The sequence below is a fragment of the Bos grunniens genome, chromosome 10 (assembly GCF_055505025.1).
Source record: "Bos grunniens cultivar Pamir isolate PY7600 chromosome 10, Bosgru_T2T1.0, whole genome shotgun sequence".
NCBI classification, from domain to species: Eukaryota; Metazoa; Chordata; class Mammalia; order Artiodactyla; family Bovidae; genus Bos; species Bos grunniens.
Genome location: NC_141174.1, coordinates 38,559,720 through 38,703,898, shown reverse-complemented (window position 1 = coordinate 38,703,898; position 144,179 = coordinate 38,559,720). Strand labels below are relative to the sequence as shown.

General features: G+C 42.6%; 1 protein-coding gene across 7 annotated transcripts; it reads right to left on the bottom strand.

Moving 5' to 3' along the window:
* Positions 1-82,033: 82,033 nt before the first annotated feature.
* Positions 82,034-143,527, bottom strand: SQOR (sulfide quinone oxidoreductase). Of its 7 annotated transcripts, none has more exons than XM_086320715.1 (11): positions 119,422-135,930; positions 114,367-114,434; positions 113,656-113,906; positions 109,468-109,638; positions 102,923-102,976; positions 98,953-99,147; positions 96,728-96,937; positions 86,003-86,186; positions 84,290-84,357; positions 83,603-83,781; positions 82,034-82,362 (listed from the first exon to the last, which is right to left on the bottom strand). In XM_086320715.1, the coding sequence occupies exons 3-11, from the start codon at positions 113,887-113,889 to the stop codon at positions 82,305-82,307; spliced, it is 1,353 nt and encodes a 450-aa protein (XP_086176841.1). In that variant the 5' UTR covers positions 113,890-113,906; positions 114,367-114,434; positions 119,422-135,930; the 3' UTR covers positions 82,034-82,304. The 7 variants fall into 7 exon arrangements, with proteins under 7 accessions (XP_086176841.1, XP_086176842.1, XP_086176839.1 ...); XM_086320716.1 differs by having other exon boundaries at positions 114,367-114,431; XM_086320713.1 differs by having other exon boundaries at positions 135,854-135,930.
* Between the last annotated feature and the right edge of the window lie 652 nt (positions 143,528-144,179).

Below are 144,179 nucleotides of genomic sequence, written 5' to 3'. Positions count from 1 at the left end.
CTTTTTAATATGCTGTCTAGGTTGGTAATAACTTTTCTTCCAAGGATTAAGCGTCCTTTAATTTCATGGCTGCAGTCACCATCTGCAGTTATTCTGGAGCCCCAAAAAATATGATTCCCCTGCATGTGGTGTCACCCAAACCTTCCCTCACAACCGTCATTACTTGCTTTATGTCCAGCCTCCCAATTAGAATATCAGCACCACAAGGGCAGGAATCTATCTTATTCACCTTGATATTCCTAGTGCCTACCTCAGTGTTTGGCACATAATAGGTACTTAAAAAATACCAGGCCACCTGACCTGCCTCTTGAGAAATCTGTATGCAGGTCAAGAAGCAATAGCTAGAGCTGGACATGGAACAACAGACTGGTTCCAAATAGGGAAAGGAGTACATCAAGGCTGTATATTGCCACCCTGCTTATTTATATATAAATAAGCCACCTGCTTATTTATACGCAGAGGACATCATTTGAAATGCCGGGCTGGATGAAGCACAAGCTGGAATCAAGATTGCCAGGAGAAATATCAATAACCTCAGATATACAGATGACACTACCATTATGGCAGAAAGCAAAAAAGAACAAGGAGCCTTGATGAAAGTAAAAGAGGAGAGTGAAAAAGTTGGTTTAAAACTAAACATTCAAAAAAATAAGGTCATAGCATCCGGTCCCATCACTTCATGGCAAATAGATGGGGAAACAGTGGAAACAGTGGCAGACTTTATTTTGGGGGGCTCTAAAATCACTGCAGATGGTGACTGCAGCCATGAAATTGAAAGACGCTTACTCCTTGGAAGGAAAGTTATGACCAACCTAGACAGCATATTAAAAAGCAGAGACATTACTTTGCCAACAAAGGTCTGTCTAGTCAAAGCTACGGTTTTTCCAGTAGTCATGTATGGATGTGAGAGTTCGACTATAAAGAAAGCTGAGAACCAAAGAACTGATGCTTTTTTACTGTGGTGTTGGAGAAGACTCTTGAGAGTCCCTTGGACTGCAAAGAGATCCAACCAAACTGATTTCCTAAAGGAAATCAGTCCTGAATATTCTTTGGAAGAACTGATGCTGAAGCTGAAACTCCAGTACTTTGGCCACCTGATGCGAAGAACTGACTCATTGGAAAAGACCCCGATGCTAGGAAAGATTGAAGGTGGGAGAAGAAGGGTATGACAGAGGATGAGGTGGTTGGATGGCATCACCAATGCGATGGACATGAGTTTGGGTAAACTCTGGGAGTTGGTGATGGACAGGGAGGCCTGGCGTGCTGCAGTCCATGGGGTCGCAAAGAGTCAGAAATGACTGAACAACTGAACAGAACTGAAAAACATTTGGAGAGAACTGAATCAAGTGGAACTGAATCTTACCTAATCTGATCTAGCTGCATGGAATCTGGAGGGAGGAAATTGGTAATGGGGTCTTTCACTTCTTACATTTAGCTGACACCTCTAATGAGGGGTGCCCAAAATGAGGAAAGAGGATGTGATTGTCACAGGAAATATTTATTTTTTTAATTTTTTTGGAGTATAGTTTTTTTACAATGGTATTTTCTGTTGTACAGCTAAGTGAATCAGCTATACGTATACATATATCCCCTCTTTTTTGGATTCTCTTCCCATTTAGGTCACTATAGAGCACAGAGTAGAGTTCCCTGTGCTATACAGTAGGTTCTCATTGGTGATGTATTTTATACATAGGGGTGTATATATGTCAATCCCAGTTCCCAGTTCATCCCACCCCCCTTTCCTCTCTTGGTGTCCAAATTTTTGCTCTCTACATCTATGTCTCTATTTCTGCCCTGCAAATAAGTTCATCAGTACCGTTTTCCTAGATTCCACATATATACATTAATATACAGTATTTGTTTTTCTCTTTCTGACTTACTTCACTCTGTATGACAGACTCTAGGTTTATCCATGTCTTTGCAAATGGCACAATTTCATTCCTAGAAACTGACCTAAGCAGTTGAAGCATCGCCTCTGGGCCACAACGAACAAGGGTGGAGGCATGAACATGTCATTAAAAGAACCAGATGGGGACAAGTAGTATTTTACTAAAGGAAGGTTCACTTTAAGGCTTTTCTGTCTTTTCTCTTTTGCTTAAAACAGTTTTAAATAAAGGGCTGTAGTCTGATCTTGCAATTCCACAATAATTCAGAAAAGAGCTCATCTTTGGAGGAAGCTGAATAAACTACTATTCATTTGGTAAAAAGTTAAGGTCACTAAGAAAAAAATTCACAAAAACATATCTTCTAATACTGATCATTGTTCCTGTTTTGCACACACTGAATAGCTGACTTTGAGCAAATTGTGTCATCTCTCTGGACTGCAGAACTAGAGGTCACCCAGTCCACTGCTATATTACAGATGACAAAATCAATCATCTGTGACCCCCCCTTGTAATCCTAACATTGTACCATGAGACATCCATTCCTTTTGGTTTTGGAGGCATTTTATTCTAAGGAAAACACTGTAAAACACAAATGCCCCTGGAAAGGGTTGCATTATAATCATCTTTTTGTTTGTATTTGAAAAGCTTTCTGATATCCAATTGAGAAGGAGTAACGAGAGGAATGTAAAAATAGGATACATGTGTGGTAGATCCCCAGACACAAGAGAGAGATTTGAAAACACAAGGAATGAAGAAAGGACACTGACAAAAAAAAATAAGTGAATATGAATTGCTAGTCACTGACTTTGCTTCTGTAATTTCACTTACAGCTGGGACAACTAGGCAACTTTTCAGAAACAGTATGACTTTTTGTGAGGAAAATAGTTCCAAGGACTATCTATTACCTTTTATAAAAGATCCAAATAAAAATACTCTTTCATTACATAGCAAAATCCTTTTTAAAAAATTAATACCCTCTAGACTGAAGTTTATAGACAGATGAATGGAATAGAATAGAAAGCCCAGAAATAGATACACAGATATATGGACATTGATTTATAGCACAGGTAGTACTGAAGAGCAAAGGGAAAAGGACAACATTGGTACCACAGGTGCTGGGACAATGGAATGTCCATAGAGAAAACAACAGAATGTGATTCCTACCTCATTCTATGCAAAACTCAAATCTAGGTCTTTGTAAATCCAAATGTGAAAGACAGAACAAACAGCAACAGAAAATTAAAGATAATAATAGGAGATTGTTCTTATCCAAGTCAGAAAAAAATTTCTGAAATACAACACACACCCAAACATCAAATAGTAAAAGGGAAAGAACATGGGAATGATATATTTGACTATTTTTTGAAATAAGAACTTATGTTCATGAAGAGACAATACAAAAGAGTATTTTTAAAAACTACAGTGTAGGAACATACATTTACAACACATTTTTCAACAAAGAGCTTAATCTAGAATACAAAAGGAACTCCCACAAATCAATTTTAAAGTCAGACAACCAGAAGAAAAATGGGCAAGATATTTGAACCAGTATATCTGAAGAGAGAATATACAGATGGCTCAGATAAACATATGAAATGCTGTTCAAATTCAATGTCATTGTTATTGGAGAAATACAAAGTAAAACCATAATGAAGTACCAAAGCACCTGCCAGAATAGCTAATTTTTTAAAGGCCAAGTTTTAAAGAGAATGTAAAGAGAAATTTTTATGTACTACAGGTTAGAATGCCAGTTAGAACACCCATCTCAGAAGAGTTTGGCACTATCTGCTAAAGATGAACACACGTACGTATTTGTATATATGTGTATGTATATACTCCTAGGTATATATCTGGGAGAAGGCAATGGCACCCCACTCCAGTACTCTTGCCTGGAAAATCCCATGGATGGAGGAGCCTGGTAGGCTGCAGTCCATGTGGTCGCTAAGAGTTGGACACGACTGAGCGACTTCACTTTCACTTTTCACTTTCATGCATTGGAAAAGGAAATGGCAACCCACTCCAGTGTTCTTGCCTGGAGAATCCCAAGGACAGGGAGCCTGGTGGGCTGCCGTCTATGGGGTCACACAGAATCGGACGAAGCGACTTAGCAGCAGCAGGTATATATCCAACAGAAATGTGCACACATAAACCAAGAGCGCACATACACTTATGTATTGCAACATTATTCTTGGGAGTCCAAATGGCAATGACTCAATTTATCCAAAAACAGTAAAATGAAGTATATATTTATACAATGAAATAATATGCAACAAAGGTAGAAACTGACAGGAATACATTAACAGAGGAGATTTTAACTTCCCACTGACATCAAAGGATGTCATCCAGACTGAAAATCAATAAGCTAACAGAGTGAGCTTCCCTGGTGACTCAGACAGTAAAGAACATGCCTGCAATGCAGGAGACCTGGGTTTGATCCCTGGGTTGTGACAATCCCCTGGAGGAGGGCTTAGCAACCCACTCCAATATTCTTGCCTGGAGAATCCCATGGACAGAGGGGTTTGGCGGGCTACAGTCCATGTGGTCACAAAGAGTTGGACATGACAGAGCGACTAAGCACAGCACAGCAGAGGTCCTAAATGGCACAACAGACCATTTGGACTTAGTTTATATTTTCAGGACAGTACGTTCAAAAAAAAAAAAAAAACAATGCACAGTCTTTCAAAGCATGCATGGAACATTCTCTAGGATAGACCACATACCAGGTTACAAAACTAGCCTCAACAATTTAATAATTTAGAAATTATTTCAAGCATCTTTTCTGACCACAACGATATGAACCTAGAAATCAATCACAGAAATAAAAATGGAAAAGAACAAAACATGGAGACTAAACAGCATGCTGCTAAAAAACCAATAGGTCAAGAGTGAAATCAGAGAATAAAACAGAAAACACCTAGAGACAAATGAAAATGAAAATATAACCTAAGAAAATCCATGGGATTCAGCAGAAAAAAAAAAAGCTATGAACAGTTCTGTTCATAGCAATACAGATCTTCCTCAAGAAAGAAGAAAATTTCAAGCAATCTTTCTCATCTAAAAGAATTTGGAAAAGGAGAAAAAACAAAATCCGGTAAAAGGAAGGAAACAATATGGATCAAAGAGGAAATAAATAAAATAGAGATTGGAAAATAGAAAAAATAAACAAAATCAAGACCTGTTTTTTTTTTTTTTAAGATAAACTACATTAACAAACCTGTAGCTCATCAGGAGGAAAGAGAGGAGTCAAACAAAATAAGAAATGAAAGAGGAGAAAAAAATAACCAATACCACAGAAATACAAAAATAAAATAAGAGTATACTGAAGGCAATGGCACCGCACTCCAGTACTCTTGCCTGGGAAATCCCATGGACGGAGAAGCCTGGTAGGCTGCAGTCCATGGGGTCGCTGAGGGTCAGACATGACTGAACTACTTCACTTTCACTTTTCACTTTCATGCATTGGAGAGGGAAATGGCAACCCACTCTAGTGTTCTTGCCTGGAGAATCCCAGGGACAGGGGAGCCTGGTGGGCTGCCGTCTCTGGGGTCGCACAGAGTTGGACATGACTGAAGTGACTTAACATACCATAAAAATTACATGCCAACAAATTGGACAATCTAGAAAAAATGTACAAGTTTCTAGAGACAAAGTCTACCAAAATTGAGTCAAGAATAAACAGATAATTTGAACAGACTGATCAATGGGAATGAAGTAGACTCTGTTATAAAAAAAAATTTCCTCTCAAACAAAAGTCCAGGGCTGGACAGTTTCACTGAGGAATTCCACTAAACATACCAAAAAGAACATATACCTTTCCTTCTCAAACTATTGCAAAAAACTGAAGAGCAGGGAACACTCCCAAATTCATTTCATGAAGTCACCATCACCATGATACCAAAGTCAGAAAAAGACACTATAAAAAAAGAATATTACAACCAATATATTTGATGAATGTAGATGTAGATATCTTCAACAAAATGTTAGCAAGTCAAATCCAACAATATGTAAAAAGGATCATACACCATGCTCAAGTTGTATTCATTTTAGGGTCATAAAAATGGTTCTGCTACTGCTGCTAAGTCGCTTCAGTCGTGTCCGACTCTGTGCGACCCCATAGACACCAAGCTCCCCCGTCCCTGGGATTCTCCAGGCGAGAACAGTGGAGCAGGTTGCCATTTCCTTCTCCAATGCATGAAAGTGAAAAGTGAAAGTGAAGTCACTCAGTCGTGCCCGACTCTTAGCAACCCCATGAACTGCAGCCTCCCAGGCTCCTCTGTCCATGGGATTTTCCAGGCAAGAGTACTGGAGTGGGGTGCCATTGCCTTCTCCATAAAGATGGTTCAACATCCTCAAATCAATCAATGTGACACCCCCACATTATCAACAGGAAAGAAAAAAACTACACGATAATTTCAACAGAGGTAGAAAAAGAATCTGACAAAATTTAACATTCATTCATGATAGAAACTCTCATAAAAGTGAGGACAGGGGGAATATATCTCAAAATAATAACAGTATTTACAAAAAACTCACCCCCCAACATAATACTCAATAGTGAAAAGGTAAAAACATTTCCACTAATTTCTGGAACAAGACAAGAATGCCCACTCTCACCACTTCTATGCAATACAGCATTGAAAGTCCTAGTTACAACAATCAGACAGGAAAAAGAATCAAAAAACTACCCAAACTGGAAAGGAAGAGAGAAAACTGTCACTAATACAGATGACATGATACTCTATATAGAGAATACTGAAACTGTTAGAACTAATAACAAACTCAGCAAGGTAGCAGAATACAAAATTAACATACCAAAAAATCTGTTGCATTTATTTACACTAGCAATGAATTATCAGGAAGAGAAAGTTTAAAAAGTCCTTTTAAAATCAAATAAGAAATAACAAAATATCTAATAACAAACTTAAAAAGGTGAAAGGCCTATATGTTGAAAACTATAACACACTGATAATAGAAACTGAAGATGATTTAAAGAAATGGGAAGGTATCCCATGCTCTTGGATTTGAATTAATATTGTTAAAATTATCCTACTACCCAAAGCAATCTACAGATTTAATGCCATCCCTCTCAAATTATCTATAACATTCTTCACAGAGCTAGAACAAATAATCTTAAAATTTATATGGAACCACAAAAGCCCTGGAATTGCCAAATCCATCCTGAATAAAAAGAACAAAGCTGGAGGCATTACCCTTCCAGAATTCAGACTATACTACAAAGCTAGTCATCAAAAGAGCATGGTTTTGGCACAAAAACAGATATATAAAATCAACGGAAAAGAAAACACAGCCCAGAAATAAACCCAAACTTAAGGTCAATTAACCTGTGACAAAGGAGGCAAGACCACGGAGAAAAGTATGCAATTTAACAAACTACTACACATAAAATAGATAAGCAACAAGGATTTATTGTATAGCACGGGGAACTATATTCAATATCTTGTAATAACTTATAATGGAAAATAATATGAAAAAGAAATATATATATATATATAACTGAATCACTTTCTTATACACCTGAAACTAACGCAATATTGTAAATCAACTACACTGGAAAAAGCAAGAAATAAAACACAATAATGAAATTGAGTGAAATATCTCTGGCAAACAATATGATTGAATCTCATATGAACAGAATACTGATTGAAAAAAAAAGACAAAAGAATGCATTCACTATGAATCATTCATATAAAATTCAAAAACAGGCAAATCTAAAGTATGGTGTGAGACATCCAGATGGGGAGTAGACAAGGTTATTGAGAGGAAGGCTCCTGAGGGCTGGTACTGGTCTGCTTATTTTTTTTAATTAAAGTGTAGTTGATTTACAGTATGATTTTATTTTCAGGTGTACAACATAGTGATTCAATATTTTTATTTTTTTTTTATTTTTTATTTTTTTTTTTTTACTGTTTATTTGCTTGAATTTTTAAATGACCCCGAATCTCTCTGTGGTACAAAAGGTACTGAGGAACTAATACATCTTTCATATTTTGCAACTTTCATTCAATTGCCAAGCCTCTTACACATTTCGTGAAATGTTTAACAATAAACTACTCTTCACATCTCAAAAACTGTTTTATGAAGAAATTGGAAAATCAAGACATTCTTTCCATGTATAAAAAATTCAATAAGTGGCTCAGTAAGTCAGTATCACACCTTATTTCAAATTGAGATGACATTAGGAATATTTAGTGCCATCTTCTGAATACTTGCTAACAAGGCTTGTTTCACCAAATCATCCTCACATCATGATTTATACACCTTCTCCATTCACATCGACTGCATCTTCACTCACCCTCTTCAATGAGAAATTTTCCATTTTCCAGTTGTTTATTTCCTTCTTTTTTTTTTTTAATTTTTTAGCACTTTATTTTTTTTTTATTTGATAAATTTAACGCCTTTTATTGCCATACCTCATTTTACTGTGCTTTGCTTTAGTGAACTTTATAGATACATGTTTTTTTTTTTTTCCTTGTTAATTTTCTGTTTAGTTGATCTATCCATAAGTGTGAGTGGGGTATTAAAGTCTCCCACTATTATTGTGTTATTGTTAATTTCTCCTTTCATACTTGTTAGGATTTGTCTTACATGCTGCGGTGCTCCCATATTGGGTGAATATATATTTATAATTGTTATATCTTCTTCTTGGATTGATCCTTTGATCATTATGTAGTGACCTTCTTTGTCTCTTTTCACAGCCTTTGTTTTAAAGTCTAATTTATCTGATACGAGTATTGTGACTCCTGCTTTCTTTTGGTCCCTATTTGCATGGAAAATCTTTTTCCAGCCCTTCACTTTCAGTCTGTATGTGTCCCCTGTTTTGAGGTGGGTCTCTTGTAGACAACATATGTAGGGGTCTTGTTTTTGTATCCATTCAGCCAGTCTTTGTCTTTTGGTTGGGGCATTCAACCCATTTACGTTTAAGGTAATTACTAATAAGTATGATCCCGTTGCCATTTACTTTATTGTTTTGGGTTCGAGTTTATACACCATTTTTGTGTTTCCTGTCTAGAGAATATCCTTTAGTATTTGTTGGAGAGCTGGTTTGGTGGTGCAGAATTCTCTCAGCTTTTGCTTGTCTGAAAAGCTTTTGATTTCTCCTTCATACTTGAATGAGATCCTTGCTAGGTACAATAATCTGGGCTGTAGGTTATTTTCTTTCATCATTTTAAGTATGTCTTGCCATTCCCTCCTGGCTTGAAGAGTTTCTATTGAAAGATCAGCTGTTATCCTTATGGGAATTCCCTTGTGTGTTATTTGTTGTTTTTCCCTTGCTGCTTTTAATATTTGTTCTTTGTGTTTGATCTTTGTTAATTTGATTAATATGTGTCTTGGGGTGTTTCTCCTTGGGTTTATCCTGTTTGAGACTCTCTGGGTTTCTTGGACTTGGGTGATTATTTCCTTCCCCATTTTAGGGAAGTTTTCAACTATTATCTCCTCAAGTATTTTCTCATGGTCTTTCTTTTTGTCTTCTTCTTCTGGAACCCCTATGATTCGAATGTTGTAGCGTTTAACATTGTCCTGGAGGTCTCTGAGATTGTCCTCATTTCTTTTAATTCGTTTTTCTTTTATCCTCTCTGATTCATTTATTTCTACCATTCTATCTTCTAATTCACTAATCCTATCTTCTGCCTCTGTTATTCTACTATTTGTTGCCTCCAGAGTGTTTTTAATTTCATTTATTGCATTATTCATTATATATTGACTCTTTTTTATTTCTTCTAGGTCCTTGTTAAACCTTTCTTGCATCTTCTCAATCCTTGTCTCCAGGCTATTTATCTGTGATTCCATTTTAATTTCAAGATTTTGGATCAATTTCACTATCATTTGGAATTCTTTATCAGGTAGATTCCCTATCTCTTCCTCTTTTGTTTGGTTTGGTGGGCATTTATCCTGTTCCTTTATCTGCTGGGTATTCCTCTGTCTCTTCATCTTGTTTAAATTGCTGAGTTTGGGAGTCCTTTCTGTATTCTGGCAGTTTGTGGAGTTCTCTTTATTGTGGCGTTTCCTCGCTGTGTGTGGGTATGTAGAGGTGGCTTGTCAAGGTTTCCTGGTTAGGGAAGCTTGTGTCGGTGTTCTGGTGGGTGGAGCTGTATTTCTTCTCTTTGTTCAGTCGCGCTATGGGGAGGGAGGGAGGGATGCTGCAAACAAATGACACTGGCGTGCGCTCGCAGTGCCTCAGCCACACTGGGTCTGCCCCCGCTCACCGCGCGTGTAGCCTCCCTGCCCCCACTGCTCAGGCTCTAGGTTGTTCCGCCGGGAACAATCCGAGGCTGGCCCTGGGTTGCATGCACCTCCCAGGTCCAAGCCGCTCAGGTTCAGGCACTCAGGTAGTCCTCAGAGGCGCAGACTCAGTTGGGGCTGCATTTTGTGCTCTTCCCAGGTCCGAGCAGCTCAGGTGATGAGGTGTTTGGCGAGCGCCAATGCTGCGACTTATCGCCTCCCCGCCACTTGGTTATCTGGGTGTAAAACCGGCGCACCTTCTCAGGCAGATGTTGACCGTCCAGACCCCCAAGAAGTTTTAGTTAGCAAAGAAGCCAGTTTTATAGATAATGTCTCTCTGGGGCTGCGATTGCCCCCTTCCGGCTCTGGCTGCCTGTCACCGGAGGGGGAAGGTTTGCAGCCGGCTACCTCTGTTTAGTCCTTTGTTTCGTGCGCGGGCTGGCGGTGTCTTAGGTTAGGGCTGGCTTTTCGCATGGTAGATATCCCACAGTCTGGTTTGCTAGCCCAAATTATTTCGCTCAGATAGTGCTCAGGGTATTCAGGCCAGATTCTTACTCTCAGCGATGCAGCCCGCGCCGCGCCTCCCTGCCCAGCCCCCGCTTGCTAATGGCGGATGCAGGCGTCTGCGCTGCTTCTCCGCTGGAGGAGTTACCGTAGGGCTCGCAATCTGCGAGTTTTAATTGTTTATTTATTTTTTCTCCCTGTTATGTTGTCCTCTGTACTTCCAAAGCTCGGCACGGATTCGGCAGTGAGAAGGTTTCCTGGTGTTTGGAAACTTCTCTCTTTTTAAGACTCCCTTCCCGGGACGGAACTCCATCCCTCCCTCTTTTGTCTCTTTTATTGTCTTTAATATTTTTTCCTACCTCCTTTCGAGGAGTTGGGTTGCTTTTCTAGGTGCCTGATGTCCTCTGCCGTCATTCAGAAGTTGTTTTGTGGAATTTACTCGATGTTTAAATGCTCTTTTGATGAATTTGTGGGGGAGAAAGTGTTTTCCCCGTCCTACTCCTCCGCCATCTTGGCGCCTTCCCCCAGTGATTCAATATTTTTATAGTTATACTCCATTTAAAATTATTACAAATAAAGGCTATATTCCTTGTACTGCACAATATATCCTCATTGCTTATTCATTTTATACATAGTAGTTGTTATCTCTTAATCCCCTACCCCTATCTGTTTTTTGAGCTGAGTGGTGGTGATTATATGAATGTTTATGATAATTTGCTAAGCTGTCCACTTGGATTTTATTTACTTTTCTATATGTTTGTCATGATGGTACTCAGTCATGTCAGACTCTATGCAATCAAACAGACTATAGCCCACCAGGTTCCTCTGTCCATGGGATTTTCCAGACAAGCACTGGAGCACCATAATATACAGCAAGTTGTATTAAGAGGGAGTTTCATTGCCAGGTTTTAAACCCAAACCCCTCCATCCTCTTTTAAAGCAGGAATTTCTATAAGCTCATCAAGTAGCAAAGACCAAAAACAAACAAAAAAAGACAGACAGATGCTAACTGTAATATTAATAGGGAATATAACAACAACCATCATTTATTAAGTGATCTGAGTATTATCTCATTTAAACCTCAGCATCCTGAAGTAGATTGGCTGCATTAATGGTTCCAACTCTCCTTCTTTGCTTGTATCCACATTCTTTGCTCATAACTATCTATGTCCTCTGTCCAGTTCAGTTCAGTACAGTCACTCAGTCATGTCCAACTCTTTGTGAACCCATGGACTGCAGCACTCCAGGCTTCCCTGTCCATTACCTACTCCCAGAGTTTACCCAAACTCATGCCCATGGAGTTGGTGATGCCATCCTCATCCTCTGTTATCCCCTTCTCCTCCCGCCTTCAATCTTTCCTAGTATCAGGGTCTTTTCCAATGAGTCAGTTTTTCATATCAGGTGGCCAAAGTATAGGAGTTTCAGCTTCAGCATCAGTCCTTCCAGTGAATATTCAGGACTGATTCCCTTTAGGATTGTCTGGTTGGATCTCCTTGCAGTACAAGGGACTCTCAAGAGTCTTCTCCAACACCACAGTTCAAAACATCAGTTCTTCGGTGCTCATCTTTCTCTGATTTAGGACTAAACCATGTTCTTGTTATCTATGGGGTCGCACAGAGTCGGACACGACTGAAGCAACTTAGCAGCAGCAGCAGCATGTTGCTTTGGCTAATAGAATACTAGCAATCACAAAGCAATCAGAGGCTTGAAAAGAGCTTCTGTGTTTCTCCTTACTGATTCTGCCTCCTGCCATCACCATGAGACTATGCTCAAGCTAGCCTGCTAGAGGATGAAAGACACATGGAGCATAGCCAGTCACCCAGGTCATCCTGGATGAGGCCATTTAGTCAATAGCCAGCCAATACCAAGACAAGTGATCAAGTTCAGTCAAGATCAGCAGAGCTGCCTCACCAACATCCACACAATTCCAAACACACAAGCAGTAAATGTTCAATGCCCCTGGAGTTCTATGTCACTGAGGTTTTATGATTATGAGGTTCTAAGCTGTATTTTTATGCAAATTATTGTAGTGAAAGCTAACTGATACAAATAGTACTATTATTATTCCTATTTTACATGGGAGGAAACTGAGGTTCAGAAAAATCACATAGCTGGTAAGTAGTGGAGCCAGGATTTGAATCTAGATTTCTTAATCCACAAGAATTGCTTTTAATTACCATACTATATATATATTGCCTGTACAAATGCACTCCCAACTATAATTTTAAACAGAGCACGCGTGCATGCGGGTCTTTCTCCCCAGCTGCTCACTGACTAAACCTTTAAAATTGGTAAGCAGTGTTTCTAACTCAAATATCTGAGCTATATACAGCATTTTTAAAAAGCTGACTGATCAGAGTCCCTGTAGTTTAAACCAATGATTTTGTGCATGGGGACTCTGGTATTTTTTTCCTCTCTCTTGCACTCTCTCTTACGTAGTCCACAAGCATTTAATTTCTCACAGATGCCTTCAGTGCTGATATGCATCCCAATATTAATTTGTGTGCTTCAAAGAGTTATCCCAAAAATGCTGATGATACCAATAGAAGATGTAAAGTCTGACCTTCACTTACACAATGATTGGCATTGACTATAATTCCTTACTAGATTTAACACAATGTGTGCAGCCAGAGTACATAATCAGTTGCTCTGTATCAAAATTCACCTTGCAGTTGTGGTCAAGAAACAAATTCTCATATTAAATGGTCAGGAGAATCAGTATTATATATACTTGACAATAATCCATGTTAAGGATGTGCTGGGATGACAAGTGGATAAATAATACATCCACCCAAAGTTTTTCTTTCCAACCAGAAATCCTCAAGATACAGGGATCAAAGAGTTCACAGGTGGTTTGGGGCTAGGTGCTGTGAACTCAGATCCTCTTACCTGGAGGAAAGGATAGTATGTGGACAAGCAGTGAGAGGGGAATCTGGAGATGTGGCCCCTAGTCTCAACTCCACCTCAGAGTGATGTGCGGGACAAACATCTTCCTGTGCTTCTAGATCACTCTCCACTCTTGCTCAACCTTCTGGGTACCAGGAGATTGACAAGTATGGACCTCCTTGCCTCCGGCTTCCAGCTCGGTTTGTTGCCTAGGGAGCATCCATGCTCCATCACTGAGTTGTGTCCGACTCTTTCCAATCCCATGGACTGTAGCCCCCCAGGCTCCTCTGTCCATGGGCTTCTCCAGGCAACAATACTGGAGTGGGTTGCCATTTCCTCCTCCAGGGGATCTTCCCAATCCAGGGATCAAACCTCCATCTCCTGCATTGGTAGGCCAATTCTTTACCACTAAGCCATCCGAGAAGCACCAGCAACAAATCAGCAAGATAGAGGAGATGGAAGCAGAGGCATTTGTCCTCCTGGATTTCGCCCTGTGGTGTCACAAATGGGCTGCTGCGTCTTAGCTCCTTTCAGATGGCCCCCTCTGCACATCCTTCCCCATCTCTGGGTTCTGTTAATCACTTCATGCCTTCAGACTTACAAATAGTAACAGACCCCAGTATTTACAGCTCTAGGATTCCACACTACAAGATTTAACACAATGTGTGCAGTCAGTTCAGTCATGTCCAACTCTTTGAGACCTATGGGCTGCAGCCGGCCAGGCTCCTCTGTCCATGGGATTTTCCAGGCAAGAATACTGGAGTGGGTTGCCAAGTCCACACTACCTCTTAATATTTTTCCCTAGACTACATGCAAACCTCTTTAAACAGTCTCTTCGTTAAACCTTCCTTGAAGTAACTGGCTTTGAGGGTCTAGGAATGATCCCCTCTGTGACCCTAGATAAGACCTCTCACCATGTGTCATCTTCTTGATCAAGAGAATGGAAAATGCCTCCCCTTTTATGAGGGGTGGGCAGATTTTTTTCGTAAGATCCTAATACCAACATGTTTGAAAGGTTTAAGTGGTACAAAATGTAAAGATATTATTATGTCAGGTTGATATCTTAAAGCCTTATTTGGTTTGCATAACAGAAAGGAATTATATGCTGGAAATATGAGGCAGGAGGAAGTATCTGACTGTACATAGGAATTCCATATGAAAAGAAACAGGGAAGGATTAGAAGCAACAGAAATCAGACTTTTCTTTGAACTACTGGCTTCTCTAGGATTGGTTCTGATAGTGAATCGGATGTCCTACCCACCTTCTTGTTTCCTGATCCTCTTCATCCCCGTCTCCTACCTGGAATCCACTCAGGGAAGTCTTTGCTTTTTGTTTGTTTTAAATAGCTTGAGTGTTTTTTAATAAATTATTTATTAATTTTTGCCTGTACTGGTCTTTGTTATTGTGTGTGGGCTTTCTCTAGTGGCAGAGAGTAGGGGGCTATTCTCCATTTGCGGCATGCAGGCTTCCCATTGCAGTGGTTTCTGTTGTTGCAGAGCACAGGCTCTAGAGCACATTCAGCTTGGTAGTTGTGGCACACGTGCTCAGTAGTTGTGGCACACAAGCTTAGATGCCTTGAAGTAGGTGGGATCTTCCTGGACCAGGGATCGTACTGGTGTCCCCTGATTTGCAAGGCGGATTCTGAACCACTGGAACACCAAGGAAGCCCTTTGCTTTGTTGACAACAGGGTATGTTAAACTTGCTGACATAAAAAAGGAATATACTTGATGCTTAAGAAACTGGCTAAAAAGTAAAAACTTCATTCAGATCAACTTTTGTTAATCCTGTGCCCCATACTTCCTCCTGGTGCTCTCACCAGACAAGGGGTCTGGATGCTAAAATTATGCCCCACTTGCTTTTCACATTAACAGGTAAGTTGTTAATTTTTAATAAAAGTTATTTATTCATTCAGCCTTATTTCTTAGACACCCACTATGTGAGAGTGGAAAAGCTGACTTAAAGCTCAATATTCAAAAAACTAAAACCATGGCATCCAGTCCCATCAGTTCAGTTCAGTTCAGTTCACTCACTCAGTCATGTCCAACTCTTTGTGAACCCATGGACTGCAGCACACCAGGCTTCCTTGTCCATCGCCAACTCCTGGAATTTACTCAAACTCATATCCATCGACTGGGTGATGCCATCCAATCCTCTCACCTTCTGTCATCCCCTTCTCTTCCTGCCTTCAATCTTTTCCAGCATTAAGGTCTTTTCCAATGAATCAGTTCTTCGCATCACGTGGCCAAAGTATTGGAGTTTCAGCTTTAGCATCATTTCTTCCAATGAACACTCAGGACTGATTTCCTTTAGCATTGACTGGTTGGATCTCCTTGCAGTCCAAGGGATTCTCAAGAGTCTTCTCCAACACCACAGTTCAAAAGCATCAATTCTTCGGCACTCAGCTTTCTTTAGTCCAACTCTCACATCCATACATGACTACTAGAAAAACCATAGCCTTGACTAGACAGACCTTTGTTGACAAAGTAATGTCTCTGCTTTTTAATATGTGTCATCTGCATATCTGAGATTATTGATATTTCTCCCGGCCATCTTGATGACAAACCTAGAGAACACATTAAAAAACAGAGACAATCCTTTGCCAACAAAGGTTCATATAGTCAAAGCTACGGTTTTTCCAGTAGTCATGTATGGATGTGAGAGTTGGACCATAAAGAAGTTTGATCACTGAACAACTGATGCTTTCGAACTGTTAGGGTTAGGGTTAGGGTTAAGGTTAGGGTCAGGGTTAGGTTAGTAGAAACACTCTTGAGAGTCCCTTGGACAGCAAGAAGATCAAACTAGTCAGTTAGTCCTAAAAATCAACCCTGAATATTCATTGGAAGGACTGATGCAAAAGCTGAAGCTCCAATACTTTGGCCACCCGATGCGAAGAGTGGACTCATTAGAAAAGATTCTGAATCTGGAAAAGATTGAAGGCAGAAAGAGTAGGGGACAACAGAGGATGAGATGGTTGGATGGCATCACTGACTAAATGGACATGAGTTTGACAAACTCCAGGAGATGGAAAAGGACAGGGAAACCTGCCGTGATGCAGCCCATGGCGTCTCAAAGAGTTGGACACGACTGAGCAACTGACGACAGCAGCAACATGCCAGGAGTTCTCCTAAGCAGGCCAAAGAAAAAGGACAAGGGGTTTTGTTTTTTTGTTTGTTTGTTTTTTTACTTTAAAGATATGCTTGTGCCATAGCCCATGGGATATTATAACCTTATAGAAAATCATAAAGAGGGATCATAAAAGCACTAATATTGATTTACAGTATTATTTACATATGTACATAAATGTAAGACCACTGAGTATTCAAAATTTCAAATCACTAAATCCAGCCCCAAACCGCATGCTCCCACTATTCCCCACACATAGAAATCACAATAAGAAAATAGACAGTGTGACCTTGAACAAATATCACAACCTCTCTGTTCCTTAATAAATGTCAGAACCAACGTTAGAATCAAGGCCTCAGGCTTCACATGGAGAGTTAATTTCTCCTGATGTTTCCAGTGTGGTTATTACCTTGGAGTGGCTGGGGGATTATCTGAGAATAGCATTTCCCCTTCAAGAGGCCTCACACCTGAAGTTTTCTCTACCAGGCCATCTCTCACTCTTCCTTCGAAGTTCACCAGGGAGGTTTCTTGGAACTTCCAGGGCAGCTTGGTTTCCCTTGTCCTGCGCACCTGCAGTAACCCATCCTCCCCTGGCACTGCCCATCCCCCCACTAGACTAGAAAGCTTCTTAGACCAGAACCTGCCTCTCTCCTGCATGCAGCAGATGGCAGATATGCTGAAAGGATTTGTGAATAAATGAAACCGTTATTTAATTTATAAAGGAAATCAGCGAGAAAACTGAGATGTGTTCATAGAATTTTGCACAGTGGAAAACTCTGAAGAATGCAACAACTCTACACCTTAATTTTCAAAGCCATAATAATAAATTATGGGGACACACAGTTTTGAGGACATTAGTCCACTATGGCCCCCTTTGCCTGACAAAAGAATAAAGGTATTTTTTCTACGTCATCTAATAACAATAATAAATTATGTTTTTGAATAAGGGAAAATAGAAGGCTACCCCTCTTTGGTCTTACTACATAAGGAACTGCATTCTCATCCCTCTTTTTCCCATTCCCGTACAGCGGCCCTTTTCTTCTGCCAATGGTAATGAAGATAAAGCAACCCCTTTCCTTTGCTTCACCCTGAACAGTTCAGAAAAAAGTGTCTCCCAGCACAGGAAAAAGCGTCTTCCAGCTTAGGAAAAAGCAATTTCCCCCTACAGTCTAAACGGGAGGAGAATAGAGGATTCAAAGAGAGGAAGGCTCCCCCTCCAAGCCCCAGGACTGCACTGTCCTCAGGGTGGAGGAAAGACTACAGAGAAACACAGATGGCATGCTGGCACTTGGATGAATTAATGTGATTGCATCTCTGTAATGTTTCGAGTGAGATAGTCATATAATTCATGCAAATTCAGAAATAATTGAGGCTCATGTTTCTAGGATAAAGTCATGGCATTTTGCTTTTACCTGAACTACCCCCCCCCACACACACACAAAAGGGTCATTTTTATTATTCCATATTTAATTATTCATAGCCACACACTCACAGATTTTAGAACCACAAAAGGTCAGCCCTCTCTGATTTGGCAGTTGTTTTCCTCTGAAGTCAGGGAGCAGTCCATGAATATGCACGAGCACACAATCCTGACACTTCCCTCACTGTTCATTAACAGAGTGTTCACTGTATATTTCAAAGTCAAACAAATAATACCTGTCATGAACATGAATTTTTAATATCTCCTGTATTTCATTTTAAATGAAATGTCAAAATGATGGAAAATATTTCCATGGAAGTCTGGAAAGGGCAGCGTCTCACCAATGCAGCCTTGTGAAAATCAGCACTGGTGCACAAACACCATTAAAGAGGTGCCCCTGACACTGGAATCAGATCACTTTTGGTATTTTACTGCCTTTATCTTTCCTGAGAAATGTCAACGTGAAATCCGTTTGCCCAGACCATGTGCTTCTCCGGGCTGAGAGGAACCACCGTCCTCTTTTCATCTGAAAATGGACGTTGTTTGTTTACAGCCTGTTTCAATCCCTTGCTCTTGGACTCAAACTGCACTTTATTTGCTCCTGGTGCTCCTCTTTGCATATGCGTGCCCTTTGCCCCTCTTCATTCTTTAAACGCTACTTCCTATTTTTAATGGCAGGGAGATCAATCAACTCTGACCTCCCTTTTCCTGCCAGCCCTCAATGAGAATTTCTTCATTTCGAGCTCCCATCTACTCTCCCAGACTATTTCTTTCCCTAGAAATTGTTCCCTGGAAACTGGGATTGGTCAGGTTCAGAACATAGCTGAGATGGGGTAAGCGGGTAAGAGCTTGTGATGGCAAGAGATGACCAGTAAGGCCTACAGTAGAGTCTCAGTCTCAGCACTAGTGATAACTGCGTGCGTGCTAAGTCACTTCATTCATGACTGACTCTATGAGACCCTATGGACTGTAACCTGTCAGGCTCTTCTATCCATGGGATTCTCGAGACAAGAATACTGGAGTGGGTTGTCATTCCCTCCTCAAGGGGATCTTCCCAACCCAGGGATCAAACACTCATCTCTATGTCTCCTGCATTATCAGGCGAGTTCTTTACCATTAGCGCCACCATTTGGGACCAGACAATTCTTTGCTATGGGATTGTCCTGTGCATTATAGGATGTTTAGCAGCATCTCTGGCCTCTTCCTACAGTGTACCAGTAGCACACCACCTCCCTTTCAATGGTGACAGCCAAAAATGTCTCTGGACATACCAACTATGCCTAGAAGTTGGGTTGCAGTGAGAGGGCAACCTCTCCACATCCCCAGCAAACCACTGATCTACAAGTACAACTGGAAATGACTGCTTTCCTGGAAATGTTTTCTCCTCCTGGCACTAAAGAAGGCAGGAGCCCCAGGAGCTCCAGCAAACTGCACGGGAACTGAACTATGCAGCTCTCTGATACCTGGAGAGGCAGAAGTTTTCTGTTCTGCACCACTTGGCCAGGTATATGTGGCCTGAGGCCAAAGCTATGACCATCTATGTCTACCAAATCCACTCCTTTGGCCAAAAGCAGTTTTCTAGTCTCCAGCCTAATAACATTTACCCCATCACATAAGAGACTATTATTTTTAGTGTATTTGTATGTCCTTACCCTTCCACTGCCCTGTTCCTCTAAATAAGCCTCCAGTTTGTTTATCATCAGGCTCTTCTGCCTGAGTCATGAGGAAAAAGTGGGGTTGGCAGGGGCGAGAGCAAGGAAATTATAGATGACAGTTTATATCCTCTTCATGATTTTCAAGACATCCTAGCAAAGGACCTATACTTCTTAGTTCTCTGGACTGTGTTTATTCACCCTGATGCTGCTCTGAGACTGAACCACACAGGTTATGGACTATTACACTTTTATTTGGATGGAATTTAATTTATGCAAAGAATCCTAGAAAAATGTTCTCTCAGAAAGAGTAGAAAAAGAGACACTGTAATCCTCATTTTACTGATGAGGAAACTGAGTCCCAAGTCAAGGAACAAACTGCAAGTAAACTTCAGCACATGTTTTCCATTTCCAAGTCCGCTCTCTACACTTGAATATCACCTTTAAGGCAAAGAGCCCTCAGGCACAGGGCTGAGCTCGTAATATCTTTTTGTCTTTTTTCAATGGTCTATATACGTTAAATGGTTCATATATGTTGGTTGGTTTAAATCGTTTATATACACGTTAAATAGATATGCCTAATGTGTTGGGAAAGTCCTCATTTTCATAAGCAGGGAGGACTCAGCCTCAGTTAACCCATTAACAAAATCCTCCATGAGGGACAACATGTCGGGAAGGGGAAGCCTGCTGCCATTCCAAGGGGCAGTTTACAGAGCCCAGACTCTCAAGGGGAGGGGAAAGGCTGGGACATGTGGCAGTGCCAGGACCTCCAGGACCTGGGCCAAACCTGGGTCTCCCAACAGCAGCTCTTCTTCATAGAGTATGCATGGGGGGTGTGAACCCAGCTTCACCGCCAGAATTCTACAGCTGCTTTATTTGTGAAAGCTCCAGTGAGCTCATCACATAATAACTAAATGAGACTGTTGGTCATAACATAAAAAGAAATGCACTGCTTCTCTCCCCTCAACATACATCCTGATAGTGAGGAGGGGTGGGCAAGAATGCCATTTTCTGAATTTTCCCCTTACACTGCATTCTTTCTGAGAATCAGGAAGATGCGGGATCTAGTCCTGCCTCTGTGACTCACCTTAATTGAATCACTTAGAAAAGGCAATGTCCACCCTAGCGGTCTCAGAGTTCAGTTCAGTCGCTCAGTCATGTCCAACTCTTTGCGACCCCATGAACCACAGCACGCCAGGCCTCCCTGTCCATCACCAACTCCCAGAGTCCACCCAAACCCATGTCCATTGCGTCGGTGAGGCCATCCAGCCATCTTATTCTCTATTGTCCCCTTCTCCTCCTGCCCTCAATCTTTCCCAGCATCAGGGTCTTTTCAAATGAGTCAGCTCTTTGCATCAGGTGGCCAAAGTACTGGAGTTTCAGCTTCAGCATCAGTCCTTCCAATGAACATCCAGGACTGATCTCCTTTAGGATGGACTGGTTGGATCTCCCTGCAGTCCAAGGGACTCTCAAGAGTCTTCTCCAACACCACAATTCAAAAGTATCAATTCTTCGGTGCTCAGCTTTCTTTATAGTCCAACTCTCACATCCATACATGACCACTGGAAAAACCATAGCCTTGACTAGACAGACCTTTGTTGACAAAGTAATATCTCTGCTTTTGAATACGCTGTCCAGGTTGGTCATAACTTTCCTTCCAAGGAGTAAGTGTCTTTTAATTTCATGGCTGCAATCACCATCTGCAATGATTTGGGAGCCCAAAAAAATAAAGTCTGACACTGTTTCCACTGTTTGCCCATCAATTTCCCATGAAATGATGGGACCGGATGCTGTGATCTTAGTTTTCTGAATGTTAAGCTTTAAGCCAACGTTTTCACTCTCCTCTTTCATTTTCATCAAGAAGCTCTTTAGTTCTTCTTCACTTTCTGCCATAAGGGTAGTGTCATCTGAACATCTGAGGTTATTGATATTTCTCCCAGCAATCTTGATTCTAGCTTGTGCTTCCTCCAGCCCAGCATTTCTCATGATGTACTCTGCATATAAGTTAAATAAGCAGGGTGACAATATACAGCCTTGACGTACTCCATTTCCTATTTGGAACCAGTCTGTTGTTCCATGTCCAGTTCTAACTGTTGCTTCCTGACCTGCATATAGGTTTCTCAAGAGGCAGGTCAGGTGGTCTGGTATTCCCATCTCTTTCAGAATTTTCCACAGTTGATTGTGATCCACACAGTCAAAGGCTTTGGCATAGTCAATAAAGCATAAATAGATGTTTTTCTGGAACTCTCTTGCTTTTTCCATAATCCAGTGGATGTTGGCAATTTGATCTCTGGTTCTTCTGTCTTTTCTAAAACCAGCTTGAACATCAGGAAGTTCACGGTTCACATATTGCTGAAGCCTGGCTTGGAGAATTGTCTCACAGGGAGGGGCTCAAATTAAATATCAGATGTAAAAGCATTTGTAAAGAGTCAGGTATTTCATAAGACTTGATGATACTGCTGAGTGGATGAGGGACTGACTTTCAGAGGAAAGGAGGGTCATGTAGGCAGACCTCTATGGTGGATTGAATAGTGTCCCCCAACATCCATGTCCACTCAAGACCTCAGAATGTGACCTTGTTTGGAAATAGGCTCTTTTGAGATGTAGTGAAGGTAAGGATAGAGATGAGATCATACTGGATTCCAGAGCCCTAAATCCAATAGGAGTGTCCCAATAAGACACAGGACACACAAAGACAAAGGTGATGCAAAGACGGAGGCAGGGATTCAAGTGGTGCAACCACAAGCCAAAGAATGCCAAGGACTACAGGTCAGCACCAGACCCAAGGAGAGAAGCCTGGGATAGTTTCTCCCTCAGAGCCCTCAGAAGAAACTGACCCTGCCAATACCTTGGTTTTCAACTTCTAGCCTCCTCAACTATGAGAGAATAACTTCTGATGCTTTAAGCCACCTAGTTGGTGGTCATTTGTATGGAAGTCCTTAGAAACTAGTACAGTCACTGCGTATCTAAGGGACTAGAACTTTAAGTTTCACTCCAATTTGGGAGGAGTGGAGCATCTTGAGCCAAACTTCCCCTAGCCTCACAGTGTGGAGTGGGGGCAGCCACTAACAAGCCCTAACCTTCCTGCAAGGGATCAGGCACCACTGAAGAAGGCTTACTCTTTCAGCCACGGGAGGCTCACAATTAAACAGCCACAGCAGTAATCTAAACATGCTAAAGGTTTAACAGAAGCCCAGACTTAGCAGAAGGATTTCCCTTTCTACCTTCCAACTTTTAGATCACAAGCATGCTGGAGTCCTTTTCTAAGTGCATCAGACCAAGTGGTCCAGGGTAAATTCCACAACCCCCATAATAGAATTAGACTGCCATCAGAATCCCAAAGGTCCTTTGTACCCTGCTACCCACTCCCCTGTGGACAGACACTTTTAAGAATGCTTAGGACAGGTCTGCAAGGATGTATGTGCACACTGTCCCCCACCTAACTCCTACCACAGCAAAAGGCTACATGTACCTATGAGATTTTTTCTGGGCCCCAACAACATAACTTCATACAGAAAGGATGAAATAGGATTTTTTTCTACATGGAAGTCAGTGTGCCAGGTAGAAAGAGGTAAACATTTATTTAACAACTAGTCTTTGCCAGAAACTTTGCACATGAGCCAGCAAAGGACCTAGAACATAGCAGGAGCTCTGGAGTAACAGAACCACTGTAAAGGACAAATACTAGCAACCAGAACTGGAAGGGAAGGTTGGGATGTGGAGGGCTAGGAGCAGGAGCTGTGGAAATGTATGTAGAGGAGAGAAACAGAGGACCCACAGACAGGCAGGAGAAAGAAGCAGATGGTAAATGAATATGGTGAAAAAAATAGAGATCTAGAGAGTCCTAGGTCTACAAAGCTACAGGAGGACTGGTCCAAGGCCACTTACTGAGAATGATTAGACACTTCCTTGTTCATCAACAAGGAAGATTTAAATCTTCTACTCTTTTGAAAACAAGTCTATTTCAATTTAATGATTTAAGGAACAGCTCCATCAGGATACATTTGGCCGCCACCCATCAGCACAGCCCTCAGGGACAACCCCACTGAGCTGGGCAGCAAGATACATGGAATGACTGGCTACCTGGCTTCGGAGGATGTGGGAGACAGAATCATGTCCATAGGGGTTCCCAGCCATTTCCTGGGGACTTCCTTGGTATTAATAAATGTCCCTTCTGCTGCTTCTGTGAAGTCGCTTCAGTCGTGTCCGACTCTGTGCGACCCCATAGACGACAGCCCACCAGGCTTCCCCGTCCCTGGGATTCTCCAGGCAAGAACACTGGAGTGGGTTGCCATTTCCTTCTCCAATGCATGAAAGTGAAAAGTGAAAGTGAAGTCACTCAGTCGTGTCCGACTCTAGCGACCCCATGGACTGCAGCCTACCAGGCTTCTCCGTCCATGGGATTTTCTAGGCAAAAGTACTGGAGTGGGGTGTCATAGCCTTCTCCAAATACATGTCCCTATCCAATACTATATGTTAGGAGTATTTTTGACCATCACATAAACTATGTTTGTTGGGTCATTGCTGCTCCCATTTTTCTATTAATCACTGATATATCTTGGAACTATACATGGCTTCTGATTAGCACTGGATTATCACTGTTCCCACACTCAAGCAATAGAATCCCCAAAGCAAAGAGAGACATGTGTTCTTGCTAGCCCATATAGCCATTTCAGAGGAAAAAGCATGATTTCTGTCTGACTTTTAGAGATTCAGAAAATTGTTCAGAGCAACCCAGCACTATCCCACTGACTTCAGGGGCCACGGACTCTAGACTGAGAACCACTGATTAACTATGATTTTTATCTACAAGCTGGTTGACCCCCTGGTAAATCTGCAGAGTGGGTTCCTGTAATCCCCCATTTCTAAGACGTTTTCCCTTCCTGTCATCTCCTCTTCAACCCTTTAATGTCTTCCCATTATATCAGAACTTTGATCATTTTAGTCTTTCCCCCTTTATTGCATAGGTCAGATAATACTAGATAAAATATGACAGACAAATTCTTAAAACCTGGATGCAATTGTTTTCTATATTATAATCCTTTTTTTCAGTTGTGATAATTATAGACAATGTTTCGGGCTTCAGGTGCAAGGAATGTCACATTTGTTTTTCTCAAGGTTGGTCCAAGTTCAACATTATCTTTTAGGAGCACCCCATTCTCCCTTGGATGGTTCAAGGCCACCAAGAACTTACAGAATCTGAAAAGTCAGCCCCTTCAGCCTCCTCTCTGGGAAACAGGAAGGCATTATTATGTTGATTTTAGAAATAAACTGAGCTCTGGGAAGGAGGTGCCCTGGGGTCTGTATCAACTGCCTCCCCTGCCCCTGCCTTTCTCAGCCTCACATGGTGTTGTCAGGCCTTCTCTAGTCACTGCTGGTCCACATGGCTTTGCTTAAGCAGCTCTCGCTCCACTCCCTCCATGATGAGTGGTAACCTGGGCTTGAAATGCCACCTCCATTAGCTACCAGCCAGTTAAGGGCCTCAAGAGGTCCTTCTCTGAGATCCTGTTGCCTTAGAGGCATGATGTCAGCATAAGCACAGCATCCACCCATCCATCTATCCTCATAGAACTTGCAAACGCTCCTCCTCTCCCAGGGGTGCCGTTTTACCCCCTGAAACCAAAGGGTCCTGCCATTACTTCAATAAGATTGTATAAATAAATAAAACACCAAGGCCTGTTTACCCTTGTGAGGGTCAGTCGGTGGAGAGAGGAAGAGGTCAGTGGGCAAGGAGGGAATTTCTTCCACCTCTACCTGAGGTACTCACAGATGAGACAACTTCATGCTATAGCAGCGAAAAGCAAAATCAAAGTTAAGTTTTCAGCAAGTCACACACACGTGCTAGGTATGGATATTCTACTGCCCCAGCTTTGAAATACTTCAAGTGAAACTTTTAATATGTTTTAAATTATAAATATGTATTCACTGAAGGCATTTAGGAGGTACAGAAAGTTAAAGTGGACTTACTAACTCTTGGGTCTCCCCAGTGGCTCAGCAGGTAAAGAATCTGCCTGCAATGCAGGAGACAGAGTAAACACAGGTTTGATCCCTGGGTCGGGAAGATCCTCTGGAGAAGGAAATGGCAACCCACTCCAGTATTATTGCCTGGAGAAATTCCATGGACAGAGCAGCAAGGCGGGCTACAGTCCATGGGGTCGCAAAGATTCCGACATGACTAAGCACATGAACTCACCATGTAACTCTTATGATTCAGTAAGATAAGGAAGCATGCTGCTGCTACGTCGCTTCAGTCGTGTCCGACTCTGTGCGACCCCATAGACGGCAGCCCACCAGGCTCCCCTGTCCCTGGGATTCTCCAGGCAAGAACACTGGAGTGGGTTGCCATTTCCCTTTCCAATGCATGAAAGTGAAAAGTGAAAGTGAAGTCGCTCAGTCGTGTCCGACTCTAGCGACCTCATGGACTGCAGCCCACCAGGCTCCTCCGTCCATGGGATTTTCCAGGCAAAAGTACTGGAGTGGGGTGCCATTGCCTTCTCCTAAGGAAGCATGGGCTAGTATAAAGAAGATCAAAATGAGATCTTCCATGGAAGCCAAGATAAGGAGACTGCCATTGAACAGCAACAGGACTATGATTTGTGTACAGGTTTCTAGACCCTCATCCATAATTCTGACACCCAAAACCAGAATTTTTTCTGTAATTCATTTGGCATCAAAACCTGACCCCTCCCCACCAAAAAAAAAAAAAAAAAAACCTGACCTGAATGAACTGATATGTAGCTAGCTTTAGTCTTCATTTATCCTACTCAGTACAAATATTCATATTTTGCTATATACATATTGGTATATTTGATCATTAGGTCCTGTCCCAGACTATATGTGGAGAAGGCAATGGCACCCCACTCCAGTACTCTTGCCTGGAAAATCCCACGGACGGAGGAGCATGGTGGGCTGCAGTCCATGGGGTCACGAAGAGTCGGTAACGTCTGAGCGACTTCACTTTCAATTTTCATGCATTGGAGAAGGAAATGGCAACCCACTCCAGTATTCTTGCCTGGAGAATCCCAGGGATGGGGGAGCCTGGTGGGCTGCCGTCTATGGGGTCGCACAGAGTCGGACACGACTAAAGCGATAGCAGCAGCAGCAGCAGACTATATGGGAAGTGTTCCATAATGTGTATGTTACATTTCCAAAATACAAACAATTCTGAAATCTATCTGCACCAAGTATGGGCAAAAGGGATTATGAGCCTATAATATCCCTGTCTTTGGGGAGCAATCTCTGCCAAGAGGAAGTAGGACTAAGAACATTCATTTCTTCAAGATCTGAAGCAGGATATTTTATTTTAACATGGGGTCATTTCACAAAGCCTAAAATTTAAAACATTAAAATATAAACATTTTTATTCTTAAGATTTGTGCACTATAATCATTATCTCTAAACTCCTCTCACCTCTGGGGAGGTGGGGGTGGTCTTGGGATAAAGTGAGATTCAGGGACACAGAGATGATAAGGGCTTGAAAGTCAGAGATAGAGTGAAGCTTAAAGACATAACTTGATTTTTTTAAAGTTCAATAGTTATGATTTTATGGCCACAAATTAGATATGAATATCATTACAGCAACCAAATGGCTAAATCAAAATGTCATGAACCCCATGAGAGAAAGAAGGAAATCTTTATAGCTACTAAAAGAGACATTGCAGCTGCTCCCAGGAGGTCTAAGGCCCCCAAGAGGGAAACAGCACCCAGAAATCTGGCCAATAAAACACCTAAGCCCATAGATCAGAACCAAAGCCATAGGCCTGGTTCATTAACCAGCATCAGTCCTCACTGATTTATTTTCTTTGATTTAATATGAGGAGCTTGCCACCATTAAAACTTGGAACTTTTCACATAATATCTCAGTATCTGTATTCTCTTGAAAAATCTAAAGATCTGGTAGCGTTGGTCCCATATTCATGCATGGCAGTGATCATCTAAGGCTGGGAATAAGCCACTGGACCATTTAGACAGACATGACCCATCCATTTCACCGCAGTCCCCATGCTGTCTGGGAGGTCCACATGACCCTGCCAGCACTTGGAAGCGAGACACGTGCTTTGGCCACCCAGGATCTCTGGTGTACGGATTCTGAGATTGTACCAGGACACATTAGGGCTACACATGACTGTGGACACCTTTGGGAAAGGGTATTTTTCTGCAGCGGGTACTGACACCCTTGTTCCAAAATATATATGTGAGCAGTAATGACTAGTAAAATTATTCAGAGAAATCCCAAAGGGAAATGCTGAGCAGAACTAAGAAGTCAGTGAGGATTTTTGCAGAAGTAAAATAACAAGAACTGGAGAATAGTGGATGCAGGTACTCTTCATGACAAGAACCTTAAGGACCAACTAATATAATTGAGAGTCCTTTGGACAGCAGGGAGAGCCAACCAGTCAATCCTAAGGGAAATCAACCCTGAATACTCACTGGAAGGACTGATGCTGAAGCTCTAACACTTTGGCCACCTGATGCAAACAGCTGACTCATTAGAAAAGACCCTGATGCTGGGAAAGATTGAAGGAAAAAGGAGAAGAGGGTGGCAGAGGATGAGATGGTTGGATGGCACCACCAACTCCATGGACATGAACTTTGGCAAACTCTAGGAGACGGTAAGGGACAGGGAGAGCTGGCGTACTGCAGTCCATGGGGTTCCAAAGGATCGGACATGACTTAGCAACTGAACAACAACAACAATATAATTACTTTCACTAATGAGCAATATGCTGCCTTTCTCCCAGTCAGAGACAAATATCCCAAGTAGTTACAGAATACCTACTAAGTACAGGTATTTTACACATGTTGCCTCTTTTACTCTTTACAGCATCCCTGGGAGACAGGTATTATTATATCGATTTTAGAAATAAAGAAACTGAGCCATACAGATCTCAAGTAACTTACTCAAGGACACTAGCTTATCACTGTTACAACCAAGATTCAAATTTAGGTCTTTATGACTCCCAAATTAATTCATTTTTCATTATACCACTAGGCCGAAAGCAAATGTTTATCTTTGCTCACCAAGAAAGTAATTACTCAAATAATTGAGACAACACATCTCCTCTCTCCTTTTAATAAAAATTACTCTCAGGATCTGACATAAGCTAAGCTATACCTCAGTGTGAGTTTAAGTCATTTGGGAGTGTTAAATGGAGACCTGAAAGATTTTTTACCCACACAACAAGAGATAAATATTCTAGGGAAAAGGGGTACTTCCTCATGTCATTGAAGTCACAACAGCCTCTTTTAACCACATGGAAGTATTGGAGGAGGTCATTCAGAGGACGTGGCCACTGGTTAACCCAGGAGCTGGATCCAGGCAATCGGAGGCTTCTCTACCCTTCCCCTCTCTTTGTAATAAATGTTCCACTAAAACCATATTATTGTATGATAGTAGTTATAGATATTCCTATTCCAGAAGGAAGAAAATGGAACAGACATAGAAAGGAGTTCGCTATCCTGACAATTTTCAGAATTTGGCCAAGCAGAATCCCCTTCCCTGTTGGCTCAGACAGTAAATGCGGGAGACCTGGGTTTTACCCCTGGGTTGGGAAGATCTCCTGGAGGAGGGCATGGCAACCCACTCCAGTATTCTTGCCTAAAGAATCCCAAGGACAGAGGAGCCTAGAAGGCTGCAGTCCACAGGGTCGCAGAGTCAGACACGACTGAGCGACTAAGCACAGCACCCACCATACCCAGAGTGAGAGCTGTCATCAAGGACTCAGAATTGAGAGAACAACGTGCTATTGAGACCATCTGGACAGTACATGTGACTGAACCAGTAAAGGACTCAACATAACTTTTAAGATTTGGTGGGTGGGTGCAGACTTGTACTCATCTTTCAGCATCTCAAGACAAGCCCCATATATGAGCTCTCATGCTTACTAAACGTGCAACCTACCAATCTGGAGTGATCTGCCTCATTCCTCAGGGTCTTCTCATCCTCCCTGAAGGGGGACTAGTTTGCAAACCAAGAGTAAGTCCTCACCAAACTTGCAAACATGAGCTGGGAGGCAGGCTCAGGGGCCGTGTGTTCAACCCTGATGGGTCCAGTCACAACCTTCTGAGCAGGAGACAGTTTAAAGAAAGAATATTCATTTTTTTAGGCAGTGCAAAATTCCCTGGCATCCAGGTACCTACCACATGATCTCAGAAAACTCAATTATTAATATGAGTATATGAACATCATTTTGTTGTGATTAGATTTCACTTTAATTTAAATTCTGTTAAAGCCACAAGGGAGCAAAGCAGCAGTCTCATGAAATAAACGAGTCAGTCTCAGTTTTATTTTTCATGTTTGCAAGCCAGGATTATCGGCAAATCTTATCAGTCAGGCGGCAAATTACCAAGAACTGCATTAAAAATGTGTATAGTCATTTTCATTTTTGAAAGATTCAAGACTATAAATAATTAAATGCATTAGACATCTGTTATTTATGAGCTGGAATGACAGTTTTAATTTAGTTCTTCATTTAGCCGAGCCTGACGTACTGTGACTCTAAAGGAAAACACAAGAAATATCTAAAAATGACAACTTTCAGAGCCTGCAGTGACCATAGGTGCAAATCAGAACCTGGTTATTTTCACTTCCCTTCGAGGCTTGTCAAGACACAATCTTCATTCGTGACCTTTTGCTGTCTGTCCTCAGGAATTCTGATTGGCTGACAGAGTAGCCCACATCTGTCAGTTTCACAATGTAAATCAGGCTGCTTAGTAGGAGCTGTGAACACACTCCCAATTAACTATGCGTGCAGAACCAAGTCACTAGATCAGATCTACCGACCACTTCAGGGAAATGCCAAAGAATGGAAAACACTTCCCCTTGCCTCTTCCCACACTGGGGAAAGGGTGTCCCAAAGATGTGCAAAACCTTGTGGATTATGAAAGGAAAGAAGCAAGAAACAGATGCAAGAATCGTGATTTGGAAGCCAAGGGATGTTAATAATTAAGAGGCACCGTGAGTCGGACACGACTGAAGCGACTTAGCAGCAGCAGCAGCAGCAGTAGTTACTAATGAAAGTCAGGAAAGGAAGAAACCATTTTTGGAAATATAGGCTCCCTCATCACAAAGCCCCATAAACCCACACACATCAGCCTGGTGCCCCATGGCAAGATACCTTTGGATTCCTGGTTCAGAGAAGTGTCGGTATCTGCAGCTTGGAGCATTCTGGCATGACCAAGAATCCTGAAGAGACCCCAGACTCAGGTGCTGAGGAATCACTATACCTTGGCCTCTGTCTGAGCTGCTGGAGGTGGGACAGGTCATATAGCCTGTGTCAACCAGGGAGAGGTAAGCTGTTTGAGCACACCAAGCACTGGCCCCAGGCTACAGTTGGAAATTACTAGACTGTTTTAACATTTGTTGATTCCAATCCGCAGAATGATTGACTGATTTACTGTCAGTTTTAAACAATTTGCCCCGGGAATTTTTGCCTCTGTGTTTGTTTCATGTGTAGAATGCCTGAAGCGCTAGGACTCCTGAGGAAAGAGGACCAGCACAGAATTTGGTGAATTCTAAGCCCCTAGCATTGCTTAACAAGCTAGCATGGACTTATGTTTCGGGATCATTTACAAGCACAATCTTTTTGGAGAAAGGAGGACCAATATGTTGTTTTATCCAATACATAAAATATAAATCAGGGATCCAACCAATGCATTCCAGCAGAAATGGTGCACATAAGATAACCGTGATTTCCCATGCCTCTGTCTTTCCAAACCCCCAGATGGGGCCACTCTCCTGTCCTTCCTCAGGCCCTGGGGCATATTCTGCGGAAGAAAGAGAAGGGACACTGGAGCTCACCACTCACATCCACTGAGTCTGGGAGTGCTCCTGCCCTCGACCGTGTATCCCATACCTCATGCTGGGACTTCTTGCCTTCTTTCTTAGAACAAAAACCTGCCTTATCTCCCAGTATTCATGCCTCCTCAAACTCCTCAGAGTTTGCCTTCACCTCCTCTAGTTCCTCTGGTAGCTGAAGACAGCTTTGCTTTACCTTCTATACTTGTTCCCCCAGAAACTAGTGTCCTAACCTTTAAACCGACTGCCATTAACGAGGTCAGACTGTGATGCAGCCTGACCGGATGCCTGCCATGGCCTTCCAGTGGCTCCCAAGGCCATGAGCCAGGACATCAACCAATTGCCTTTGCTGTAACCCACCAGGGTCTGTTTTTGGCCCCTTTCCTTCTCCAGGGCTGGCCCATTCTCATAATGGCATCTCAGTTCTGATAACTAGGCATGTAGCTTTTCCCTCCGCTCCATCCAACAAGCCTGATTGACAGCTTTTCAGGGATTTCTGACTTCCCCAGCTGCTAATCCTGCTCCTCACCCAGCTCTGTATTCCCCTGCTTCAATTAATCTAGGCAGGAGCTGATTTGGCTTGTAATGTGAGGTTAATTACAGAAGTGATAACATTTCTAAATAAAAATGAGCTCCTCCATTTTAAAAGCCTAAACTAAAATAAATCCGGAAGGAAATCATTTTTGGTTACAAACCACAATCCCAATTCCCGACTCTCATGAGCACTTCCATCAGCAGGACATGTCCTTCCCCGTGAGGAGGCTTCAGAATACATAAACCCATGAGCAGTCCCACAGGGCCCTGAGAAGCATCCTGTGCTTGGTTTAATGCTCTGTTGCTCCTATTTCAAAAAAGTTATATATATATATATTTTTTTTTTTTTTTTTTTTTCTTTTGGCTGCACTGTGAGCCTTGTGGGATTTTAGTTTCACTACCAGGGACTAAACCCAGGCCCACAGCAGTGAGAGCACAAAGTCCTAACCACCAGACCACCAGGGAATTCCCTCTATCTAGAAATTTTTAATTTTATCTTTGAACTTGTCTTCTGCCTGTGAAACCCAGCAGGACAATGAATGCAACATGGACATGAGCAGGGGAAATGTGCTCAACACACATGTTCCCTGTGGTTCCCACTACCATGGAAAGTGGTTAGCACAGAGCATCCCTGATGTCCTATGAACTTAGGATTTCAGTGAACCCACAACGCACCAGCAAGACTCAAAGTGACTATAAGGTACAGGTGACATCTACATTGAGTATGCATGGGAACGCAAAGCCCGAGCAGGCCACACCTTGTGTTCAAATCAGTACTTGCTTCAAACACAGAAAGAAGGCAATGGTATTTGAAGAAAGATAAACACCCAAGGAACCCTATGGCATCCTTTCTTCCTGGTGTTACTTTCACCCCTGTCAGTTGGTTCCACCCACTTCCAATGAAAATGATGTAAAAGAAAAGGAAGAGAAGCAGCCTTAGTTCCCTTCCTTCCAGACCTTCCTCACTTCTCAGAGAGGCAGAGGTAGAGAGAGCTGGTAGAATGTGCACATATCAAGAAGTGAGATAAAAACACTTGAGTTGCTTTTATGTGATGTTTCCACTGTTCTAGTCAGGACAAAATACAACGCATGTATTCTGCAAGAAATATAAATTGTGGAATTCTGGTGATTCTACATATGAGCTGAATGCTCTCATATTTGCATTGCACAACATAAAGTTGAACTTGTCAAATTTATGCTGACAATCAAAATTTCAATTTGTCTTTGTTTAGAAAGACATTATATAGCACATAAAAATCACCATGACCAGTTGTGAGAGAGACTAGGGAGAAAGGAAAATGCTTTCTATTTTAGCACCATTAACATCACTTTTTCCTGCTTTTTAAACAAAGAATCCCACATTTCCATTCTGCACTAGACTTCACAAATTACATGGCTGGGAGCAGGTGAGTTGGGCAAGCAGAGTCACCTCCATGCACAGCCCAGACTGGTGGGAGAGTGGTCCAGGTAGACGGCTTTCCAAGTCTACGTGTTCCTATGTTTGCATTTTCCTTCCGCGATCCCAGTGCTGCAGCTCCTCTGCCCTAGAGCTGGGTTTCGGCTCTGATCTGATGGACTGACCTTGAGTCCTACAAGGCTGACTCAGGTGTGGCAGTTTTGGCCACTGCATCTTAACCCTCAGGACACTGCTGCCGGGCCCAAGCCCCACACCACCTCTCCATCCCTCCTCACTGCCATATTCCCATTCACCCACTTAATACTGCTCTTCTGCATCCTCCAGGCTGCCAACCTCACCCTGTAGCTCTGCTTCCCCCAACAGCTCTGAATCCTCCCTGGGAGGATCCTCCATCCTCTGTCTAGCCAATACAGCCAGTTCTTGGCCACATGAAGCCCCTTATTGGCTTAACTCCTCTTGTGGGTTTCCTGCCACCAGGATCTTCCATTTGGTATTGCCTGGCTCTCTATCAGACCACTGGCATCTACAGATGATCAGGGCGTAGAGAACAGGGGTGGGGATGCTAGCTGGGGCCAGTCACTATGGCAGAGGGAATGGAGCCTGGACCAGGAAAAGCAGCCTTGTGGCTCCCTCAGATGTTACTTGGTTGTCTTCAAGACAGCTTGCATCAGAGGTTCTTCACCTCGGTTCATCAGAACCCTCCTGAGGAGTTTTTAATAAAAACCAATATTGGGCTCCCATCCCCAGAATTCTGGTTGAACAGACATGGGGTCAATTCCAACAGATCTTTTTTCACAATTTCCTCAAAGGACTCCAACATGCAAAAATGCAGAGACCCAGCTGTAACACAAAAAGCTGAGCTGGGCCTAAGGAGCAGAGTTAAGGATGGAAGACAGAACCAACAGGGTTGCCTCAGGATCATCACCTGGCTCCACCTGGGAAGCCCATTTTATATATAATAGTGTATATATGTTATCCCCCCAATTTTTTGTTGTTTAGTGTGTGGTATTCTGTTAGAGCAGCCTGAACAGATTAAGACAGGTGGAGGTGGGAAGTGTATACAGACAACCTGGTTAGTGTCAGGAAGATACCTGGCTACTGGACTTTGCACCATCTCTGAAAATTTCTCCCAAGTGATGGGTACTTTGATAAATGAATATCTTAGTAAGGCACAAACATAACCTTACCAACAATATTCTCAGGTATTCCTGTTACCTATTTCTTTATCCACATATTTATTCATAGAGATATATCTCTATCAAAGCACAATGATCTCTTAAGTAGGCAACTGCCTGATTCTGTCCTTTGATTCAAAACATCCTGGTGAAGAACTTTAAGGAGACCAACTGTGAAATCAAAACATCTTCTATCTGGGCACTAGGCTCTCATTTTTCCTTTTCCTCTTCTTCCCTTCCCTGCTTTTCTCTGACTCAAGCTTTCTTTCCTTTCTCGTTCATCTTTTCTGAGTGACTCCCATTAAAAGAGCATCTAGTCCGTTCCTCAGCTTCCACTATTAAGCGATCTGCTGAAGGTGCCATGTCAGCCATCTCCTGAGGCAGTCCTATTGCTCAGCCTTCTCAAGTGTCCAGAGAAGCTTCAGACTAAACAACACAGAAATTTCCCCGAAGCACCTATTATGTGAGCTCCTCTTTCTTCCATGAGGTTAACTGGTCTCCAGCCTAATTATAATATCCTATTTGGTGTCCAGAGAAAGTCGTCCCATTTCCTTACATACCTTTTTCAACCTGTAAAAAGCTGTACTTATTTAATATATACAACTCAGCGTGTTTGGGGTTAAGTATACACACATGAAATCACAACCATGAAAGCCATAAGCATACCCATCACCTCCCAAAGCTGCCTTCAACCTTAGCAGAAAGTCAGCCCTCTGCTTGGAACAAAGTGGGTCCCCAAGAACAAACTTAAGCATGTTCAGGAAAGATAAAAGACCGCTCAAGTCGATGGAAACAGCAACTGAAAAGGACAACTCAGGTTGTCACATAGTGACATAAAAGCAAAGTCTAGTAATGACATAAATAGAGAAATTCACTTAAGTGCATATTGGTAGACAGTCTTTGGGGAGGGGATAAAGCCTTCCATAGTTAATGGCCTGTGAATAAATACTTGATCCGTTTCCTTAGAAACTGGTAATACTTTCTACTCCCACTGGTAACAGGAACTCTGCTTTGTTTTGGCTGCTACTGCTGCTGCTGCTGCTGCTAAGTCACTTCAGTCATGTCCGACTCTGTACGACCCCGTGGACGGATCTTCCCAATTCCGTCTTCAGAAGAGTAAGTTACTAAAAGACACCTACCCATCACTTTTTTCAGGTGACTAAAGGAAGTGGGAACACTAGTGTTCAGAATAACACAACAGTTGTTGCACTTTCACATGCTCACAGGGCACCCCTTCCCAGAATAGAATAATTACTCAACCATGTGAGAAGGGCTCTTTTTCATCCAGCTTTGGCCAAGAGACATTACCTAAGGACAGGGACACACAAAATACTCTTCCACAACTTGATGGGAATTTCATAGCAGTTCTTCAGCATAGCTAACTTCTACCACCTTGTCGGGTCTAAAGTACACACATCTGTCCTCCAAGACTGACTCATTGGGCTCCACCCGGTCCACAGTGACCAGCAGATCAGTGAAGACAACAGCTTTCTCCCACCATGTCACAGCCTCTTGTCTGCCAAAGTTCACATGTGCTATCCCCTCTAGGGGCTCCATCAGCTCAGCTGGCCGTCATATGGCCATATCCCTCCATTTCCTGAGAGGTGAAGCCCCTGGCACATGCCTGCAGAGACCTAAAGGAAGGCCCAGCCCACATTTCTCTCTCCTTCCATTCCTCTCTTATGACTAAACCATGTGTCTTTGAAAAGCAGACAGCTTTCCTCAACATCCTCACCTATCGTTTCCATATGGCCATCACATGGATGGCTGAGACTCTTGGCTCCCCTCCCAGCCCTGACCCAGCAATCACTACCTATAGCTGGCCTGAACCCAGCTCCCTCCAGAAGTTGGCTGCAGGTACAGTTAGACATCATCATCATGAAAACTGTTGCAGGGAGCAGGCTTGGGGGCAGGCTTGCACATTGGCAAGAATTTTATAGGGCCAGGAAGAACCTTTTCCTCCAAGGGCAACGCATCCCCAGTCAGCCCAGACTGTCCTTGGGGTAAGAACCAAAGTGATTCATTGGCTTTTATGCTTGCATTTCAGTTCACTTCAGTTCAGTTCATTCACTCAGTCGTGTCTGACTCTTTGTGACCCCATGAACCACAGCACGCCAGGCCCCCTGTCCATCACCAACTCCCAGACTTCACCCAAACCCATGTCCATTGAGTTGGTGATGCCATCCAACCATCTCATCCTCTGTCGTCTCCTTCTCCTCCTGCCCTCAATCTTTCCCAGCATCAGGGTCTTTTCAAATGAATCAGCTCTTCCCATCAGGTGGCCAAAGTATTAGAGTTTCAGCTTCAGCATCAGTCTCTCCAGTGAACACCCAGGACTGATCTCCTTTAGGATGGACTGGTTGGATCTCCTTGCAGTCCAAGGGACTCTCAAGAGTCTTCTCCAACACCATAGTTCAAAAGCATCAATTCTTCAGCTCTCAGCTTTCTTTATAGTCCAACTATCACATCCATACATGACCACTGGAAAAACCATAGCCTTGACTAGACGGACCTTTGTTGACAAAGTAATGTCTCTGTTGCAAATGCAAAATGCTGTTACCAGAAAAGGCCACTGAAAGGATATTTGTTTTTTGTACGTACCTTTTTCCTAATTCACACACCCACACACACACACACACACACATGCATGCATATTCCAGACCCATGAGTTCTGTGTCTCCTTGTGATTTTTCCTCCTCAGATTCCTCTATTTCTTTTCCTTCTCATGTCTTGCCTTCCTTTAGAAATAGTCACTGATTTGGGACTTCCTTGGTGGTCCAGTGGTTAAGACTCTGCACTTCCACTACAGGGGTCATGTATTCAATCCCTGGTCAGGGAACTAAGATCCTGTATGCACCATAGAGAGGCAAAAAAAATATTAAATAAATAGAAATAATCACTGATTGTAATCAAACTGAAGTATATATACATCTTTATTAACTAATTGGTGAGATATCTGAAGATAATTAATTGTGGTCACTGAGGAAAATAAAAACATTTAACTCTATCAAAATACATTCTTTCAATAGACTGGGTTTTTTAAGCAATGTTAGGTTCACAGCAAAAGTGAGCAAAAGGTACAGAGATTTCCATATACCCCTTGCCCCTGCCCCTGCTTCCTAGTTCAAGTAGAAAGAACAGGTATCTTGACAATATTGAGTCCTCTTATCCAGGAACATGAAATATTACTCCATTTATTTCATTCTTCTTTGATATCTTTCATCAGAGTTTTGTAGTTTTCCTCATATAGATCTTATACACTTTTTGCTAGATTTGTACATAAGTATTTCATTTTTGGTCTTCCCTCATAGCTCAGTTGGTAAAGAATCTGCTTGCAATGCAGGAGACCCCGAGTTGATTCCTGGGTTGGGAAGATCTGCTGGAGAAGGGATAGGCTACCCACTCCAGTATTCTTGGGTTTCCCTTGTGGCTTATAAGGAATGATATCCCTTATATGTAGAATCTAAAAAATAATACAAATGTATATAGCAAAACAGAGACTCAGATACAGAAAGCAAGCAAGGGGTTACCAGCGGGGAGAGGGAAAGAAGAAGGGGCAAGTTAGGGAGATACAAACCACCCACTGGTAAAGGATCCTCCTGCAATGCGGGAGACCTGGATTCAATCCCTGGGTTGGGAAGATCCCCTGGAGAAGGGAAAGGCTACCCACTCCAGTATTCTGGCCTGGAGAATTCCTTTGTGGGTTTTTTGTTTTGATTTGGTTTGTGTTTTTATTTTTTACCTTTGTTATCTTTTATTGGAATATAGTTGAATTACCATATTACATTAGTTTTAGGTATACAGCAGACTGAGTCAGTATTTTTACAGATTATACTCCATTAAAAGTTATTACAAGTAATGGCTTATAATTCCCCATGTTATAAAGTATATCCTTGTTGCAAAGGATACAAAATATCCTTATCTATTTTATACATAGTGGTTTGTATCTCTTAGTCCTGTACCCCTAACTTGCCCCTTCTTCTTTCCCTCTCCCCGCTGGTAACCCCTTGCTTGCTTTCTGTATCTGAGTCTCTGTTTTGCTATATACATTTGTATTATTTTTTAGATTCTACATATAAGGGATATCATTCTTTTATGCCAAACTCACAGCTAACATCAAATGAAAAGCTGAAAGCCTTTCCTCTAAATTTAGGAACCAGACAAGATGTCCGCTCTCACCATTTCTTTGCAACATAATATTGGAAGTCTTAGCCATAGAAATCAAACAAGGAAAAGAAATAAAAGGCATCCAAATTGGAAAGCAAGAGGTAAAACTATCACTATTTGCAAATGAAATGATACTTAATATATAGAAAATCCTAAAGCCCACCAAAAAATCTATTAGAATTAATAAATAAATTCAGCAAAGTTGTGGTGTGTAATATTAATATATAGAAAACTGTTACTTTTTTATACACCTATAATGAACTATCAGGGGTTTCCTTGGTGGTTCAGATGGTAAAGAATCTGCCTGCAGCACAGGAGACCCGGGTTTAATCCCTGGGTCAGGAAGATCCCCTGAAGAAAGAAATGGCAGTCCACTCCATTATTCTTGCCTGGAGAATTCCATGGACAGAGGAGCCTGGCAGGCTAAAGTCCATGGGGTCACTAAGAGTCGGACACGACTGAGAAACTAACACTTCCACTTTCAATGAACTAAGAGAAAGAGAAGATATAAAAAGCAATCCTGTTTAAGATCACATCAAAAAGAATAAAATACCCAGGAATTAATCTAACCAAGAAGGAGACAGACCTATACCCTGAAAGCTATAAAATGAAGGAAACTGAAGATACAAAGCTATAGAAAGAAATCCAGTGCTCTTGGATTGGAAGACTTCATATTGTTAATATGGTCATATTACCCAAAGCAATCTATAGGTTTTAATGCAATTCCTTCCAAAATACCCATGACATTTTTCACAGAACTACATCAAATAATCTTAAAATCATACAAAACCACAAAAGACCCTAAATTGCCAAAGCAATCTTGAGAAGAAAGGACAAGACCAGAGGTATCACCCTCCCAGACTTCACACTATACAACAAAGCTACAATAATCAAAACAGCAGCATGGTAGAGGCACAAATGCTGACATAGATCAACAGAACAGAGTAGAGAGCCCATAAATAAACGCACACACCTATCATCAGTTAATCTATGACAAAAGAGACAGGAATACACAATGTAGATTAGACAGTCTCTTTAATAAGGGTGCCGGGAAAATTGGACAGCTACATGTGAAAGAACGAGATTTTAACATGTCTTCACACCATATACAAATATAAAGACTAATGGACTGAAGACCCAAATGTAAAACCTGAAACTATAAAACTCCTAAAAGAGAATACGCTTTGACATAAATAGTAGTAATATATTTTTGGGTCTGTCTCCTAAGGCAAAAGAAATAAAAGCAAAAACAAACAAGTGGAATCTAATTAAACTTAAAAGCTTTAGCACAGTAAAGGAAACCATCAACAAAATTAAAAGACAACCTTCTGAATAGAAGAAACTATTTGCAAATAATATGACCAACAATTGGTTAATATTGAAAATATATAAGCAGCTCATACAACACAATATCAAAAACAAACAAATCAATCACAAAATGGGCAGAAGACCTGAATAGACATTTTTCCAATGGTATTGAGTTTTTAATTTCAATTTCCACTTGTCATTGCTAGTATATAGGAAAGCAACTGACTTTTGTATGGCAATCTTATTTCCTACAATCTTACTAGAATCACTCTTTAATTCCATGTGTTTTTGATCCATTTTTTCAGAATTTTTCCAATTCTTTCTATATGGACAATCACATCATCTATGAACAAAGACAGGTTCATTTCCTTTGTGTCAATCAGTATATATTTTATTTTCTTTGTCTTACTGCATTAAGCTAAGACTTCCAGTACAATGTTGAAAAAGGAGCAGCGAGTGGGGACACACTGCCTTGTTCCTGGTTTAAAGGGAAAGCTTTGAGTTTTTAATGATTAAGTATGAATTTTTTTATAGATACTCTCTATCAAGTTGAAAAAATTCTCCTCTATTCATTGTTTACTGAGAATTTTTACCATGAATAGATCACTTTTTATGTCACATTTTATTCAAGTGTTTTTCTGTACCTATTAATATTATCACGTGATTTTTTTTTCTTTAGCCTGTTGATATGATGGATCATATGAATTGATTTTTGAATGTTGAACCAGGTCTTCATACCTGAAATAAACCCCACTTGGTTGTGGTATATAATTCTTTTTCATACATTGTTTAATTTATTGACAATTTGTTGAGGACTTTTGCAACTACATTCATGAGAGATACTGGTTAGCAGTTTTCCTTTTTGTTTTTCGTTTTGTCTTCATTTATTCAATATCTTTCAAATAATCATTCACAAATTTAACCTATCCTTAAAAATAGGCACTACATTATTTCATTTATATATAAAGCAAACCCTTTACATATTCACACTTAGCTAAGTACACAGAAAAAAAGCATGAAAGGATATATATTATTAAACATAAACACTGGTCACTTCTGGCAGGGTAAAATGAAGGGAAATCACAACTCTTTATTCCATATATTTCTGTATATTTTAAATTTCCACAACAAACATGTATTTATGGATTACTCACATAAATTAATTTTTAAAGGCCCAAAAGGGCTTAGTTAAACCATACTTTCTATCCAGTCTGCATATTAATTAAAGCTTCTATTGTTTCAAGGTGCTCTAAAAGTTTGTTCAATCATTTCTGATTATTCTAAACTCTCTTCCTTACTTGTGGTATGAGTTAGTCCCAGTTCAGCACATTAGGCAGAAGTACAATTAAAAGTTGATTCACACTACAGGTATCTCACTGTTCAAGAATTCTATTCAAGCTTTTAGAACTCCAGCTACACACTATCCAAAACTCAGGGAAAAAAAAAACAATCAAACAGATTTAGATAATATCCTCCATATTCAAAACCTAGAAATGAATATACTGGTACCAAGGGATACTTTGTATTAGTCAGCAGTTTTCTTTCATCTGGTTTCAGTATGAGAGTAATGCTGGCCTCAGAATAACTTGGGAAGTATTAATATTTCTCTACTTTTGTCTTTTAAAAAAGATTGTAGAAAATTGGTATAATTTCTTCCTTCAGTGTTTGGTAGAATTCACCAGTGAAACCATCTGGGCCAAATACTTTCTGTTTGGGAAGGTTATTAATAATTTATTCAATTTATATAAAAGATACAGGCCGATTCAGATTATTTTTTCTTGTGTGCTTTTGGCAGATTGTGTCTTTGAAACACAATTTGCGAGTTTTTACCATTTTGTTTAGGCCATCAAGATCATAGGCATTAAGTTTCTCATAATATTTAATATTCCTTTATTATCCTCTTAATTTTCATGGGATATAGTGATGCCCCTCTTTATTTCTGATATTAATAATTTCTGACCTCTCTTTGTGATTAGCTTAATTAGATGTTCATTGATCTTATCAAAGAACCAGTTATTTTTTACTTTATTGATTTTCTCTTTCAATTGATTTCCTATTTTCAATTTCAATGATTTCTTCTCTAATTCTTTATTATCTCTTTTCTTCTTCTTACTTTGGATTTAACTTATTATTCCTTTTCTAGCTTCCTAAGATGTTAACTTAGATGATTGGTTTTAGATCTTTCTTATTTTCTAATGTATGCATTCAATGCTATGTATTTCCTTCTAAATACTGCTTTCGTAGCATCCCACAAATTTGATACGTTGTGTTTTTATTTAATTCAAAATATTTTTAATTACTCTTGAGATTTCTTCTTTATGTATTATTTAGAAGAGCATTTGCTGTCTAAGCTTCAAGTATTTAAGGATTTTCCAACTATCTTCTTGCTATTGATTTTTAGTTTAATGCCATTGTGTCTGAAAGCAGACATAAGCAGACACTGTATGATTTCTACTCTTCTAAATTTGTTAAGGTGTGTTTTATGGTCCAGAACGTGGTCTTCTTTGTTGAATGTTCCAGCATGAGAGAAATGTGTATTCTGTTGTTATTGGGTGACGTATCCTCAGATGTCAAGTATTTTTGTTGATTGATGGTGCTGTTGCAGTCAGCTATATCCTTGCTGACTTCTGCCTCCTGGATCTGCCCATTTCTGATAGATGACTGTTGAAGTCTCCAGCTTTAACAATGGATTCATCCATTTCTCTTTGCAGTTCTATCAGGTTCTGCCTCACATATTTTAACTCTCTGTTGTTAGTTCAGTTCATATACTTTAAGGATTGTTATGTCTTCTTGGAGAATTCACCCCTTTATCATTATGTAATGTCCCTCTTTACCCGTGGTAACTTTCTTCACTCTTTGAGTCTGGTCTGTCATGGATCTACTCTTTTTTAAAAAAATGTATCATGGCCTGAGAAGCAAAACTTACTCTTGTCATTGTCACTTGAGTAGTGACATGCTGAGTCCTCTAATCATGAATAGGGACCAGGACTTGCACTGGCAAATGTGCGTGTGCACACGCACACGCACACACACACACACACACCTGGTATAACACAAAGAGTCAGCTTCAGTTTGTAAACCACATCATGCTTTACATGATAAATACAGATCTGAGTATGTTAACCAATGTAGTCTATCCTTATCTGAGTGACTAGAGCAAGATTTTGTGTTCCTTCAACCTTTCTCCGTCTTACTTTATGAAACAAGGTGGTCCCTCATGGCATAGTCCTTTCAGTTCAGTTCAGTTCAGTTCAGCCACTCAGTCACGTCTGACTCTTTGCGACCCCATGAATTGCAGCACGCCAGGCCTCCCTGTCCATCACCAACACCTGGAGTTCACTCAAACTCATGTCCATGAAGTTGGTGATGCCATCCAGCAATCTCATCCTCTGTCGTCCCCTTCTCCTTCTGCCTCCAATCCCTCCCAGCATCAGAGTCTTTTCCAATGAGTCAACTCTTCACATCAGGTGGCCAAAGTATTGGAGTTTCAGCTTTAGCATCATTCCTTCCAAAGAACACCCAGGACTGATCTCCTTTAGGATGGACTGGTTGGATCTCCTTGCAGTCCAAGGGACTCTCAGGAGTCTTCTCCAACACCACACTTCAAAAGCATCAATTCTTCGGCACTCAGCTTTCTTCACAGTCCAACTCTTACATCCATACATGACCACAGGAAAAACCATAGCCTTGACTAGATGGACCTTTGTTGGCAAAGTAATGTCTCTGTTTTTGAACATGCTATCTAGGTTGCTCATAACTTTCCTTCCAAGGAGTAAGCATCTTTTAATTTCATGGCTGCAATCACCATCTACAGTGATTTAGCTCCTGCTAAGGACACAGGTGGAATGGTTGATGTGCTTTGTCTAGGCACCAAGAATTCGGGATGCTGGACTCTTCCTTGGAGACACTGCATGAGTGAACAAATATGGACTTTGTTGTACCATGTTCTACAATTTTACACAAGCCTCTGTTTTTTTATCCATAAAATGAGAGAGGACAGGAAATTAAGGAATACAAAAACAAGCTTCACAGTTTGTTATGAGGATTAAATGCAACACAGTATTATAAAGTGTAATGCCTAATACTTAGTAAATGCTTATACAATGTCAGGAAAGTGTCTGAAATTGCTCACTAATTACAAAAAGAAAATAGTAACTTAATGGGAAAACCTGAGAGATGCCACCTTAACCAAGTGATCAACATTAGTATCACTGATAAGACAATCTGACACCAAGTGCCTCCTGATGTGATGCACTCTTTTTAAATTCCTGCCAAAAATGCATAAGAATTTAATTATGAAGAAATATCAAATAAATCAAAACAAGGACATTCTACAAAACAACTGGCCTGTTCTCTTCAAAAATGTCAGTGCTTTAAGGGACAAAGGCTGAGGGACTGTCCAAGATTAAAGGGCTAAAGAGATATGACAACTAAATCCAAGGTGTGATCCTGTGTTAAGTCCTAGACCAGAGAAAACAATAGCTATAAAAGACATTATTGAACAGTTATGAAAAGTCGAATATGAGATGCAGTATATTGGATTATATATTACTGCAGGGTTAAATTTTCTTAATGTGGTTGCTGTGCTGTGGTTATATAAAAGAATATCCTTGTTCTAAGGAAATCCATGCTGTATTACTTAGAGGTAAAGGAGCATCATTTGCAGTTCACTATCTAGTGGATCAGAAAAAAACTAATCATTTTATATAGATGGGTAGACTGAAGGAGAGAGAAAGCCAATGTGGCAAAATGCTAACAACTGGTGAATCTGGGTGAAGCATACACACAGTTCTTTGTGCAATTTTCTGTTTTGTATATTGCAGCTTCTCTTTATGCCTGAAATTATTTCAAAACAAAAAGGTATTAAATGGCAGGGAAGATAACTTTTCAGCGCTAATTGGAAAAAGAAGTCAGGGTGCACTGCCACAGTATTGAAAAGGATGAGGATGCCTGAGGAAGAGCTCTCCAACCTCAGTGTAACCCTATTCACAGCATCTGAGCACTCCCACCCACAGCAACACTGAGATTTTTGCTGGTGAAGCACTTTTCTGAGGAGCAGTGGCCCTTCAGGCATGCGCACACACATACACATACAAACATCCACTAAGATACTCACACTCACAAATATACACACATAAACACAAACACACAGAGATAAATTGAATATAACTGGCAGTTGAAACTTAAGATCTCTCTCCTTCTTAAATTCCAATTTATATGTTGCATCTCTAATGTGCAGCCTTATAATATCATCCTAACTGGTCTATCTTCATCTTTACCTCTTCCAATCTATTTTTTATACTATCTCCAGGGTACCAGTAAAACATAAACATGATCATGTCATTCACTTGTTAAAAAAAACCTTCAATGTTCCCCAAGTGCTGAACAAATCCCTTTTCCTTACTGTCATCACGCTATCTTCAGCTCAAACAGAAAGCAGCTGTATGTAAAAGAGTTCTCCTGAAAGACTGGAGGTAATTAGAGGGGCATTACATTGCATCACAGCTAACCAAGTAAAATTAAAATCCATTATCAATTATTTTTCTTGAAGCAGAATAATTCGGTTCTTTTCCTCATAACCAGCACTACCTTGGAGCTCCCTAATTCAGTGTTTCTGTCCCTTATGCAGTGATTGTCTCCCAGTTGTGCAATGAATGACCTGGGGAGCTGGAACCACAGCACACCCCAAACCAGATTTGGAATCAGAATGTTGATGGATGGGGCCCCTCCCACATCTCCACACCCAACTAGCTCCTACAAATGCAAGGAAAACAACATAAAAATACCTCTTCCTCCAGAGCAAGCACCCAAGGGTCATGGTGATTTTGTTTATTCCCCCTTTGGCCTACTAGTACCTGGAGAACCAGAGTTCTGTGATACCTGTCTTTGTTAGGAATCATGTTAGATTTTAGGAGACTTACAGCAAGACCTTAACAGGTAATATTAAGAGTTTTGGACTCTGTGGGAGAGGGAGAGGGTGGGATGGTTGGGAGAATGGCATTGAAATATGTATAATATCATATATGAAACAAGTCGCAGTCCAGATTTGATGCACGGTACTGGATGCTTGGGGCTGGTGCACTGGGACGACCCAGAGGGATGGTATGGGGAGGGAGGAGGGAGGAGGGGTCAGGATGGGAAACACGTATGCCTGTGGCAGATTCATTTTGATATATGGCAGAACCAATACAATATTGTAAAGTTTAAAAATAAAATTTAAAAGAATAAAAAAAAAAGAGTTACTCTTTTTTAGAACAAAGCAGGAGGCATAACCCTCCTAGAGTTCAGATAATACTACAAAGCTATAATAATCAAAATAGCATGGTATTGACACAAAAAACAAACATATGGATCAATAGAGCAGAATAAAGAGCCAAGAAATAAACCCACATACCTATGGTTAATTAAACTTCAACAAAGGAGGCAAGAATATACAATGGGGAAAAGACAGTCTCTTCACCAAGTAGAATTGGGAAAGTTGGACAGCTGAATGTAAATCAATGAGATTAGAACACACCCTCACACCACACACGAAAATAAACTCAAAAGGGCTTACAGATCTAAATATAAGACAAGACATCATAAAACTCCTAGAATAGAACATAAGTAAAATATTCTCATTCTGAGACTGATATTTTCTTAGGTCAGTCTACGAAGGGCTGCTACTGCTAAGTCGATTCAGTTGTGTCCAACTCTGTTTGACCCCATAGATGGCAGCCCACCAGGCTCCCCCGTCCCTGGGATTCTCCAGGCAAGAACACTAGAGTGGGTTGCCATTTCCTTCTCCACTACCAAGGGCAATAGAAATGAAAACAAAAATAAACAAATGGGACCTAATCAAATATATTTTTGCACAGCAAAGGGTATCATAAACAAAATGAAAAGACAAGCTACAGACTGGGAGAAAATGTTTGTAAATGATGCAACAAATAAGTGCTCAATTTCCAAAATTTACAAACAACTTATACAACTCAAAAATGACAAAAAAAAAACCTCAATAAAAAAAATGGGCCAAAGACGTAAATAGACATTTATTCAAAGAAGACATACAGATGAGCAACAAACACATGAAAAGATGCTCAGCATTGCTAATTATTAGAGAAATGCAAATCAAAACTACAATAAGGTACCACCTCACACCGGTCAGAATGGCCATAATTTAAAAGTTTACAAATAACAAAGGCTGGAGAGGGTGTGGAGAAGAGGGGACCCTCTTACACTTGGTGAGAATGTAAGTTGGTGCAGTTGCTATGGAAAACAGTACAGAGGTTCCTCAAAAAACCAAAAAGAGAGTTGCCATGTGATCCAGTAATCCCACTGCGAGCATATACCCAGACAAAACTAGAATTTGAAATGCTGCATGCACTCCTATGCTCATAGCAGCACTATTCACAATCGCCAAGACATGGAAACAACCTAAGTGTCCATCGACAGATGAGTGGATAAAGATGTGGTGAATGTATATATTTTTGTATACAGTGGAATATCACTCAGTTATCAAAAAGAATGAAATAATGTCATTTGCTGCAACATGGATATACCTAAAGATTACCATAACTAGGTAAATCAGAAAGGGACAAATACCATATGATGCCACTTATACGTGGAACCTAAAGTATGACACAAATCAACATATCTATGAAACAAAAACATACCCACATATATATAGAGAAGAGACTTGTGATTGCCAAGAGGAAGGCAGGTTGAAGGAAGGAAGGATTGGGAGCTTTGGATTAGAGGCAAACTATTACATGTAGGGGGGATAAACCACAAGGTGCTACTGAATAGCACAGGGAACTATGTTTAATATTCTTTGACAAACCATAATGGAAAAGAAGAAGAAGAACCGAGTCACTGTTGTACAGGAGAAATTAACACAACATTATAAATCAACCGTACTTTAATAAAATGTTTTCAAAGAATTTTAAAGACTCTGTTTTAAGTACTACACATAGACTAGGCATTTTATGTTTTTTACCTCACTACACAAATTATAACAATCCTTCGAGTTGTAAGTGATATGTGCCATATTACAAGCTATTAAGTGGTGATGCCAAAAGTTGAACTCAGATCCACCTAACTCTCAAATCTTTGCTACTTCTATGACCCTCTCCCATGATGTCTTATGTTTGTTTAGCAGACAGACTCAAAACAGGCAAAACCTTTGATGCATCTTTTGTTATGTAGTTCCCAAGTCTTTCAAGCAACGAACAAGTTCTGGTTGCCGTTTACGTATTTCCTTAGAACTAACACCAGAAACAATCCCTGTACTTGGACACTACTCTATGTAACCCCAGCCACCAAGCCTGAGCATCCCAGTGCATCATCCCTGTCTAAACCCACATTTCATATGACTGAGTCAAAGATAGAGTCTGGGACTGATTTCTTCTGAATGTCTAAAGGAATAGATTCCAAATAACAGGAGATGGCAAGTGTCCTAAAATGCCCAGTATCATATGGAAATTCATGAGATTTCACACAGAACTTATATGAGCTCCAAGTCTTACCTGTGAGCTGCAAAATCAGTAGGCCAAGTTATGGTGAAAGCAACCTGTTAACATTGGAAGCTGTGGTTTAAAAAAAATAATTCTTATTCTCGATGTGCTTCAGATGCTTATCTGTAAACATTTTATCACCTCAGAACTCAGGCAACACAAGGTCATGACTGATGCTCTGAAGGTTGCCGACTATCAGAATCTCATGAACACTAAATGTAAAACAGTAAAGCTGTCTAAAGATTAATTCACACCTGTAGCAAGGAATATCCTTGCACTAGGCAATAGCTTATGGTTCTAAAAACACCAACATGGGAAGGAAAAATGGAACATTCCACTCCATTAAAGCCTCCCAACAACTGTCACCCTGCTTATTTAACTTATATGCAGAGTACATCGTGAGAAACCCTGGGCTGGAAGAAGCACAAGCTGGAATCAAGATTGCTGGGAGAAATATCAATGACCTCAGATATGCAGATGACACCACCCTTATGGCAGAAAGTGAAGAAGAACTAAAGAGCCTCCTGATGAAAGTGAAAGAGGAGAGTGGAAAAGTTGGCTTAAAGCTCAACATTCAGAAAACTAAGATCATGGCATCGGTCCCATCACTTCATGGCAAATAGATGGGGAAACAGTGGAAACAGTGGCTGACTTTATTTTTCTGGGCTCCAAAATCACTGCTGATGATGACTGCAGCCATGAAACTAAAAGACGCTTACTCCTTGGAAGGAAAGTTATGACCAACCTGGACAGCATATTAAAAAGCAGAGACATTACTTTGTCAGCAAAAGTCTGTCTAGTCAAGGCTATGGTTTTTTCCAGTGGTCATGTATGGATGTGAGAGTTGGACTATAAAGAAAGCTGAGCGCCAAAGAATTGATACTTTTGAAGTGTGCTGTTGGAGAAGACTCTTGAGAGTCCCTTGGACTGCAAGGAGATGCAATCAGTCCATCCTAAAGGAGATCAGTCCTGGGTGTGTATTGGAAGGACTGATATTGAAGCTGAAACTCTAATACTTTGGCCACCTGATGCAAAGAGCTGACTCATTTCAAAAGACCCTGATGCTGGGAAAGATTGAGGGCAGGAGGAGAAGGAGACGACAGAGGATGAGATGGTTGGATGGCATCACAGACTCAATTGACGGAGGAGAAGGAGACGACAGAGGATGAGATGGTTGGATGGCATCACCAACTCAATTGACGTGGGTTTGGGTGGACTCCGGGAGTTGGTGATGGACAGGGAGGCCTGGCGTGCTGTGGTTCATGGGGTTGCAAAGAGTCGGACACAACTGAGCGACCGAACTGAACTGAACAACTGTTCTTCAGTGAAGGTGAACAAGTGTGTCTGCCTTAACGTTCTATTGCTGTGTGACACATTACCCCAATATTTAGTGGTTCAAAAAAATAAAAACACACTTTTATTATATCATAGTTTCTGTGAGTCAGGAATCCAGAAGAGGCTAAGCTGGGTCCCCTGGCTCAGGGTCTCACAGGCTGCAGTGATCTTGAGGCTTACCTGGAGGAGGATCACTTCCAGGCTCACTCACATGGGTGCTGTCAGGATTTGGTTCCTTGAAGGTTGTCAGACTGAGGGCCTTAGTTCCTTACTGACTGTTGACTGGAAGCTTCCCCTCATTATTTGCTTTGTGGGCCTCTGCACTGGGCAGCTCACAGCATGGCAGCTGGTTTCCCTGAGAGTGAACAAGCTAGAGAGCAAGAGATGGGCAGCAAGATGGAAGCCAGAGTCTTTTTGTAACCTGATCTCAGAAATGACAGATTTCTGTCTCTTTTGCTCAGCTATCATCATCTTATGAGTTAGAAGCAAGTCACTAAATCCAGCCCACACTGAAAGGGAGGAGATTACTGAAGGGCTTCAATGCCAGGAATTGGGGCTCATTGGGAGCCAATGTAGAAACTGCCTCACCCAATATCACTGGACTTGGTACAACAGAAACGTTCAGGTCAGGCCTTAGGATGATCCCTCCCACTTTTGCTCCATAGACAGTAGCTCCCACTCAGTCCTGGAGGATGCATAGGTATTCTTGTGGACCTACTCCTGAGGAGATGGGCTTTTGTTTCTGCTGGGTTAATTCCACTTTGTAATATTCCCCAATATTCTCTGCTTTATCCTAGTAGAGTAATTCTACAGAAAACATACATATATTTGGAGCAAAAAAACACACGCACAAAAATGAGTTTTTTCTCAGTTTTTTGTAGACTGAGGAACATCCCTAAAGAACAAACCTCATGAAAGTAGTGAAAAAGAAAAGACCTTTTAAATATCAGACAAAAGATCTGAGTTCAAGTGTCACCTTCAACAGGAACTAATTTTATGATCTTTGATCCATTACTTAACTTTCTCTTACCTACCAAAGAAAAAGGGGAGGGGGGAATGGTAATTCTAATCTAACTCCCTCCAAGGCCCGCATCCAGCTCCTTTCCAAGTAGAACTCTCACAACCCCTCCCCTAGGAGCCCAAGGCCAAAAGATGTCTTTTGCCCTATTTTCACACACTCCCAGGTCACCCTGGAACCCTGGTCAGCTAGTCACCTCTGTCAGTGCATTTAAATTCCCATAGTAGCCAAAGGATTTTTTCACTTACATGGATATAGTTTCAATTTTATGATGAAGCTGAAACACTGAGTGATTCAATACTTCATAGGACCATGCAGTAACAGAGGCCAGGCAACTGTAACCCCAAGAATTGTGCTATGAAGTGTCAAGCTTCTTGTAAAATGACAACATAATTGCAAATGTGAATATAGTGCAATCTCATTATCAATGAATATTTTGAAATGGAAATTGTTTTCTAAATAAGCTCCTTCTATTGTCAAATTAATACATCATATACAATCAGCACCATACCATTTGGCTCATGTGTGACTTTGAATAAGGTACTTAATTTTCTGAGGCTCAGTTTGCTCATGGTAAAATGTGGAAAAGAAAGAACTCTCCAGCAATTTGTTGTGAACACTGAATCACATAGGCTATCTAAAATGCTCATCATAATACACAATTAAGACACTAAATCTATAATTATATTTTATATTTTATTATAGTTATTCATTCTCTTGACTGGCTCAGAAAAAAACATCATGTAGTGTGTTTAACGGAGAAGGCAATGGCAACCCACTCCAGTACTCTCACCTGGAAAATCCCATGGGCGGAGGAGCCTGGTAGGCTGCAGTCCATGGGGTCGCAAAGAGTCGGACATGACTGAGCAACTTCACTTTCACTTTTCACTTTCATGCATTGGAGAAGGAAACGGCAACCCAATCCAGTGTTCTTGCCTGGAGAATCCCAGGGACGGGGGAGCCTGGTGGGGTGCTGTCTATGGGGTCACACAGAGTCGGACACGACTAGAGCGACTTAGCAGCAGCAGCAGCAGTGTGTTTAAGGTGACGATATTAAAATTTGAGGGCAAAATGAACAGGCTTTGAATAATCTCTCTTCTCAAATGATCATCTAACTGTTCTTCTTTCAAGAATCAAAGAATTAATCTAGAAACACTTGAGGTTAGTTCCCAGGAGCTTCTAGGGCTAAGGAGCCTGAGACTTCATCAAGTACAGGAGTTCTTCAGAACCTGAATTGCCCTCCATTAGTATAGGTTACCTTCATAATCTTTGTATTTCCAATTTTTTAAGTTCTTTCTTCATTCCTTTTGTTATCAAACTCCTAGGTGCATACTTTATGTTTTCTCAGGCAAGTTGATAATTTCACTTAGCACTTAACAATTTTTTTCTCTTAATCTTTCTATGTAGTACCTTGGAGAAGTATCTCCAGGTCTTTCATATTGTTTTTCTTTTATGGCAAAGAATATTCTGATAATGAATAAATGAAAGGTGCTTATAGCAGTGACTGGCACAAAGTTTTCCATGAATGTTAGTGCTGCTGGACAAACAATAGGTAGCTAATGTTGAGAACTAACTCTATGCCAGGAACTGCTAGGCAATGACTTGTTGTTGTTGTTGAGGCCAGATTATCCAGGATCAATGCATTTACCAGGACATTTCTAAGCCACTTAATTGGTATTCAAACTGATTGTCTAGATTCTTTCTCTCTCACAAAAACAGATGCTGGCTGGTGCACAGGATGCTAAGATGGTCCTGTGGAGGGTGTACTTTGAAAAAGTTCTTGCGACCTTATCATTCCCAGCAGTCTCACACATAAAATCCTTGATAGCTGACAATTTAACACATCCAACCAGAAACAAATCATTATCCTTAAGCATCACTGTCAGGCTATCTACTAAGCAGATTCGTAAGGACTTCTGTTGTAATTACCTACAGAAGAGTTGCCAGCAGCTACTGCCCAGGAAAAAAATTCTAAACACACAAGTATTTTATATGATCTTCTATAATTCATCTATGATCTGTGCCAGGAATCACAGGTATATATAATAACCTCTTTGGTACCCTGAATTTCCAACCATCCTCTTTGTGATTACTCTTAAGTCCTAAAATTTCACTGCTCATCTTTGGTTGCAACTGTATTTCTGATTCATCAAAACTTGGAAGTGAATATTAAGTGGCCCCACCTCCCTGCCTCTATGGGTAGCACTCCCCGCAATTAAAAAAAAAAAGAAATAAAATCCCTGCCCTTGTATTACCAGTGTATGTAGAATCCTTCATATCCATGCTGAAACCTTCAGTTCAGTTGCTCAGTTGTGTCTGACTCTTTGTGACCCAGCACACCAGGCTTCCTTGTCCATCACCAACTCCTGGAGACTACTCAAATGCATCTTCATTGCGTCAGTGATGCCACCCAACCATCTCATCCTCTGTAGTCCCCTTCTCCTCCTGCCCTCAATCTTTCCCAGCATCAGGGTCTTTCTTTTCAAATGAGTTGTTTCTTCACATCAGTTGGCCAAAGTATTGGAGTTTCAGCTTCAGCATGAGTCCTTCCAATGAATATTCAGGACTGATTTCCTTTAGGATGGACTGGTTGGATCTCCTTGCAGTCCAAAGGACTCACAAGAATCTTCTCCAACAACACAAATCAAAAGCATCAATTCTTCAGTGCTCAGCTTTCTTTATAGTCCAGACCTGGCATGCTGTGATTCATGGAGTTGCAAAGAGTCGGCACAACTGAGCAACCGAACTGATACTATTTTCCATAGTGGCTGCACGAATTTTCCAGCACTGCCCAAGAATTCCCTTTTTTCCACATCCTTACCAACACTTGTTATTATCTTTTTGACAATAGCCCTTCTAGGTGGGAGGTAATATCTCACTGTGGCTTTGATTTGCACTTCCCTGGTGATTAGTGATGTTGAGCACTTTTTCATGCACCTGGTAGCCATCTATATGTCTAAGCAAAGCTACTTTTGATTCCTCCTTCCATCCACCCCCATCTCCCTCCCTCCCACCACAACCTGTGGAACTAGCTCCCCTCCATGGTCTTTGCCCCAGACGACTGCACAGTTTGGACTTGGCCACTGCTTATGCACCTCCCCCACGCCAGCTGGTTGAGTTACAGAGCAAGTGCCAAGGTCATTAGCACACAAGAAGATGTCAGAGAGTGCAAGCTTCCGGGCAAAAAGTAAAGAGCCTCTCATACCCTTTTCATCTCTCCGTACCCTTTCTCATCTCTCTGTATGTGCCACTGCTGCTCCACCAGGGGACCCTCCAGTGTGGAGACCTACACACACCTTGGCAATTGGTGATAGATGTTGTTTTTGTGGTTGCTGGCCTTTCGTTTGCCAGGGAGACATTCTCGGTTTACTGTATAGCTTTTTAGCTTTTTTCTTTGTCACTATTCTTGAGAATTTTGTTTGATTTGTGCTAATTTAAATTGTCCTTCCCTTTACTCTTACTTTATTTTATATTATCTCTCCCTCTCAGTTTAAGCTTCTTTCTTTTAATTTCTTTTCAGAATATTTTTCTCTTAATCCTCTTTGTTAAAGTATTAGCACTTAAAGGAGCATTCTTAATTCCTTAATCTCATACTTAAACTTCAAACCCATCTACTTCTATATTTTTAAATTTTTTTCCATAGGTTTTAGTCTGTTATCCTCTTAATCTTTTATCTCTTTAACTTTGATGTGTTTAACATTTTACCCTTTTTATTTGTGTTAATGTATCTTTCACCTTAAATCTGATTTATTATCTTGCTACTACTTTTCAATTCTTAATTCTAATTTTTTTATTTTATTCATAGCTTGCTATTTTTAACTCTAATCTGCTTTTGTCTTTATTTTTTTTAATTCCTCTCACTTTCTTTCAATGACTCCATTCTAATTCCTTTATTTTAAAGCCTTATTTATCCCTCATGATTACTTTAAGTCTTAACTTTTTATCTGTATTGGGCTTTTATCTTCCTATCGAAATATTTAGTCTACTCTTTTCCTTTCAACTTTCTCTTAGCAAGTCTCAATGCTTTCATTTTAATGTTATCTTAGCCTTCTACCCTGCTTTTATTATTTTACGATAAGTTTTCTCTCTTTCTTCTACTTTTCATCTATTTCATGACTTGGTTTAAAATCACCAGCAGCAACAGAAGAAAGTCCCACCTCCCTCAGGCAGAGACTGGAAAGCTTCTCCCCCAGGGAGTTCTCTCTACAGCTGTCCCTATGATGTCCCCCATCCGTGAATCCCCCAGTCCCTTTAAAGAGACTTGAGAGCCTCTCATGTAACTCTCTCCAAGGCTAACATTCTCCGAAGGGTTGGGGTGGGGCAGTGGCCACAATGGGTTTACTAAAAGGCATTGCTTCATAACATCTCATGTTATACCATGTATGTGGCTTTTAAAATCCATGTCTGCATTTGGGGCTGACCCAAGCCTCAGCCTACATGAAGCATTTTGAAAGAAACAGACCTATGGACTCAAAACCACGGGACCTCTGAAGATGAGGCTTTTTTTGAGGGTCTGTGAGAGGGGCACTTTCCTGAGCTCAGCCCTAGGAATTAGTAGTGACACGGTTCCTCCTTCTCTCTCCCTTTTCCCTCAAGTTGTGTTGGCCACTAGCCATCTTAATGCCAAACGTGTGGCCAGCCCCAGACAAGTTCTCATCACTTCACCCTATGTTTCTCTCAGCCGCAATTCCCTAGCCCATTTATTTCATTCTGTTTTGTGGTGTTCTGTGTATTTTTAAGCATAATAAATCCCTTCAGAAACAAGGCCAGTTTGAGTTACTACCTGACCGACCTCAGGCAAGATAATTCACTGTTCTCTCCATACTTCCTCTTCCTCATCAGTGAGATGGAGCTGACAGAATCTACCCCCTGGGTGACTGTGACCAGGTGTTCAACAAATTGTCACTAAAATCAAGAGAGGGGCCCTGAGAAAGAACTGGAGCCATCTAACAAGTGGAATAAAGAGCTATGTGAATGAGTTGCAAAAGGCTGTTCTTTGCAAAGTTGGCAGTAATGATATTTTCTGTCCCACCAGCTCTTCTGTGGTGTGAACTGGCTACTCCCCCATCACGAGGTGGAATCTGTGTCCCCACCACCCTGAATCTGATCTGGCTGTGCGATTGCTCAGAATAAACTTCAGCAGAGGCTACTGGGCCCTTCTAGGCATAGTCCTTAATCTTCCTGACAGCTTCTGCTTCTCATCCTTAGGGGGCCAACCGACATTAAAAAGTACTATTACAGAGGAGAAATATCATGTGACATTCCTTGTATGCAGACTCTAAAAAGAAATGATACAAAATGAACTTATTTATAAAACAGAAACAGACTCATAGACTTAGAGAATAAATTTATTATTGCCAGGCCAGAGGTGGGCAGAATAGGGGGAACAGATAGTTAGGGAGTTTGGGATGTACATGTACACACTGCTATGTTTAAAATGGAAAAACAACAATGACCTACTGTACAGCACATGGAACTCTGCTCAATGCTATATGACAGCCTGGATAGGAGGAGAGTTTAGGGGAGAATTGATACATGCATGTGTATGGCTGAGTCCCTTTGCTGTCCACCTGAAACTGTCACAACACCATTAGTCAGGTATGTGCATGAGCGCTAAGTCGTGTCTGACTCTGTGCGACCCCATGGACTGTAGCCTGCCAGGCTCCTCTGTCCATGGGGATATTCCAGGCAAGAATACTGGAGTGAGTTGCCATGCCCTTCTCCAAGGGATCTTCCCAACCCAAGGATCAAACCCTGGTCTCCTGCATTGCAGGCAGACTCTTTACCAACTGAGCTACAAGGGAAGTCCTAATCAGGTATACTGCAATATAAAACAAAAAGTTTTTTTTTTTAATGCTGCTGCCTTGAGTCCAACATACTATGAGAATCCCAAGACATGTGGAGAGGCCTTGGAGGATGAAGCCATGTGGAGAAAGAGAGACCATGGAACCCCCAGGGCACAGATATCTGAGTGAAGAAGCCATCTGGGAAATGGGTCCATCCAGAGCCAGTCACCCAGCTGACACTCAGCTGAGTCCTCCCCCAAATTCCTGACCCACAGAATTGTGAGCAATATAAAACAGTTGTTTTAAGCCACTAAGTTTTGGGGTGATTTGTTATATGGCATTATCAACTCTTAATAAATGAGTAGACTCAAACAAACATATCATTTTGGCCATATCCCAAAAGTCAAGCTCCCTGTGGACAAAGACCACATCTGACACTGCTTTAATCCCCCTGGACAATTGCTAAATTCTTAGTAGGGCATTTTGTTATAAAGACTGTATGTCCTGTTACTCAAGATATTTATTCATTCATTCAACAGATGTGCCCTGAGTACTTCCTATGTGACCAACTCTGCTCCAAATGCCGGAGATATAGTGATGAACAGGTCAGATGAAGTCCCTGGCCTGGTGCAGATACCTCTCTGTGCTGCTTACTCTTTGCCCCACCCAGCAGACCCATTCTCCTCCCCTCTCTGTATCCAGCAGTTAACGTCTGTGGTCTGCATCACCTGAGCTCCTCACCCTCTGGCTCCCTCAATAAACTGCAGTTGTTGCTGTTCAGTTGCTAAGTCATGTCTGACTCTGTGACCCCATGGACTGTAGCATGCCAGACTTCCCTGTCCTTCACAATCTCCCAGAGTTTGCTCAAACTCATGTCCACTGAGTTAGTGATGCCACCCAACCATCTCATTCTCTATCACCCCCTTCTCCTCTTGCCCTCAATCTTTCCCAGCATCAGGGTCTTTTCCAGTGAGTTGGCTCTTCGCATCAGGTGGTCAAAATACTGCAGCTTCAACCAGTCCTTCCAATGAATATTCAGGATTGATTTCCTTTAGAATTGACTGGTTTGATCTCCCTCCTGTCCAAGGGACTCTCAAGAGTCTTCTCCAGCACCACAATTAGAAAGCATCAATTCTTCAGCATTCAGCCTTCTTTATGGTTCAACTCTCACATCCATACATGACTACTGGAAAAACCATAGCTTTGACTACATGGACTTTAGTCAACAAAGTGATATCTCTGAGGCTCTCTAGGCTTGTCATAACTTTTCTTCAGAGGAGTACATATCTTTTAATTTTATGGCTGCAGTCACCATCCACACTGATTTTGGAGCCCAAGAGAATAAAATTGGCCACTGTTTCCATTTTTCCCCATCTGTTTGCCATGAAGTGATGGGACTGGATGCCATGATCTTAGTTTTTTGAATGTTGAGTTTTAAGTTGCAGAGAGTTTACTAAAGGGGCTGTTCAGTAAACAGGGTTCAATCACTGCTGCTGCTGCTGCTGCTAAGTCGATTCAGTCATGTTCGACTCTGTGCGACCCCATAGACGGCAGCCCATGAGACTCCCCTGTCCCTGGGATTCTCCAGGCAAGAACACTGGAGTGGGTTGCCATTTCCTTCTCCAATGCATGAAAGTGAAGATGCTCAGTCGTTTCCGACTCTTAGCGACCCCATGGACTGCAGCCTACCAGGCTCCTCTGTCCATGGGATTTTCCAGGCAAAAGTACTAGAAGCCAAAAGATCAAGTAGCAGCAGTAAAGAAGGGTCAGGCTGCTTACTCCACAGCCTCTTCCCTGCCTCATCTGCCTCAGCTGTGTCCCTCAGCCTAAGGCCACAGTTCCTACAGAGGGAGCCTCTCTTCCAGGTCCCCAGTTCTCCTCAGGATCCTGTAATTCTGTCCCTTCCACTGGCCCAGTCAGGCCAAGGGATGAGAAAGCTTCTTTTTGTTAGCTCCTGGATGCCTCACTGTCCCTTTTTGGTTCCCCTAACCTGACCTGCCCTTTGTCAACAGCCCCTTCAGTAAATTTTCTGCTGTTTCACCACCTTGGGGACACCATCTGTTACCAACCAGGTCATTGACTGATATATTTTCATGGAACACATTTCTAATTTTAATTCTGAAAACTGTGGTCAGAATGGTCATTGAGGGCTTCCAGAAGTACTGACCACTCTGTTACCAACTTTACCACAGCTCTAAACCAGCATCAAGTCCCAATTGCTATTGATTACGCTAAAGATGATTTTTAAAAAAGAGGTTTAATTTCATGTGCTAACACCAATTAGTTAGAAGAGGTTGCCTAGAGCACTATACTGAGAATTGCAGAGCTGTATCTGGGCTCTGTAGGAATGAGTTCTGTGGTCAATTAGTAATGTCTGCAGTGAACACAGGACAGGAAGTGGCAACATATGAAACACACATACACCGTTTCAGGTCATGGTTTTAGTATCACTGCTGCATCACTATATGTATGCCATTGGGGTCTTCCATAAACAAATTTTATAAACAAAAATTAATACATGAAAACCCACAGTAAGTAAATCCCGTACTTTGTACAATTCTATTTCCGTGAGTCAGAGATATTTGTTTCTAGTCACTCCGAGAATTAAGGAACTGAGCTAAACTGAAGGCTATGACCTTGAACCCATCAATTTAGAGCTCTGGCTGCATCAAACTAAATCTCAAACTGAAAGAGCTTCAGATACTCATAAAGCTGTATTTCTTTGACCATGGAACTAAAATTTCTTTAGCAATGGAATGCTTCATTTAAATTAAATCTCACACAGAACCCTAGACAGATAAAAGCAGAGCTGCTCTGAATAAAGAGAAAAGCTAAAGGCTCCCTTGTCCTTGACCTTCACCTCAAAAAATTTTAACAGGTCTATGAGACCAGGAGGGCACAGCTCGAACACCAAGAGGAAACCTCTTAGGTCCCTTAGGACCTGATGAAGCCTCAATAGTATAATATTTTGATGTATTAACCAATTCTTTCAATCTCTGTACTCCCAGTTACCCTGAAAGTCAACCCCATTAATGCATCCAGACACTGAGGCAGCCACTGCCTCAAGGAGGGTTCATCCCGTGGACCTGTAGAACCAAAGGGTTAGAAGCTTAGCTTTTGATTTCAAAGAGCAAGGTCCAGGTCTGTCTAATTAACATTACGCTACCCTACAGCAAAAATTGAGCCAGAAACGTCAGCGATTTGGCAAAAGAAAACTTCCTTGGCTTGGGCCTTCTTCATCCATCTTTTAGCTGTGTCCTCTGGAACACATGACCTTGAAGGTAAGTGTAGCAGAGGAAGAAAGAGAAAGGAGAGCTCACATTCAGTTTTAAATTCCTCAGCCTGTATGTTATTCTGCTCAGGTTGCCATAACAAAATACCCCAGACTGGGTGGCTCAAACAACAGAAACGGACTGCTCACAGTTTCTGGAGGCTAGGAGTCCAAAACCAACGTGTCAGCAGGTTTGGTTTCTCCTGAGGCCTCTCTCTTAGGCTTGCCAACTGTCGCCTCCTATCCTCCTACGTTCTTACGTGGCCTTGCCTCTGCATACACATCCCTGGTCTCTTCCTTCTCTCATAAGGACACATAATGGATTAGGGCCCCACACTTTTGACCTAACCTTAATCACGTCTTTAAGGCCCTCTCTCCAAATATAGTCACACTGGGGGCTGGGCTTCAACACATGAATTTGGGAAGATTGGAGGTGGCGGAGGGGACACAATCCATCCATAATCGCCTGGAATCAAAAAATGCCACTTCCATTCACATTTTATTGACCAGAATAAGTCACATGACCCACCTAATTTTAAGAAAGACCAGAAAGCTTCATCTTCACATGTGCCCACAAAGAAAAGGAGAACCAGAGGTAGATGAGCACTAGCAATCTCTGCCTCACAAAGGCAACACAAAAAGATTTAGACAAGTATGTGGTTGGGGCACAGTCTTCCCCATCCCTTGGGTGAGTGATGGCAAAGGAGGGGGAAAGGGTGATGAAAAAGTAATAGGGGATTCAACAAAGGGCCCTCCCTTAGAGAGACCATGTGGACAGAAGCCCAGGTGGCCTCCACAGGTATGCCCCCACTCCTGCTGTGCTCAAGCAACAACCCCAGGACCAGGAAGGCAAATGGGAGCTGAGTCTGTGTTCACAGACAGCCCAGACTCTATTCCAAGTGAGTAAGCACTCTACACCCCAGAGTTGAGAAGCCATGCTAGTCATCATGCCCTCTGCATCTGGAGAGGGTCTTTCTATCAACAGTAGCGAGCACATTGCCCACCAACCATCCAGAGGGATTGCTGCCCATGTGCCCCAGACTTAGTATCTGACTGCTCCAGGGGACAACCCCCAACACACACACACACACACATATATACAACTTGCAGTTCTCAAAGATTCAGACACCGAGGGCAGAGATGGGAACAGGTTGGTGGCAGATGGGAGAGAACCTTCATCCACCATTCTCCTCACCTATGGGACTAAATGAAACAGCTCAAGATTTCCCCAATGGCCAGGGCAAAAGTGAATGAACTAAATACAGTAAGCTCAGTCGTGTCTGACTGTTTGTGACCCCATGGACTGTAGCCTACCAGGCTCCTCCCTCCATGGGATTCTCCAGGCAAGAGTACTGGAGTGGGGTGCCATTTCCTTCTCCAGGAATACAGCAAGCAGCATTCAACTAATGTGTGTCAGATACAAGAAAGCCATAGAGCCATCTACTGGTCACAAGTGAAAAGGGAAGTCACCTGAAAACAATCAACAGGGGAAAATAAAAATAATCAAATTCTACTCTAATAACTTCATTATAGAAATGTGATAGGATGTGTCATCTCATTCCCTCCAACGCAGGAAACTATAAGAGACATGGAAGTTAGATATGCCTTGAGTAAATGTATTTAGGGAATTATTATTATAATATACTAGCAGGTCATCCAGCACACAGTTCTAAGGTGCTTTTCAATTCTCTCAATCCTACATGCTCAGGTTTTGTAAAAATAAGACGGGTTCCTTCTGTGAAACCTGAAACCCCCACATTTAATTAAGGAATTTGTGATCCTGCGGCTTGGCTGACAAATGATACACTCAGCACCCTGCTATTAGGTGCTGTGCAATGCACGATCACAGCCACCATAATGCTGGGAGACTGGCTCTCCTGAACCATCAGGACGGTTTTTAGCCAAAAAAAAAAAAAAAAGAGCTCAAAGATTCGGACTGGGGTGGGAGCAACAAAGGCCTCGGTCAAGTCGGCCCCACTTTAAAAGGCAATATCGGATTTAGAAATTAAGCTTTGTCAGCTAAAACACACCAAGCAACCTTGCTGCTTAAAAGCCAGAGTTATGGTCAACCCAACTCCCCCACCCTCACGGGCTCAGGATGTGACTCTAATGTAGTGTCTGCTTCCAAGTACAAAACCCAGAAAAGACTGCCCAGGCAGAGGCTGGGAAGAAACGCCTCAGGGTCATTTTCACAGCCTGTGGGCATAATTCCAAAGCTCAGCCCAGGATGTGATCCAGCCTACGGTGAAAGCTACATTTGAGCGCAGAACGGCTGACCTTCCGTTTAGGGTCAGAAATTGGCTAATCTGTTTCTCAGACCTGCTCCACAGAAACCGAGCAGATAGATCAAGTTTAACTAAAAGGATGCCAGACGCCATGCCTTCTCCAAACGGAAATCTTGGGAAGACGCTGACCACCATGCACCGAGTACACAGCGCCACCTACAGCACTACTGGTGCAACTGATCACAGCCCTCTTCACAGGGTGGCCTTGAAATGAATAGCAGAACAGTCTGGGGAAAACCTTCAGCAATCTGTTCAGAGCAGAAAGAATCCAACCCAAACGTCAAACTGGGCAAATATTATGTTTATTCGGGGATGGGAAAAAGAGACATGTTCTATAACAGGGAGAAGGTTGGGCTGACTGGTTATAGGCTTGTCCATTTTCTTTCTGGCTGGCTTCAGGCTAACAGCGTTGAATTCTGACATGATTTTTTTTTTTTCTAATATCTGTTGCAAGAGTTCACCAAGGAGGAAAATCAATCAAAAATAACTGTCAAGAGCAGCTGACATTGAAATCTGATGTGAAACAGTCAGTCAATCATACCTACCATCTCTGAAATTTAGAAAATAAAACTCAACAGAAGTCCTCAAATTTATAGAAGCTGGACTTGGATGTGATCAGAGCTGAGAGTTCTAAAAAGGGTTTGCTACCATCACCTTCCCACTAATTCCTGAAATGATGAGGACAGAGTGTACAGTGTCTTGAATGACAGGTAATAAGCTTGGGTTTTTTCTTGCTTCTTCAAAGTTGCCAGCTTGATCAAAAGATATGACAGTAGCCAAGCTAAAATTTTAGATTAATCTGGTGAAAGTATAGGATGAATGAGGGGAAAGAAATTGGAGATTAAAGAAACAGTTACTTTAAAATAAACAATGATAGTGATGGGTTACAATCATTGAATAAAATGGAAACATATAAGGCCTTAAAGATATAAATAAGTGAGTACAAGTATAAGATGAACCTGGAACATCCTGTATCAGAAAGTAAGGAATCAATGCAATCCCTATCAAGATTGCAATGGCATTTTTTTTTCCCTAAGAGAAAAAAAAAACTCCTAAATTTATATTTTAAATTTATATATATTTATATTTTAAATACTCCTAAATTTATATTTACATATAAATTTATATTTAAATGGTTATTTAAATAGCCATAGAAATCCTGAGAATTAAGAATAAACCAGGAGGAATCATACTTTCTGATTTCAAGTTACAGTATAAAGCTATTGTCGTTAAAATTGGCATAAAACAGTTTATGGTACAAGCATAAAAACAGACAAATAGACCAATAGAACAGAATCAAAAGCCCAGAAATAAACTCAATCCAAATAAACCCAATAACCCAATATGATTATCTAATATTTGACAAGGGAGCCAAGAAAACTCAATGAAAAAAAAAATAGTCTCTTCAATAAATAGTTAATAACTGGGATAATTAGATGTTCATATGTAAAAGGATAAAACTAGACCCATATCTTACACAACTCACAAACATTAAGTCAAGCATATTAAAGACTTAAATATAAGACCTGAAACCCTGAAAATCCTAGAATAAAATACAGAAATAAAGCTCCTTGACATGGGCCTTGATGACGATTTTTTCGGATACGACACCCAAAGCACAAGCAAGAAAATTGAAAATAAAATGGGACTCCATCAAATTAAGCCTCTGTACAGCTTTTGAAAACCATCAACAAAGTGAAAAACAACCTAAGCAATGGAAAAAAATTTTTCAAACCATATATCTGATAAGAGATTCATATTCAAAATATATTAAAAACTCATATAACTCAACAGCATAAAAGAACAAATAGCCCAATAAAAAAATTGGCAAAGGACCCGAATAGAAATTTATCCAAAGAAGATACACAAAGGGCCTAAAGAGATGCTTAACGTCACTAGCCACTGTTGTTGTTGTTGAGTCGCTAACTCGTGTCTGATCACTAGTCATTAGGGAAATGAAAATTAAAACCACAATGAGATAACACTTCACGCCTGTTGGAATAACCATCATCAAAAAGGCAAGACAGGGACTTCCCTGGTGGTCCAGTGGTTAGCTCCGTGCTTCCACTGCAGGGCGTGCAGATTCAATCCATGACCAGGGAACTAAGATCCCACGTGCCTAACTGCTCAGCCAAAAAAAGGGGGGTGGTGGGGAAACGTAAGATATAACAAGTGCTGACCTGGATGTGAAGAAAAAGGAATCCTAGTACACTGCTGGTAGGAATGTAAACTAATGTAGCCACTATGGAAAACAGTATAGAGTTTCCTCAAAAAAGTCAAAACAGAACTACCATAAGACCCAGCAGTCCACTCATGGGGATATATGCAAAGAAAGTAAAACAGTTATTCAAAAAGATATCTGCACCCCCATGCTCATAGCAGCATTATTTACAATTAGCCAAGACATGGACACTTGTCCATCAATGCTTGTATATTTCAATGAAATATTATTCAGCCATTAAAAAAAAAAGGGAAGTCCTACCATTTGCAACAATATGCATAGACCTTGAAAGCACTATGTTAAGTCAGAGAGAGGAAGACAAATACTATATAATTTCACCTATATGCAGAATCTTTTAAGAAAGCACACACACACACACACACACACACAGAAAAAGAGATCAGACTTGTGGCTGTGAGAGGCAGAGGGTGAAGGGCGAGGGAACTGGAGGAAGATGGTCAAAAGGCGAAAACTACCAGATACAGGCATGCCTCCTTTTATTCCCCCTCACTTTACTGCACTTCACAGATACTTTTTTTACAAATTCAAGATTTGCGTCAACCCTGAAGTCAAACAAGTCTGTCATCATCATTTCTACAGCAGCATGTGCTCATGTTATGTCTCAGTGTCACACTTTGATGATTCTCACAGTATTTCAAACTTTTTCATTATTATTTGTTATAGTGATCTGTGATGTGACTATCCTGTTTTCAGGCACCATGATTCTAACCCACATAAGATAACAAACTTAACTGATAAATGTGCATGCTGATTGTGGGTAAAATAATACTATCAAATATCATTGATATTGCATGCTAAAGAGAAATTGTTTCTGAAGGAAAGAGTCAATCAATGCAACAAACTTTATTATTGTCATATTTTAAGAAACTGCCACAGACAACCCAATGACCACCCTAACCAGTCAGCAGCCATCAGCATCCAGGCAGGACCTTCCACTAGCAAAAAAAATTGCAGTTCACTGAAGGCTCAGATGATGGTTAACATTTTTCAGCAATGAAATATTTTTTAACTAAGATATACACATTGTGTTTTTAGATGCAACACTGTTGCACACTTAACAGACTATAGTATAGTGTAAATAAAGCTTTTATATGAATAGGGAAACCAAAAACTTCATATGACTTGCTTTAGTTTATCATGGTGGTCTGGAACTCAATGTGCAATATCTCTGAGGTTTGCCCGTATCAGATAAAGAGGTACTGGGGCAGTACAGAATTGATGCCTATAGCTAACATTGCAGGATGACACGGGGTTGGCCAAAAAGTTAGTTTGGGTTTTCCTGTAATGTCTTATGGAAAAACTCAAATGAACTTTTTGGTCAATCCAATATATAGGAAAGTTATTAAGAGTTCTCATTGCAAGGAGAAAAAAATTTTTTCCTTTTTCTTTTTTTTCCTTTCTCCTTGTTACGTCTCTATGAGAAGATGGATGTTAGATGAAGCAGTTGTGGTGACTATTTCACAGTATAAAAATCACATCATCATGCTACATACCTTAAATGAATGCAGTGATGTGTCAATTATTTCTCAATAAAACTGGGTGGGGGAAAGAAACAGATTTGACCTTTAAAAAGAGTAAGACAGTGCTCAAAGTTTAATGAAGACATGTCAAAATAACTCAGAAGTCAGCTTGAAGGAAGTTCCATGACCCAAACTTGGAAAATGTGAACTTTAAAGTAATAATGGGGTTTACAGTCCATTGAATAAAATGAAAATCCATGAAACCTCAAGGATGAAAGAAGAGAGGGAAAGAAAAATGGAAAGCTCCTCCTTACAGTACAGCATCAATTAGTAAATGCAGCTGGAATGATGGAAATAGAAAATCACGATTTGGCAACCATCATGGAGGGTATCAGGCTTCCCAGGTGGCACAGTGGTTAAAGAAACCCAGTGCCAAGGCAGGAGATGCAGGTTCACTCCCAGGGTTGGGAAGATCCCCTGGAGGAGGGCATGGCAACCCACCCCACTGTTCTTGCCTGGAGAATCCCATAGACAGAGAAGCCTGGTGGGTTACAGTCCGTGGGGTCACAGAGAGACAGACACAACTAAGGCGACTTAGCACGTACACACGCATGGTGGTTATTTAGGAAAGAGCTGTTTGCGGGAGAAAGATCCACTGTACTACTCAGAGGTGTTGAGGCATCATATTCACTGCTTACTCTTAAGTAGTTCAGAAAAAAGGAAGAAAAACCATGACACTATACAATAACAAGGGTTTTTTTCAGTTACAATGAGTTATGTGTAAAGCATATGGTACATGGTAGATCCTTACTTCAAGTTAGTTGTCTCGCCTCAAGAAATTCAGAGGAAATACTAAGGCTGTTCTACACACTGTCTGAAATAAAAGACTGATATCACATAAACTCTCTTTAACATACAAGAGAAAGGCGCCCAGGAAGATGGCAGTGATAATAACTGGTATTTAGCAACATGCAGCATAATGATAGCTCTTCTTGGATTACAAAGCACTTTTGAGTTCATTATCTTATTTTATCCTCAGAGTACCCTGGAGAGATGGGCAATTATCCTTATTGTTGCTATTTTTTATATTATTATTACAGTTTTTAGTATGAAGAAATGGCAGTTCAGAGGCCTCAGAGTGGGGCTAAATAAATAATATTTATAATAAATAATAATATTTTCAATGACGGCTTCCCTTTTCAAGGAGAGAAGCAAGACTGTACTCAAAACTTGTACACACACATACATAGCCACAAGCCTAATATTCCCTAGACTCTGCACCTCTCAGGACCCAAAGGAAAAGGATATAATTGTGTACTCAGTAGGGAGCTGGTCCAGCCCGACCTTATGTTCCTGAGAACGGACGCAGTCAGTGACCCTCCCTACCCAGCTGCATGTCTCTCTGGTTTCCCCCATGCCCTCCCTCCACAGGCACCCTTCTCCAACACAGCACACTTGCTTTAGTTCTGGAGCTGAGGTTGGAAGAATGCATCAACAGAGACTAGAAGGGACACAAACAGAGGAATCAATAAAACTAAGTCACAGACTATATAATATCACTTATATGTGGAACTCATAGAAACAGAGAGTAGAATGGTGGTTAACAGGCACTGGTGGGTGGAGAAAAGATGACATTGTCAAAGGGTAAAAACTTCCAATTAGAAGATGAATAAGTTCTGGAGATCTAATGTATGGCATAATGACCATAGTCAATAACACACTATTACATAATTGAAAGTTGCTAACAGAGTAGATCTTAAATGTTCCCACCACAAAAAAAAAGAAGTGGTAATTATGTGCTGCAATAGGTTAGCTAACGCTCTGATGGTGATCATTTTGCAATGTATGAGTGTGTTAAATCAATACTTTGTACCACATTATATATCAATTATATCTCAATAAAGCAGGAAATAGATGTCAATGTTACAAAAGACAAAAAAAGGCTGTGCAAATGTTCCAGATTAATGAAAGCTAAAGAGATATGACAACTAATTGTATACCTGACACTAGGCTAGATTCTATATGAGAAGGTAGGAAGTGCTAGAAAAGACAGCTGGTGAAATTGGAATATGGACATGGCTTAGATAAAATACTGTATCACTATAAATTTGTAAGGTTAATTGTATTGTGCTTACACAAGAGACTATTCCTATTGTAGTACACCAAGTATTATATAGTTCAGTATTTAGTACATTGTGTTAATAGTATTTAGGGTAAAAAGCCATGATGCATGTAATTTACCTTTAAATTACTCAGAAAAAATATATATCAATGAATATATACTATGTATAAATATATGTATCAGATCAGATCAGTCGCTCAGTCGTGTCCGACTCTTTGCGACCCCATGAATCGCAGCACGCCAGGCCTCCCTGTCCATCACCAACTCCCGGAGTTCATTCAGACTCATGTCCATCGAGTCAGTGATGCCATCACATATATAAATTTGTGTATATGTATATAAATATGTATGTACAAAGATTCCATATATTTAGAGAGCAAAGGAGAAAGATAAAGGCCATGAATGATACAGCAAACAGGAGTAAGATGTTCCAACAGGTGAATTGGAGTAAAGGGTATATAGGTGCTTTTTGCTTATTTTATGTTTGTAAACTTAAGTTTGAAATTATTTTCCAAAACAATTGGAGGAAAGAAAAGGAGAGATACGGTAGTCCTGGCCCTCAGGGCAAGGTTTAAGAAAGTCTAATGATCAAGATTCTTCCCAGGTGGTGCAGTGGTAAAAAATCTGCCAGCCAATGCAGGAGACACAGGAGACACGAGTTCAATCCCTGGGTCAGGAAGATCCCCGGGAGGAGGGCATGGCAACCCACTCCAGTATTCTTGCCTGGAAAATTCTATGGACGGAGGAGACTGGAGGGCTACAGTCCATGGGGTCACAAAGAGTCCAGAACCACTGAGAGACTGAGCTCACAGCACACAAACAAACGAGCAAGAATTCAGGTATATCTTTGGCCCTCATCAGACCCTTTACCCTAAACGTCTAACCTAACTTTTAAACCTAAAAGTTTAGCGCCCTAAACTTTTTAACAATAACATTAATTTACATGAAAATGACTAGCACTTCAATAGCATTCTTGAGCTAACCAGATGCCATTTTACGAGCCTAATGTATATTTAACTCATGTAATAATGGTTCACATACTATTATCCCATTTGATGTCATAAGCCCAACTTTATAAATAAGAAAAGCTGCGCATACACACTGAGGAAATCAGAAGGGAAAGAGACACGTGTACCCCAATGTTCACCGCAGCACTGTTTATAATAGCCAGGATATGGAAGCAGCCTAGATGCCCATCAGCAGATGAATGGATAAGAAAGCTGTGGTACATATACACAATGGAGTATTACTCAGCCATTAGAAAGAATGCATTTGAATCAGTTCTAATGAGATGGATGAAACTGGAACCTATTATACAGAGTAAAGTAAGCCAGAAAGAAAAACACCAATACAGTATACTAACGCATATATATGGAATTTAGAAAGATGGTAACAATAACCCTGTGTACGAGACAGCAAAAGAGACACTGATGTATAGATCAGTCTTATGGACTCTGTGGGAGAGGGAGAGGGTGGGGAGATTTGGGAGAATGGCATTGAAACATGTATAATATCATGTATGAAACGAGTCGCCAGTCCAGGTTCGATGCACGATACTGGATGCTTGGGGCTGGTGCACTGGGACGACCCAGAGGGAGGGTATGGGGAGGGAGGAGGGAGGAGGGTTCAGGATGGGGAACACAGGTATACCTGTGGCGGATTCATTTCAATATTTGGCAAAACTAATACAATATTGTAAAGTTTAAAAATAAAATAAAATTAAAAAAAAAAAACAAATAAAGTGAGTGTCTTGAGAATAAAAAAAAAAAAGAGAGTATAAACAAGTTAGCCTACAACGCTCCGTGAAGGGAGGTCACCTTGGGTAAGTGGTGAAGTCAGTACTCACACTTGCCTCTTTCTGATTATGTTCCTTTTTCCAACCCATATGCTTCCCAAACCTGCAAGAGCACCCAACTTACTCAAGAAGTCCAGATTTCCTAGTCCTCCCTCAGATTCACGAGTCAGAACCACCAGAAAGGGGATCTGGAGGCCTGTTTCCAGTTTTGCTTGGTTGTCTGCCACCCTCTTCTGCTCCCATTAGGCTCCCCCATTGTCCCTGCTCCTAGCCATCCAGTGTCCCCCCAGACACACCCTCCCATCTGGCCTCTGGCCTCCTCTATGGAAACACAGGTATCCAGAGTCCCTGGGCCCCCTGGAGGGCGCTAACCCAAGGACATCTATGGCTAGCTGATTCCAGCTGGGGGCTAAAAGGCCCCTTAGGCCAGTCCAACCTTTTATTTCACTCCCAGATGATGGGCATATGGTAGGCCCAGAGGATTCTGTGCTGATAGGCCAATTATCATACTCCCTTAATGGTAAAATGAGCTGTTTAGCTGAAACAGCTGAATGAGCTGAAAAGTTGTTTTGTAGGACCCCTTGTCAGTAAACAGGCACTCTTTGAACCCTCAGATGATACTATCAGAAGCACAGGAAAGGCCAATGAATATCTGGTGGGATCAATTCCAAAAAGGACAAATCACTGTTCCATACGGGGTGATAAAGGCCTGGGGGCATCAACTTGGCAACAAACATCTGGCTGGACTTCTTAGAAGTGGTACTATATCAAGGGCTCATCTTTTGTCTCTGCCATTAACATACCGGGTATTCAGAAGTGACAAGAACTGGACCAGCTCTGGTAGGGAGGGATACCATGCAGAGCCTCCATCTCTACACTCTAGCTCGTTCATCCATGTGAGCACTGGGGCGACCGAGCAGAGGCTGACAGACATCTACCAGACGAGTCAACCAGGAGTATCCTCTGCTGAGTACTGATGGTCAACACAAAGATGTGCCCACTCCCATAATTCAGTCACAGGCTTCTTCCCCGGACTCCTGCTCCACACACCTAACCAGATCATTCACCATTGCCCAAAAGTCCACAGAAACAACCTCAGGCCACCTCTCTTTCCAAGCAAAACAGACAAACAAGGGTCCCACTCACAGCTCTGCCCTTTGGGAGTGTCCGCCTCACCAGAGCCGCAAGGCAACTCTTGAATGGGGCAGTAGTGTGACAGCAGTCCATTTCAATCCCTGCCAATAGACCCAAGCTCTTCTCCCAGTGCCGCAGGGAACCCCCACCCCACCCCATGAAGCCATGATGAGAGGTGGGTGAGACAGAGGTGCAGCAGAGGAGATGACACAGGGATGGCGTCACCCGTTCACATAATACAGATTTCCAGGCTTCAGCCCAAAGCCATCTAGACACAATCCCCAAAGTCCTTTTAAAAAGAAGGGGGAAAAAAAAAGCCACACACAGCTGATTGCAATGTACCACCAGGTTTGGGAACCACAGATACACAGCTACTTAGCATCAAGGCTCAACATAGCACACAGTAAGGCTTCATCACAGAAAGTAGATAGGTCTTTGCCCTCCAGAAGCCTAAAGTCTGGTTGGAGAAATCAGTGGATATAAATTTCCTTAGTGAAGGGGTACAAACGATCGCTTTAAATGGATTGATAATTAGACTAGAGTGGTTACTTGCAATCAGAAATGGCCTGGTGAAATGAAGCAATCAGAAATGGCCAGTACCAATATTCTCCCCTGTAAAGAATAAGTAATTTAGACATGTAGACCTCTGAATCAGACCAAGCAGTTGGGAGCAAGGAGAAATTGGGAGAGGGAAATAGAAAAAGAGGAAGACTGGTGCCTTTAGGTTATCTTCTACAGAGGAAGGAGCCGCTCCAGACTTTAATCCCAAGTGTTATCAATTATAACACTTGATATATTATTGGTACATGTCTTGGATAGTCCAGGACAAGCCTGAGAGGAAGCTCCAGGTAAGTGTGAGGCTAGTACGTGTGGGCAGGTGGTGTGGCTTGCCAGCCATAACTCACCAAGGCCTCTTGTGGCTTTACAGTTTCACCCCATATGTTATTGATGACCAACATCCCAGACTGTACAAGACTCCTAAATTCAATATTTGGCAAAACTAATACAATATTGTAAAGTTTAAAAATAAAATAAAATTAAAAAAAAAAAATTCTGCCTGTCACACCAGATATAGCCGAATTCCCAATTTCAGAAATGTGTTCATCCTACCTACAGCCCCATATTCCCAATGCTATTCATTTCCTCAAATAAATAAACAATACATACATGTATACATACACACATATATATGGTGTTTATGTGGGTTTTACATTTGTCAAAATACATTGTGGGGGATTTTTGGGAGGTGGCCATTTCTTGTTTTTTTATTAATTGGAGATAATTGCTTTACAGTGTTGTGTTGGTTTCTGCCCTGAGTGTGTGTATGCTTACTGTGTTCAGTTCTTCGACCCCATGAACTGTAGCCCACCATGGACAGAAATTAGTCTGGCAAGAATACTGGAGTAGGTTACCATTTCCTTTTCCAGGGAATATTCCCAGACCAGGGATCGAACCCCTGTCTTCTGCGACTCTGGCATTAGCAGGAGGATTCTTTACCGCTGAAGCCACCTGGGAAGCCCCGGGTTTCTACCTTACAATAATGCAACTATACATATCCTCCGTCCATGGGATTTTCCAGGCAAGAGTACTGGAGCGGGGTGCCACTGCCTTCTCCGATATACACACACACATACATACATACATACATAAGTATATATATATATCCCTCCCTCTCGAGCCTCCCCCTACTCCCTCCCCTCCCCCACCCCTCTAAGTCGTCACAGAGCACCAGGCTGAGCTCCCTGTATTATACAGCCGATTCCCTCTAGCTATCTATTTCACACTTGGGAGTGTATATATGTCAGTCCTACTTTCTCAGGTCGTGGGTTTTCCCCAAGGAAAAGGCAGACTGATAGGACTATGAAGAAAAAAGAGGCGCGCCCTCTTGTGACTCTGCCCTGACCTTGTTGCTTCCTAGTCACGTGCGCCGGGCAAGTTAACTTCTCTAATTTAAGCCTCGGTCCTTCATAAAACACAAGTAAAATGCCCTCCCTTATGGCAATCACGAAGATTAAGAAATTGGACGCAAAGCCCCTAGCCAGGTGTCTGTCTCAGCACACTCAAATTACACCAATTAATAGTATTTTAGTTATGATTGTAGTTATGATTGGGGCTGAGCCGACTCACCTCACAGGAACAGTTAGGGAAAAGGAGCGCGGCGCCGTCCCCGCTGTCCCCGCGGCACCTGTGCAGGGCGGGGCGGTGGGGAAAGTGGTTGGAAGGACGAGCAGACACTCCCAGCGACGCGGAGTTTTGGCTCCTCGACCCAGCGCTCACCTGGCCGCCAGCTAATCAGAAGTAGGTGGTGAACTCGCTGCTTGCCGTTACTTCTTCAAACCTCGCGTTTCTAGGCCGCGTGCAGGCGCTCCAGGCGCCCACAACCCGGCTCTAGGACCTCCCCAGGTGCTCTTTCCCCTTCCCCGCTCCCTCTCCAGGGGCCAGCGCTTCACTGGCTTTGTCTTAGCGCCCACTGAGAGGTACTGGGAAGCTGAAAGGACTCTAGTTGCCAGGTCCTGGCAGGAATCCCTCGTGTCAAAGTGCATCCTGGAGGAGATGCATTTCCCCTGTCCAGTTCGGAGGATGCTCTCCGTTAGGGTCTAGGCTTCTCCGAGGGGCAAATGCATCTTACTCACCTGAAGACCCAGCAGTCGGCCAGAGAGTGAGTGAACAAGTAGATGAATGTTGACAATGGAGAAGATAGGATGTGTCCACCTTCTTTTTCTTGTATTAAAAAGACGTTTTTAACCCCAGAATATGTCTCATTGGAGAATCAACACCTCCACCCCCATTCTCAGCTCAAGTGCTTCCTACAGGGCTGACCCAATCCTCTCCCCCAGGAGTGGGCATTGTGATTGGTTCAATAAAAGTCACAAATTCAGCTTGGATCCTCAAATCCAAGAATTTTGCCATTTTAACAGAGGGTGTGTGGGCTCTACAGACCAAGTAAGCCTGACCCTGCCCCACTTCTTCAGCCTATGAGGTGGTGTACCTGAGGAAGAAACCAACACAAAGAAACGCAGAGCAGAAACAGGAGAGGAAGAAATTGAGCCTCTGGATCCAGCCTTGCCTGATCTCCTTCCCAGACTTCTAAGTACATAAGCCAATAAATTGCTGTTTTGCTACTTGGAAAAATAAGAGAACTTAGACTAATAAATTTCTCTTTTTTCTTTTACTCCTGAAAAGAAATACGACAGTACTGAACTAAGAGCAGCTTTTCAGAGTAACCCTAAGACACTGTGGGAACAGACTGAGATTCAAATTCCAGTTCTGTCTCGCATTTGCTATGTGGTCTTGAAAATCTTTCTGTATTTTCTATAAACCATGAACACAGAGTTCCTAGTCACAAATAACAGCCCTTTCCTAGATTTATAAATTGGATTCTAGGAGAGTTTCATTTTAACCACAACCATTTCAATTACTATGCTGTTTGTACAGTTATTGATGTTTAAGTACCTGCAGTATTGTATTTGCGCATAAACCATAAGAAGGCATTCCTCATTTAGAAGACAACCAATCAGTAGTCAGATATATGGTGGCTTCATAGGATGTAAGAATACATTTATAAGAGGACTCACCAATTTGGAGGAAGCAAGCAATGAAACCAGTTTTCCTGGACTGAAAAGGCCTCCATTTGCTGAGATAAGGAAGAAATAGTGGGGAGAGAGTTTTTTGCCACAGTCTTGTTAAATTTCAAGGGGATGGTCCCCAGTCAACAACAGGGCATCTATCTATTCTGGGAGGAAGAGCCCTGACTGACCACTGAGACAGTAAACATGTGGGGGTAGAGGTCAGCACTGTCCCCTTCTCCACATCCTCCCATTCCCCCATACAGCAATTAAGTGACCTCTGCCCTTTTAATGGTGGTGCTAGTGGTAAAGAACCCACTTGCCAGTGCAGGAGGCATAAGAGACATGAATTCAATCCCTGGGTCAGGAAGATTCCCTGGAGGAGGGCAACCCATTCCAGTATTCTTGTCTGGAGAATCCCATAGACAGAGGAGCCTGGCAAGCTACAGTCCATAGGGTCACAAAGAGACATGACTGAAGTGACTTAGCATGCATGATTCAATATAGTTGGAAGATGAAAGAGAAGCTTAACCTTTTGGCAATGGCAGGCTTCTCGGTCTGTAGACACGAGACTTGCACAGGCTTGCAGGCACTCACCTGCATGCTGCTGCTGCTAAGTTGCTTCAGTCATGTCCGACTCTGTGCGACCCCATAGACAGCAGCCTACCAGGTTCCCCCATCCCTGGGATTCTCCAGGCAAGAACACTGGAGTGGCTTGTCATTTCCTTCTCCAATACTCACCTGCATTGGTGGGACAAATGCTGAGATCAGCGGGGCCAATATTCTTGCAATTTCTGCAGTCCCTTGAAAACCAGCAGTTCTTGTCCTTTATGCTTGTTTCCTCAGCTGCCCCTGGAGTTCTGCATGTACCAACTTCCCAGTTTTCCAGGAGCTGATAAACCTTTTCAGTAAAGAGCCAGCTAGTAAATATTTTAGCCCTTGAGGCCCACATGCAGTCCCTGTCACAACTGCTCCCCTCTGCCACGATAGTGCAAAAGCAGCCCGAGACAATAGGGACATGGAGGAAGATGGCTGTGCTCTAATAAAACTTTACTTATAAATATGGGCAGTGGGCTGAGTCTGGCTCACAGGTCATAGTTGGCAAACCTCTGCAATTTTTAATTCCTTTCTGCCTGCACTATTTATATAGTGGTTTCTGTTTGACCGACTGATACAGTCTCCTAAATCTTCATGAATCTTTCCCCTCCTCTCCTCCCTTGGTGCCTTCATTCAAGCCCTCACCATTCCTTGTTGAAGCTAGTTGGTCCTGGCCTTGGTCAGTCTGTCTGGAGTCTTTTCCTCAATCCATAGCTCACCCAGGCTGCTCCTACAGCCCCCTGTCATTCACATGTAAACTCCCTCAATAGCTCCGCACTTCTTTTAGTTTATGTCAGCTGTCTCAACAGGAAGCAGATGACAGGGTCAAGTCAAAATAATTCACAGTGAGCTTATGTACAAAGGTGAGCCACGCTGGAGGAACTGCAGGCACAGTGCAGTCCCTCGGGATTCGTAGCCAGGAAGCTGTTTCCACCCTTGTGCCTGCCAGGATGGGTACAGGGAGGGGTCATCAAGCCCAAAAGGAAAGCGGGGCTTCTCCAGCCATGCGCTGAAACCAGATTTGTGGGCTTTGTTTTCATTTTGTTTGATTTTTTTTTTTTAATCTAATTCTTCTCAGACTAGTTCTTCTGTAAAATACAATAAAAGATTATTAGAAAAAAATAAAATTTGAACACACACATAAAATACAAGCCCCAATTTTTTATTATTAGATTCAACAGGTAACAAATATAAAATATCTCTTTCAAATTGCTATAAAAGTTTATAAACTCTCTCAATTTCTGTTCTTATCATAGGGCCAAGATAGGCCCGCCAGGAGAGAGCCAGAGGATTGAGTGCCCCAGCCTTACTCCTTACTCACCTCTCACTCCCACCACCTACCAAGCCCCACTGGTCAAACCCAACCAGAAATCAGACAGCAGCGAAGATCATTCACACTGCCTGCTGGGCAGCCTCCCAGGGCAGAGAGCGGGATGCAGAATGCAAACGGCTGGCCAAGGAACAAAAACCAACATCAGAGAGCCCAACCCAAGGTACCCCAGAATCCCATTTTCCACCCTGTCTTCTTCCTGTCGTCCAATATTCTTCCTACCCAAACCAAATTATCCATATTCCCACAGCCCCCCACCCACAGCCCTGTACTGTTCCTCATGCCTGGAAGTTTCTACTCCTCTGCTCCTGGCCAAGTCTTCCTCATGCCTCAGGACCTTAGAGGTGATCATGGTCTAGGGTACTCAGAACATTTGTCCATCAGGCTCCTTCTTTAAGTAGCAAACCCCACTTCCCTACATATGAAGTAAGCACACGGCCAAAATTTAGTTGGTTCGTTTAGTTAACAAATATTTACTGAGAATTTAGTATGTGCTGTTCTGGGTCATAGTGTTCTAGGTACTGCTAATACAGCACTGAACAAAAGAATACTCATTCAGATAGGGGAAACACTTGTTTATTGACTGGTAATCATAATTATGGGCTTCCCCAATGGCTCAGCGGGTAAAGAATGCAGGAGCCACAGGATCAATTCCTAGGTGAGGAAGATCCCCTGGAGGGAGAAATGGCAACCCACCTCAGTATTCTTGCCTGAAAAATCCCATGGACAGAAGAGCCTGGCAGGCTACAGTCCAAAGGGTCGCAAAGAGTCGGACACGACTGACTGACTAAGCACACAATCATAATCCGCCCCCAGAACTGGGCTATTGACATGTGGAAAGCCCTGTTCTTTGTTCCACTAGGGAGGCCAAGCCAGGAGGACATGCATGTAGCCCTCCTCCCTGGCCACAGTGAGAAAGCATATCGGTCACAGAGAGTGACTCGGAGGGGAAGAGAATTGAGATGAAAAGAGAGCACCTTGATTACCTTGTTATGCCTAGATCTAGTCAAGCCTGAAGTCTACACATGAGTTTCCCAGTTACATGAGCCAGTAAGTTCCCCCTTTTTCTTTTAGGCTTATTTGGCTTTGATTTGTGTCACTTGGAACCAAATGAGACCTGGTTAATACAGGGACTCAACTCAAACATTACCTTCTTCTCGGTATTTTCCCTGAATGCCTGGTGTAAGACGGCACAGTTTGAATGCTATGACCACATACAGATGGGACCTCTAGCTTGACGCTTCATGGAAAAAATCAAACAGAGCTCCCAGAGGATAAGGACTTAGATTTCTGAATACCCAGGGGCCTTGAGTATATTAGATGCCCCCCAAATAATTGTGGAAGTAGCTAATAATGAATTCTTGCAGTCAGTGAAGCCCTATAGCCAATAGTATATATCATATGTATTTATATACCCTGGAAAGATGAATTGACTGATATTAAGAGACTGAAAACAGGTCCTTCTGTGATCCGAACCTACCAGGGGCCCAAAGGGTTTCCCTGGGTCACACAGCCAATGGGAGGCAGATCTGGGATTCAAATCCAGTCTTGGATCCAAAACATGTATTCTTACCCATCACCCTGCATGGGCTAATCTATAATGCTGACAATTTCCCAACTCTGAAAGTCTGTCAAAATGAGGCACAGAGTTGCGGTGGTAACAAGTGACAGAATCCATCTTTCTTGCTAGAATAAGGATGTTGGAGAGCTGTCATGACCCCATTTCTCCCAGACAGGGAGGAATTTCTAGTCTAAGGGGAGGCTGTATTTCTGAGTGCTTCATTCAACTACTAGAGTCAATGTCAACAATAATAGCTTACAGTCTATGTGCCAAACTGCTAAAAGCTATACCTCAATTCATTTAATGCTAGCATTAGCTCTGTGAAGTAGGGATCATTAACCCACTCTACAGGGGACAAGGTGGTGATTAAAACATGCGAGAGGGATGCTATCAGCAGTCAGTGGGAAAGCCAAGACCCAAATCCTGGTCTATGGCTCCAAATCCTGTGTTCTATCCATCTGTGCCTCAAGAGATCCGAACCCAGTTTGTGACAGAACAGCACCAGGGTTCCTGCCTGTCTGCACTTCTGTGGGCCCGGGCGTGGCCCCAAATGTACCTGAGGGATGCAATTACAATAGTTTTACTATATGCAAACATGGAAATTTTTAACTTCATTTAGGGTTGTTCATAGCATGCACTCCTCCAGGAAAGTTATTTTTCAAAAATCAATATTGGGGGAGAAAACTGCTCCATATGTCACCATCCATCCTTCTCAGCTGTGTCTTGTGATCTTTCTACCTGCTTTTTGCAAAGTATTGACCTTGACTTTCTCCAGCATAAAGACAAGCAATCTCCTTAACTACTTAGCAGTGAACAAAACCAGAGAGACCTGGTTTTCACTCATCTTTTCAGAAAGCCTTATCTCATCCAAACCATTGCTCTTGATCCTTCCCTCCCTGAAATGATCACAATGAGCTTATCTGAAATGAAAGCTTCATCTGTGGTCTTAGGGCATAAAGGGGGACTTTGCTTTAAAATCAGACTAAAGTTATCCTGTGCATGCAAACAATCAGAGGACCCACTCTTAAATGTTACATTACAAAGCCACGTTCCTCAAAAGAACAATATTCCGTATCTTTGATAATTCTACCTTCAGGATTGTTGGAGAATTATACATTTACATGTATTTGCTACATTAATTAATTCACAGTTTTCTCAGCCAGGATAAATGATCTGTACACCGTGAGTAACTTACTCACCAATCTCCTCCTCCCTACAACCAACCACTGGGCCTTCAACACATATTAAGTGTAAAGCACAGGTCACAAAGCAGTACTTACAGTATGATCCTACTTGTTTTCAGGAACTTTAACAGCAATCGTTAGGACATTAGATAAAAAGATACCAAGATGCTATTAGTTGTTACAACTGGGTCATGGATTTCATGTGATTTCTATTCCTTTTATTGATCTCCATTCTCTGAATTTGTCTACAAAATTTAGAAATAAGAGGTTTCATACCAAAATAAAAGAATCTACTCAATCTGAAACCCTGTGTTCCCCCTGTTGACTTCAGTCTCACTTCTCTCCCTGGAGCTCAGTGGTCCCCAAGCTGCCACCCAGGTCTGTTTGCACTGTACCCTCAGCTCATCCAGGGGCTGACGCCAGGGCAGAAATTGAAAGGGAAGAAGCTCTGGGACAAAGGGTGGCAGCGGTGGTGGGGGTGGGGGGTGAAGCCAAGAAGGGATTTCCCAAGCCAGCTGTCCAGCCCTGTGTCACTTCTGGACTCTGGAGGCATCAGCAGGATGGGACCTGCAACCTCACCCACCCCAGGCACCATCTTTGGAGAAACCACCAGCTACCCTGGTCTCACCCCTCCCCGTTTACTGCTGATGACTGGAAAAACTGAAGGCAGTCCCAGAGCAGGGCCTCTCCCTTGAGCAAGCCCACATTTGTGGTTAGAAGATATGGTTTCAGAAGTCAAACTTTTCTGGACTTCAGCACATTTCTGATCTTTCCCATATCAAAGAAGTGAAAGCTAGAGACCAATGTACTGGTCAGTAGTGGTTACTGCCCACCCCCCCAGCCTTGGCAGTCAATTCTGCCCAGCATAATGTGAACTGAAGCAACTTCCTGATGCTTGGAGGTTTATTCAGAATACACAGTCATAAACAGACACAGGAGACGCCAGCTCACCCTGTGAGGGATTTCAAAGTGACTCACCCAGGAGCCTCAGCCATTCCCAGAAACACAGCTTCACTCTGTGAAAATGCATTTGTGTCCACATTTAGGGACGTTACTCCCAGGACTGCATGGACCTTGCAGAGAAAGATCATTTTGGGTGAATAGCCCCCAGCTCTCCCTGACTCAGCAGCCCACCAGGGGCCAGGCTGCAGCCGGCTCAGGCAGGAGCTCTGTGAAGACCCAGGGACTCAGAGCAGGACAGAAAACCCCCACCTCTGCCTGTTCTCCAGCAGCACACAGAAACAGCACCACCTACTGTGGCACTGCTCTTATTCTAGAACCCGGGTGAGGGTGGGAGGGTGGAGTGCGATCACTACAGTGGTCGATAAAATCTATTGTCCAAACGGGACATTTGGAAAGTGAAAACTGGGGCGGGGAGCGGTGCTATTAAAGCTATGCCAGAATAATAGATGCTAAACAGGGAAACCCCAGACAAGCCAGAATGTGGCCATCCAGAAAACATCTCCCACTTCCATCGCCAGATGAGAAGTCTGTTGCGAGGACTCCCTTTCCTCCTCAGAAACATGTGCTACTGAAGAAAATCTACTTTCCTAGTCAAACCAAGGCCTTTTTCAGCAAGCTTCCCAGCATCCCAGGGAAAGGAGAGGAGACTATCACGGGAACAACGAGGCTGTAGGAGGGCCCTTATCTGTCTGGATCACAACTGCATCTCCAGGGCCAATGCAGTGTTTGGCAGCTCGTAGGAGGAGCTCAGTAAATCCTTGCTAAATTAATGAACAAATGCCTGAGCAGAGCTTCTAAAGCCATCCAGGAACTTCAGGAAATGAGAGACTTAGCAACCCCAAATAACACTGTTCCTCAAACTGGGTAACAGTTTAGGTTTGAACTCTATTGCATAAACAGTTATGCATTGCCCTTTCATGGAATTTATAAATAAATATGAAACATGCAAGGCTTTCAAATACCGGGTTGAACTTAAACCTGAAACTGTAAGCTTCCAAATAAACTAATTGGAGAAAAAATGATTTTGAAGCTGCTGCTGAACTTCAAGTCAACTGAAACTACGTCCTGAAGTGTTTCTAACGTGATCTCATTAAAAATCTTCTTGGCTAAAACTGGTACTGCATCAACCCCATCCTCACTAAGTGTACATTCTCTGCAAAGCAGGGGCCATGACAGAATTGGATTTGCAAGAGATTTAGTGGAGGAAATGTCTGTCAAGGCTAAAGGAGAAGGCACAGGAGAAGGCAAGGGAGGGCTTTCAGACCATGATGTGAGAGGGACACCTGCGAGAGGAAGGGAGAGGAAGAGGGGGAGGAAGGAAGGAGGGATGGGGAAGAACCACCTCGGGCCTGATGCACTTCTAAGTCGGGCCTGATGCTTTGGCCAGGCTGATGGGCAATTCTGGAGCCAAAGTTGCCAGCGGAGGACTTGAGCGTCCCGTAGGAACAGGCCAGCACGAGCACTCCCTGTGTCCGTCACGGGTTGGGAGAACGTGGCCTCGGCACGAACACAGTGGAGGAGCAGAGGGGCAGCAGCCAGTCCCCTGTGCCCCCACACCACCAGCTCTAGGCCACATGTCTTCACAGCCTTCACAGGCACTGTTTCAAATAATACTCTCCCTGGAAATAACTCTTGTTTTTATAAATCCAGACAGGCTCTGGTGAAATTATGCCAGTTCTCAGTTGAATAGTCAAAGTAGGTAACAAGTAAACTATCCCACCACCACAATCTTTTCCTCCCTACAGCTAGAACTTTTCATACCACCAATCAAGATCAAATTTTCTCATAGAATCTCAATCAGTGGGAGTTTTTATTTAAAAAATAGAAGTCTATTTTTTCATTTGAATGTTTCCAAATAATTAAGCTTGTCCTGAGCAGCCTGCATGGGAGCTGTCTGGAGGGACTGAGAAGGGAGGCATTTGGTCACTGTCATCCAGCAGTAAATTCTTTATGGTGTTGGGTTTTGAGTTCTTCGTGCTGCTCTTGGTCAATCCATGGCTGTGATTCTGGTCCAGAAGCCACCCAGGGAGAGCAAGGGCTGGGCCATCCTTAGCTCTTACCCAGATGGAACAATTTCCGCAGAAACGCTGGTCCTCCCCAGTAGCCCCTGTAAGAAATGACACAGAACAGTTCTTTGCATCAGAAAAAGGGGGTGACTTCAGGCAGCAGGATATTTAAAGGGAAGCCAGGCTGCTCACAGACACTGTTTCTCAGGCTATAAAGCAAGACTGACAGCAAGGTAGAAAGAACCCATGTCTAGGAGGGCGTAACTGACCTTAACACTGACTTGCTATGTGAGCCTGGACATACTGACTCAATTCAGCAAACCTGTAACAAGCCTCTACTACGCGCAAACTGCAGTCCTCTCTACCTTGAGCAGCTCATAAATCAGGTACAGGTCCAGGTTTCCAAACCTACTGGCATTTTGGACCATATACTTCTGAATGGTAGGGGACAGTCCTATTCAGCAGCATCCTTGGCGTCTGCTCACTAGATGCCCGTAGCATCCCCTCCAGCTGTGACAACAAAATATATCTCCAGATATTGTCACATGTCCCCTGGGGAGCAGAATCATCCCTAGCCGAAAAACACTGGTGTCTACATTTTGACTTACTTTTCTCAAAGGGTTTGGGAAAGTCAAATGAGATTTTTTTTTTTTTTTTTGCAACAAGGAAGAGGAATTATTAAGTTTGTCACTGTTTACTTATTGAATGCCTACGATGGACCTGTCTCTTTATGTATTGTCTTATTCATCCCATCCTGTGAGGAAGACAGTGTTCCTTTCATTTTGCAGGTAAGACACTTAAACACAGAGAGTTTAAGCAACTTGCCCTAGGACGCATAGCTGGTAGGTGGCAGATGTGACTCAAACACAGGTCTCCAAAGCTTAGCTCTTAATTAGTATGTTTTCTTTTTCTTATAATAAAAACAAAATTAAGGTGGCAGATGATAAAGTACTTGACAGGTCAAAGTGATTCACTATGATTATGATGATGATGATGGTGTATCCAGCAGCAAGAGAGTGCCAGAACATGAAAGACAGGAGAACTGGTCACTGCCGATTATAAAAAGAAGAGGCTGTGTCCTTGGGTGGGTGGTAGCTGTGCTATGGCTCCTTCTCTCACCCAGGGCAGCCTCTTGCCCACCACGTCTGGCTGAGGCTTCAGAACCCTTCTCAGACTGCCATTACCAATCCTTGAGACATGACTTAGCAAGGTACATCCCCTTTGCCCATCCTGCTCAGGGTCATATCTCCTGAAGCTGGAAGGCCTCCTTGAAACAACCCCCCTGTACAGGCTGTTGCAATCCGCTAACAGGTATGCCTCTCCCCCAGGTGACATACTTACCTCAGCATCAAATTCCAATACAGGAACGGCATCATGTCAGCCTTCATGAGGTACATGGAAAGTCTCTCTTTGCTCTGGTCAAAAGGGAAGGTTTCCAGGGGCTCAGCATTGTAGTTAAACTCCGCGAGAATCACACGGTTGTAGCCAGTCACCAGTGGACACGACGTGTAGCCATCATACTGTGATTGAGACAGAGTTGGAAAGCGGCTTTTTTTCATGTGCTATCTAGACACCTTGGCTTCCCAGATGACTCAGATGGTAAAGAATCTGCCTGACAATGCAGGAGATGCAGGTTCAATACCTGGGTTGGGAAGATCCCCTGGAGACAGAAAGGGCAACCCACTCCAGTATTCTTGCCTGGGAAATTCCATGGATGGAGGAGCCTGGCTGGCTACAGTCCATGGGGTCACAAAAAGTCAGACACAACTGAGCGACCAAACAACCACCACCTAGACATCTTAGAACTTATCATTTACTCTGAGCAGTGGTAATGTTTTCCTTTTTTGTATATTCTACTTTTTGTACAATGAAAATATAGAAATTATATAGCAAGGATATACTAAAGGCAAAAATTGAAGTGCCCGTAATAGAGAAACTAATTAAGAAAGCAGCAAAATTGTGGGAAAAGTTTTCATGCAGAATGGAAGATGCTAAGTTGAGACAGTGATTCTTATAAGGCATACAAACCTTCTTCACTGGTATTTGATTCTTCATAATCAGAGAAATTGTTCTGTCAAGTATTCCTGACTGGGCAGCTATATAAGAAATGGAAAAGTCAGAAAATCAGAAGTGTCTAGATTTTCCAGGAAAACTAATTTGCGAATAATTTTAACGTGAAGAAGTTAAGAAGGCTCCAAATCCCATCCGTCTAGATTGTAACTAGAACACAACTCAACCCAGTGATGGACTGTAGCTTCACCAAGGACCAGACAAACTAACAGGACAGGCTCCTGAGGTGACACAGTGGGAGGCACAAACACACAACCCGAATCTGATCACAGGAAACTACCAGACAATTCTAAACTGTGGTATTTTCCATATAACCAACCAGCACTCTTCAAAAATGTCAATGTCATGTAAGTGAAAAAATAAATGTCAGAGGCTTGTTCTAGATTAAAGAAAACCAAAGAGACATGGCAATCAGTGTGGAGTGTGGCCTTTGGCTCACAGATTTAAGGGGAATTGGGGATGGTGGGAGGAAGAGTGGATAGGCAAAGCTAAAAAGGACATATTTAGAAAAACTGGAGAAATTCACAATGGGTTGTATTGATGATTTCATAATGTAATGTTCAATTTCTTAGACATAAAAATGATCTTGCGGGTATAAAGGAGAAAGTCCTTTTTCTTAGGAGACAGAAGTTGAAGTGTTTGAGGGTGAAGTATCATGATGTCAAAATTTACTTTCAGATGACTTTTAAAAAGGTACATAGAGTGATCAAACAAAATATTCATTTATTGGATAATTATTACATTGGTCACAAAATATGAATAATTGGTTAATACCTGAAGGGTATATGGGTATTCATTGTACTTTCAAAGTTTTCATAGGTTTGAGATTTTTGAAATGAAAAGTTTGGGGGAAATGACTATAAATAATAAGAAGGACATTCAGTGGATTTCCTAGAATGCCTTTCTTAGGTTGATATAGTCAACAAAAGTAACACATGTTCTGTGGGTATGTAATTCACACGAAACGCTCCCATACCCACCGGCAGGGAGGTTCGTGTTTTATAGCATCTAAAAAAGACAGTTCCTGTCTACAGAAAACAGAATCCAAAAGGCAATTCTCTCCATCACTGCTAGCGCGGAACATCGACGTGAAGAATTTAGTTGCCCAGGCTGAGGCCTTAATCGTGTACCAATCAGGGCACTCTTCACTGTATCTGTCTTAACACAGCAATTTTCTGCTCTGCAAGCTTTCATTGACTTGCATGTGTTTTCTGGGGAAACAAATGCTTCCCTAGTTTTACAGTGTTTCAGGCAGAAGAAAAACAGCCAACCTGCCCAGCATCAGCGATGTTCCAAAGAAGACCACGGATGTGAGCACGGTAGTATGAGAAGTTAACAGAATTCTAGAGAGCTGGAAAAGTGGCACCACTCTCTCCAATGTCCCCCTCCCCTGAAAACCACCCCTCTGACCCAGAAAAGGCAGATGAGGTCATGCTACTCTGGTGCAAAGCATTCAACAGATACTGTCTTCTTTACACAACACTAGGTTCATTGACAACACTTCTGTTTTGGGGAGGCCAAAGGCGTTTTTAGGCACAAAAGTTTCTTCATTAATATAATTAGTATATAATGAAATGCTGCTGGTGTCCAAGTTTTGTTTTTGTTATGGCGGTGCCTTAGCAGAAGGCACCCCTGCTTTGAGTGAGAAGGGAACATAGCTCAAGGCCTTACCTACGGCGGCAGCGGTCTTTGATGTCGGCAGGTTGGTACAGTCCCCGATCCCAAACACATTTGGGTACCGCTTGTGCTGCAGAGTGTCTTTGTCCACGTCCACCCAGCCGGCAGCATCAGCCACAGGACTCGTCTTAAGGACATCTGGTGGGCTCATGGGTGGTGTAACGTGAAGCATTTCATACTGCAAAAAAGGAGAGCATCCAAATGTGTTTGTTCCATTATTTCCATAGCCCCACAGGCTCTGGCCCCGACTCCCTGACACACACATGGACTATGGCTGCACGGAGCACTGTACAGTTAGTGCTCATACTGGTCCACATGCTTGCCAAGATCATCCATGCTCCCGTGCAAGGCAGTGATAAAATAACTAACATGGTCTCCTGGTACAGAGTTCATGGGATCCCTTTGGCAGCTGGCATGGGGGAATCTGAAAAACTGGAGTGAACTTCACTAACATTTTGAAAGAACTCATTGATGCTTCTACCTGTTACTGAAATGAAGCAGGTGATGTATCTCAGTTGCTGTCTTCCTGACCCTCGACTGATGACTTGTAAAGTCTGGTTACACCAGGTTTACTCTGCAAAGAGGTTCTCAGAGTGAGTAAAACTTGTAAAAACCCATGTTAGGAGCTGATAAGTGAGCACCATTCTCAAATATGAGTCAACTCTCAAAACACGAAAAGGAAACCATCAAACACCAATTTAAGGTGAAATAAAGGCAGCAAGAATATTGGCTAGCACAATGAAGAAGGAGGGGTCTGATTCAGTATTGGGTTTACTGAACTGCGTAGGAGGCAGGATGGATTTTTTCCCCAAAAAACCTTTATCAAGGAAGGCTACCCTTGGCAATTAGGCACTGACCCAATCTAATCAGTTCTGATGGCTCATGTAACTCTTTTGTTTATGTGATATGCTTGTTTGTTTGTTTACATAATATTTTGTAGTTTATTCTATTTCTTTTAACCAACTCCATCTAGCAATTTCAACTTGATTAAGTGTTCATAAAACATTTCATTACAGTGAAAACTTTAGCATCTTAGGACAATCCTAACCTTGCGATAGTCAACAGCCCCTGATTTTCATAACAAGTTCTGCATCTTCACCAGGGCCTGGGAGTCATGATAGCAGAGGGAGTTAGGGCTGTGACTTATATTTATTCCCACTCTCAGTTATGAGCTTAGTCAGCCTTAAGGTGGAAGAAGTGGAGCGAATGTGCAGTGCTTTGCAAAGTACTCTAGTTGGCTCTCTAGTGGCCTGGGTCCCTGAGGCTGCCTGTTAATTTACATGCAAACTGAGCACATGTCTGCAGGACAGCAGATGGAATAGTCAACAACCATCATCCACCAAATTATTAAGGCCATGTCTGTATTTCTGAAGTTAAGCAGAACTGAGGGCCAAATCTTACTAGCATCATCTCTATCTATTAGAGTTAATATGTGCTTGAATTTCACAAATACACATGAATTTCATACATCTTTTCTAGAAGGGAGGTTAAATATTTCCACATAATCATCATAAAGGGATGACATTTTACTTGAGCAAAAGAACTACTAGGGTCATTTTATAGATTTGTTGGAAATTAATATTGCCATTCAGTTATAGCTTGTTTTTTATCAATTATTTCCAAAAACTGAATCTAGTGAATAACATGGTTTTCCTTCATTAACATAAATAACCTATTCAGAATAGTGGTGTTCAAAATTTTATGTTTATAAAGAAGATCTGTAGAAAATTCAGGTTCCCAGGCCCTACCACCCCAAGATCCCAATCCATTAGGTCTGGGAGAAGAACAGGAATGTGTACTTTAACAACCTCCACCCCAATGATTCTGAAACATGAAACCTGTAGATGAGAGTATTAGAAACTCTGGCTTAAAGGAATAGGTTCATTTATAATGAAAAATGAAATGCTATTACTTAGTCACTTCACCTTTCCTATAAGGAGATGCACTGTACTGGATAATCTCCAAAATCTCTTCTAGTTCTAGGATGCCATGATATAAAACAAGTTCAGATCTCTAAAAACTGGAGACTTGGGCCAGTTCACAAGCTCTCTACGAAGGATCAGAGACTAGAGACTTTGGGTACATTTAATTCTTTACAGGAGTGGTGCTCAGTCCTGATTACACATGAGAATCATTAGGGGAACTTTGGAAACTCCCAATCCTCAATCCAGACCCCAGACCAATTAATCAAAATCTCTGGGAGTTAGACTCAGGCATCAGCATGTTTTGAAAGTCCTCTGGGTGATTGAAATGTGCAGCCAGAGCTGAGAGTCACTGCTCTAAAGCCTTTCGGTAGATTTTTTGAAATTCATATTTTAAACAGTAGAATTAGGTCTGAAGAGAAAATCTAATCTAAAAGCCTATACTTCAAAAGGGACACAAATAATCTTCTTTCTTTATAAACCCTTCAGAAGAACAATCAGTTCAGTCCAGTCGCTCAGTCGTGTCCGACTCTTTTCGACCCCATGAATTGCAGCATGCCAGGCCTCCCTGTCCATCACCAACTCCCGGAGTTCACTCAGACTCATGTCCATCAAGTCAGTGATGCCATCCAGCCACCTCTGGATGGCTGTCATCCTCTGTCATCCCCTTCTCCTCCTGCCCCCAATCCCTCCCAGCATCAGAGTCTTTTCCAATGAGTCAACTCTTTGCATGAGGTGGCCAAAGTATTGGAGTTTCAGCTTTAGCATCAGTCCTTCCAATGAACACCCAGGACTGATCTCCTTCAGAATGGACTGGTTGGATCTCCTTGCAGTCCAAGGGACTCTCAAGAGTCTTCTCCAACACCACAGTTCAAAAGCATCAATTCTTTGGTGTTCAACCTTCTTCACAGTCCAACTCTCACATCCATACATGACCACAGGGAAAACCATAGCCTTGACTAGACGGACCTTTGTTGGCAAAGTAATGTCTCTGCTTTTGAATATGCTATCTAGGTTAGTCATATCTAGGTTACTCCTTTCCTTCCAAGGAGTAAGCATCTTTTAATTTCATGGCTGCAGTCACCATCTGCAGTAGTTTTGGAGCCCCAAAAAATAAAGTCTGACACTGTTACCCCTGTTTCCCCATTGATTTCCCATGAAGTGATGGGACCAGATGCCATGATCTTTGTTTTCTGAATGTTGAGCTTTAAGCCAACTTTTTCACTCTCCACTTTCACTTTCATCAAGAGGCTTTTTAGTTCCTCTTCATTTTCTGCCATAAGGGTGGTGTCATCTGCATATCTCAGGTTATTGATTATTTCTCCCGGCAGTCTTGATTCCAGCTTGTGCTTCTTCCAGCCCAGCATTTCTCATGATGTACTCTGCATATAAGTTAAATAAGGAGGGTGACAATATACTGCCTTGACATACTCCTTTTCCTATTTGGAACCAGTCTGTTGTTCCACGTCCAGTTCTAACTCTTGCTTCCTGACCTGCATACACATTTCTCAAGAGGCAGGTCAGGTGGTCTGGTATTCCCATCTCTTTCAGAATTTTTCACAGTTTACTGTGATCTACACAGTCAAAAGCTTTGGCATAGTCAATAAAGCAGAAATAGATGTTTTCCTGGAACTCTCTTGCTTTTTCCATGATCCAGCGGATGTTGGCAATTTGATCTCTGGTTCCTCTGCCTTTTCTAAAACCAGCTTGAACATCAGGAAGTTCACGGTTCACATATTGCTGAAGCCTGGCTTGGAAGAACAATAACCATTTATTTATCCAAGTCCCTATCTGCAAGCCTCAACTAACCACGGCACAGCAGAGAACCAGAGAGAAAAGGACCTAATAACAAAATTAAGTTCATGCACTCAAGCTCATACACTTGGCACATAAAAATATGCTGTGGGCCCTCACACACCACCCATCTGCTTTTACTTTACATAGAATTTAATGAGTTTGGCTATCTCATTTTCCAGCCAATAAAAAGATTAGAAGTAGCAGTTTTAAAATGCTGGAGCTGGAAGGATCTCCCAGTCACAACTGCCTGACAGCTAGGAAGGAAGAAAACAAGAAAACTACAAAGAGGATGCACACAAAATCAAATAACAGAGTAGATGGACATCCTTTCATAAGAGGATAATTAGCCCTAAACAACCCAGTAGGCCCTAGATGCATAACTATATAAGAGCTACTCAAAATGATGACCGTGAGCTGGGGCAAGGAGACAAGCCTGGGACATCCTGGGACACCAGAAAGCAAGGAAGTGCTCAAAAATGTAATGGGGACATGTCACAAGGACATTAAGGGCCATTCTGAAAGGGTTCCTGCTGACCCAATCTGGGACAACTTGAGCACCAAAATACTTAAGGACAGAATGAATCATAAACTGAAATGAAAGTATCTGCTGACATATCAATAAACAAGAAATGTCACAGCCATCAGCAATTTCTGGCCTCCAAATACGAATGAGGGCTCCCAAAACTGCAATCCAGTGGATGCAGCCACCCCCTCAACCCCCCCCGCCTCTCCGGGTGACTGCTGAGGAGCTGGGGGAATGAAGAAGCAAGGTGAGCAAGGAAACAGGATGGGCCCCAGATAGCTGAGGTGCTCATGAAAGGAATGAATCAGTGAGCCCAGAAGCTTGCATCTTCCCATACACAGAATGCTGAATTCCTTAGCTTGCTACCTGATTTTTGATGTTCAGACTGCTTGCTCCCTTTGTTGAAAACCTGTATATAGCCTGACTTCCCCTCCTGCCTCCACGGAGCAGTTTTCTCAGAGCTACTGCTGTCTGCCTGACTCAGAGTCCTAAACATTCCCACCAAATAAAATGACTCTCTACTTTTAGGTTGTGACTATATAAATTTTTTTTTAAGTGACTATATTTTTTAGTTGACAAACCAGTGGGGGAAAATACAGGCATTCATAAGTTCATCAGTTCAGTTCAGTCGCTCAGTTGTGTCCAATTCTTTGTGATCCCATGAACTGCAGCATGCCAGGCCTCCCTGTCCATCACCAACTCCCAGAGTCTACCCAAACCCATGTCCATCGAGTTGGTGACACCATCCAACCATCTCATCCTCTGTTGTCCCCTTCTCCTCCTGCCCTCAATCTTTCCCAGCATCAGGGTTTTTCAAATGACTCAGCTCTTCCCATCAGGTGGCCAAAGTATTGGAGTTTCAGCTTCAACATCAGTCCTTCCAATGAACACCCAGGACTGATCTCCTTTAGGATGGACTGGTTGCATCTCCTTGCAGTCCAAGGGACTCTCAAGAGTCTTTTCCAACACCACAGTTCAAAAGCATCAATTCTTTGGCAGCTTTCTTCATAGTCCACCTCTCGTATCTATACATGACTCCTAGAAAAACAATAGCTTTGACTAGACGGATGTTTGTTGGCAAAGTAATGTCTCTGCTTTTTAATATGCTATCTAGGTTGGTCATAACTTTCCTTCCAAAGAGTAAGCATCTTTTAATTTAATGGCTGCAACCACCATCTGCAGTGATTTTGGAACCCAGAAAAATAAAGTCAGCCACTGTTTCCCTATCTATTTGCCATGAAGTGATGGGGCTAGATGCCATGATCTTCGTTTTCTGAATGTTGAGCTTTAAGCCAACTTTTGCCCTCTCTTTCACTTTCTCAAGAGGCTCTTTAGTTCTTCTTCACTTTCTGCTATAAGGGTGGTGTCATCTGCATATCTGAGGTTATTGATATTTCGCCCAGCACTCTTGATTCCAGCTTGTGCTTCTTCCAGCCCAGCATTTCTCATGATGTACTATGCATATAAGTTAAATAAGCAGGGTGACAATATACAGCCTTGACGTACTTCTTTTCCTATTTGGAACCAGTCTGTTGTTCCATGTCCAGTTCTAACTGTTGCTTCCTGACCTGCATACAGGTTTCTCAAGAGGCAGGTCAGGTGGTCTGGTATTCCCATCTCTTTCAGAATTTTCCACCTAAGTTCATACTAATAATTAGTTGGGAAGGGAGAGCTTTTGCTGATAGGATGCCAAGAATCTACCAGTACAGGTGGAAGGAATGCTAGACTGGAATATCATTTTGCAACCACCATAGTAAAGACTGGATTAGGCAAAAATCATCAATGGATGCTAAATCTATTGGGAAACTTTAATGAGTAGGGAGTAGGGTGTTTGCATGGTCTTAGAGTGCCCCTGTCCTTATTAGTAGCAAAAAAAAAAAAGAATAATAATTCTCTACAGTGAAGATACTGGACCATATCTGGACTTGTGATCAAAATGAATATCATCAAGGGGCAGATGAGCACTGTGTGCTTTCTAATGTGTTATCCTAGAAAGACATCACTTATGCAGCATTTCAGCCCAAAATGCCGAGCCTGAAACTCATCACCAGGAAACACAGACAAACCCAAAATGAGGACACCCTATTAAAAAATAAAAGTCAGGGAGGGAGCTGTATTATTTCAAAATGCAGGGTCATGGAAGACAGAGAAAGGCTGTAGAAATGTTCCAGATTAAAGGACGCTAAAAACACATGACAATTAAATGCAATACCTGCCTGTAGACCAACTTCTGGAGGACAGGAAGTACTATAATACTATTCATCAATCAACAAAACTTGAATACAAATCATAGATTAAAATATTGTATCCTTGCTAAATTTACTGAATTGATAACTGTAATGTGGTTATATAAGAGAATACTCCTAACTCTTAGGAAAATTATGGTGAAATATTTAGGGGTAAAGGGCCATGACACATAAGGTACATGAGTGTGTGCTAAGTTGCTTCAGTTGTGTCCAACTCTTTGCGAACCTATGAACTGTAGCCCACCAGGCTTCTCTGTCCATGGGATTTTCCAGGCAAGAACACTGGAGAGGGTTGCTATGCCCTCCTCCAGGGGATCTTCCCAACCCTGGAATCAAACACCCATCTCTAGTGTCTCCTGCATTAGCAGGCAGGTTCTTTACCACTTTACCAGCCTGGTGGCTCAGATGGTAAAGAGTCTGCCTACAGTGTGGGAGACCCAGGTTCAATCCCTGGGTTGGGAAGATCCCCTGGAGAAGGAAATGGCAACCCACTCCACTATTCTTGCCTGGAGAATCCCATAGATGGAGGAGCCTGGCAGACTACAGTCTATGGGGTTGCAGGGAGGCGGACAGGACTGAGCAACTTCACTTCTTTCCCACTAGCTCCACCTGGGAAGCCTGTGATGTACATAACTCACCTTTAAATGCTTTAGGGAAAATATATTACATTACATTATATTTATATAGAGAGAGAGAAGCAGTGAAGGCAATGATAAAGCAATGGGGTAAAACTCTGCAACAAGTGAATCTAGGTAAAGGCTATACACAGTTTTCTTTCTACTATTTTTATTTTTGCAACTTCTCTAAGTTTAAGATTATTTCCAAATGAAAGTTTTTAAAAATTATGACCTTGAGTCATTAGCAGCATTTTAAATGATAGTCACTACACACCAACAACACAAGAGAAGACTCTACACATAGACATCACCATATGGTCAACACCGAAATCAGAGTGATTATATTCTTTGCAGCCAAAGATGGAGAAAACAAGACCGGGAGCTGACTGTAGGTCAGATCATGAACTCCTTATTGCCAAATTCAGACTTAAATTGAAGAAAGTAGGGAAAACCACTAGACCATTCAGGTGTGACCTAAATCAAATCCCTTATGATTATACAGTGGAAGTGAGAAATAGATTTAAGGGACTAGATCTGATAGACAGAGTGCCTGATGAACTATGGACGGAGGTTCGTGACATTCATTGTACAGGAGACAGGGATCAAGACCATCCCCATGGAAAAGAAATGCAAAAAAGCAAAATGGCTGTCTGGGGAGGCTTTACAAATAGCTGTGAAAAGAAGAGAAGCGAAAAGCAAAGCAGAAAAGGAAAGATATAAGCATCTGAATGCAGAGTTCCAAAGAATAGCAAGGAGAGATAAAAAAGCCTTCCTCAGCAATCAATGCAAAGAAATAGAGGAAAACAACAGAATGGGAAAGACTACAGATCTCTTCAAGAAAATTAGAGATACCAAGGGAACATTTCATGCAAAGGTGAGCTCGATAAAGGACAGAAACGGTATGGACCTAACAGAAGCAGAAGATATTAAGAAGAGGTGGCAAGAATACACAGAAGAACTGTACAAAAAAACTTCACGACCCAGATAATCACGATGGTGTGATCACTCACCTAGAGCCAGACATCCTGGAATGTGAAGTCAAGTGGGCCTTAGAAAGCATCACTACGAACAAAGCTACTGGAGGTGATAGCATTCCAGTTGAGCTATTCCAAATCCTGAAAGATGATGCTGTGGAAGTGCTGCACTCAATATGCCAGCAAATTTGGAAAACTCAGCAGTGGCCACAGGACTGGAAAATGTCAGTTTTCATTCCAATCCCAAGGAAAGGCAATGCCAAAGAATGCTCAAACTACCGCACAATTGCACTCATCTCACACGCTAGTAAAGTAATGTTCAAAATTCTCCAAGCCAGGCTTCAGCAATATGTAAACCATGAACTTCCAGATGTTCAAGCTGGTTTTAGAAAAGGCAGAGGAACCAGAGATCAAATTGCCAACATCCGCTGGATCATCGAAAAAGCAAGAGAGTTCCAGAAAAACATCTATTTATGCTTTATTGACTATTCCAAAGCCTTTGACTGTGTGGATCACAATAAACTGTGGAAAATTCTGAAAGAGATGGGAATATCAGATCACCTGACCTGCATCTTGAGAAATATGTATGCAGGTCAGGAAGCAACAGTTAGAACTGGAATGGAACAACAGACTGGTTCCAAATAGGAAAAGGAGTACGTCAAGGCTGTATATTGTCACTGTGCTTATTTAACTTATATGCAGAGTACATCATGAGAAATGTTGGGCTGGAAGAAGCACAAGCTGGAATCAAGACTGCTGGGAGAAATATCAATAACCTCAGATATGCAGATGACACCACCCTTCTAGCAGAAAGTGAAGAGGAACTAAAGAGCCTTTTGATGAAAGTGAAAGAGGAGAGTGAAAACGTTGGCTTAAAGCTCAACATTCAAAAAACTAAGATCATGGCATCTGGTCCCATCACTTCATGGGAAATAGATGGGGAAACAGTGGAAACAGTGTCAGACTTTATTTTTGGGGGGGCTCCAAAATCACTGCAGATAGTGATTGCAGCCATGAAATTAAAAGATGCTTACTCCTTGGAAGGAAAGTTATGACCAACCTAAATAGCATATTCAAAAGCAGAGACATTACTTTGCCAACAAAGGTCCGTCTAGTCAAGGCTATGGTTTTTCCAGTGGTCATGTATGAATGTGAGAGTTGGACTGTGAAGAAAGCTGAATGCCGAAGAGTTGATGCTTTTGAACTGTGGTGTTGGAGAAGACTCTTGAGAGTCCCTTGGACTGCAAGGAGATCCAACCAGTCCATTCTGAAGGAGATCAGTCCTGGGTGTTCATTGGAAGGAATGATGCTAAAGCTGAAACTCCAATACTTTGGCCACCTCATGCAAAGAGATGACTCATTGGAAAAGACCCTGATGCTGGGAGGGATTGGGGGCAGGAGGAGAAGGGGACAACAGAGGATGAGATGGTTGGATGGCATCACCGACTCCATGGACATGAGTCTGAGTGAACTCCGGGTGTTGGTGATGGACAGGGAGGCCTGGTGTGCTGCGATTCATGGGGTCACAAAGAGTCAGACACGACTGAGCAAATGAACTGAACTGAACTGAACTGACATACCATTTAAGAATGGAAAGATGTAGGCAATACATTTTAGAGAGAGCTTCCAATAAGAAGCTTAAACTGTGAAGTTCTGATGTTTAGAAAATTAATCTTTGGCTCACTTCAAAATTTCCATTTATGGAATCCTTCATTCCTCTAAAAAGGCTGGATGAATGAAATGTGACTGTGTACTGTTTCCTCACTGCTAACAGCTCTTGCCAAAATGATATAAACAAATGATGCTTCTCTGCATCTTCTCTGGATGCCTTTACATCTTGTTCTTAATGTACTATTCCCACTTCACAGAAGAAACAGATGCACAGAAGCCAAGCCCACATACAAAGACTAGATCTCTCCAAGTAGGATGTGGCTCTGCCAGATCTTTCAAGGATTTGTAAGCATTTCCTTTGATGCACAGGTATGAGATGTTTAAAGACATCCTCTTTCACAGGTAAAAGATATCCATCATTCCTGAACTACCCACAAGCAGGCCTGGCTGTCACAAACCATAAATGGAGACAATCACTATATCCTGCACTTAAGAAGCCCTTCCTGAACTCTAGGCAACTAAAGTTGTGAAATGTTTCTGGCCGCCTCAAATGACTCTGTGCCAAAAATACAGACACAAAACAGGATAAAAATTCACTTGGTACCAGTATATGAAGGCTTCTCTGGTGGCCCAGTGGTAAAGAATCTGCCTGCCAAGTAGGAGATGTGGGTTTGATCCCTGGGTCGGGATGATCCACTGCAGAAGGAAATGACAACCCACTCCAGTATTCTTGCCTGGAAAATCCCATGGACAGAGAAGCCTGGTGAACCACAGTGCATGTGTCACAAAGAGTCAGACACGACTGAGAGACTAACAACAACAGTAGATGAACCCTCCTCATCTCCCATGGACACAACCTCTTATCTCTTCCTCTTCCCCATTTGGCTCCACCTTTTCCCATCACAACCTTAAGATGCTCATTGTAACCAGCCTCCCAAGCACAGGACAATGATGGACAAAAAAGTGGGGCCCTCAGTGTTGCCTGCGTCCATGGCACTGCTCAGCTGACAGCTTCGCCTCCACACTCACTGAAATCACTTGGGTCTCTCCAGGTTTGTCCAGATTCTCAAAAACAGCCTCTTGCTTATCAGCTCGGACTTCAATGAGATTTTGCTTGTAGTTAACGGTGAGGGCCCTCTCCTGGATAATCTTCTGTAGGGCATCTGCATACTTCTTGACCCCAAAAATGGCTCCAAGAGAAGTGTTGAAAATGATATTGGCCTTGGGTCGCTTTCCAGTCTGAAAAAAAGAAAAACATAGAAACAATCAACATCAAAGCATTTACTCCAACCACCCTTTTTTTTTAACCTAGACAAGCCTTAAAACCCTCCAGAGACCTCATCAGCTTTCTCCATCACTATGCACTGGTGGGATGAGGTGTGGATCACAGCCTCCTCCTCCTTTAATCTTCCATCAATGACACAGCACCTCAGTCCAACTTGATTCAGGGGCTGAGGTGGACCCTGTTCAGTGAGGTCCAGAGATGAAAGTCAGGTCCAAGGGAACATATACCTGAATTGTTTATTCATGTGTTCATTTGTTAATTCACTCAGTAAACATTTAATGAGGTCCTAGAGTTGACCAGGTACTATTCTAAGTGCTCCACATTCGCTGGATCATAGAAAACACAAGAGAGTTCCAGAAAAACACCTACTTCTGCTTTATTGACTATGCCAAAGCCTTTCTTCAAGAGATGGGAATACCTGACCACCTTTACCTGCCTCCTAAGAAATCTGTATCCAGGTCAAAAAGCAACAGTTAGAACCGGACATGGAACAACAGACTGGTTCCAAATTGGGAAAGGAGTACATCAGGGCTGTATATTATCACCCTGCTTATTTAACTTATATGCAGAGTACATCAAGAGAAATGCCAGCCTGGATGAAGCACAAGATGGAATCAAGATTGCTGGGAGAAATATCAATAACCTCAGATACACAGATGACACCACCCTTGTGGCAGAAAGTGAAGAGGAACTAAAAAGCCTCTTGATGAAAGTCAAAGAGGAGAGTAAAAAAGCTGGCTTAAAACTCAACATTCAAAAAACAAAGATCATGGCACCCAGTCTCATCACTTCATTGCAAATAGATGGGGAAACAATGGAAACAGTGGCTGACTTTATTTTTCTGGGCTCCAAAATCACTGCAGATGGTGATTGCAGTCATGAAATTAAAGGATGCTTATTCCTTGGAAGAAAAGCTATGACCAACTGAGACAGCATATTAAAAAGCAGAGACATTACTTTGCCAACAAAGGTCCCTCTAGTCAAAGCTATGGTTTTCCAGTGGTCATGTGCAGATATGAGAGGTGGACCATAAAGAAGGCTGAGTGCCGAAGAACTGATGCTTTTGAACTGTGGTGTTGGGAAAGACTCTTGAGAGTCCCTTGGACTGCAAGGAGATCAAACCAGTCAATCCTAAAAGAAATCAGTCCTGAATATTCATTGGAAGTACTGATGCTAAAGCTGAAGCTTTGGCCCCATGATGTGAAAAACTGACTCATTTGAAAAGAACCTGATGCTGGGAAAGATTGAAGGGAGGAGGAGAAGGGGACGACAGAGGATGAGATGGTTGGATGGCATCACCGGCTCAATGGATATGAGTTTGAGCAAGCTCTGGGAGTTGGTGATGGATAGGGAGGACCAGCATGCTGCAGTCCATGAGGTAGCAAAGAGTTGGACACGACTGAGTGACTGAACTGGTAGTATGATTATAACCATGTTAAAAAATAGGGAAAACAATGGAAGTACATATCAAATTGATAACAGTAGCTATACCAAAGCAATTGGATTATGAATGACATCTTTCTTCTATTTTGCAAACTTTCAGTTACATAATTTTATACATGTGAAATAAAAAATAAAAATTGATGCTTTCCAATTGTGGTGCTGAAAAAGACTCTCAAGAGTCCCTTGGACAGCAAGGAGATCAAACCAGTCAATCTTAAAAGAAATCAACCCTGAAAATTTACTGGAAGGACTGAGGCTGACGCTGAAGCTCCAATACTTTGGAGAAGTGAGCAGCAGAGGAAGAGATGGTCAGAGAGCATCATTTACTCCATGGATATGAATTTGAGCAAACTCCAGGAGATAGTGGAGGACAGGGAAGCCTGGTGTGCTGCAGTCCATGGGGTTGCAGAGTCGGACACGACTTAGCGACTGAACTACTAAATTTAGAAACAAAAATGGTATTTTGACATGGATAAAAATAATATCACTTCTTCCCTCCTTGCCCATCCCTGGAAAGGAAGCATACCTTCCTGAAATAGGCTTCTGATAAGTACATGATCTTCTGCGGGGCCCCGGCGCACTTCACTGGAGTGTTAGGGAAGGTAAAGATGGCATTGCCCTCCTTGAAGTCCTGCAGAGCTTTCCATGTCTTCTCCACTGTCCTCACTGAGTAATTGGACCCTATTTTGGGATGGGCAAAACCTTCAGGGAGGCCTTTGATCTGCAACAAAGCACACAAAGAAATTATTATTTAACAAAAGTGAAAATGGAATCTGTGTTTAGAATCCTTCTTGGCTGTCATTTCTACCACCTCTCATGTATTTCAGCACAATTTTGAGCCTCCTGGACTCACACACAGTGGTGCTAGCAGGTGAGTGAGGGGTCTGCTAATCCCAGAGCTGTGGGGCCTGCAGTCATCTGCCAAAGTGGAGAATGGGCAAGGCTGAAGGGAAACCCTGGGCCTCTGTGGCCTGGAGACCAGAATTTGAACCTCTCTTCCCATCATCAGAGTGAGGACAAGAAGCCAGCCTTACTTCCTTTTTGGAGAACAAGTTTTCTTATTAGGAGGGAGAAGAACAACAGGCAGAACCAAGAGCCACACTATCAGCAATAACAAAATTAAATTACCCTGTATAAGGTTGGACCAGGCCAAGCGCTTAATAAAAGCAGCAAAGGCAGGAAATTAAAAGCATGGACTTGAGAACCTACAGACTCCAGTTTGAGTCCTAGCTCTTCCATTTACAAGCACTGTGATCCCCAGTAAATGGCCCAGTAAATCAGGTAGTGGGTCTCAAGTGTGGTCCCCAAAATAGCACCACATGGGAACTTGTTATAAATACAGATTACCAGACCCTAGCTCAAACTCACTGGATCAGAAACTCAGAGACAAGCCCAGAAATCTGTTTTAACAGGCCCTCCAGGTAATTCTGATGCTCACTGAAACGCTTATGTTCATCATCTGTGATATGGGGATAAAAGTAACTGCTCTGTAGGATTGCTGGCAAGAATAAAGAGACCACGGTATAAGACGACTAGAAAAATGGCACATGTATGGTACATGCTCTGTACACGTCAGCGTATTCCTGTCAGGAAGATTAACTGGGTCCTTCTCTTAAATGTGAGAAGGTTCATATAACACAATGGAGATGGGAATGAGTGAGTTAAGAGACTCAAGGATGATCAGAGAACCATCAAAAACAGTCTCAAGATGAGCAGTCTTTCAAAACCTCTCCAGGCTGAAGGGCACCCACTCGTGACTCATGGAATCACCCAACACCTATTCCTCAAGTCTCAGGGAAAGAGTCCTGTGGTCTCCTCCATTACATGTTAACAGCCAAGTATTCCTCTGATTGTTAACCATATCTTCTGCTACAGTTTAAGTAGCTGTAATATTAGCAGTCTCAACAACAGTAACCACTTACTATTATAAAATCACCCTGCATTTTAATGTTTCTGCCGTCTCACGTCTATGTTAATATTCACTCCACTCACTACAGCCCCTCTGAGGGAGGGGATGGAATATTACTGACCCACAGACAAAGATGAGGAAACAAGGTTGAGAGACCTACCTAGACTCTTATACAACTAGATACTGAGGCCCCGCCCACTGCCTGCGGCCCTTCCCACAGGACCTCCCTGCTTTCCAGCTCCCAAAGCAAAACTCAGGATCCAGGAGATATATAGCCAATCTGTCTTTATCATATTTCTCTAGTCTGAAGAAGCCGTTATCAAGGGAAACGGTGCCATAAAGTAGTAACCAAGTTCCTTTCAAGGAGAGTTGTTCCTAAAGGGCAGTTTATGACACCACTGAATCCAAGGTGCTTCCCTGGGAACCCAGAAGCAGAAGGAGCAGGAAAGTCTAAGAAAGAGATGAGATCTGACCCCCACTCTGTGGGGAGCTGTGGACCATCCTACCACACTGAGAAGACCAGAGAGCAGGACATGGCACTGCAGAGATTCACCGGGAGCTAGTGGGGGAAGAGGCAGAGGCAGCTGGTCAGAGAGAAGCTGCTCACATTCAACAAAACCCAGATCAGAGATCAGTCCTTCTGGAGGCCCAACAGCATCCTGCCCCCGAGATCCACACACCTTGGCATCCTCATCAAAGCCATCTCTCCTTTGTTTACACTAACCTGGGTAGTTTTCTAGTATCTCCAAGACTGCTAAGTAACACAGTAGCCCTGGAAACATTACTCATATCCTCTTAGCCTCAGTTTCTTTATCTATCAAAGAGAAGATAAAAAATTTCTACCTCGCAAGCAGTCACGAGGAATCAATATTAGGTTCTTAGCATAGTCCCTGGCACATGGTAGAGACTCCATAATAACAGCTCCTTTTAAATATTATTGTTTCTTGGTTTACTGCAAGAGGGTGCAAGCACTCTCAGCACTGGTGTATTCAGACAGTTCTCACACAGCGAGCCATCAGGGTGCCATGACCACAGAGATAGGCTACCTTTGTTAAGTCGACGCTGGTGGACCTTTTGAAGAGGCATGGACTTCCCAGAAACTATCACTGGCACCTTTCTCCATAGAGTCCTCCATGGTTTACTGTTTATATGAGGCTCATGACCCATGGCACCAAACTCATCACAACCTCCACACTAATCCATGGCTTGTTTAAACCTTCACAGACCAGGTCCCATGTCATTCCTTCTATTGCCTACACTGGGCATGTCCCTATTCTGGTTTTTAATCCAGAAACACACATCAAACACCCTGCGGATGCAACTCAGATGAGGCCCTCATCTAAACCACTTTCCTGAAATTTCTGACCTGGTTATCACAATGCTTTATGTGCTTCAACTACTTATTCATATTCCCCAAGAAGCTTCTGGAAATCATAATTACTAACTCACTCTATTATGCTTTAGGAAAATAAATTTGAATCTCACAAACTGTCAGAGGGCATCTGGCTCCCTAGCTCACTGAAAAGTGAGGTCTAAGGAACTGCTGGGGCAGCATTTATATTGTGTCAGTCACTTTTTACCAAAAACTCAGCCTCTATACAACAAAACTTAGACATCCCTTCGGCGCCTGATAAGCTAACTGCCAGTATTCTACCCTTAAAGTCTGCTTAAGAATTCACAATCTAAATCTTACTTTCAAAGGAAATACAACCAACTCAGTCCTACAGAGAAAGGTAGTTTTCTTGTAAGTGTGGGAAAGGCTGCTGTTTTCTAAGAATTACCATCAGGCCCTGGATATGTTGAACTCTGATCAAAGCCTAAAGCTAGAACATATCATGATCACTGACAGAATCTTAGAGAAGACTTTCTTAAAACCATAAAAAGGCTGCTGAGAAATAAAACTGAAAGAGGATTTCTTAATACTCTTTCTTGTTCAAATAAGTATAAAACAACTAAATGCAGTTTTGATCATAGCATAAGTAGGCCAATATAACATACTTATGTACGCATGCTCAGTTGTGTCTGACTCTTTGTGACCCCCATGGACTGTAGCCCACCAGTCTCCTCTGTCCATATCATTTTCCAGGCAAGAACACTGGAGCAGGTTGCCATTTCCTACTCCAGGTGATCTTCCCAACCCAGGAATCAAACCCATATCTCATGCATCTTCCACACTGGCAGTGGATTCTTTACCACTGAGCCACCTGGGAAGCCCATGACATAGTAATAGAAGTAGCTTAAAACAGTACATTCTCAGACTTCCTGGTGGCACAGTAGATGGGAATCCACCTGCCAATGCAGGAGACATGGGTTTGATCCTTGGTCCGGAAAGATTCCACATACCACAGAGCAACTATCCCTGTGCACCACAACTATCAAGCCTGTGCTCTAGAGTCTGTGATCCACAACTACTGAAACCTGTGCACCCTAGAACCCATGCTCCGCAATAAGAGAAGCCACTGCGATGAGAAGCCCATGCGCTGCAACTGGAGAGTAGCCTCTGCTCATCATAACTAGAGAAAGCTGGTGCAAAAGCAACAAAGACCCAGCAGAGCCAAAAATAAATTAAAAAAAAAATTTTAAGTACCTTCTCATAGTCCAGCTGGATTCCAAGAGCAATGATAAGGTATTTGTAGGAGATCTGCAACACAAACAATGACATTTTAGACCAAGACCCAAAAAGTGGCAGCCCCAGAACTGACTCAGACCCCAGACATGAGTAGCCCCTACTGCGTCTCCATCTTGTCACATGATGACGTGGGGCTGCGGATGGTGGGCAGGCCAGCGGGCAGGGATGAACACTCCAGTGTGCCATTATGCCCACCTCTCTGCTGCCCGTTCTCTGCCGCCTCACATGTCAGTGCTTCACAAATATATAACACGCCTGGCTTCTGGGAGCTTGAGATACCTGTACTTTTACACAGTGGAGCACAACAGAAAAGAGACCACAGTTATTTGTGTTAACACTGTTTCATGCCATCATTGACTCGATGGATATGAGTTTGAGCAAGCTCTGGGAGTTGGTGATGGACAGGAAAGCCTGGCGTGCTACAGTCCATGGGGTCGCAAAGAGTCGGACATGACTGAGCAACTGAACTGACTGTTTCATGTTGAAGGCTGACAATCAACTTTCTTTAAAAGTTAACCTGTAAGTCCCACCTACAGGGTAATGTGTGAATCTCAGGCCAATCTGTCCTACTGGTATAGACTGGATCAACAGCATAACTGAGAAACTGCTCTTTTGAGGGACACTGAAAAAGATGTGATAGAACCTACCTGATCCTACTGAACGAGCTGTTTGGAATTTAAAACTCTTCTCTTTAAATATGGGCATTGTGCTCATCCATGCTGAGGGCAAAAGTATCCATACTTATTATGATGGAAATGTGGGTTCTGGATCAGGAGGAAGACAAACTGAAGTACAAAAATGTAAGCAAAAATGATATAAAGTAAAGGGACTTGCCTACAGAACTGGAGAATGACAGCAGTGAATGTGGGAGCCCAGCCTGTGGCCACAGGTGGTGACTGCCACAGCCTTGTAGAGAAGGCTGGATAGGTGAAGAGGTGGATGGTTGGTTTCAGTTGCTTGTGAAAAACACAAGTAGAGAAGCAGAGCGGCCAGCTTGGCAGATCACAGTGGAAGAGAGGGGCCTCCGAGACCTGAAAGAGCTTGGCTTGGGCTGGGGAGCCAAATTGAGCAAGTCACTGAAGAGGTCCTGCCCTAGGAGACTCGGCTCCAAGGTCACCTCCACTGTGTGACCTGCCTATGACTCAGTCCCCCTCCCTGCTGGCCCCTCCCGGCAGCTCCCTCAGCACAGTGGACTGAATGCTTTTTAGCCCTTGTGTTATTCAGCAGCAATGTCCTCCTCACTACACTCAACACTCCTAGAGGATAAAGGTTATATCTTATTCCTTATAGTCCTAGAATCTAACACAAGACACTAAAGTGAGGAAGTCTGTAATATTTGTTGGATGAATGGATAGGTAGATGGTTTATTTCGGCTGCTTGTGAAAAATACAATCTATCAAAGTGGACAGATAATAGATACATCTTCAACTGTATGATTTGCCTACCCATAGAGACCGAGTGCCCTTAAATTCCTTGTTCTGTAGGAAAGTGTACCAGGCTCATTAAACGGTTGAGTGAACTCTTCAGGATGTAAGGTCAGAGATGGCATAGGATCTGGGGTTCCTGACCCACAGGTAAGACATGTGAGCACTGTAAAGAAAAGCTTTTGGTTTGTGCATGCATTGATGGTTCTATTAGAGCATAATATTGATTATTTTTATGGACTAATAATATACAAGCTTAAGATTATGGAAAAAATAAGGGAGAATAAATCCTAAAGTAGCAAAGTACACAAGAACACTTCATGTATTTTGAATGAGTTCAAGCTTCTAGGCCAGATGATCTAAACTCTAAGGAATTACAAAACCTTGTAAACAAAACTTCTGAGCAGTTTCAGAGAACAGTGCAGACCTTGCCAAAAGGCTAAATATGGACAAGTGTTTTGTAATTTTATATGAGGGGGTGGGCGGAGAAGGCAATGGCACCCCACTCCAGTACTTTTGCCTGGAAAATCCCATGAACGGAAGAGCCTGGTAGGCTGCAGTCCACGGGGTCGCTAGAGTTGGACACGACCGAGTGACTTCACTTTCACTTTTTACTTTCATACATTGGAGAAGGCAATGGCAACCCACTCCAGTGTTCTTGCCTGGAGAATCCCAGGGACGGGGAAGCCTGGTGGGCTGCCGTCTATGGGGTCGCACAGAGTCGGACACGACTGAAGCGACTTAGCAGCAGCAGCAGCAGCATGACGGGGTGGGAGAGGTAAATTATGACACTAATAATTTAGTAAACAAGATGTTTATGCACTTCAAAATTCCAGGCTCATCTAACAAAATGATGTCTCATAATAATTTAGAAAAAGAAGGGCATCAGCAAGTGTTTGCAGACTGCAAACCTGCTTCCCATCAGTCGGCAGTCAAGAACTCTGTGAGCAGAGTGGATACTCAATAAATATTTCCTTTTCCTTTTTTTTCCCATATACTCTTTTTTCCTTTTTTTTTTTTTTTTTTAACTTTTTGGTTGCACCACACAGCATGTCAGATCTTAGTTTCCTGATTAAAGATCAAGCCCACACCCCCTGCAGTGGAGGCATGGAGTCTTAACCACTGGACCATTGGGTAAGTCCCTCATGTATTCTTTAAAAAGTAATAACAGCCAATTTCTTAAGCATTCACTTTGTACAAGGCACTGTCCTGAGTATTTTATATGTTTTAATTCATTTAAGCCTCACAACAACCCAGTGAAGTAGGTATTAGTACCATTTTACAGATGAAGAAATTGAGGTACAACTTGATCACAAAGATTGACTCAACACCTTCTATGTGACAGATATTATGCTAAGTCCTGGAGACAGAACACCAAACAAGAAAGGCCCAGTTCCTACCCCTCCAGGAATTCAGTCTAGTGGGCAAGACAGACGCCAACAGATAGCCACACAGACAATTACTAAACCACAGAGTGCTGGGATGGCAAGTCTAGAGGGAAGGCCATGTCTAAGATAAAGATGAGTAGGAGTTAGCTAGAGGAAGAGGTGGAAGCAGCCTGTGCACATGTACCAGGGAAGAAGGCGGCTGAGGCATCTGAGGAGAGAAGAGGCCAGTGTGCTGGAGCAGGAACAAGGAATAGAACCAGGTTAAGTCTGGAGAAGGAGCAAGGATCCATGTACACACTGGGCCTGTGGAACACACTCCAAACAGACAGACCCCTGGGGCGGGAAGAATCGGAGACACACTGGGTCTGGACTGCAGCAGTGCCCTCGCACTGTGGACAGGATAGGAAAGTGTAAACAAATGATGGAAACGAGTACGTAAATTGTTTAATATTTTCAAAAGAATACTGATTGATTCATGTATGCTAGGAAAAAAGCTCTCTAGGGACATGTTAAAGAATTCAAACCTTGAACTTAAATGAACCCATCATGGATAAAGGCAAGGAAAAACTGCTAACTGGATGACAGAATCACAAATGTAAAAGATCCAGGCAAGCTGGGAGGATGAACCAGAAGCAAGAAGATGAGACATGATATGTAGATTTCTGATACTTGGCTATGGAATAGAAAGTGAAAAGTGAAAGCCGCTCAGTCATGTCCGACTCTTTGCAACCCCATGGACTATACAGTCCACGGAATTCTCTAGGCCAGAATACTGGAGTGGGTAGCCTTTCCCTTCTCCAGGGGATTTTCCCAACCCAGGGACTGAACCCAGATCTCCCTCATTGCAGGCAGATTCTTTACCAGCTGAGCCACAAGGGAAGCCCTGGTTCTGGAATACTTTTGCTTAAAAAATCCTGGACAAAAGTCTCACCAGTTTATGTACCACCTTATTCCTTAGCGCTAACAAAGCACTGCAACTCTCCCAAGCGTCTAGACCAGAGTCTAAGCAGGGTTCAGAAGTGAGGGCGCCTCCCAGTACCTCTCATTCTCAAGAGGTGAGACAAGTTTATGTTCCTTAAGATACACACAAAGCCAATCACAGAGGTACTGAGCTACTCTTGCAGTGCAGAGGGGTCTGACTAGGAGGCAGGCACTGCTGTACCAAAGAGGTGATGTGTCTTCAAACATACAAGTCTGCTGGTCCCTTGAACTGGCAGCAGACTGGTGAGAAAAAGCAGCCCCAAAGCTCAATCCTGTGAACTGAAAACAGTCTTGTGTTTAATTCAGTCTGTTCTCCTGGAGATGTTGGGGAAAATAAGGAAGTTTATCAACATGGGAAAAACAATATATAAAGAATATAGAAATTTTTTAATTTAATGTAAATAAATGTATATTTATTTGTATATACATATACAAATATATTTATATTTATATATACATATATATTTGTATGTTTGTATATTTATATACATGCATATAAATATGTATGTTTATATATTTGCATATTTATATATTTATATATACACACATATATATAAATATGTCTATATTTTAGGATGGGGGATGCCTGACTCGACAGTAGATCATGTGAATAAAAGGCCCATGGTCTCTAGGCCAGCATGAATCAACACTGAGAAATGTCACTGGCAAATGCTAGCTTGGGCTCTAGCCAGCTGTTGAAGAGAATGGTCCCACACTATTCTGGGCTGTTCTGTAGCATTGGTTACTCTCCCAGACACCTACTGGGGCCATGGATCTCAGAGTACTAACAAGCCAGATGATGTCCAATGCAGGATAAAGAGGGTAGGAAGGGGATTGGAGCCCATGAGATCTGAGGAAAGTGGGGACAGGAGGAAAAGTCTACCTGAGAAGAAGACAGACACAGACTCTGAGAGCCACTTTCAAATAGCTGGAGGGTTTCTCCACTGAAAAGAAAGAAGACCTTCTCTCCCACACTACAGGAAGAATAAGGAATAAGAAAAGTACTATGGCCACTAACACCTTAGAGGCCAAAGACAAAACAGAGAAGACGTTACAGGAAGGTGGGTTCTGACTCATTAAAGGAAGAACTTTCATATAACCTGTCTGCCTAAAAAAATGAAAGAAGAGTGCTAACTTTCAGAGAAGTGGGACACGTAAATACTGCTGCTGCTGCTGCTGCTAAGTCGCTTCAGTCGTGTCCGACTCAGTGCGACCCCATAGACGGCAGCCCACCAGGCTCCTCTGTCCCTGGGATTCTCCAGGCAAGAACACTGGAGTGAGTTGCCATTTCTTTCTCCAATGCATGAAAGTGAAAAGTGAAAGTGAAGTCGCTGAGTTGTGTCCGACTCTTCACAACCCCATAGCCTACCAGGCTCTTCCGTCCTCTACCAGGCAAGAGTATTGGAGTGGGTTGCCATTTCCTTCTCTAACCCACTTTAAATTCAACCCCATGACCCCTGTGCCCAAGTCCAAGTAACTCAGCTCTATTTTTTAATTAACATTCATCACCTTCTAACACACTATATAACTTACTTATTACGATTATTGTTTATTGTATGTCTTCCTCCACTAGAATATAAAATCCTGAACAATAAAGATATTTGTCTGTTTTGGTTCACTTGTATATCCTTAAAACTGTATACACAGGTTATAATAATGCTTAATATAAATAAATACTGAGGGAGGAAGGAAGAAAGGACGAACAGAAGCTAGGCAGATAATCTTGATCAGGGTTCAGGGAAAGGCTACAAAAAATCTCTGTACTCCTTGAAATTTAATACAAAATTAGGCACTTATATGCATTCTGTAGAGCAGGGTAAGGTCCTGCTTGGAAAGATCCATGATCTAAGGAAAGGCTGAGAATGCCTGCAGCAAATGGTCCCTGCTTAGAGCAAGAGATTAGAGCTGAAAGATTTCTACCAACTCTGATTCTACAGTTCTGTGAAAATGCTGGAGTGCCCAGTTTGGAGGGATATGAATCAGGGTATTAAGGCCAATAACACCCTGAGGGCCCAAGAGCCACCAGACCCTGGGACAGGCCGGGGACAGCATGGCGGCTGTCCCAGGCTCAGCAGCAGATGAGGGAACAGGATGGCTTCTGAGCCTGTCTTCCCACCATCCTGCCCTCATCCCCTCAGTCAAACCCAGGGGCTGCAGCTGCTGAAAAGTTGGGATTGAAGTATGGTGGGGATGGGAGGAGACGTCTATGGTGCTGAGCAACTGTGACCCTCAAGTTGCAGCAGCAGCAATTCTTAGCCCTAACACCAACCGCAGTCACACGGCAGAGCACCCACTAGTGTGACCGAGACGGATACTCTCCAACATCCCCTTCCTCTGCAGGGCCATCTGTCAGGTGGAGAGGCCCACTGCTTCAAAGGAAAAAGGAGGGAGGTACCTGGTATTTTAACACAGAGCAATAGTGTCTGTTCAATAAGAATTCAGGTACATGATACTGTAGTAAGCAACAGGGCAAACTGGTTTTCAATGAATGCTTGTCTTCATTGTTCATTTATTAATTCAGCTTCACTCAGTCCTTCCATCTATCCCGTCCTCCTTTCCCCACACCCGTCCCATCTCACACAGTATTCAGCACACATACACACACACACACAGATACCCCACCCTCTCACCACGAAGCTGTCCATTTTGATACAATGTGCATTCACTTAAACCCTCAGGTTAACAAAAGCCAAAGGACTCCAGTGGTTACCTTCTTGTCATCATCTGTGTGGATGCAGTTCTTGTCTGGATTCAGATCAACCACCCTAGCTTTGATCCACTCCACACCAGATGGAATCACATTTGCTGTGGGACGGCCAGATGAGGATAATGGTTTGGCACCAGCACCCACCAGGGTCCAGATGGGCTGGTAGAAATGTGTCTAAAAAACAAAGTATTTGGAGATTCATTACAAGGTGAGACTGATCAAAAGAGTCATAGCTAAAGGTACATGAGCTAGACTCTCCCAATTCCTCCCTCCTGACCCTTGAAGCATCACAGAGAAGTCTCCAAAAGGTTAGTCTTCCCCCACCAACTCCACTGGTGTTTCCTACTATGTTAAATTCTAAAGGGCAGTTACCTTAAATTCACTTTAAGCAATAGATAATACAGTGGTCACTAAAGATAGTTTATGATTTTTTTTGCTGATCTTGGCTGAATTCTTTTGTAGGTAAGATAGCTCAGATGGTAAAGACTCTGTCTGCAATGCAGGGGACCTTGATTAGATCCCTGGGTCAGGAAGATCCCCTGCAGAAGGGAATAGCAACCCACTTCAGTATTCTTACCTATAGAATTCCATGGACAGACCATGGTGTCACAAAGAGTCGGACACGACTGAACGACTAACATAAAGTAGATCCGGTATTTAACATGTACATGCTATATTTGTTGCGTTAGTCACTAAGTCACATCCAAATCTTTGCAACCCCGTGGACTGTAGCCAGCCAGGCTCCTCTGTCCATGCAATTCTTCAGGCAAGAATACTGGAATGGGTTGCCATTTCCTTCTTCACTGGATCTTCCCAACCCAGAGATCAAACCTGCATCTTCTGCATTTGCAGGTGTATTCTTTACCACTGAGCCACCTGGAAAGCCCACATGCTATATAAACAAGCATACATACATACACGGGCTTCCCAGGTGGGGCTAGTGGTAAAGCACCTGCCTGCCAGTGCAGGAGACATAAGAGATATGGGTTCGATCCCTGGGTTGGGATGATCGCCTGGAGGAGAGCATGGCAACCCACTCCAGTGTTCTTGCCTGGAGAATCCCATGGACAGAGGAGCATGGCAGGCTACAGTCCATGGGGTCACAGAGTCAGACTCAAGTGAAGTGACCTAGCGCTTAGCACGTACACACACATATTATGAGTCCATTTCATGTATACAGATATAAAGAAAAATTAAGTCCAGAAGGCTAAATGTGGTTACTCAGAAGTTTGTGAGGTGAGTCTGAAAAGTTTTCTGCCACTTTGGGGATGCTCAGAACTTTATTAACTTCCCCCTGTGTTTCCCAAGCCCATGAGGAGGACAGCAGATATCCCCAGTCAGTCTTTGGAGTCCCTCTTCTCCTTTCTCAGAGGTTTTTACACCCAAAGCCAGGAGGCATCAGATCGTACCCCCCGATACCCAAACTTTCAGTATTTTCTGGAGTTCTCTTGCTTTAGATGGTCCACTCTTGATCTCAGTTAGTTGTGAAAGTCCTAGACTCAGGGTCAAAGGGCAGATTGGTTTAATGGCCTCTGAGAATTACCATGTATTCATGGAGCAGACTGGAGGACCAAGAGATCTCAACATTATCAAAACGCCTCAAACTGGCCGGACAGAATTGCCAACAGCCCCAGAGAGTGAAGAACACATAGGAACAGCTTTGCAATCTCCCTACAGCCATAACGCATAGGATCAAACGGGGGCAGAGGTCACCAGCTGTGAGAGCTCAATGATGTGAAGTCCATCTTGAACAGAAAAGGGAATGAAAATACAAGCTCGGATCATTTTTTTAGACTGCCAACAAGCATGAGCTCCAGCAATCCCTAAACCAGACACAGAAAGGAAAGTACCAAATACCTGAGCCACTGGCAGCTCCTCTCAGAAGCCCTGTCATGCACATCCTCACGGAGCAAGGCAGACTCCATCCTGGTCTCTTGAATTGTGTCCAGTGCCTTAGAGGAGCCTGTCGCATTGCAAAGAGCAGCCCCACGGGAGACCTTCCGTGGGATAACTACAATCCACCAGAGGCCACCTAATACAGCTCTCAAACCACTGTCATTTTAAATGTTGTCCCTGAATTAAAGTCACTTTAAAAAGGAAATTGGGGCTTCCCTGGTGGCTCAGTGGTAAAGAATCCACCTGTCAATATAGGATACACAGGTTGGTATCCCACATGCCTTGGAGCAACTAAGCCTATGGGCCGTAACTACTGAGTCCATGTGCCACAACTACTGAAGCCTGAGCACCCTAGAGCCTGCACTCTGCAATAAGAGAAGTCACGGCCGTGAGAAGCCCTTGCACTGCAACTAGAGAGTAGCCCCACTCACCGCAACTAGAGAAAGCCAGGGTGCAGCAACAAAGACCCAGCGCAGCCAAAGCTAAATAAATAAAATTTTTAAAAATAATTTTTTAAAAGGTGGGGAGAGCTGAAACTTAAACTTAGCTCTTCTATTTAAAAAGGGGGGAAATTGACAGAGAGTGCCCTACCATCTCCCCACAGATCACAGGATACCAATCAGAGAATATAGCAAAGCCCTGGGCAGCCTCATATGGTACAGGGAAGACTTGCTGAAAAGAAGTGTGCCTTTCTTGCCCCACCCTCTCCACTAAACAAGCATCAGTCCATTTTGATTTTACCTCCCAAAGATACAACTCCTCACTGGTGCATGTCTGGTTCCTTAGGAAATATTAGGCAAACCATCAAAAATCTTGACTATTCTTCTGAAGCTCTGCTGGTGCTGCTAAGTCACTTAAGTCGTGTCCGACTCTGTGCAACCCCATAGACGGCAGCCCACCAGGCTGCCCCGTCCCTGGGATTCTCCAAGCAAGAATACTGGAGTGGGTTGCCATTTCCTTCTCCAATGCATGAAAGTGAAAAGTGAAAGTGAAGTTGCTCAGTTGTGTCCGACTCTTCGAGACCCCATGGACTGCAGCCTACCAGGCTCCTCTGTCCATGGGATTTTCCGGGCAACAGTACTGGAGTGGGTTTCTGAAGCTCTGGACAACCTCAAAATGTTAGTGCCTTACAAACACTTCCCAACTTGCCTTTTGGTGTCTGCTACCTTTTTGTTTCATAACCTGTTTATAATCCCTTACACTTAAATTTCTCAGACTTACTGACACCTTTTCAGAGTCCTCCCCACCCATCAACTCATCATCTTTTCTCCAGACTGGAACAGGGAAAGGAAAGTGCAACGACCACCAATTTTCCTCTGGACATGAGATTGAAGGTGGAGGGTGATGTGAATTGAACTGTCTCTCTTCAAAATATATGCTGACATCCAAACCCTGGGACCTGTGATCGTGACCTTATTTGGAAATAGGGTCTTTACAGATGTAATCAATTTAAGATGAGGTCATACTGGATTAGGGCACGCCCAGGGGGCCCTAGTGGTAAAGAGCCTGCCTGCCAGGAGATGTAAGAGACATAGGTTCGATCCCTGGATCCAGAAGATCCCCTGGAGGAGAGCACAGCAACCCACTCCAATATTCTTGCCTGGCAAGATCCATGGACAGAGGAGTCTGGTAGGCTACAGTCCATAGGGTCACAAAGAGTCAGACATGACTGAAATGACTTAGCACGCACACATACTAGATTAGAGTGTCCTCAACTCTCTAATGTTTATCCATTGGATTGTCTCTAAAATCTAATCCAATGACTGATGTCCTTGTAGAAAGGTCCTGTGCTGACACTAGTGGCACACACAGAAGACTGAAGTGATGCACGACAAGCCAAGGAACACCAAGGACTGTCCACAACCACAGAAGCTAGGACAGAGGCATGGGACAGCCTCCCCTTGCCCTGAACAGCCTTCAGAGGAACCATGGCCCAGCTAACAGCTTGGTTTTGCACTTCCAGCCTCCAGAACTGTGAGAGGATAAATTATCTGTTTTAAGCCACACAGTTTATGGTCATTTGTTATGGCACTTCTAAGAAACTAACACAGAGGAGATCATAAGAAGCCAAGAGATCTGTCCTTGCTCTCTCCCTCCCCCCACCTTCTCCCAATCCTTTTGGACGACCTGCTTTTTATGCCCAGAAAGAGAAGCATGAACCTGGGAACATGGAGGCCCAGGGCATGACAGTCATCCCCACCTCAGCCCCTAACCCGCACGTGCCTGTGCACAACACACATACACACACACACACACACACACACACACACACACACTCCTAAGGGGGAGATTTACCTCGCTGGGCTCAACGATGGCCACGTTCTCCGCGCCCACTTTCCTCTTCATGCGGGCGGCCATGCTGATCCCACCACTGCCCCCACCCAGCACCAGCACCTCATAGTAGCTCTTGGCTGCGAGGCTGGCCCCTGTGTGCAGCTGCAGGGTGCTGGCCTGCTGAGAGCCCAGCCTGAGGAAGCAGGCGAAGAGCCGGACACGGGAGCAGGACACCACAGAGGCCAGCAATGTCATCTTCAGGCCGGGTCAGGCTACAAAGGAACAGAGAAGACTCCGAATAAGGCAAGAGCCACTATGAGACTGAGGCATTTTCTTTTAGGGAGGAAGGAGAGACTGGCATCTGGCCGGCTCCAGCTGGTTCCCACCATTTCAAGGCCACCCTCCCACCTGGCCATGATCAAGAGCTTCTTGAGAATGCTCCACCAGCTAAGCTTTCCATTTCTCCCTCTCCTCCTTCCTTCAGGACATCGCAGGCTTTGTTTGAACCAGGTAAACCTCACCTTTTAAGTTCTCTCTCATAACGTGCCTGTCCCCATCCTTGTCCATCCCTAAAACGAGGGCATCATCTAAGGTAACCCACTGTCACCCTCTTCTCTCTGGCACATTCTTCAACTCTTTCTTTGGCTTTTTGGTCCATCAGAGATGTATGAGTCTACAATTCCTTGCCACCTGAGACCTTGCTGAAAACAGAGAGTTCAGCAAGAAACCCACCTTCTACAGCTCAGGGTTCAGGTCACAGAAATCAGAGCCTCGGTCCCACTCAGAAGTACCTGGATCTGCTGTGCCAGAGACATGCAATTTAATCAGATCACTGGCTATACATGAGCAAAAGCCCTCCACACCTTTGGAAATTCCAACCACATGATTAAAAAGCCATAAAAGGAGCCCTTCCCTAGTATCATAAAGCTATATTTTGTGTAAAGAATCTGCATATCCTTCTGACAAGTCTTTTATTATATCCAATTCAGTAAAAATCTCCCCTTGATAGGTTTTCTAAGAGATGTACTTCACCTTTCTGCTCTAGCAGTTGGTGCTTTGGCAGTGAGGAAATGAAGGCTACTCAGAAACTGGCCTTGACTCCATCCCATCCCCAGACAGGCTTTATATCTTGGATGTGATCTATCATGTAAGTTGAGGGGCCCCGGCCAAAATACCCCCCACCTTGTGTATTACAGAGCCCTAAATTTCACCATCTAGCGCCATCCTGTGGGTTCCCATGTTCCACGAACCCTTTATAAAAAGTACCCAGCTGGGGATACCCAGCAAGTACCCAGCTGGGGAATTACACTTCTAGTTGCTAAGATCACTAACTTCTAAATGGGAACAATTTAATTATATGACTTCCCACCAGTGGAGAAGAGGAAGGCTACACAAGGGAATTAGAGAAAGCTGGGAGGGGGAAAGGCTAAGAAAGGAAGAAGGAAGGGCCCTGGAGGAGTGAGAAGGAGGAGCCAGAGTGATGATCTTAATTAGGATTAACTCTGTTCCAGTGTTTTGGCACCCGTGACAATTTCCTCCGTATTTCAGATCTGACAGGCAACCCAGATCTGGGGGAGGGTACACGGGGTTACAGAAACTGAGGAAGGCTCATTCATGGTTGCCACAAATTTAAGTCAGTATGACTCTTACCAAAAACATTTCTCATCCTTTGACTCTGCTCTTCCATTTCTGGGACTCAGGTCTAAAGAAATAACCTCTAATACTTAAGAAGACAAGACTCTACAAAGATAGATCTCACATATTCATTCATAAAACAGTCAAATCTGAGTTAACTGGCCTGTGGATTGGATCTGATTTCATCCTGGTTACAGAAAAAACAACTGCAGGCTCTAGACTGGCCAGGGAAGGCTCAGGTTCCAGACTGTTCTAACCAAGGTTAATTTATGATTGCTTCTATTTAAAATGGGTAGGGGGAACAGAGATAGCCATCCACTTGTCAAACTTTGAGGAAAGGTTACATAAAATATTGTTACACAAGATGATCTGTGTAGTTTTTTCAAATTATGTTTACAAAGAGCATATAAAATACTTACGTTGTGATCAGAATATTAATTGGAAATACAAGTTCAACTATGTAAGAGAAAAATGCATTTAAAAAAATAAGATGTTAACATTGGTGGTTTTCTCTGGGTTTTAGAATAATGGGTGATTTTTATTTCTTCTGCTTTTCTGTATCTTATAAATTCTCTACTATATGCGTACATTAATATTACAATAATAAACTATTTTGATGACAATAACAAACATGTTCTAAGTTCTTTACACAAACATTTAACCTGTGAGCTGACTACCATTATCACCATTTTACAGATGATAAAATTGAGGCAGAGCTCACATGTGGATTATGATTTGAACCTGGACACTTTAGTGCCAGGGTGTCTGCTTTAAACCACTATTATCTACTATCTCTATCAACAACAAACAGTGCTAACATGAAAATCTTAAATGAAAAAATCCAGATAGTTTCCATACTTTCCACAACAGGGAAACCATTTTTTCACGATATTGACACCTAAAATAGTAGCAATGTTTTGATACAGCTATAATTGATTTTTTCCCTCTTCTTTGCATGTGCTTTTCTCACATTTTCTTCAATGAGTTTTAAATTTTAAAACTCAGTCAATTTGGTTTTGTTTGTTTGAGTTTTCTTTGTTTTTTTTGTTTCCTAATGGTAGGGACCTAACAGAAGCAGAAGATATTAAGAAGAGGTGGCAAGAATACACAGAAGAACTGTACAAAAAAGATCTTCATGACCCAGATAATTACGATGGTGTGATCACTCACCTAGAGCCAGATATCCTGGAAGGTGAAATCAAGTAGCCTTAGGAAGCATCACTACGAACAAAGCTAATGAAGGTGATGGAAATCCAGTTGAATTATTTCAAATCCTGAAAGATGATGCTGTGGAAGTGCTGCACTCAATAGGCCAGCAAATTTGGAAAACTCAGCAGTGGCCACAGGACTGGAAAAGTCAGTTTTCATTCCAATCCCAAAGAAAGGCAATGCCATAGAATGCTCAAATTACTGCACAATTGCACTCATCTCACACGCTAGTAAAGTACTGCTTAAAATTCTCCAAGCCAGGCTTCAGCAATACGTGAAGCATGAACTTCCAGATGTTCAAGCTGGTTTTAGAAAAGGCAGAGGAACCAGAGATCAAATTGCCAACATCCACTGGATCATCGAAAAACCAAGAGAGTTCCAGAAAAACATCTATTTATGCTTTATTGACTACGCCAAAGCCTTTGACTGTGTGGATCACAATAAACTGTGGAAAATTCTGAAAGAGATGGGAATACCAGACCACCTGACCTGCCTCTCGAGAAATCTGTACGCAGGTCAGGAAGCAACAGTTAGAACTGGACATGGAACAACAGACTGGTTCCAAATAGGAAAAGGAGTACATCAAGGCTGTATATTGTCACCCTGCTTATTTAACTTCTATGCAGAGTACATCATGAGAAATGCTGGACTGGAGAAAGCACAAGCTGGAATCAAGATTGCCGGGAGAAATATCAATAACCTCAGATATGCAGATGACACTACCCTTATGGCAGGAAGTGAAGAAGAACTAAAGAGCCTCTTGATGAAAGTGAAAGTGGAGAGTGAAAAAGTTGGCTTAAAGCTCAACATTCAGAAAACGAAGATCATGGCATCCGGTCCCATCACTTCAGGGCAAATAGATGGGGAAACAGTGGAAACAGTGGCTGACTTTATTTTTCTGGGCTCCAAAATCACTGCAGATGGTGACTGCAGCCATGAAATTAAAAGATGCTTACTCCTTGGAAGGAAAGTTATGACCAACCTAGATAGCATATTCAAAAGCAGAGACATTACTTTGCCAACAAAGGTCCATCTAGTCAAGGCTATGGTTTTTCCAGTAGTCATGTATGGATGTGAGAGTTACTATAAACAAAGCTGAGTGCAGAATAATTGGTGCTTTTGAACTGTGGTGTTGGAGAAGACTCTTGAGAGTCCCTTGGACTGCAAGGAGGTCCAACCAGTCCATCCTAAAGGAGATCAGTCCTGGGTGTTCATTGGAAGGACTGATGTTGAAGCTGAAACTCCAATACTTTGGCCACCTGATGCGAAGAGTTGACTCATTGGAAAAGACCCTGATGCTGGGAAAGATTGAAGCCAGGAGGAGAAGGGGACGAAAGAGGATGAGATGGTTGGATGGCATCATCGACTCGATGGACAAGGGTTTGAGTGGACTCCGGGAGTTGGTGATGGACAGGGAGGCCTGGCATGCTGCAGTCCATGGGGTCGCAAAGAGTCAGACACGACTAAGCGACTGAACTGAACTGAATGATTGAGGAGTGGGGGAAATCACCAAGTAGAATGTTACTTTCTGGTTGGGAAGAAGATACTTAATGGTGAATAGACAGTCCTCATATTCTGCCTTTCTATATGACAGCAAATCTCCTCACTTGACTTTTAGGAAAACCACTTTTTCATGGTCCCCACACAACATCTTTTTTGGGGGTTTTTTGGCCACATGCCTTGTGGGGTCTTAGTCCCCCAATCAAAGACTGAACCAGGCCCTCAGCAGTGGAAGTGCAGAGTCTTTATCACTGGACTGCCAGGCAATTCCCCTGACACAGAACCTTAACTCCATGGAGTTACAAAATAATGACCTAAAAGGAGGCCTGGCTAAGTTTCTGATTTCAAGCCACGCAATCTGAAGCCCTTCAACCTCCTCATTGCCTTCCAGCCTAGTACCCCATGGTTCTCCTCTTGAAAGAGGGAGAGTTTATGCAAGTACTTCCCTCATTCAGCCAAGAAGGCAAGTTCTATTTTATTTCATCAGTTCCCCACAGCTTATTTCTGGATTCTGTATTAATAAACACAAAGTCCTCTGAACTAATTCTATCAACTTCATTAATAATCATCATCAAGCAGAATGTCCCGGCCTTTGCAGTCAAATTTCAACCATAAACAAAAATTTCACAAACACAAATACCATGTTAGAGGAAATGTTCCAAGTTTCAAAACACTTGAAAATCTCAGTAACACACTCATTCTAACAATATAATGTCATCCTAACTTTCAGATCAGAAAAACCAGAACCACAATCTAATGTTATCGGTAGTGAAGGTAGGGCATGATACAAAGTCAAAGACCAGAAAGAAACCAGAACAATAATGCAAAATCATAATTTAGATCCCACTTTGGAATGTTGGAACATTGACCTAAACCAAGACTGGAGAAACAATAAAATAAAAAAAAAAACAGACAATTGAAGGCAGAAAGTCACATAATCTGAACCAGAATGAAAAAAAAAAAAAACCAGAAAAAAAAGGCCAAACTTGACCCTGGAGTCAACAGCAAAGAAATAAAAAATCTGTCAACAAAATAACTAAGGAGCATAAATCTAAGTCTCTGAGTCTCCCTAGAAGGTAGTCTGAAACACACGTACCTGAAGTTAAGAAATAAGAATTACCAATGATGCAGGAAACGTAGCTGCTTTCTCTCTACACTCTTCCAAAGTGAAACACACACTCTTTTTAAAAGAATCAGTAAGGCAAAGTTAACTTTCTTTTAACAAGTGCCACATTTATTTAATGTATTTCATTTATCAAATACATGTTCTAATTAAATAATGTCATACTTTTAAGTTAGATAAAAATTCCTCAATCCTAAATCAATTGAGTGCTTCCTTCAAAGAATCAAAATAAATGCTCTGATATATCTGTAGTCTGACTGAAGACGTAAAACCCTTGCTAACTGAAAGATAAGACAGCCTGCTAGGCACCTCCTACTTACATTTCTGGCTGCTGATCTGGGGTCCTGGTCCAGACAAGTCTTTGGAACTCCACACCTTTCCACAGCCAGCCCTTCTGGGAAAATCAGTGCAGATTGCCAGTGTTGAGAGTTCCCTAATCCTGGGCCATGTGACATGCCACTCACTGGGTGTCAGCTAGGACACTTGGCTGAGTTCAAACAGAGCTGGCCTCTAAACAAGGATTATTCAGAGCATCTTAACAAAAGATCCACCAGGCCAACAGGACTTACAGTCAATCTTTCAGTTATTTTTGCTCTTGAGGAAACTGAGGGGTCTTTGTATGGGTCACTATTATTTTATCTCAAGCCCACAATAGGCTGGGCCCTCTTTGCTTGGGGTTTCAATAACCACAAGGCCATCTTTTTAACATATCACCTTCATGGAGGCTGCCTGTTGTCTGTTTTTCTCTTTGGTTTTCAAAGTTTATATCACCTTCATATAAACTTTCAAAACCAAAGAGGAAAAACAGACAACAGGCAGCCTTCAGCATTCGCCACCTACGCCATTTCTCCTACCCGCACTCTGGGCCTCCAGCTTCCCTATCAAGCTTACACAGAGCTGTGAAGTCCTGAAGTTCTGGATCTCTGTGGGTCCCAGTCTGTGAGACACAAGTGAACCTCATCTACACACAGCATGGGTTGGGCTTACACCTAGTGCCCAGGTGGCAAAATGTCTGGAAGGCTCCGCCTCCTTCATTAGCTCCTCCCCCTTGGGCTTTCTGGACCTTTTAACTAAGGCTGTCATCAGTTATTTACATCTCTCCACCAAATTACTTCCAGAAGACAGGATTCAATTAAAAAAAAAAAAAAGTATGGAGAGACTGTCATAACAGTAACAGCTAACATTTGTTGAGAGTTTTAGTTGTACCTATGGTATCTCTGATGTTGGGAGGGATTGAGGGCAGGAGGAGAAGGGGATGACAGAGGATGAGATGGCTGGATGGCATCACTGACTCAATGGACGTGAGTTTGAGTGAACTCTGGGAGTTGGTGATGGACAGGGAGGCCCGGAGTGCTGCGATTCATGGGGTCACAAAGAGTTGGACACGACTGAGCGACTGATCTGATCTGATCTGATCTGCTCTGATGGTATCTCAGAGACAGACTCCTTACAATAACTTTGTAAAGACAGTGTTAGTATCCCCATTTTACATAAAAGAAAATTGAAGTTTAGTGTAAAGTGGAGTACCTGCTTAAGGTCACATGACTAATTGAAGAGGAGAGTTTAATTCAAACTGACTCCTCCGTTGAGGAGTCTCACAGCATTAGACTTAAGAGATAACTCAAGGAAAATGCCTACCAGCTGAATTTTATTTACATTCAGATATAATATAGATTATACCCCATGGAGTGATATGGGAGGGAATATATGATATTAAATTTTAGCTTACTAAGCAAATTGGAAGAAAAAATTTAAGTTTTGGGGGGAATGAGCCAGGTAGAATAACAGTACTGATATTAATATAATTTTAAGGGCTCTTAAAATTTAAAAATACATACTGATAGTCTTACAGTTGAAATCATTTGGATTTGCTTGCAAATATTACAAATGGCAAGTAGGTAGGAGTGTAGATGACACAAGATTGGCCATGAGTTGATAATATTTTTTAAATTTTAATTTTTTATTGAAGTATAGTTGATTTACATTTCAAATATATAGCAAAGTGATTCAGATATATATGTATGTGTGTATGTATGTATATATACTTTTTCAGATTTTCCTTTATAGGTTACTGTAAGATATTGAATATAGTTCTCTGTGCTGTACAGTAGTAGGTCCTTGTTGTTTATCTGTTTTATATACAGTAGTCTGTATCTGCTAATCCCAAATTTCAAATTTATCCCTGCTTCTCCTTTCCCCTTTGGTAACCATAAATTTGTTTTCTATGTGAGTCTATTTCTGTTTTTTAAATAAATTCATTTGTACCATTTTTTTCATATTTTACATATAAGTGATATCATATGATATTTGTCTCTGTCTGACTTACTTCACTTAGTATAATAATCTCTAGGCCCATCCATGTTGCTACAAATGGCATTATTTCAGAGTTGATAATTTGAAGCCAATTTATGGATTTATATGGGCATTCCTTGTGGTAATCTGTGGTTTTTTGGTATATTCTGGAAAGTTTCCACAATAAAAAATTAGAACGAATGAAACAGCAAAAAACTGTGTGTTAGGATGGACATTAGCTTTGCTCTTTAGTCACTGAAATGCTACATCTATGAATATTTCAAATAATAGCAAGATAATGGAAATACAAGTAGCAACACAATTATAATCATACTTACCTCCCATGTGCCTAGAACTTTACAATTCACAAGGCCCATACCTGAGCCTACACTGGAGGTATTGATACCAGTTTACAAATGGGAAAACTGAGGCTCAGAGACCCAAGGTGATCTCCCGAAAGTCACGTGAATCTGCAGCGAGACCAGAGCCATAATGAGTTCTTTCTGTGTAAAGTAACTTTTCCTGAATGCCCTTAGGAGCAGCAATGCAGGCATTAGAAGGAGCCAGCAATTCAGAGGTGGTAAGCTCCCAGTCTGGACCTTCTCCAGCTCTAGATCTCTGGACGACCTCTTTGCTTGGCCCTCACATGTCATGCCCCAGAAGCGCAGCCTTATAGGCAGATCCAAGTTTTTTGGGCAGGGACGCCTATACAACTTGGAGACCAAATTTACAGATACAAAATTAGATAATATTGAATGAGAAAATAAGTCACAATAAATGTCTGGATCCTTGGTGATTCAGGATTCTTCTGAGATCTCTGTTACTCATGGGAGTGTTAGCATTTTTGTTCTATTCAGACCTCCAGCTAATTGTATGACACCACCCACATTGGGTAGGGCAACCTTCTTTACCCTGTCTACTGATTCCTCCAGAAACACTCTCATAGACACACCCAGAATAATGTTTAACCAAATATCTGGGCACCCTATGGCCCAGTCAAGTGGATACATAACAGTAGCCATCACACCCTCTGACTTAAAACTATCAAAGGGAAATTGTCACCATGATTGCATTGTCATGAAAATGACACACAGTGCCCCTCAAAATGCTGCTGCTGCTGCGAAGTTGCTTCAGTCGTGTCTGATTCTGTGTGACCCCATAGACAGCACCCCACCAGGCTCCCCAGTCCCTGGGATTCTCCAGGCAAGAACACTGGAGTGAGTTGCCATTTCCTTCTCCAATGCAGGAAAGTGAAAAGTGAAAGTGAAGTCGCTCAGTCGTGTCCGACTCTTAACCCCATGGACTGCAGCCTACCAGGCTTCTCCGTCCATGGGATTTTCCAGGCAAGAGTACTGGAGTGGGTTGCCACTGCCTTCTCTGCTCAAAATGCTATGGTTCCTTAATGTGATCACATCTCAATCTGAAGCACATGCAAGTCAAGTCTGTAGGCATATCTGCAGCATTTATCAGTGGCACTGGATAAGACACTTCCTGAAACCTTCCTGGAGATATTCTGAATCCTACTGTATTAATCATGTTTTTAATTTCTGTATTTTATGATTGTTTGACATCTGGGGGCTTTATTAGACCTTAAAGAAATGCTGTTTCTAGGACTAGCCAACTTCTAAAAATGTAAACACCTCAGTCTGGAAGCACACCTTTGGTAATTAGGTAATTGGGTAACAAGCCCAAACCTGAACCACTTCCTCTATCTGGATTTTACATTCCAGAAGGCAATATTCCTCACCCCTAATCATCCCAGGGCCAGACATCAAGACAATAAGTGCAGCCCCTACAGTCCAGAGTCCACTAAAATTATTCAAATTAGCCAGCACCAAACCTGGTCAGTCTGTTCCCCCTGCTTCATGAAAATCACACCATAGGTTTTGCCCATGAAAAGTGAAAGTGTTAGTCACCCAGTCGTGGCCAAGTCTTTGCAACCCCATAGACCATAGCCCTCCAGGCTCTTCGGTCCATGGGATTCTCCAGGTAGGAACACTGGAGTGGGTAGCCATTCCCATCTGCAGGGGATCTTCCCAACCCAGGGATCAAACCCAGGTCTTGATTCTTTACCATCTGAGCCACCAGGGAAACCCAGGTTTTGCCCATGCTTTCCTCTTAATTTGCCTGCCTCCTGACCAATCTGGGTGCTTCCCCACCAGACCCAGTGTGGTGGAGCAGGCCTCCTGTTCCTACAGAACTGGGAGTCAAAGCTTCGTCTTTCATGGCAGTCATCTCCTGATGGGCTGGCCTCACCATGCCTGATTGAAAACAAATCTCAGGTACATTTTAATATACTTACACTAAAATGCATTCACTACTATTCAGTCAGATGGAAGATTTTACATGTTTAACAAATTTTGCTCTGCTCCTCCTTACAAAGCTGCTCAACTGTCAGGTGGCATTTAAAAAGCAATTTAATTACGTATTACTGTTGAATGCTATAATTATGTGAATGAGTGGGCCAAATTTTACAATTAAATAACACAGCTACAGTGTGATTTTTTAATGCAATAATTACTCCTGAAGAATACAGCATGGGGCCTTCCTTTCTTTTGTCACACTCTTTCACCTGCAGTATCGAAACAAGATATCTTCTCCACCAAGGAAAGTTCTCTCGTCTTTTTTACCCATTTAACCTTAATAAAAAGGGAAATGTCATCAATCAGAAGTGCTCAAAAAACACTGTCTAAGCTATATTTTTATTTACAGATTTGTCTCCTACACAAAAGGTATTCAGATTAAATTACATTTAGCAACACGAAATGTGCAAGCATATCTTTATGGAAAGAGTTACATGAAATTTGCATCATCACAGTTCTGCTATAGCTAAGAGTGCTTCCACAAGTATGCATTGCATACTTGCTACTCACAAGGACCTGTGACACACAGCAATTTCCCCATCCGCCCTGGTCCCATTCCCAGTCTAGTAGCTTTAGATGCTAACGGAACAGCAGAGCTTGCCAGCTGCTGATAATGCAGGCCAAGAGCAAGGTGAGCCAAATTTCAGGGGAAAGTTTTGTTTTTTTAATGTTAGAAGGTCTAATTTAAATATTGGAAAAGTAAAGGTAATGAGATGTATGCACATCTTTTTTTTCCTAGCTTGAAACTGTTAATGTTTTCCTCCACACCCAATACAGTTTTTCTGAATGAAGTTCTACTTTCATTCATCACGTGTACATCTGACATGTAAAGGTACTAAATAAATCCAGCCATCTATTAATTCACTCTATGGCCTGAACATTTGTGTCCCAAAAAAAATCCGCATGTTGAAATGTTAACTTCCAATGGTTATGGTGTTAATCAGGAGGTGGGGCCTCTGGGGTTGATTAGGTCCTGAGGGTGGAGCCTTCATGAACGGTATTAGTGCCCTTTTAAAGAAGGTCCAGAAGGCAATGGCACCCCACTCCAGTACTCTTGCCTGGAAAATCCCATGGAGGGAGGAGCCTGGTAGGCTGTAGTCCATGGGGTCGCTAGGAGTCGGACACGACTGAGCAACTTCACTTTCACTTTTCACTTTCATGCACTGGAGAAGGAAATGGCAACCCACTCCAGTGCTCTTGCCTGGAGAATCCCAGGGATGGGGGAGCCTGTTGGGCTGCCATCTATGGGATCATCCAGAGTCAGACACAACTGAAGTGACTTAGCATAGCATAGCATAGCATAGAAAGATCCCTCACCCCTTTTACTATGTGAGAACACAAAGAAACGACATCGGCCCTGACCCAATCATGCAAGTACCTTGATCTTGGACTTTCCAGGCTCTAGAACTACAAGAAATAAATTTCTGTTGTATATAAGCCAGTTAGTCTTTGGTACAGGCTTCCTAGGTGGCTCAATGGTAGAATCCACCTGCCAATGCAGGAGACACCAGTTTGATCCCTGGGTCTGAAAGATACTCTGGAGAAGGAAATGGCAACCCACTCCAGTATTCTTGCCTGGGAAATGCCATGGACAAAGGAAGCTGGCAAGCTACAGTCCATGGGGTCACAAAAGAGTCAGAGATGACTTAGCAGCTAAGCAGCAGCAGCAGTCTGTGGTTCTACAGTTCCCCTTATTCATAGTTTGGCTTTCCGTGGTTTCAGTTATCTACAGTGAATGGCAGTCCAAAAATATTAAATGGAAAATTTCAGAAATAAACAATCCACAAAGTCTAACCTGCATGCTACTCTGAGTGGAGTGATGAAATTTCATACCATCCTGCTGCATCCCACCTGGGACATGACATCCCTTCGTCCAGCTTATTCCGCCAGTTAGTCACCTAGTGGCCACCTCAGCTATCAGATAAACTGTATTGCAGTGCTTGTGTTCAAGTTACCCTTCTTCTACTTAATAAAGTTCCCAAAACACAAGAGTAGTGATTCTGACAATATGAATAAGGAAAAAAAAAAAAGCCATAAAGTGCTTCCTTTAAATGAAAAGGTGAAAGTTTTCAATAAAGGGGGAAAAAAAAAAACCTATGCTGAGACTGGTAAGTGGTATGGTAAGAACAAACCTATCGTGAAACTGTGAAGAAGAAAAAGAAATTCATGCTAGTTTGCTTTCACACCTCAAACTGTAAAAGTTACAACCCCAGAGTGATATGTGCTTAGCTGGGATGGAAAATTAAATTCATAAATAAGATATTTTGAGAGATAATATTCACACGACTTTCATTATACTACATTGTTCTAATTGTTCTATTTTATTCTTATTGTTAATCTCTTATTGTACCTAATTTATAAGTTAAACATTATCACAGATGTGTAGGTAGAGGGAAAAACAGTATATACAGGATTCGGTACTATGCATGGTTTCAGGTATTCACTGAAGAGGTCTTGGGACATATTCCCCCACCAATAAGAGGGGGCTGCTATATTTGTTATAGGGGCCCAAGCGGACTAAGGCAGTGACTGAGATCTTATCCTTCATTATGACAGGAGCTGTGCTGGATGCTGGGAATAGAATAGTGAACATGTCACATCAGGTCCTTGTGCTGACAGAACTTGCATTCTAGTGGAATGGAGAACACATTAGTCCCTCACCCTCCACTACTATAACACCTTCCTGAAACGCTCCCTCCTCCCGTTTCTTCATCTTAGCCATGGCCCAAAGTCCAGCCCGAGTCCCAGCTTCTGTAGTACCGCCAGCCAGGCTAGTCTACAAACTGTGGTACCTATCCTGCCCTTCTTAGAACTTTCTTGTGGTCATCGTTTATTTGTTGGCATTTTGATGCATCTGTTTTCCCAGAGAGTCTGAAATTGCCTGATGGTTTGAGACTCTGGTTCAATGGTTCAAGACTCTGGTTCCATCTATCTTCACAACACTTACAGAGTATCTGAGTCCTTCTTGTCATCCCTTGGGTCCAGACAGTTGGGGGAAGCAGGCAGAAAACCTCTGTACCCTACCAAGAGTGTAGCACTCTCTAGCCACCTTCTCAGGAACAGCTGCCAAAAGATGAGGCATCTGTATTTTTCACCACCTACATCATCTCTGGATCAGTGGGGAGGAAAGTTGGGGTTGGCTTCCAAACCTCTGGGTTTATATCCCAGTTCTTAGACTTAACTTGAAGAAGCAAAATGCAATGTAATCAGTAGGAGCTAAACACCTCTGGTGTTCTGAGGAGAGAAATAACCAATGACAGTTTGGTGAAACAGACATGATCTGAGCAAGAGATAAAAGACTAGCAGCATTTGGACAAGTGGAGATGCTACGCAAGGGTACACCAAGGGGATGGAACAGCCTAAGTAAGTAAAAGAGTGGGATACCACCCTCCAGGCCTCTCCCCAGCCTTCTCTGCTCTCTCCAAGCTCTGAGAGCCAAACTGTGAGATGGGTATCAGCTGGCCTCCCTGGTCCTCTGGCTTCCAGTTGGATTCAGTCAGTGGGAGGCACCAGTAGATTAGAGGATGGGAAAAGAATGAAATTAGGATATTTGTTGCCCGGACCCCTCCCAACCAAGCTTCAGCTCAGCAATACTGGATTGCTCTAGCCAAAGGCCTTGGCTCTTGTGGGGTGGCCCTCTCCTCAGCTACAGCTTTTTCTCAAGGTGCCAGTAATCACTCCCTCTGCTTGCTTCCTCATGCCCCAAATCAATACATTTGCTTCACTACTCTTGCTGGTTCCCCTTAACCCTGCCCACACCTTTGTAAACAGTTGTTTCATTAAACCCTCTTAACAGCCTTGAGCATGCCAAGTATTTCCCAAGACCATGACTAATAAGCTGGGAAGGCCAACCAGAATTGACTGACATTGAGAGGAGTAGATAATAAGGAAACACCACAGTCCAATTATAAAGGGCCATGCTAGGCAACTGAGGCTTTATACTGAAAAACAAAAAAAAAGTTTTAAGAAGTGATAGAACAGAGGAGGCAGCATTGAGAAAATGAATCTAGTGTCAGGGAGAAATTAAATTGAAGGAGAGGCAAAACCAGGTCTGGAAGTCAGGAGACTAGTGCAGAGGTCCAGGTGTAATGATAAGGGCCTAATACAGTGTTAGTATTAGAAATACAAATAAAAATTTAGATAAGACAGAGAAAAGGGAAAGAGAATGATTGAATGAGAGGTAGGAAGGGCCCCTTCAGGAAAACAAAAGCCAAAGTTGATATCTAGGCAGCTGAAGACAGAGGAATTGTTTGGGCAGAAACAGGGAAGTCTAGGCAAGGGCCTGTCTGAGCTAGTCTGGGACAGTTAAGAGATTTAGGAAACAGAATCACCTAGAATAAGCATGGCACAACTGTGGGCAAGGAGGAAGGGAGTCTAAACCAGAGTCCGCTGGGAAAAGGGAGAAAGAACACTGGGTGGGCATACGTAAGTAAAGTTTGGGGTTGGAAGCTTAATCCTAAACAATAGTCGTCTAATCTAAGGGTCACAAAGAAGCAACTTGCAGGCCCAATGCAGACCAGAGCTGTGTTTTGTTTGACTCACAAATTCTGCCTAAATTCTGAATTAGTAATGTGAGAACATTACTAACCCAACATTAAAAATTTTGAATATGCCAGGTGGCGCTACTGGTAAAGAACCCACCTGCCAATGCTGCTGCTGCTAAGTTGCTTCAGTCGTGTCCGACTCTGCGACCCCACAGACAGCACCCCACCAGGCTCCCCCGTCCTTGAGATTCTCCAGGCAAGAACACTGGAGTGGGTTGCCATTTCCTTCTCCAATGCAGGAAAGTGAAAAGTGAAAGTGAAGTCGCTCAGTCGTGTCCGACCCTCAGCGAACCCATGGACTGCAGCCTCCCAGGCTCCTCCATCCATGGGATTTTCCAGGCAAGAGTACTGGAGTGGGGTGCCATTGCCTTCTCCAACCTGCCAATGCAGGAGACATAAAAGACATAGGTTCAGTCCCTGGGTTGGGAAGATCCCCTGGAGGAGGGCATGGCAACCCACTCCAGTATTGCCTGGAGAATTCCATGGACAGAGGAGCCTGGAGGGCTACAGTCTATAGGGTTACAAAGAGTCAGACACGACTGAAAGGAGCACGCACACACCTTCAAAATTCCAGATCGTTGGCCTCTCTGACAACACTAAGCCCACATTCTCTCATGTCAGCTCTCAGCTGGAACTGCCCATCTATAGGTTGGTCACTGACAATCTACACCCCGAACGAAGTTAAAGCTCACCCAGCCCCACATAGCCAAGATTCGTATTTGTTACCGCTCAGCCCTGGCTGTGTGTGAGCTGTGGTCCTGCTAAAGGCAATGAGAGCCCTTGAAGTTCTTAAGGAAACTGAAGAAGACCCCCACGGGGGAGTTGAAAGGATGACTTACAGCAATAGATGAATTCAGCATTTTTGAGTGTTCACTATGTGCCAGGCACTGTGCTACAACGCACCGGGATGAGTAAGACCAGGGATATGAAGGTCGTTCAGCAGCTGATTCAGAAATTTAGGAACCAGCCAGGGTTTGGAATAGACATGAGAAGAGAGATAAAGGTGTGAATGCAAAACCAATATTGAAGCCATTTTTGTGACAAATTATCCACAGAGGATAAAGAAGGAAGGATGTGAAATGGGACCTTGCTCTGGGTGGCTATATGGAAGAGTGGGTGTAAGTGCAGCAAAGTGCAGCAAAGGTCCAAAGCACCAGGGGAGAGAAAGAAACCACACCCTCTGAGAACCCTGAGAACCAAAGGAGTGAAGCCCATGGAGGTATTACACAAGCAGCACCCTTCCTCTTGGCTCACCTCCCCTTGAGTAATGACATCGCCTGTGTGTTCAGGAACTGGATTACTATTTTAACAAATAAAGAAAATGGAGCAACCTTCATTTAGGCCTGCAGGGCCATGTCAGAACTCTACCTCTAGAGCTGTTGCAATGCCAAATGTTTGTTTAAACATTAAGCTGTGAGACTACTGCTCTAGGAGTGGACCAGGAGCAAATAGATCCAGGAAACAATTCCACACAGCTCCTTGATGATTCAGGGCTTAGAATCACATTGGGGTTCTTTAGTTCCCTAACTCTTTAGGAGGGAACTATAGGAATTTTCTTTAAAGAATTGCTGATTAAGAGTTACTAATGAGGAGGCAGCAATGAAACACTGGCTCCCTTTGCTGCTGAGAAGTTTCCTACAAGTTTTCCTAGCCTATATACATTTTCCCGGAGAAGGCAATGGCACCCCACTCCAGTACTCTTGCCTGGAAAATCCCATGGATGGAGGAGCCTGGTAGGCTGCAGTCCATGGGGTCGCTAAGAGTCGGACACGACTGAGCAACTTCACTTTCACTTTTCACTTTCATGCATTGGAGAAGGAAATGGCAACCCACTCCAGTGTTCTTGCCTGGAGAATCCCAGGGATGGGGGAGCCTGGTGGCTGCCGTCTATGGGGTCACACAGAGTCGGACACAACTGAAGTGACTTAGCAGCAGCATACATTTTACAGTCAGAAAGCCTTATAATAGGAAAGGACTGACGATTTCCCCAAACCATACATTAACTAAGCAGAAAACAGAAACTCTGTTCATGGGAGGGAAATCAGCTCACATTGCAGCTCCAGAAAAGGGGAAAATGTCAGTCAATCGGATTATTGCAACTGAAAAATTTCAGGTTTTGAATGAATTATATGGGGGGAAGTGTCTTGTTTCCTTGCTTGCTTTAGCCAATGGGAGCTTGACCGCTTAAGTTCTAGTGCATAAAGCATCACAATTTAGCTCCCCTTTAACCCCACCATTCACAGTTGGCCTTCAGTCAAATAAGTATACTGAAGGTTTCAACGTGTGCACAAGCCTGTGCATGTCCATCCTGAGACTGTAGAACAAGACACACAGGGGAGGGGGAGCCTAATATAGAATTAATTTGCTTCCAGTCACACAGCAAGGATCCAGCTTTGCCTTGATCTCCTGAACCCACTCAATGATCACAATAAAAGTATGCATCAGCCTCAGGAGTGTTGTGATTCCCACTCAGAGTTTCACATACAAGAAGACTCTGAGGAATGGAGTTTGATTATAAATAGGGACTGGCCAATTTGTCAGGCATACTGTTGCCTGGAATCCAGCATGTGAGGTCTTAACACAATGAGAAGAGACTCTTTAAATATAAGTTATACAAGTGTTCTTTGAATGTGATTGAAGAGATGCCAAATTCAATCCTTTAACGGTTAGGACAGAACAAGGGGGTGCCAGGTAACAGGTGTGCCAGGTTCCTCAAGCTCATGTCTTCCCTGCATCTAGATAAATGACACAGTTCCCCATTACTGCATAAGCCTTGTATGAGGACATGTCAGCAGTCAGAGACCCAAATCCACCTTCCAGGTAGTGCCAGGTAGAGCTCGTCCTTAACTATTCTGGGTCATGTTTTCTTCAACAACGGAAAAAAGGATTGAATTGCATAGGTTCAAAGGTCCCTTCCTTCTCTAAACATTGTGACCCACTAAATGAGGGGGAAAGGGAAACAGGTTCACAAGCAGATACTTAAATGGGAATACTTGTTCTACTAACTCTTTAAACAGATTGGGCTCTGAATTATTGCAGCAAAGAATGACAAGGGTTTGTTGCCAGGGCTTGAACATAATCAGAATGGGAACCATATCTCCCTTTCTGTTCCCCGAAGTCTGACGATGATTCACTGGGAGTCACTGTGCACTATCCCAGACACAAGGAAAACACCAGAAAAAAAAAATCACCGAAGGTTTTCTATGTGACAGGACAGGCTATGTTTTTCACGTAATTTCTCACAATAACCTGAGAGGTTGGTATTATTATCCCTGTTTTATAAGTAAGGAAACAGACATTGTGGAGCCATGGGCAAGTCACAACCACTTTGAGTCCATTTCCAGGTGTAAAATAAGTCACTGTGTCCAGCTGACTTTAAAGGCCCCTCCTTCTCTGTGACTCAAAACAAGCTTAGATTTGACCACCTAGACCTTGAAAGGCTCATGATTACTGTCCAAACCCAGTTGTCTAGTCCTCCACCTTGAGCACCATTCACAGGCTCACAGAAACACAAAACCACATCTACTAAACCCAGAACCTCCTTGGGATGCTCTCACATTCTGTACTGTAAGCAAGGTGATTATTTAAACCCATTATCATGGGCTGCCTTAAAGCAAACTGCCAAGGAAAAGAGAAAGTACATCGAGTGAAATCACCATAGGCCCCAGAAGTCAGAGACTGGTCCCAGGATAAAAACAGAGGTATCTCCTCTCCATTACTGTAGATAGGGCCTGAGCTTGCTGCATGAAATGAAAGCTCCCTGAGGACCAAGCTAGGGTCAAAACTTGGAAAATCATTATGATTAGAAAGGAATTACCCCATGGTCCTTAAGAATCATCACCGGCAGCATCAACCCATCACCCACCACGCAATTATAAAGCATCTGCTCTGTACATGGCTCAGCGACTAGGCTGGTGATTTGCTTAAAATGTCAAGTTCTGTTTTTTCTTAACTTTCAGGATCATGAAGGGGAAGAAGGTCTTAACAACCTCAGACAGGATCCAAGGGACAATACAGAGTATCTCTAGAAAGAGCATGAGATTCTCTTGGGTAGGTAAGGGAGAGGGGTCCTAAGAGAAACTGAAGGACCTTCTGGGATCATGACTTACAGTGCCCAGATTCATTTACTTGCTAGAGCTGCCCTTAAAAACGAAACCAAACAAGAAAAAAAGAAAAAAAGGCTAAACGACAGAAATTTATGTTCTAACAGTTCTGGAAGCTGGAAATTCAAGGTCAGGGTCCCTTGGGGCCCTATGTAAAAGGAGCAGTATAATATTTTGATATATTAACCAACTCTTTTCACTTTGATATTCCTAGTTACCCTGAGAGTCAACCCCACTCAGGCAACCAGACATGTGGCACAGAGGGTTCATCCCATGGATCTGCAGAACCAAAGGGTCAGATGCTTAAGCTTTTGTTTTCAAAGGCAAAGTCCAGATTTAATTAGTCTGCCTCATCAGGCTATCCTATAGCAAAAATTGAACCAGAAATGTCAGTGGCTCGGCAAAACAAAACTTATTTGAGCTGAGCCTTCCTCCTCCATCTTTTAGCAACATCATTTGGAACACAGAGCCTTGAAGGTCAGTGTAACCTTCAAGAAAGAGCTTGGAAGGAAGAAAGAGCTCATTATTCCATCTAACATTCCTCAGCCTGTATAGTATTCTGCTCAGGCTTTCACAACAAGATACCACAAACTGGGTTGCTCAAACAGCAGAAATTTATTTCTTACTATTCTAGAAGCTGGAAGTCCAAAACCAAGGTGTCAGCATGTATAGTTTCTCCTGAGGCCTCTCTCCTAGGCCTGGGCCTCCTTACGTCCTCGTGTGGTCTTGTCTCTACATGCACCCCTGGTGTCTTTTTCTTTTTTCATACAGACACTAGTCATAATGGATTAGGGTCCTACCCTTATGATCTCATTTAACCTTAATTCCCTTTTTAAAGGCCCTCTCTCTGAATAGTCAGATTCTAAGCTATGGGGATTAGGATTTCAACATACGAATTTTTGAGGGGATGCAATTCAGTCCATAATACCAGTATTTGCCCCTTCCGAAGTTGCGGCCATAGAGAGCCCCAGCGTGCTCTAAATTTACTGTTCTTTACAAAGTTATCTCCCCATCTTTCCACCCCAACTTAGCAATTTTACAAAGTAAATCACAGGGGTCCCTGGCTGAGTCTGATTTTCTTCTTCCTATTAACATCCACATTTATTGGATTACATAGACTTTTAAGGTTGGGCATTAAGAAGCAGCTAGCTGGCTCTAGGTCTAATCTGGCCAGCCTGTAGCAACTTCCATCTACTGCTCCTATTTATCAAATCTTTAAGGGTCATAGAGGAGTCAGGTAATAATCAATGGGGCAGGGGAAGGTGAAAAGAAAAGAGGAAAGAGAAATGTGCCACTGGGCCCAGAAATGCCTCATCATGGGTCAGTCTCCACTCCCTATAAGACAACTTCCTGTGTTACATCACATCAAATTAACGAGCCTAGACACATGTAAGATGGAGGACAAACTGTTCTGCAAAAGAGTTCTAGTTTCCTATAAACATCAAATTTCATTTTCTCTGGCAGAACACTAGTCACAAAGACCCACACAAAGACCCACATAGACCCAAGGGCCCTGACTGACATTTCAAGCATTCCAGCTCCAGATGTGTTCAGCCACTAGGAAAAAGAAACCCAAATTATTTTAAGCAGAGTCATTTCACAAACCAGCAGCTGTCCCCTGGATAAATTCTGAGTCTTTTAGTTGTAGTTACAAGCAATAATTTCCAATGTACTTATTCATTCAAAAAATATTTATTGACTAATTTTTGGAGAAGGAAATGGCTACCCATACCAGTAATCTTGCCTGGGAAATCCCATGGACAGAAGAGCCTGGAGGGCTACATTCCATAGGATGGCAAGGGTTGGACTCGACTCAGCAACTGAACCACCACCACATTCTATGTACCAGGACTGGGGACATAATGGCAATGGCTTGGAGTCCAGAGAGGGACACAAGTTCTAGCAGACAGTACTTATTTCACTCCCTTGTGCCAGGTATAGCACTGGACACCTTAAATACAGGGGAAGGTATGATTATCTCCACGGTACAATGAAGAAGTCAAGGTGAAAAGAAGTCCAAAAGACAAGCTCATGCTGCTAGTTAGTGGAAGCATCAAGATCAGAAGTCATGTGACCTGACTTCCTGGGCAGGACCTTCCACTTAACCAGGAACTTGGGTAGAAAATAAACATTTACATCTTCACTAATTTCTAACTGAAATTTAGCACTTTCTTGAATTTTATACAGTGGCTCAGATGGTAAAGAATCTACCTGCAATGCAGAAGACCTGGGTTTGATCCCTCGGTGGGGATGATCCCTTGGAGAAGGGAATAGCTACCTACTCCAGCATTCTTGCCTGAAGAATCCCATGGACAGAGGAGCCAGGCAGGCTACAGTCCATGGCATTGCAAAGAGTCTAACACAACTGAGTAACAAACACTTCTTTCTTCTCAGGCAACAAACCCCAGCAGATACATGCAGTACCTATGACTTTATCACCAATAGAAATCACAGATATTTTCTTACATTACAGGCATTACCCAAATCTTGAAATATTATTTATGTTTGTTACTATTTCAAAATTATGATAGCTATTAGATCCACTGCTAGATGATATTACTTAATGCATTATTTTTAAAAGGCATATATACTACTACATCAATTCTCTTAATATTTGGACAAGTGATTTGAAATAGGTTTCCCTTGTAACACTCTGCCTTTTATTTTACACCTTCAAAAGCACTGAACCTAAAAGTGGTCCTTAGTCTCCCCAAAACTGCCAAAGTGGTACATGGCACAAAAATGGGTCAGAACCCTACACCACAGCAATGGGCAGCCCAGGCAAATCCAGAGCTCTGCTCCCCGTGTTTTTGAGTAAGAGGCTAGGTTGGGATTTTTATTATTAAAAGAGAGAAACGAAGAGAAAGGAAAGCACCCCAATTTCACCAGAGAACCCTTTCCACCAGTTCCTGTTTAGCACAGGCCCTAAATGCTCTCTCCACGGCCCGTTCCAGCCATAGCTGAAGGATACTTCTTGAGCCCCCGCCCCTCCATCCCACAGGCTGTGTGGATAAACGCGCCCTACTGTGGGCAGACCAGCAGACGTCACCTCCTACCCCCGGGGGCTGAGAACCCCTTGCGCACTGGGACCACGCCGGAGTGACACAGTCAACAAGTGAAAGATGCCAGAAATTCCTACACACCAGGGTACCAAGAAATTCCCATACACAAGACCACGGATACATTGGTTTTCAACCTCCCCTCGCAAGGCAGCAGCTCCACGACTCCAGGACGTCGCAAGACCCGGGTTCCAGCAGGGGCTGCAAGAGCTGTGGATGCCGCGGGTGGAGAAAAAAAGTGTGAAGTGAAATGCAATGCGATGCACAGGGGCTGCGCTGTCCAGATGCGGGACAGAGCTGGGTTAACAATCGGCTTTAGGGGTGACCTCTCTCCCGCCGGGTCCCTTTTCCCTGACCAAGTGCCTCATACCGGCCGCGGGATGCCTCTTACCCAGAGGTGCGTGGAGCCTCGGGCCACAGCGTTGGCGCAGTAAAAGCTGCCGCTTCCTGCAAGGGCTCGCGGCCTCTGCTGGGGCCCCTGCGGTCCCCGGGCGGAGGCTGGAGGCGGGGAGAGCGAGCCTCCCCCCACCCCCGGAAAGTTCCGGAAAGGTCCCGCCGCTGCTCCGCCCGGCGCCACAGCCCGGGTGTAGCCTGCACTTGGCCTTGGTTCCCCGGGCGCACGGGGGACAGCCGGGGGCCCGGGTTAAGCGGGTCAGGGGCACTGCCGGCAGGGCAGACTCGCCCCTACACAGTGCCCCGTGCGGTGCAGCGGGACCCCTTGGTGCCTCAGAGGAGGGCACGGAGGCCACCTGTCGCCCACCCCCTACCCCCCCATCCCGTGTGCCTACATTGTTGCGTAACTGGGAGGGACAAAGGTGAAGGCGGGTCTGGGGATAGAGGCCTGGCGGTTTGTGTCGGGTCCTCCAGTGAGCCCTGTGCTTCTCATCTGGTCCCCAGGGCTGTCCAGAGAGACCGCTTTCCCGCGCTTCTTTAACACGTAAAAGGTAACCGAGGCTGAGAGAAGCCCCCAAACTTGCCTTGGTAAGCAAGCGCCAGAGCAGCGCTCTCAACCCCAGGATGGAGGTCACGGTGAGCAGGCTTTCAGACACTGATCTCCACGCAACGTTGGGTCCTACTTTCATGAATGGACGTTTTCAATTGGCTGCTCTTTCTAAGTAGGTGTGAAACGCAGGTGAATAGTTCTCCACTACGTCAGATCTAGAACGCCTTTTTATAACATATAGGATGTCCAGAAGTCTTACCGCAATTTTAAGCTTTAATAATTTCAGATGTGAGTTAACAAACTTTCCTTTAAAAAGTGCCTTGAAAGTTTAATTATTACTTTTACATTTCATTCTGTGAACTTTGAATAATCTCTTTTGAATTTTTTGTTTCAGTCAACTTTTTAAGGTGAAATCCTAGCAAACCAAAAATTGAGGCAATCACAGAGAAGTAGGAGCCTAATAAAGTTGAACTTCTGAGCTCCTCCCTCTGGTTTTGTCTTGTTAGGTTTATCTTTTGAGGTAACGCTGGTTTATATTATGTGTTCCACTTCTGTCTGTATACCCTACAGCACTGCTGCTGCTAAGTCGCCTCAGTCGTGTCCGACTCTGTGTGACCCCATAGACGGCAGCCCACCAGGCTCCCCTGTCCCTGGGATTCTCCAGGCAAGAATACTGGAGTGGGTTGCCATTTCCTTCTCCAATGCATGAAGGTGAAAAGTGAAAGTGAAGTAGCTCAGTCCTGTCCGACCCTGAGCGACCCCATGGACTGCAGCCTACTGGGCTCCTCCGTCCACGGGATTTTCCAGGCAAGAGTACTGGAGTGGGGTGCCATCGCCTTCTCCCTACAGCACACTTACCACCAAAAATTGTTTCCATCTAATTTTTTAATCCATCCAACACTCTGTGTCTTTCAATGTGTGAATTCAACCCATTTACATTTAGGATGATTATTGATAAATGAGGACTTAATATTGCCATTTTATCCTTTAGTTTCTGGTTGCTCTATATCTCCATTGTTCCTTTTCCTTTTGTTTCTGTCTGCTATTTTAGTTTGGTGGTTTTCTGTGATATTTTTGTCAATTTCCTCTTTTTTTTTTATTTTGATGTTTCATGTCTCTGCTCTAGATTTTTGTTTTCTGGTCACCATAAGATTTGTATAAAATGTCTCATAGGTAAAATAATCCTTCTACTGGTAGTATCTTATCTTTATTTACCTACATAGGCTTCGTCCTTTTCCTTTTTTTTTTCTATTTCTGTTGTCTCACATTATCTCTTTACGTTGTTACAAAGTTGAAGTATACACTAGTTTTGTGGGGGTTTTTTTCTGCTCTCCTCCTTAACCTTTATGCTATAATAGTGTTTAAAACCTAATCGTATTTAGAGTTGCAATTTTCTGGTTCTATGTATTCAGTTCAGTTCATTTCAGTCGCTCAGTCCTGTTCGACTCTTTGCGACCCCATGAATTGCAGCACGCCAGGCCTCCCTGTCCATCACCAACTCCCGGAGTTCACTCAAACTCATGTCCATCCAGTCGGTGATGCCATCCAGCCATCTCATTCTCTGTCATCCCCTTTTCCTCCTGCCCCCAATCCTTCCCAGCATCAGTCTTTTCCAATGAGTCAACTCTTCGCATGAGGTGGCCAAAGTACTGGAGTTTCAGCTTTAGCATCAGTCCTTCCAAAGAACACCCAGGACTGATCTTTAGAATGGACTGGTTGGATCTCCTTGTAGTCAAGGGACTCTCAAGAGTCTTCTCCAACACCGCAGTTAAAAAGCATCAATCCTTCAGCGCTCAGCTTTCTTCACAGTCCAACTCTCACAACCATACAAGACCACTGGAAAAACCATAGCCTTGACTAGACGGACCTTTGTTGGCAAAGTAATGTCTCTGCTTTTGAATATGCTATCTAGGTTCTATGTATCACCTTGCTCAAAGTTTTATGTATTTTGCCTTTCTGTTTTCTGGTAGAAGAGCTCCTTATAAGACTTCTTATAAGGAAGTGTAGTAGTGATGAACTCCCTCAGTTTTTGTTTGCCTGGGAAAGTGTTTATTTCTCCTTTATATATGAATGATAACTTTACTGTATAGAGTATTCTTGGGCAACAGTGTTTAATCTCTCAATATTATAAGAATGTCATTCCACTTCCTCCTGGCCTGCAGGGTTTCTGCTGAGAAATCTGCTGAAAGCCTAATTGGGGTTCCCTTGTATGTTACCATCCTTTTTCCCCTAGTTGCCTTTAAAATCCATTCTTTTTAAAAATAATTTTATTTATTTTTGGCTGTGCTGGGTCTTCGTTGCTGCCAGGTGCTTTCTCTAATTGCAGGCGCTACTCTCCATTGTGGTGCGTGGGTCTCTCATCGCAGCTGTTTCCTGTGGTGGAGCACCGGCTCCAGACCAGCAGGCTTTAGTAGTTGTAGTGCACAGGCTTTGTTGATCCATGTGGGATCTTCCTGGACCGGGGATCAAACCCGTGTCTCTTGCATTGGCAGGTGGATTCGTTACCAGTGAGCCACCAGGGGACCCTCTAAAATTCATTCTTTGTCACTGACTTTGACAGCCTTAATGTGTCTTGAAGAAGGTCTTTTGGCATGTGTCTTGGATGCTCTCTTAGCTTCACAGACTTGTACATCCAGTTCCTTCCCCAGGTTTGGGAAATTCTCAGGTATTATTTAAATTCTCTGCTCCCTTCTCAAGCTTTTCTTTCTGAGATAGTCATTACCCTAATGTCACACTTCCTAAGAGAGTCAGATAACTCTCACAGAATTTCCTCAAATATCTCATTTCTCTTTCCTCTTCCAGTTGTATCATTTCTAGATTTGTCCTCAAGCTCACTGATTCTTTCTTTCATACGGTCTGCTCTATTTCTGATGCTTTCTCTAATACATTCTTAATCTCATTTATTGAGTTATTCAGCTCCAGAATTTGTTTGGTTCTTTTTTGTTAAAGTTTCATTGTCTATGGTGAAATACTCCTTCTGTTCATTAATTTTATTAGTAAGCTCATTGAACTGCCAGAGTTTTCTTTTAGCTCACTGAGTTTCTTCACTGAATTGTCTACCAGTGTGACTGCAATATTCTACGACGTTAAGTTTGGTTTCTGGAGATGTCATTTTCAATTTGTGGTATGTTGTTACTGTGGTTCGTCATATGGTGCTTGATGCAAGTTCTTCTGCCAGTGCATTTGAAGTAGCCCAGTGGTCCCCAACCTTTTTGGCATTAGGGACCAGTTCCATAGGTCATTTTCCATTGGCCAGGGGTGCGGGAATGCTTTCAGGATGATTCAAGCACATTTACTGTGCACTTTCTGTGTGTGTGTGCTCAGTCGCTCAGTCATGTCCAACTCTGCAACCCCGTGGACTGTAGCCTGCTGGGCTCCACTGTCTATGTAATCTTCCAGGCAAGAATACTGGAGTGGGATGCCATTTCCTATTCCCAGGGATCTTCCTGACCCAGAGATCAAACCCGAATCTCTTGCATTGACACTCAGACTCTTTATACCACTTTGCCACCTTTTATTTCTATTATTACATTGTGATGTATAATGAAATAATTATATAGCTCACCATAATGCAGAATCAATGAACTTGTTTTCCTGCAGCTGTAAATACAGATGAAGCTTTACTCGCTTGCCCACTGCTCACATCCACTGCTCACCTCCTAAGAGGTTATGGACCAGTACTGGGGGTTGGGGATTCCTGAAGTAGCCAACACCTTTCTGCCAGATTCTAACAATTCAACTGATTAGAAATTAAAGGCCTTTCTTTCGTTTTCCTGTAGGTGGCACTACAGCATAAGTTTTTGGTTTCTTTTCCATGAACTGCTTCTGATAAATTATATTCAAGAATCAGTACTTTGCACTCTCTACCACTTCTGTCAGAGATGTGGCCCTATGCCCTCCTTATCACATCTGTTCCTCTGGGGTCAGTGTTGCTGGTGTGGCTGCCTTGTGCACCAGGATGGTAGGCTCCTCTTTTCATCCAGGATCCCCTGAATCACAGGCTCCATCACCACTGAGGGGCGGACAGTGGCAGCAGGCTGGGGATGGGCGGGTGCATCTGCCATGTGGTGTTGTCAGGTTCGCAGGGTAGACCAGGGTGCTGGAGCCATAGGCACCTCAGCAGCTGGTGGGCCAGTGTCCCATGTACAATGCCACTGCAGCCCAGCTTCTTGTGCTGCAGGCACTGCCATGGCCAAGGAAGCCCAAGTCATGTGTCTGCCTCCCCTGCCACTAGTGGGTTCTCTGGGGCTGCAGTCTCAGCTGCCATGGTTGGAAGGCCAGGATTACAGGCACCAACTCCACTGGTACCTCGGTTCTGCCTTTTCTCTGTGTTACAGTCAAACCACCTTTTTTTTCCTTTTTTTTTTTTTTTTTTTTTCATACTTAATGTTAGGGCAAGAGGGAACACCAGAAATCATGCAAGAAAATTACCTGTGTGTGGAACTATCCACACAGCACAGGACACTGGCATTCGTGGCTCCCACTCTCTAAACGCCAATAGATTCTTTCCCAGTCATCTTGACAAAAATGTCCTTGAGTGTTTCCAAAATGCCCTACCTCACCTCCTAGTCTCACCATTTGAATGACATTAGAACATTCTCTAACACCATACACAAAAATAAACTTTAAATGGAGTAAAGACCTCAATGTAAGGCCAGATAACTATAAAGCTCTTAGGAGAAAAACATAAGCAGAACACTCTTTGACATAAATTGCAGCAGTATCTTTTTGGATCCACCGTCTAATGAAAATAAAAACAAATAAGCAAATAAGACTTAATTAAACTTAGAAGCTTTTGCACAGTAAAGGAAATCATAAGCAACAACCCACAGAATGGGAGAAAATATTTGCAAATGATACAACCGACAAAGGATCAATCCCTAAAAATACAAACACCTCATGCAGCTCTCCTAAAAACACAATAAAAAAATAGGCAGAAGATCTAAATAGATGTTTCTCCAAAGAAGACATACAGATGGTCAACAGGAACATAAAAAGATGCTGCTGCTGCTGCTAAGTCACTTCAGTCATGTCCGACTCTGTGCGACCCCATAGACGGAAGCCCACCAGGCTCTGCCATCTCTGGGATTCTCCAGGCAAGAGCACTGGAGTGGGTTGCCATTTCCTTCTCCAATGCATGAAAGTGAAAAGTGAAAGAGAAGTCGCTCAGTCGTGTCCGACTCTTAGCAACCCCATGGACTATAGCCTACTGGGCTCCTCCATCCATGGGATTTTCCAGGCAAGAGTACCGGAGTGGGGTGCCATTGCCTAAACACTGCCAATTATTAGAGAAATGCAAATCAAAACTACAGTGAGGTATCACCTCACACCGGTCAGAATGGCTGTCATTAAAAAATCTAGAAACAATAAATGCTGGAGAGTGTGTGGAGAAGGGAACCCTCCGGCAGTGTTGGTAAGAATGTAAATTGGTATAACCACTATGGAGAACAGTATGGAGACTCCTTAAAAAACTAAAAACAGAACTTCCATATGATCCAGCAATCCCAATCCTGGACATATATCCAGAGAAGACCATAATTCAAAGAGATACTTGCCCCACAGTGTTCACTGTAGCACTATTTATAACAGGCAGGACACGGAAGCAACCTAAATGTCCATCAACAGAGGAACTGATAAAGAAGATGTGGTACATATATATGAAATGGAATATTACTCAGCCATAAAAAGCATGAAATAATGCCATTTGCAGCTACACTGATGGACCTAGAGATTATCATACTAAGAGAAGTCAGCGAAAGAAAAATATCATATGATATCAGTTATATGTGGAATCTAAAAAAAATGATACATATGAACTTATTTACAAAAACAGACTCACAGACTATGGAAACAAATTTATGATTACCAAAGTGGAATGAATTAAGAGTTAAATTAGGGATAAATTAGGAGTTTGGAATTGGTAAACAGACACTAATTTCCAAAAGGAAAAAGGAAAATGTCAACTCTAGGCCCTGTAAATATTAGATCTTATTATATATTGTTTTGTACTTATATAAGCAAGGTGGTGTGATAGTAAAAATACTCTGCCTTAGAGCAACAAAGACTTCTGCCAAATACACGTACATTAGAGTGCTGGAGAATGTAGGCATGGCTTGGGCAGGCTCAGACTCTCCATCCAAAGGGGTCTCTGAGGACATAAGAGAAAGACTGGATCTGGAATCAAGCCTTTCTAAGAAACTTAGCTTCAAACTTAGTTATGGAAAACATTTGCCTGAATTTCTTCATCTATATGATAGGAATAAATGTGTTCTCCTACCTCAGGGATATTCTGGAAGAATAAACATTATGTTTTTTGGGCCACAAAACCCTCAGAGTATGTGGAACTACAAAGACCAGAGGTTATCTTTGGGTTCATACACCACCACTCTCAGAGAGAATGAGTTGGTGTGCCTTGGTTAACTGTATCAGTAAAATGGGTATTTTTATGAGTACCCACCTCATAGTATCCTTATGAAAATTAAGAGTTAATATATAGAAAGTGATTGGTACCATATCTGGCATAGAATAAGTATTCAGTAAGGAAATTAACCCTGAATATTCACTGGAAGGACTGATGCTGAAGCTGAAGCTTCAGTACTTTGGCCACCTGATGCAAAGAGCCGACTCACTGCAAAAACACCTGATGCTGGTAAAGACTGAGGGCAAAAGGAGGAGGGGCAACAGAGGATGAGATGGTTGGATAGTATCATCGACTCAATGGACATGAGTTTGAGCAAACTCCAGGAGAGAGGGAAGGACAGGGAAGCCTAGTGTACTGCAGTCCATGGGGTCGCAAAGAATCAGACATGACCTAGCAACTAAACAACAGTCACCAAAATAACTATAGCTTTATAGATATTACTGTTATCCAGTGTTTGGATGGGCATTATATAAGGAGTTGAAGAGAAAGTAGTTCAACAGGCCTGCTTTAAGACAAACGAAATAGTATGAGTATTGGGCCTAGTATAAGAATACCAGACCACCTGACCTGCCTCTTGACAAACCTGTATGCAGGTCAGGAAGCAACAGTTAGAACTGGACATGGAACAACAGACTGGTTCCACATAGGAAAAGGAGTACATCAAGGCTGTATATTGTCACCCTGCTTATTTAACTTCTATGCAGAGTACATCATGAGAAACGCTGGGCTGGATGAAGCACAAGCTGGAATCAAGATTGCCGGGAGAAATATCAATAACCTCAGATATGCAGATGACACCACCCTTATGGCAGAAAGTGAAGAAGAACTAAAGAGCCTCTTGATGAAAGTGAAAGAGAGTGAAAATGTTGGCTTAAAGCTCAACATTCAGAAAACGAAGATCATAGCATCTGGCCCCATCACTTCATAGCAAATAGATGGGGAAACAGTGGAAATAGTGTCAGACTTTATTTTTCCTGGGCTCCAAAATCACTGCAGATGGTGACTGCAGCCATGGAATTCAAAGACGTTTACTCTTTGGAAGGACAGTTATGACCAACCTAGACAGCATATTAAAAAGCAGAGTCATTACTTTGCCAACAAAGGTCCATCTAGTCAAGGCTATGGTTTTTCCAGTATCATGTATGGATGTGAGATTTGGACTATAAAGAAAGCTGAGTGCTGAAGAATTGATGCTTTTGAACTGTGGTGTTGGAGACGACTCTTGAGAGTCCCTTGGACTGCAAGATCCAACCAGTCCATCCTAAAGGAGAGCAGTCCTGGGTATTCATTGGAAGGTCTGATATTGAAGCTCAAACTCCAATACTTTGGCCACCTGATGTGAAGAGCTGACTC

Bases quoted from the DNA above. Each gene is read 5' to 3' on its own strand.
- SQOR (XM_086320717.1), bottom strand. From the start codon at position 113,889: ATGACATTGCTGGCCTCTGTGGTGTCCTGCTCCCGTGTCCGGCTCTTC. The intron at 102,977-109,467 runs GTAACCACTGGA...TTTGTGTTGCAG, and splicing joins ACACAGATGATGACAAGAAG to ATCTCCTACAAATACCTTAT. The intron at 83,782-84,289 runs GTTTGTATGCCT...TCTCAATCACAG, and splicing joins ATCAAATACCAGTGAAGAAG to TATGATGGCTACACGTCGTG.